This window comes from Hypanus sabinus, chromosome 15, assembly GCF_030144855.1.
Source record: "Hypanus sabinus isolate sHypSab1 chromosome 15, sHypSab1.hap1, whole genome shotgun sequence".
NCBI lineage: Eukaryota > Metazoa > Chordata > Chondrichthyes > Myliobatiformes > Dasyatidae > Hypanus > Hypanus sabinus.
In genome coordinates this window covers 80,840,138-80,962,033 of record NC_082720.1, presented here as the reverse complement: position 1 = coordinate 80,962,033, position 121,896 = coordinate 80,840,138, and the positions used below count along the sequence as shown (strand labels likewise).

Below are 121,896 nucleotides of genomic sequence, written 5' to 3'. Positions count from 1 at the left end.
TGGCTGCAATAAACAAGTGGATGAGTAAGAATTTCCTAGAACTAAATGAAGATAAAACTGAAATACATTTGGTTGGTCCCTAGGCCAAATGAGATAAACGTTTTGATAAACTTTGGAACTTGACTGCCTTTGTAAAATCAGAAGAAACAAGCCTAGGTGTTATCCTTGATTCAGATTTGCATTTTAAATCCCATATAAAAGAAAAAATGACTAGAGCAGCAACTCTACAATTAAATATTGCAAAGGTATGTTTGTTTCTGTCATGTAATGATGCTGGAAAAAACTAATTCATGCCTTTATATCAAATAGACTAGATTACTGCAATGCACTTTTTACTGGCCTTCCAAAGCAATCTATTGACAAACTTAAAGTCATTCGGAGAGCCACTGCTTAACTAGAATGAGGGAGCACAATACACCCATCCTAAGTACTTTGCATTGGCTTCCCGTATCTTTTAGAATTGATTTTAAAGATCATTTACTTGTTTTTCAAGCTCTCAATGGTTTGAGACTGGAGTATATCACAGAATCACTTTTGTCTTAAAATCCTGTTGGAGTTCTCTGGTTTTCTTGCACCAGTCTCTTAAACTTAAACATTCTCCCTCAGCTTTTTTTGAATTACTCTCCTATTCAATACCTAAAGCCATAAGAGATGCAAACTCATTTGACACAGTTAAATGGCAGCTCAAAGCCTATTTACTTAATCTTGCTTTTAACTAACATTTTTGTCTTTTGTTTTCACTTTTACACTTTATCCCATTATAAAGCACTTTGAACGACATCATTTGCATGAACAGTGCTCTATAAATAAGTTTTTCTTATATAGAGTATGTAGTTGGATAATATATTTACTTTGAATTCTGATGCCAAAGGAATGTTTACCCTTGATGTCCATTGACTTTAGTTTTACGAGAGCACTTTTATTTCTTACTCAGTCAGATGTTGATGAGATTTCATATTGTCCATGCCTAAGAAGAAAATAAACTTCTCACTCCTGTTAAAGAGTTCAATATGATACTTTTAAATCAACCAGCCAGTCATGTGGATACTAATCCAATAAACTAATCAAGATACCACCATACCATTATAGCCCCTTTCAAATCTTAGTTTTAATATTACATCTGTGGAAGAGAGGAATAAATGAAAAAGTTGAAAGCAACAGCTGAAATGAATGCACTGTTTGGATTCTGTAACTTACAGTCATCTATTAAAAAAAGCTGTTGAGACACAGTCCAGAACGTTTGATCATACCCAACCTCAAACTCAAGGTAAGGTTTTGTCTTGATCTTAAAAAAAACACAAAATTTGTTCCTATCAAAGGTGAAAATCTATCCCTGGATAAACAGAATATGATATATTAGAAGACTAAATTTTAATGTGTTCAGGATCTGAGCAAATAGAGAAAGTTTGCTTCCTAGAATGAATAAATGCAAGTTCCTTCTCAACCTAGCTTTTACAATGATCCCTGAGTACTATAGTTGTATCACTAAACGTACTTTGACTTCGATAACATTGTACACTGTAGCCCCAATAATAAAGATGTGTCCAATTTCTCAATGTTGTAGAATCATGGCAAGAGCTAGGTCAAATCTTTTGCTTCATAATGACCATCCCATTTTTCAACTGTTTCATTTTTATCCGAACTGTCTTGATTGGTGCAATGAGTTCTACATTTGAAGCTGAAACAAAAGGATGAAAACATCATTAGAGAGTAAACGTTAACAAAGGTTTCCTGACATGTTTCACTGTTTCCCTGATAGTTGAAAATCTATTTGTACTTACTTAAGAGATTGAAGATCTTTAACCCTAGCCCTAAATTTTGTCCGTTCTTTATTTAAACTATATTTTAAAAGGTATATAAGACTAAACCAATAGCAATTGCAGGTCAGTCTTCTTGGATCTCAGCAGTGGGTAGATACTGGAAATAAAAAGCATTCCTAGCATTAGCAATGGTTTAGGGAAGATGATCAGGGAAGGCTATCATAAATTTCCTTAATGTGGATTATATTAAAGTGACAGAGATTTTTGATGAAGTAATGCAAAATATCAATGAAGGAAGTAGAGCTGATGTAATTCAAGTGGACTCCAAAAACGTACTTTATTTAATGAGATGCAACATTAAAGGCTTGTCATCATGACAGAAAAAGCATAGAATTAGAGGACTAATGGATAGAAAACTGGTTAAGTGACAGGGAATGTAGTGTTATCGTGAATCTCTATTTATTGCACCAAAGGATATGGTAGAGTGGGCTCAGTACCAGGGCCATACCTTGGGGGTGAAAGATAGAATTTCCAAAAATACAGATGACACAAAATGTGAACTACAAGAAGGTTAGCAATGGAAATTAAGAGGCTCTGAATAGGAATGGGTGGATGAATTTGACAAAAAAAAGGTAAATTTGAGAGGAACTGGTGGAAACATTCTGCAGATTATGCATCTGGCTTTGCCTATCAGAGGTTTTCCCTTTATCCAATGAATTCCATAACCAGCCTCCCCGCACATTGCCTCACGTTTCCAATTTTGGTAAATAGTCTTCAACTTAAAATGTTAATTGATTTTCCTTTCCATATGTGCTGCCTGACTTGCTGAGCATTTCCAGGAATCTGTTTGTAAGCTTCCAGCATCTGCAGCTTTTACTTTACATTTAGTTAGAATTCCTCACTCACTGCCACAAAAAATAGCTTAGTTCCCTTCAAAGGGGAAATATACTAGAGAAAGGAAAATAGAAAAAATGCCTGAAAGACTGAGATAAAGTAGTTGGAAGTTGAGGCAATTCATTAAGTGCATTAACTAGAATGGATTATATTGATGGTATGTCCTGTTTCTTTGCTGTATATTCCATAGGATTCATAAATTATATATCTAATGAAGTTTATAATCACAGAATATGTCCATAAAGCCTTTCTTTTTGGACATGTAAAACATTTTGAGTTACCTTAAAATAATACGTAAATAGTGGTTCCTACAGAGAGAAAAAAGTGAGAATAACTAGAAAATTAATTATATATTTACCACTTGATATTCTGCATCTGGTCAATGGTTTCCAGAAGAGGTTTATTGATTGTTTCAGGCAGAAACAAGACTAGAACTGCTGACAGGATTGTTAAACTTCCCATTAACATGAAGGGCAGAAGTTCATTATAAGCACCTGTGAAAATGTATGTCATAAAATGTGTTATTTTGTTAGTAGTACGTTTTGACTCACAACTTCATCACCATGAATGATAAAAGGTTCAGGGGTTGGGAACATCACCTGCTGCAAGCTTCTCTCCATATCTTTCTGATTTGAAAAATATCATCTTGACTCATACTTACAGGACCTTAATAAGATATTTTATTACACCCTCTCAGAAATCCCATTATGATAGTAACCTCCGTTTGCGGGAGAAATTGTGGAAATCAAAATGCAAATCATTATCATATTTTTGGGACTGCCCTGTTATCAAAAACTATTAGGGGGGATACACAATGCCCTACAAGATATCTTTAAATGTGAAATACCCTTAGAGAGTAAGACCATATATTTTGGATATATACCTCAAGAATGGTTGAAAAGTGATAAATATCTAATGAATATACTGTTGGTGGCTGGTAAAAAGACTCTTACTAGGAAATGGTTATCGCAGGAGAGCCCAACATTAAATACATGGATGGAAATTACAATGGACATTTACAAAATGGAGAAGGTAACTGCATCTGTTAACCATAAGCCGGAACAATTTGATTCATACTGGGAAAAATGGTTTAACTACATAATGCCTCATAGGCCTGATTTTATTCTCACAAATCAATGAATCTGTTGTAAAAAAAAGATCACTGCCTACTTGTACATAGTTCTTTCCTTTTGCTTGTTTTTTTTCTTTTCACTCTTTTCTATAGGTGTATACCCCAGATAAATACTTTGTGGAGATTTGTGATATATATATGATTATATGATATATATGTACAATGTCTGAAGTACATCTTATGGAAATGTTTGTTTGATGATGAACTTCAATAAAAAAATAAAGTATAAAAAAAAATCCAAATCGTGCAACTCCCCATCAACACTATGAAATTTATTTAATCAGAAGGACTGCAGTTCAGGATGATAGTACATCATACTTTCTGAAAAGCAATTCACAATAAGCATAAATATTGACTTTGCTAATAATGCCCAGAGCTGAAGATAAAATACTCTGAACATGATGCGGAAGTATTCCAAATAGAACAGTTAATGTATTAGGTCATAAATTAATTTTCTTTGCTTTAGAAATTGTAGAAAATAAAGATTTCCAAAAAGATTTTAATGAAGGAGATGACCAGAACATATGAGACAAAGTGGCTACTTCAGTTTTACACCTATCACAGTGATTGTCTATGTTAGGAAATATTTTAGACAGTCTTTCCTTTGTTAAATAATAATGGTGAACAACTTTGTTACATTGTTGGCAAGAAGGGCTATTTTATTAAAATGGAAAGATACCTCTGTCCCTACATTAATTCAATGGTTTTCTCAAGTAATGTTATGTCTTAGTTTGGAAGAAAATCAGAAGTAGGACTTCTGATCCTCGATTCGATTTTGAAAGAAGATGGGGCTCTGTTGCCAAATATTATCAGTTAATTTGAATTATTTTATATGGTCTTCTTCCAATTTTATTCTATATAAACATGAATTGGTGGTTGATGATTCTTTTTCTTACATTTATTGATGATGGTAAGTCGTATTGCTCCGGGAGCTGATTCCTAATTTTTTTTTCTTTTTTCTTTTTCTTTCTCTTGTAGTTAGTGGGGCTTCTTTTTTTTTAGTAAATTGGAGTTTTCTTTTTTTCCTTCCTTTCTTTATATCAATTTTTTTTTCATTATCATATATTATGCTTTTTTGATAAGTTTTTTCTTCTGCTTTATTAATTGTATATTTATCAACTTGTTAAAGTTTTGTATCATTTTATAGCTGTAGAAGATTATGTTTCAATAAAAAGATTCTAAAGATGAAGAATACCCAAAGCTGAAAAAATGAATAAATTAAAATAAATAACCTCCAAAAAGACCACAATCTTGTCATGGTTTGGAGGTTTGCATGCATCAAAGACCCAGAGAGCTATGCTGGCTGGAGTCAGGGCCTTGTGCCTTGGCTCTTTGACTTTGACCACAGAATGACTGTTGCTGCCAAATAGGGTAGTTCAAGTACCTCAGAATTGGCTTATTTCCCAGGATTTTCATGCACAACAGTCTCTAGAGTTTAAAGAGAATGGTGCGAGAAACAAAAACACCCAGTGAGCAGCAGTTCTATGGGGAAAAAAAACTCCTTGTTAATGAGAGAGGTCAGAAGAGAATGACCAGATTGGTTTAAGCTAACAGAAAGGTATAGGAGATACCTGATAAAGTCACCATCGAGTGTATATGCCATGTTAAAGAATACCAGCACCAAGTTTACAGATTAAACCTGGAAGTTTCCAAATAAGTAGTGAAATTGTAATTCCAGTATCTTACCAAGATAAACAAAATAGGGTGAGATGATACTGCCTGTCCTGGAGGCCATTGTGCTCACTCCGACACCCATGTTTCTTACCACAGTTGGGTAGAGCTCAGCAGTATAGACATAAACCATAGAGAAGGAAGAAGTAATAACAAATTTTCCAACCATAACAAGTGTTGTGGTAAGTACTGAAAGATCTAGGAAAAAAACACAGGTAACGTTTAACTTGTTGGAAAATACATTGATCAATAAGAATTAGTTTCTATAATCAACAGACACGCATTGTTTTTATTTGAGTGAGCATTGTGGAAAACTATGGGCACAGCTCAACACGTCACGGAAACCAGCCTCTCCTCTATGGACTCTGTCTACACTGCTTGTTGCCTCAGTAAAGCAGTAAGCACGATCAAAGACCCCAGCCATCTGGACATAGAGTAATTTCTTCTCCACTCTCCATTGGGCAGAAGATACAGAAGTATTAAAGCTCAAAGGCAACTTCTACCCACTGTTATAAGACTATTGAATGGGTCAGTGAGATTGACCCTTGACCTCACAATCTGTCAATGACCTTGCACCTTATTGCTTACCTTCACTGCGCTTTCTCTGTAGCTACTACACTTCATTCAGCACTCTGTTACTGTTTTACCTTTTACTGCTGTGTTTGGAATTAATCTATATGAACAGCATGTGAAACGTCAGTACATGTGACAATAATAAACCGATTCCAATTCTAATTATGCTGTGAGCGCATTATAAAATTACTGACAAAAAGACCGTTCTTTTGTTTTATTGAACAGAAAATCCCAAAAGCATATCCTATAATGTCCAATACGACTTCCAAATAAGATTTGCTAGACACTTAATCAGAAAATCACCCTACAGTTACATCACTACTATAAACGAGTTAAATAAAACACATAAAATAAAAAGCATATCATTCACACTGGTTGGATGACTGTTCTCTCTAAAACCTGATGTGTTCTTGTATTCATATAGTTATCTCTATATAACACCTGGAGGTTCCCACACAGATGCACTGGCACTTGGAACTTCGGAACAAACAGAATGCACAATCCTCATATCACTTCATCTGAAATTCTCATCACAACATCCCAACTTTTTCAAACTATATAGTTTTTTTTCTTGCTCAAATGTTAACTATAGTTGTGTTGATTTTGCACGTGTGAATTATAAGAACATACGTCCATAAGATACAGGAGCAGAATTAGGCCATTTGGCCTGTTGAGTCTGCTCTGCCATTTCATCATGGCTGATCCAATTTTCCTCTCAGCCCCAGTCTCCTGCCTTCTCCCTGTATCCTTTCATGCCCTGATAAATCAATAATCTATCAACCTCTGCCTTAAAAATACATAAAGATTTGGCCTGCACAACTGCCTGTGGCAAAGAATTCCACAGATCCACTATCCTCTGGCTAAAGCAATTCCTCTTCATCTCAGCTCTCAAATGATACCCCTCTATCCTGTGGCTGTGTCCTTTAGTTCTAGACTATACTGACATAGGAAATATTTTTTTCACATCCACTCTGTCAAGGCCTTTCACCACACGATAGGTTTCAGAGAGGTCACTCCTCATTCTTCTGAATTCCAGTGAATACAGGCCCAGAGCCTTCAGACACTCTTCATATGACAAGCCATTTAATCCTGGAATCATTTTTGTGAACATCCTTTGAACCCTCTCCATTTCAGCAATCCTTTCGAAGATAAGGGGCCCAAACTAGCTTTCAATACTCCATGAGGTCTCACCAGTGCTTTATAAGGATTCAACATTACATCCTTGCTTTTATATTCTAGTCCTCTAGAAAGGAATGCTAACATTGTATTTGCCTTCCTCACTACAGACTCTACCTGCAAATCAATCTTCAGTGCATCCTCCACAAGGGCTCCCAAGTCCCCTTGCACCTCAGATTTTTATATTTTCTCTCCCTTTCATTTCTTCTACCAAAACATATGACCATTTATTTCCCAAAACTGTATTCCATCTGCTATTTCTTTGCCCATTCTGCTAATTTGTCAAAGTCTTTCTGTGGTTTCTTTACTTCGTAAAAACTACCTACCTTCATATAATCTAAAAACTTTGCAACAAAACCATCAATTTACACATAATGTAAAAAGAATCTGTCCCAACACAGACCACTGTGGAACACCATAGTCACCAAAAGCCAACCAGAAAAGGTTCATTTTATTCCCACTCTTTGCCTCCTGCCAATCAGCCACAGCTTTATTCATTCTAGAATCTTTCCTTTAATACCATAGACTCATAGCTTGTTAAGCAGCCACATGTGCGGCACCTTTTCAAAGGCATTGTGGAAATCCAAGTACACATCAACCAATTCTTCCTTATTGATTCTGCTTATTATTTCCTCAAAGAATTCCAACAGATTCATCAGGCAAGGAAACCATGTTGACTAAAGTCTATTTTATCATATCCCTCCAAGTATCCCAAAACCACATACTTAAAAATCAACTTCAACATCTTCCCAACCACCGAGTTTGGACTAACTGGCCTATAGTTCCTTGCTTCTGATTCTCTCCCTTCTTGAAGCGTGGAGTGGCCTTTGGCCATTCCAGAAACTAGTGATTCTTGAAAGATCATTATTAATGTCCCCATGATCTCTTCAGCCACCTCTTTCAGAACTCTAGGGTGTACACAATCTGGTCCAGGTGATGTATCTAACTTCAAACCTTCCAGTTTCCCACAAACCTTCTCTCCAGTTATGGTAACTTCACACACTTCATGCCCCTGACACCTGGAGCTTCCGCCATACTGCTAGTATCTTCCACAGCGAAGACTGATGCAAAATACTCAATCAGGTTTTCCACTGTTACATTGTCCCCCATTACTACCTCTCCAGCATAATTTTTCAGTGGTCCAATATCCACTCTCACCTCTCTCTTACAGCTTATGAATCTGAAGGAACTTTAGGTATTCTCTTTAATATTATTGGCTAGCTTATTTTCATATTCCATCTTTTCCTTCTTAATGTCTATTTTAGTTGCCTTCTGTTGGTTTTGAAAAGCTTCACAATCCTCTGACTTCCCACTGATCTTTGCTCTATTATATGCCCTCTCTTTGGCTTTTATGTTCACTTTGACTTGTTAGCCATGGTTGTGTCATCTTTCTATTAGAATACTTCTTCCTCTTTGGGATATATATATCCTATGCTTTCCAAATGGTATCCAGAAATTATGCATAATGTATATATTAATTTCAGTTTTCATTATGTTAGGCCTGACTTATCTTGTTCAGCAGCTACAAAATGTAATTTTTGTGCTATTTAACTTCTATGTATATACAATATACCTCTGACACCAATAGACTTGAACTTGAATTCATGCTTCAATCTCTATATTCTAGTTAAAAATCAACTTCACCAAGAATAGAACAAATTAAAGGAATAATCAGTAAGTTCTGAGACTGTATACTCAGATTTCCATCTGTTTGATCCCATCATCCCTCCCTAACACTTCCATCCAGTTCTGTGGAAAAATGCCGATGGAACTTTGTCCCCTTCTGTCTAGATACAGCCATTGCATCTCCTACAATGATTTTAATTTTTCTCTCTTCCCCACTTCCATATAAAGAAGTCCTTCCCAAGTATTTGCATGTTGCCATTAGTGATATCATACTAATTTCAGACAAATACTGATAATGTCTTGAATAATCTTTTGAACAAACTTCTCCCAACCCCTCATCTATTCCCAATGCTAAAACTGATTTTCTAGTATCCAGTTTGTTACGTTTCATCCAGCGCAGTAATAAAACCACTTAGTCCATTGCTCTTGCCTCTCACCATTTCCTTGCTTCTGCTTCTTCCCTTCCCACGGTTCCTATCATATTGAACTAGATAGTTCATAGTCTTGCCCCCCCCCCCTTTTAGTTCAATGGAAAATAAATTCCATTTTGATCATCAGCACCACTTTCTTTCAACCTTTCATTGCTTACTCTCAGTATACTAAGCCCTCATGGTACTCCTTACGCTTATCTCTACCATACACTTTCAAGAAGCTTAACTCAAGCCCAGTTCTGCTACCAATTTATGATCGCCCTGTGTTCTTGATAATCAATGTTGCTTTCATATTCTCCAATATATTTTAAATGCTCATAATCATTTTAAAATTTACCTAATCTGATCATCAGCCTCACCAGAATTTTTTTTTTTATTTTCAATCCAGCCATGTTTACCTTGATGCACCAGCACTCACAGAAACCTTCAGCTGCTCAGGCCCTATGCTCTTAAATTTCCTCCCAAAGAATCTTGTTTTTCATATTCTCTTTCAAAGTCTCCTCAACGGCTATTTTGATGTTAGTATTAATTTGCTCATTCCTCCACTCTCCCTTTCTTGGTAGGTGCTCTGTTTTAAACTATAAAATGTCATGAAGCATTCCTCCATGCTCCTTGCAGATGGAAAATTGGTGTATGGGATGTAGGATGTAGTTCTTACAAGCACAGAAAGCATAATGCATTTGTACCATTCTCAGTATGTTATTTAGTAGATTTAGAGACAACAGTTCAATTGATCCAGACTAATTTTCAGTCAAATATTGCTCCCAATTCTCACCCCTTCCAGATTCACTATTCTCTCTATGATATATGAAGATATAAATGAACGGAATGTAGAAAACAGTTTTCAACATACATGGTTATAAAACCATTACCTTATTACACAGTTGCAAATTTAAACTTACCACAAAATATTACATGAAATCACGTTCATTGAAATGATAAATAGTATTTGAAAAATTTACCTGACGGTACAAGATGGATGAAAAAAAGAACGCTGCCTCCAAGGAAAAGTGCGCCTGAAAGGCAGAATCTGCGGGTAAATCTCTGGAGAAGAAGCCAAGTTACTGTGTAGGCTGGAACTTCAATGGCAGCAGAGAAGAAACAGTTCAAGTAGGCATCGCCATTGAGATTTGGTGTGTTCAAAGATAGACCATAGTATTCGATTGATAGAATCATCCTGCAACAAAATGGTACACTCATGTAAAACCTTTTCCAAAATTTATTTCTCCCTCCCCTTTTAATTTCTGAGTTTCTAGAGCATTTCCCTACCTTGTTTGTGCTTCGGTAGACCAGTATACAGACCCAGTCTTAGTGCTCTGTTAATACCGAAGTAGAGGCAAGATATTTTAGGGGGGAATATATATTTTAGATATTTTAGGGGGCACATATGTTGGGGGGAAAGAATTGGAAGACAAGACAAACATCATTTAATGCTGCAAGAGTGCAGCAAAGAGTAATAATAAAGACAGATGTTGGTTTTTATCCCTAACAGAAATGGAATGCTTATGGAGAATTGTTTGGGGTGGTTGGAATATGTGGAGGAAAGGGGGTAGTTGAGTAGTTCAAAGGTTAAATGAATTTGATAGGAGAAATTAAACTATTTCTCTGATGGCAATATGAAGAGCAAATTGCCATACTCATAGAATGAATACCATGTCATATAAATAGAAATAAATAAATGAGTTTTCAGTTAAGTGATTGGTGAACAATGCTCCCATTCTTATGACACTCAACCAGTGAGTACTAATTATTTAGAGTAAATGCATAATCAATTTAAAAATAATTGACTGAAACCCTGACACATGTCTCTATGAATCATTGTAAAAAGAAAGGAACGCACCAAAGAGATGGAGTTAAAACAAAAGCTTCAAAATTAACAAAATGGTTCATTTCTTGCTAAAATTTAAAACGAATTCCTTTAATTATAGTAAAGTGTTCTCCGGAAGAAACTGGGAGCACCCATCTAAATTCTGGCTTAGAAATTCTATTCATTGCCTGCATTTTTTTTTTGGAAAGCTTGCAAACCATCAAGATATGGCCTCAACCCCCTGAGACAGCATTTAACCCAAAATTCTTGGATCCTTCATACCACGGGACATCAGAAAAGATGCCAGCAAGAGACATACTTGCTTAGATATTCTTCTACCCTTGCAAACAACATCACCAGTGCTAACAGCTTGAAAAATGGAAAATTGTTGACCATCCAACTGAAGATACTTCATATAATGATGGAGCATTATGTAAAGCAGCTCTGAGCCTTGGCAATTTTACTACAGATGTTAGCATCTCTGCCTGAATTAGACATGTACTGACTGTCCCAACTATCTGTTTTGCACTGCGTGTAGAGGCAGAGTAGTTTGTAGAACACATATAATGAGTACTGTACATGACAGAGAGAAGACAGCATGTCCTTCTCCCACACAGTCAAGCTCATCGTCCTTGTGTTGTATCACAGGACTCTGTATACCATGTAAAGTGGTTTGCCTTTATGGAACTCCTTGTCTGTAAGGTGCCCAAAATAAGATAGCAGATGAGCTTCCATGGCTATTTTCCCATGATCAAAATTCCCATGATCAAAAGATTAACAACTCTAGGTTTAGAGAGCTGTTGTTATGTTCTTCACCCAGTCATACAGTCCTAACTCAATCCAAGGTTCACTTCTTACATTCCTTAATGGCAGGCTCTCCAGCTGTTTTATGTCCCATTATCCAAGAATGTGTCAATATCTAGAATCTGAAGAGCTAACATGTGATCTTGCCTTGTAGCGCACTCGTGCTATCCTATCAGGGTTCCTGTGATAATGAACTTGAAAACATGAAATGCATACAAGATAATTTTCTATATAGAACTATTTAGGAAAGCTTCAGAAAGTTGTAAAATTAGTCAGCTCCATCAGAGGTAATAGCCTCTGTAGCACCCAAGACATCTTCAAGGAGCAGTGCCTCAGAAAGGTGGTGTCCATTATTAAGGACCAACTTCACTCAGGACATGCCCTCTTCTCATTGTTACCATCAGGAAGGTGATACAGAAGCCTGACGGCACACACTCAGTGATTCAGAAAGAGCTTCTTACCCTCATCCATAAATGGACATTGAACCCTTGAACACTACTTCACTTTTTTTTTCTGTTTTTGCACTACTTTTAATTTACTGTTTTATATATATATATATATATATACACACTTACTATAATTAGTTTATTTATTTGTTTGTTTATTTTCTGTATTGTCATTTATTGTATTGTACTGCGGTCGCTAAGTTAACAAATTTCACGACATATGCCGATGAAATTAAATCTGATTCTGATTTTGTTCTAAGTGATGACACCTTGTGCTTTAGGAACCTTTGTACAAAAGTAACCATAATATGACAGACTTTTACACAGACTATGAAAATGGTGTATCTTAGGTCAAAACAAGGATCTTGGATACGAACAATCGTGTAAAATATCCGAGGAGAGTTTGCTACAATTGATTGAACAAACACATTGAAAGGTGTGATGATGTACAGGCAGTCGCCAGCATTTAAATTAATAGTATATTACTTTCAAAGGAAATATATTCCTTTACGGCACAAAACCTGTAACAGAAAAGTGATCCGTTTATGGCTGACAAAAGAAATTAGAAACAGTATTAATTAAAAGTAAGAGACTTCTGAAACTGTGAGAAATAGCAATAGGCCTAAGGGTCAGGACACTTTAGAACTCAGGAAGGGCAAAAATTGATCAAGAAAAGCAAGATGGAGTGTGATACTAAACTGGCAAGAAACATAAAACAGAAGAGCTTTATTGATGTAAAAAGGAAGAGACCAATGAGGGACAATATGGGCAACTTGTAAACAGTGACAAGAGAATTTATCATGGGAAAGAAGGAACTGGCATAGAAATTATATCATAACTTTGCATTGGTCTGCACAGAAGAAGACATGCAGAACCCAGTAGATTTATTTCAAAAATAAGGATCTTGCAAGAATGAGGAACCAGGGGAACTAACTATTGGTTAAAACAAAAATACTGGAAAAAGTGGTAAATTTGAGGGTGAATAAATTTCATGGTGTACAAGGTGATGAGAGGCATTGATTGTGTGGATAAGTCAGAGGCTTTTTCCCAGGGCTGAAATGGCTGGCATGAGAGGGCACACATTTAAGGTGCTTGGAAGTAGGTACAGGGGAGATGTCCGGGGTAAGTTTTTTTACACAGAGAGTGGTGAGTGCATGGAATGGGCTGCTGCGGCAGTGGTGGAGGTGGAAATGAAAGGGTCTTTTAAGAGACTCCTGGCTAGGTACATGGAGCATAGAAAAGTAGAGGGCTAATGGTAAGCCTAGGTAGTTCTAAGGTAAGGATATGTTCGGTACAACTTTGTGGGCTGAAGGGCCTGTATTATGTTGTAGGTTCTCTATGTTGTATGTTTCGATGGGCCTGATCCATACCCTAGAATTTTGAGAAGATATTTGAGACAAAACCAGCATGTAGGATTTAATTACAAATCAGCTATGATCTCAGTTAATGGCATAACAGGTTCAAGGAGCTAGAATATACTGTACACACACATGTCCTTGTGTTCCACATGTTGACACCATGGCAGGAACTGAAGAGGGTAAATTATGAAGTTTGTTGTGAGTAGTTTTGCTAGTGATGCAGGTGTGAGAAGAATTGAATACAGATAAGAATCTTACCTTAGCCAGTCTTAAGGGTTCATTAAGCTTTTTTTGGTATTGCAAACACAAGCTTTGTACCAAGTACTCCCAAGTACTTTCTTCCATTGAAATTTTGTTTGGAGAATTTAACCACATCTTAGTCACGCTCTCTTAAGAAATATGTAAATCTCTCTCTCTCTCTCTCCCCTGCCTTTCTCCCTCTCCCTCTCCCCTCTTCCTCTCCTTCTCTCCCCTTCCTCCTCTCTCTCTTTCCCTGGAATTTACTTACCATTCCAGTTGCATGAGTAAAAGGGACAGACTTGTCTTTAAGGGGCAATGGAAACAATTCATTTACTGTCCCACCAACGAGTAAATAGCTAAGTAAAGCACACTTGAACATTCTGAAGAGGTTCCAGCACCAATTATGCATGGTTCTTGCAGATAAAGCAGTACTTTTTAGGAAGAACAATCACACTTCAAAAGAATGAACTAAGCTTTTAATGCCACACTTTTCATCTATAAGATACTGTCAAAAGTCCCAATTTATTTGATCAAAATTTGAAAATGATTCTTGACTTGAATACTCACCATACTAGGAAGTTTATAATCGTGATGGCTCGGATATTACTTGTTTTCACCAAGTGAATAATTGTATGAGATATCACACTTTTAACCTTCATTTCTTCAAGCTGAAATAAAATGGGATTCAGTCTTAATGCTAATTGTTTTGAGATTTTAACAATCATGAAATGCTAGAAACTGTACTCATTTTTCCATACCCGAGTGACTTGTTCCCATTTCCCAAAACAATAATCATCATTTTTTGCATAAAACCATGGATTCCAAGATTTTGCAGGTGGTGTAACACTCTCATGGCTCATTTATATTCAAAATCTGTTCTGAGTTGTTCCAGATTCTGCCCTCAGCATAAGCCCTGAATTACAAGTGACTTGTACAGTGAGATTTAAACCATTATCACATTCTGTTACCTTACATGACACTGGATTCGCTTGTAGCTTAGAATTATTTAGTTGCACAACACGTAATTACAGCTAATAATATGATTACACTTTTAGCATCTACCCTGATTTGAACTGAACTTTATTTTGAAGCTTTAAAGTTGTGTAAATGGCCAATTCGTTTATTCATTGATCCGCACACTAAACTTGGATTCTAACAGTGGTTCTCAGTATAAGTGCTGTAAAATTTCTGCGTTATTGTCAGTGTGCCAGGACATAGTTCAGACTGCTGACACAATCCACAATGAAGATTGTTTTTGAAACCTCATCTCAGCTCTTCTAATCCCTATTCAGTTCCGAAAACTGCCATAACAGGTTAGACGGAGATTAAACATTTCAAGGTAACAGTTTTAATGTAATCATATTCTAACTTCCAAAGTAAATTTATTATCAAAGTACATATATGTCACCATATAAAACCCCTAGATTTATTTTCTTGCGGGCATACTTAATAAATCCAATTACCATATTAGAATCAATGAAAGTCTGCACCAGCTGGGCGTACGACCCATGTGCACATGACGATAAACTGCAAATACAAAATGAAAGAAGAAATGATAATAATAGATAAGCAATAAATATTGAAAACCTGAGATGAAGAATGCTTGACAGTGAGTCCATAGATTGTGGGGACATTTCAGTGATGGGGCAATTGAAATTGAATCAAGTTATCCCCTTTGGTTCAAGACGCTGATGGTTGAAGATTAATAACTGTTCCTGAACCTGGTGGTGTGAGTCCTGAGGCTCCTGTACCTTCTTCCTACTGGCAGTGGGGAGAAGAGAACATGACATGGGTGGTGTCTGTCCCTTTCTTCTGACAATATTTTGTGTAAATATGCTCAATGATGGCAAGGGCTTTACCTGTGATGGACTGGTGTGAAGATATAGAAATGGAAATTGTGAGTTAAGACTAATTGCAGGAAAACGGATCATTAGATGGGCAGAGTTTCAACATCAAAGATTCTCATCTCCCAGGCCATTCTCTTTTCTCGCTGCTGTCAACAAGCGCTTCAACCATCCGGGCTCTTGATCAGAAGGGAATAGCTACACTCATTCTATTTTTGGTGTTCCCACAACTGATGGTCTCACTTTAAGGAATCTTTTTCTTGTTACTTCATGTTCTTGTTATTTATTGCTATTTATTTATATCTGCATTTGCACAGTTTCCTATTCATTCATCCTGCTTTACAGTTACTGTTCCCTAGATTTGTTAAGTATGCCTTCAGGGAAAAGAATCTCAGAATTGTATGTGAAGGCAAGTATGTACTCTGATAATAAATTTTACTTTGAATTTTTTTTTACTTTTTTGAACAGAGGGGCTGCAAATCAGAGGACCCATTTTCTTGGAGAACGGGAACGGTTACTCTCTGCAAAGGAGGTAACCCTTGCAGAGATAAAACAAAGATCACGTACTAAAATGAGAGGCAGGCTACAGATGGAATTGTGAAATCCACATGTTACTATTGTAACATCAATACTATCAATTTCTGGAATATTTTTTCATCATTGGATTATCTTTGGGCTTTCACTCGAAATGCTTCCAATGTCTATGAAAGGATGTGCTGACATTGGAGGGAGTTCAAAGGAGGTTCACAAAAACAATTCTGGGATTGAAAGGCTTTGTCATATGAGGAGAATTTGATGGCTGAGCCTCCACTCACTGGAATTCAGAGGAATGAAGGGCGACCTCGTTGAATGACGAGTTGATATGGAGAGGATATTTCTTTTGGTGGGGGAGTCTAAGACTAGAGAGCACAACTACAGAATAGAGAGGTGTCCTTTTAGGACAGAGATGAGAAGGAATTTCATTAGCCGGAGAATGGGGATTCTGTGGGATTTGTTGCTACAGGCCCCTGTGAAGGCCACACCATTGGGTATATTTAAGGCACAGGATTATGGATTCTTGATTAATCAAGATATGAAGGGATATGGGAGAAGACAGGAGAATGGTGCTACAAGGAAAAATGATCAGACATGAAGAAGTGGTGAATCAGATTCAATGGGCCAAATGGTCTAATTCTGCTCCTATATCTTACAGTATATGGTCTTACGTACACTGTAATGGGCCAGAATAAACTGACTTATTTGAGACACTTATCATTGCTGTATGAGGATATTTTTTGTGTGCTGTTCTAATCTGAATCATTATGAGGAGGGTCACTAGGCCCCGTGAGAAAGCAAGATCGAAGGTGCTGATTTAACATAATAGTTTCTCCAATTGGCATTAATATGATGTCAATGTCATAATCATGATCCCACACCATATATCTTGTCCCCTAAAACCCTCACTAATTTTTATAGATGCACCGTAGAAAGCATTCTTCTAGGGTGCATCACAACCTGGTATGGAAGTTGTTCCGTCCAAGACTGAAGAAGCTGCAGAAGATCGTGAACATAGCCCAGCACATCACACAAACCAATCTTCCATCCTTGGACTCACTTTACACCACACGCTGTCAGAGCAGTGCTGCCTGGATTATCAAGGACACAACCCACCCAGCCAACACACTTTTTGTCCCTCTTCCCTCTGGGAGAAGGTTCAGGAGCATGAAGATTTGTGCGGCCAGATTCGGGAACAGCTTCTTTCCAGTTGAGATAAGACTGCTGAACAGATCCTGACCCGGATCTGGGCCGTACCTTCCAAATATCTGGACCTGACTTGTACTACCTTACTTTCCCTTTTCTGTTTTCTAATTATGATTTATAATTTAAATTTTTATTATATTTACTTCGATTTGTACTTCAGGGAGTGCAAAGCGCAGAATCAAATATCACTGTGATGATTGTACATTCTAGTATCAATTGGTTGGTGACACTAAAGTAATGTATATCCTTGAAATTTCTATTGCCTACCACTTCAATCTTCTGTTCCACTCCAACTCTGACCCATCTACTGCAATGATATAATGAAGCACAACATGAGCTTGAGGAACAGTACATCATCTTACATCTGGAGTATTGCAGCTATTTGCACTTAATATCAAATTCTACAAGTTTAGGTAAATTGATTTCTTTCTGTGTCCTTTCTGTAGTATTGACATAGGGTCGGAAGGTGTTGAATTATTGTGGATAGAACTAAGGAACTGCAAAGGAGTTGCATACAGACCCCCAAAAAGTAGTAACGAAGTGGCCTACAAATTACAATGGGAGACAGAAAATTCATGCTAAAAGGGCAATGTTACAATAGTCATGGGAAACTTCAATGTAGGGGTAGATTGGAAAAATCAGGTTGGTGCTAGATTCGGGGAGGGGGAATTTCTAGAGCACCTACAAAATGGCATTTTTGAGCAACTCACGGTTGAGTTCACTAGGGGATAAGCTATTCTGGATTGGGTGTTGTGCAATGAACCAAAATTGATTAGAGAGTTTAAAGTAAAAGAACCCTCAAAAGCAATTAATCATAATATGATCAAATTCACCCTGAAATATTGCAGTAGAGTAAAGGGAATTACAGAGGCATGAGAGAGTAGTTGGCCAGAATTGATTGGAAAAGAACACTGGCAGGGTGACATCAGAGCAGCCATGGCTGGAATTTATGGAAGCAAATCAGAAGACACAAGATATATGCACCACAAAGAGGAAGACATCTTCTGAAGGAAAGATGACACAGCTGTGTCTAACAGGGTAAGTCAAAGCCAGCATAAAAGCCAAGAGAGGGCATATAATAGAGCAAAGATTAATGGGAAGTTAGAGAATTGAGAAGTTGTTAAAATTCAACAGAAGTCAACTAAAAAAGTAATTTAGGTAACGATGGAATACAAAAATAAGGTAGCCAATAGTATTAAAGAGGAGACCAAAAGTTTCTTCAGATACATGAAGTGTGAAAGAGAGGATATTGGACCACTGGAAAATGATGTTAGAGAGGCAATGAAAAAGAATGAAATGGCGGACAAACAGAATAAGTATTTTGTGTCAGTCTTCACTATAGGAGACATTAGCACTATGGTGGAAGCTCCAGGTGTTAGAGGCCATGAAGTGTGTGAAGTTACCATAGCTAGAGAGAAAGTTCTTGGGAAATGGAAAGGTCTGAAGGTAAGTAAGTCACCCCTACCAGATGGTGCACACCCCAGGGTTCTAAAAGAGGTGGCTGGAAAGATTGTGGAGGCATTAGTAATGATCTTTCAAGAATATTTCACCAGTTTCTGGCATGGTTCCAGAAGTCTGGAAAACTACAAAGGTTATTCCACTCTTCAAGAAGGGAGACAGGCAGAAGGAAACAAACTATAGGCCAATTAATCTGACCTCAGTGGTTGGGAAGATATTGGAGTTCATTAATAGGGATGAGGTCTCAAGGTATTTGGAGGCACATGATAAAATAGGCCATGCTCAGCATGGTTTCTCAAGGGAAAATGTTGCCTAACAATTCTGTTGGAATTATTTGAAGAAATAACAAATAGAGTAGACAAGGAAGAATTGGTCGATGTTGTGTTCTTGGATTTTCAGAAGGCCTTCGACTAGGTGCCACATATGATGCTGCATAATAAGGTACTACAGGAAAGATTCTAGTATGGAAGGGCAGGTAGTTTTGAGGAAGTAAGAGAGACTACAGAAGGACTTAGAAGGTACTCTGGTGAGTGCATTTTAATGGACTAAATGACCAAGTAGAAAACACAAGTACCTCAAGGTCACTGAAGAGTATGGCTGGTGGAGTTATGCCATTTTTCTTAGCAATGTGTTGGATTATTGCTTCAGCCTCCTGTATCCGTCCTTTGAATAATAGCCAGCGTGGAGATTCAGGCACAAACCTAAAGCAAGATTTTATTTTTTGAAGGAAGTACTTGATAAATCATCATTAAAATAGACCATACTTAATATATATGGATATGAAACATAGAACAGAACAGCACAGTACAGCGCAGGAGCAAGCCCTTCAGCCCACAATGTTGTGCTTACCTAATTATACATCTAACTGAACCAATCCCTTACAAAATATCACACTGCCTGCAAAATGTGGACCCCATGCCCTGCATTTGCAGCTTGTTTATGTGCCTATCAAAAAAACCTTTTCAATGCTTCTTTTGTACTTGCTTCTCTACCAGTGCATTCCTGGCACCCACTAATCTCTGTAAATTTGAATTTGCACTACTCACTTAAAATGCATTCCCTCTAGTACTAGACTTCTGAACCTAGAGAAAACCAGCTGCCTACCTTGTCTATGTATCTCATAATCTTATACACTTTTTTCAGTTCTCTCAGCTTCTGTTGCACCAGGGAGAACAAAAACTAATCTCCCCATAGATCGTATGGCTTCTTATCTAAGCAACAGCCTGTTGCTTTGTCTGTTGCAGCATTAGCTATTATGATTCTGCACTCTCATCGTATGAATGCTGTATTTGAGATGAAGCCAAACTAGAGTTTTATAAAGCTGCAGCTTCTTGACTTATGAACTCAATGCCCCAACTAACAATGGGAAGCATCTTCTTTATCATCCTGTCACCCAGTGCAGCCATTCTCACAGAGCTATGGATGAGGACTTCAAGATTCCTCTGCGCATCAACACTGTTCTTGTTCTATCATTGATTGGGTACTGTCTTTATATTGGGTCTCACAAAGTGCAACACCTCACAATTAGTTGTAATAAACTTCATCTCTCATTTCATTACCCATAACTGCAAATGATTCTATATCCTGTGGTATCCTTTGTTAATTTTCTATACCATCCACAATGCCGCTAACCTTTGTATCTTCTGAGAACTTGCTTGCTCACCACCCAGCAGCATTTTCATCCAAGTCATTTATATACAGTGGATTGCAGTTAATTGTGTCATCAGTTAATTGGGAGAGCTGCTTACATAGGTGAATGCTCAAAAAGCAACAACCGAAAAAATAACAGATTCCCTTCATTTATTTGGGACAATATGCTATTTAATTGGAGGTAGGTGATTGTTATTGGACAGTTTCCATCTAGTGTTAGTAGTTATTCATCACTTGTGTTGCTGTTAGACACTGTACTATACTTGGAGCAAAGTTTTTAAATAACCTCAGTTGCATGTGCTTGTGTTCAAAAGGCAGTAACTTTATTCACTGATAATTGGTGAGAAATAGACAGTATGGCAATTCAGAAATATTTTGCTCACTGCAGTTTCAAGCATCCAGGCTTGGAATTGCCAGAAGCCGTGAGGACTAAAAATGAAACATTTTTACTACCTAAACAAGTTAGGGATTCTGAAGAATCTGAAGGTATGAACAATCATCTTGAATGACATATTGAAAATGAAGATTTGGAGGATGCAATTGTCTATAGCTTTGTATGAAGGCAGTCCATTATCTACACAAGATACACAACCTACTATTGAGCTCTAGGTTTTCTAAGAATCCTACAATGATTTTGTTCACTTATAGTAAGTCAATAGAATGCAGCAGCATACATTAAATTCCTCCATCAAAAACACTGGACAACAAAGTTTTGCTTCCTGAATACTTATGGGTGTATCTTATCAATGTTGGGCTGCTGATAATGAAAATCACAATAAAATTTTCCTATCACGCACCAATTTGTTTGTAATCACCTATATTTGTTAATTCAATTCATAATTCAACTCAGAATAAACAACATCAAGATTAAGGAAGGCATTTTTATTGGTCCACAAATCAAACAGTTTATCGATGACAGGCAATTCGAATAACTTCTGGTGAGACCAGAAGAATCACATGGAAGCCATTCAAGAATGTTGTTGAAAAATTTCTTGGCAACTCATTTCCAAGTCTTTGAATATCTCTTGGGGTACCATTAAGCCAATCATCAAGAATTGGAAAGAATATGGCACAGCTGTAAATCTACCTGGAGCAGGCCATCCTCAAAAACAGACTGACCTTGCAAGAAGGGGACAGATTCCTATGATATCTCTGGAAGAGTTACAAGCTCCAGTGTCTGAGATGGGAAAGACTGCACGTATAACAGCTGTTTCCCAGGTGCTTCACCAGTCACAACTTTACAGGGGAGCGGCAAAGATAAAGCCACAGTTGAAAAAAAACTCCCATGAAGTCTCAGCTAGAATTTGCCAAAAGACACGTGGGAGTCTCTGAAGTCAGCTGCAAGAAGGTTCTACGGTCTGATGAAATCAAAATTGAGCTTTATGATCATCAGACTAAATGCTATTTTCGTTATAAGGCAAAATAAGCACATCATCAAAAACACACCATCCCTACCGTGAAGCATGATGGTGGTGGCTGAATCATGCTGTGGGGATGCTTCACTACAGCAGGCTCTGGAAAGTTTGTGAAGGTGGAGGGTAAAGTGAATGCAACGAAGTACATGGAAATCCTGGAGCAAGGGCACGACGACTTGGGAGAAGAGTTGTTTTCCAGCAGGACAATGATCCCAAGCATAAAGCCAAAGCTACACAGGAATGGCTTAAAAACAACAAAGATAATGTCCTGGAGTGGCCAAGTCAGAGTCCAGACCTCAGTCCAATTGAGAATTGTGGCTGAACTTGAAAAGGGCTGATCACTCATGATCTTCAGGCAATCTGACAGAGTTTAAGCAGTTTTGAAAAGAAGAATATGAAAAAATTGCAAAGCTGATTGAGACCTATCCACACAGACTGAGGGCAAAGATACTGTGATTCAATGTTGTAAAACAATAAAACATGAAAACTTCCAAGGGCAGTGAATTCTTTTTATAGGCACTGTCAGTAAATAAATACCAGACATGCTGGCTTATCTCTTTTCCCATTGGGCAGAAGATACAAAAGCCTGAAAGTATACATCACCAGGTTCAAGGATAGCTTGTATCTCACTAATGGAATCTTTAATAGACCTCCTGTACAATGAAATGGACTCTTGATCTCATAATTTACCACATTATGATCTTGCAATTCATCAGTTATCTGCACTGTATTTTTTCAGAAGCTCTGACACTTTATTCTGCATTATTTGGCTTTACCTTATTCTATCTCAGTGTGCTGTGTAATGATTTGATCGGTATCACCAGTATGCATGGCAAGCTTTTCACTATATCTTGGTACATGTTACAATAATAAAACAGCAGCAAATAAATTTGGGTTCAAGGACCATACAGAAATATGATGGCAGAGGGGAAGAAGATGTTCCTAAAACATTGAATGTGGGTCTTCAAACTCCTGGACCGCCTCCCCAATGATAGTACTGAGAAGAGGGTATATTCCGGATGGTGAGGGTCATTATATACAAAGGATTATATACTGTGTAACACAAACAGAAACAGACAAACGGGTATGAAAGTCCTCATCATGCAATACTACATTTGAGAAAAACATAATCAGATGGTAATAAAAGAACATATGCAAGGTACTACTTAAATTATGTCAGTTACTCTGGTAATTAACTGAAGAATCTAATCTGAAATCTATAATCGAGAATCTTATAGAACAACAGCAAGAAGGATTGCAGGAGTGGATTTGGAGAAGTCAGTGGCCATGATTGTGTTCCACCAATCCTGCACTTCAAGGTTGCTCATTGTGTAATCCCGCAGGTACCCTAAGCTTTTATAACAACCTGTCTGGTCACAAAAGTTCAGTGCTGGTATTATTGTCAGCAGAAACTAAAGTGCATCTGGGGACTGTTCTGATTTCCTTCTGATAGCATGTGGTGTCAGAAGGGAATGTTCCACAATTTACAAGTATTTTTGATGATATGAAATAAATCAAAAAAATTAAAATTAAAAGGGTGTTCTATTTTTTAATAAAAATAATTGAGCTGCTGTTAACCAAGAACTTAAGTAAAGTGTGAAATAAATTGATGTTTGCAAACCCATTCACATCAACAAGGCTATGATAGATACAAAAGCAGACATAAAGCTGAAGAACCAGACATGAAGTTCAACGAAAAAAGGAAAGATCAGGGTTCAGAGGTACACCTGTCCCCATTGTGTCCCCAATTTCCATATTGCAAATGGCAGGTGCTTCTCTGTGGCAATGTGTGACAGCCCAATAGTACTAGATTCTGACCATTTAAAATAGGTAGAGGTCTTAGAAACATGAGCCCATTGCCATGATCACAACAGACTGAGATTTAAAACAGAAATTTAGTCTTTGAAGTTCCAAAGCAAAATAGAAGTATAAAATGGGCATTTGCTCAAGTGCTCAGATCCTGCAGATAGAATACTGACAAATATGAGGAAGGAAAATAAGAACTCTGATTGAGAAGAGAATCAAGGACATATGTACATTTATAAAGAAAACATGAAGTACCAATGTCTTTTCTAAATGGGATTTTAGAGGCATGACTGCTGATAGTAGGAATACCATTATCTATTGTGGTGTAATACTTATGGCTGATCTGCTCTCACATGACAGGAAGAAGTTACTAGACTGGAAACACTGGATATTTTCTGTAGTCTAGATAACTGAAAGCATATTTCCTGTCTGCTTATTGCATGAGATGAAATGTGTTAACTAAGCGGAAAACAGATTTGAAATTGTAAACAGTAACCTACTGTGGTTAATGCTTATCATTACATTTTGTGGAACCGTATGTCATAGTAATGTCTGGAAATCTCTGACTTCTTCTGTTGGGAGTTAATTATAAAGTACATAATTGTGAAGTGCACAAAAAGTAATCCTGTTGGGATCATGCAAACCAGATCTATCATGGGGAGCAGATTTCACAAGGACTGGACCTATATTCTTCTTAAACCTGTAATTTAGTTGTATAATAGGTATCTTTCTAGCTTAGTTTTTATTTATTCATTTTTCATGATTTAGAAATAGAAGCAAGGTTTTATTGCCCTTCTCTTGAGAAGTTGGTGGTAAACTATCACAATGAAAGTTAACGGTGCATTTCAGAACTTGTATCAGAATCAGAATCAAAATCAGTTTCATTATCACTGACATATGTCATGAAATTTGTTGATTGGGCAGCGGTACACTGAAATACATAAACATTATTATAAATTGTAATAACAATATACATCGTGCAAAAAGAGAGCAAAATAGGAAAGTGAAACAAGAGAAAATCTGCAGATACTGGAAATCCAAGCAACGCACACAAAGTGCCGGAGAAACTCAGCAGGCCAGGCAGCAGCTATGGAAAAGAGTACAGTCAACGTTTCAGGCTGAGATCCTGCTGAGTTCCTCCAGCATTTTGTGTGTGTTGCTTGGATCTCCAGCATCTGCTGATTTTCTCACTTTGATGATGGAGCTAGAGATGTTGGTCTTTCTGTCTAGAAGTCAAGACCCACTTATGAAAAGAGTTGTGACATGACAAGAAGAGTTAAACAGCAAACAACAGACATCAGCAAATACGGGGAAATCTGCAGATGCTGGAAATTCAAACAACACATACAAAGTGCTGGTGGGAGGCAGCAGGCCAGGCAGCATCTAGAGGAAGAAGCACTGTTGACGTTTCAGGCTGAGACATCAACTGTACTTCTTCCTATAGATGCTGCCTGGCCTGCTGCTTTCCACCAACATTTTGTGTGTGTTGTCTGACAGCAACAAATAATGGAATCCTTATTTTCCTTTAGATATAAACATGCTAGTTGGACCTTGAACCTTATTGTCTTCAGTTTTATTTGTTCCATAAAACAATGTGGAGCATATTAAAGTTCATGATCAAAATTGTATTCACATTCTTATGGCTTCCTGCACAGCCAGTCACCTGAGTAACCACATTCTCAAGTTCACCGATAACATGACAGTAGTGGGGCTCATCGGCAACAACAATCAGATGGCCTGCAGAGAGGAGGTGGAAGAGCTCAAGCCCTGGTACCTGGCAAACAACCTCTTCCTCAATGTCAACAAGACAAAGCAGATGTTTATCGACCTCTGGAGAACTTGCACCACTCAAACCCCTTTGCATTGGTGGCCAAGCAGTGGAGTCTGTGAGCAGTTTCAATCTCCTGAGAGTGCACATCACACACAACCTTTCATGGTCACAAAATACATGGGAGTCCTTGTGCACGACACCCTAAATGTTAACCTCCAGAATACATTGGTTGTGAAGAAGGCAAATGCAACGTTGGCATTCCTTTCTAGAGGTATAGAATATAAGAGCAGGGATGTGATATTGAGGCTCTATGAGGCACTCATGAGACCACACTTGGAGTGTTGTGTACAGTTTTGGGCTCCTTATTTTAGAAAGTGTATACTGTCATTGGAGAGGGTTCAGAGAAGATTCACAAGAATGATTCCAGAAATGAAAGGGTTACTGTATGAGCAACATCTGGCAGCTCTTAGGCTGTATTCCCTGGAGTTCAGGAGAATGAGGGGGGAATCTCAAAGAAACACTCCAAATGTTAAAAGGCCTTTAGATATGGCAAAGTTATTTCCCATGTAGGGGAGTCTAGTACGAGGGCATGACCACAGGATAGAAGGACGTCCATTTAGAACTGAGCTATGGAGAAATTACTTTAGTCAGAGGGTGGTAAATCTGTGGAATTTGTTGCCACAAGCAGCTGTGGAGGCCAAGTATTTGGGCACATTTAAGGCAGAGATAGATAGGTTCCTGATTAGCCAGGGCATCAAAGGATATGGGGTGAAGACAAGGAAGTGGATCAGCCCATGATTGAATGGCTGAGCAGACTTGATGGGCTGAATGGCCGACTTCTGCTCCTATATCTTAAGGTCTTATGGAATTCAGCAGACCAGACAGCATATTTGGAAAAGAGTACATTTGATGTTTCAGGCCAAACTCTTTGGCAGGACTAGCAAAGCAGTGTTCATGGTGCATTTTAGAATTTTTTGATGATGGAGGTAAAGAAGCTGTTCCTGAAACATTCACTGTGCACCATCAGGCTCTTTTACCTCTTCACTGAGTAGGATGCATTATCATATTGCTGTTGGGAAAGATGTTCCAGGATATATTCATGAAGGAAAGATCATATAATGTACAGTGAATTGCAGTTAATTGGGACACATCAGGACCAGTATATTTTGGCCCAATGAAGCAGCTACTTCAATGAGCCAAAGTTGCATGGAAATAACTTAAAAAGTATAAAAAAGATGAACACTTAACTGAGTAACAGATTATGTATTTTAGAACACAAATTAGAACACTATCAGTACTAATAGAATACTATAAAACCATGTATTAGTTCCCAATAGTTATTGATTGAGGAATTCATTCAGTATACACTGATGTGAATGGGTTATTCAGGGAAGGGTACCACATCTGGTGAAAGGGCTTATCATGTCCATTCTGAGGCAGCTCACTGACCTTTGGTCTCTCAGCTGTGACTTCAAGTCGCTGTTTGCATGCGACATCGACCACAACCCAGTACATTGATTTGAAAGGTAGGTTAAACCAAATGAGGGTTTCCATTGGGCCACATACCCTGGCGAAATAAGGAAATGCCTGGCTTAGCATGTGAAGTCAGCTCTGCTGGACTGGGCAGAGGAGTTTGATCAACAGTGGGATCCAATGGGCAAAAAGGCAAGAGCGAAAGACATGGCAAGGCACAGAAGAAATTATGATTATCCACTGCAACCAAGGAAGACCTTAGTTTGTAACAACTATTTGTACCATTGGACCAGGAATTCCAAAGTCAACAGTGTGGAACAGTTCCAGCGCAACAGCTTTTCCGTTTTAAAACCACTCCTCCGCAGGTTTCACTTGCCATCATTGGATACAATGAACAACTAACATGCTGCTGTGTTCTTTTGATTGACTTTAATGAACAGAATTAGATCAGACATCTAGTGCAGATAATGGACTGCCTCTGTACGATGCTTTTGACGATCGCATCCTTGAAATTTTCATTTTCATTGTAACATTCAAGACAATTGTCAATACCTTCAAATTCTTCATAGTTTTAACTTGTTGAAGTAGTTGCTTCAAATTCATTCCCAGCCATTTCTAGCATCCCTAAGCCTGAGTGCTTGAAACCACAGAGAGCAAAACAATTCTGAATTGTTTTACTGCTTTTCTCACCAACTATCAGTGACAAAATCACTGCTTTTTGAACACAGATACACACAACAGATGCTGTTTAAAAAATGGTTGCTCTAAAAATATAGTCCAGCTAGCCTCACAATATTAAGCTGAACAACATTCCTGAAAGCATTATTTGAGTTCATTTGAAGATCTGAGAAGACATACAAGGAAATTTAAAGAAGCAGATTATGCTCGAGGTTTCAATTTCTTAATTATAGCCTTCTGAGAGACCCATTATGGTAAAAGTGTTAGATGCAATGGAGCTCACACTGAAAGCAAAGCTGTCACAAAATAAAGCTATTTATGTTATTAACATGTACATTTTCTCAATTTTATTTATTAGATTATAGCAAATCCACAAAGAAACAGTTTGTCTTCCTACCTGTCCTACATTAATAGCTCAGGAACCAATTATAATTATTCTATTGTGTTGAATATAGATATGACTGTAAAATAATAATTTAGAAAGTAATTATATTAAGTTCACTGCAATTTATATTCACATATAATTGTATTACTACTTGTCCAGTTTGCAGTTGTCACTTTATTGATCTTTTAAATGTCTTGCACATTTTTGTTAATCTTGAGTTTGCAATCTGTTGAATTTTTCATGTCCTAGTTCTTGGGTGAGCTAAAAAGGTATTTCCTTGTTTTATAAGCAATTTTAGCTATAATGGATTTAGCCCCACCAACTGATACACCATATGCAATTGATACAACAGGTACTTTCACATTACATAAGTCAGTTGGTCATAAAGCTATGGAGCCTTAAAGAAGAGAATGTGACCAACTTTACAGCAACCTGCCATCAAAAGGTCTATAACTGTTATTAACATTTACAATATTATGTTTCTCTTTAAAATTTCATAATGTTTGCTCTCTAAGTCTGTCCTGAACTCTTCTTCTCCAAACAGCTGATAATTCTGAAACCTCAAGAATCTCTAATGTTCTGTTTATTTGGTATTGTTACTTTTAATGTCCTTTCCTTTTTGAATCACGACATATTTTATTTGATATTATTATTTTACTTATTTCTTAACCCATATATCTGATCATAAAACTAAAAGACATGGGAGCAGAATTAGGCAATTCGGCCTATTGAGCCTATTCCTCCATGGCTGATTTATTATTTCCCTCAACCCCATTTTCCTCCCTTCTCACTTAACCTTTGATGCTCTTCCCAATCAGAAAACTATCAAATCTCACTTATGTATACCTAGCGACATGTCCTCCACAGCCTTCCATGCCAATGAGTTGCACAGATTCACCACCCTCTGACTAAAGAAATTCCTCTTTATTTCTGTTCTTACAGACGGAATTCTATTATGAGGCTTTCTGGGAATTCAAGCTTATTCTATTTGTTGTACCTTTAAACAAACAGCTCCTCAGGTCAAAACTATGGAGCAGTTGCTGTCTTTATTTTATCTCTCCTTTCTGCTGGAATGGTCATTCTCAATAGATACTTGATTTCTCTAACATTTTTATATACTGTACATAATAAATTCTTTTTATTACTTTTTCTGGCTTGAATACTTCACTTTCAAATCTTCCAATTAAATAAAATGGGTTGTTTTGAGCTTAAATATTTACAATTTTCATATCATTCAAAGGTTTTTGCTGCTATATGTTAAATAAAGTGTAATTATGGCTCAGTTGCAGCTAATTTGGAAGTTAAATTCAAAACATTGTGAACCACCCTGTTATGTGTTTAATATTGAGTAATATTAGAGCAATCTTATATTTAAAGGTTGATTATGCATTTTTTTTCTTTTAGATAATTCATTATGGGCTATACGTATAAATGTGTGAATTGCATATGTCATCACGCTATCACATGATGTGTGCATGTCTCACTTAAAGTAAACCTGAATTTAGACTCACATTTTGGACTCTTTTGTCTTCCTTTGAATTAGTTTAATGCTTTGAAGTTACAAAATGTAACAGTGGTGATGAGGTATTTTTAAAAAGAACCCAAGATGGCCACCAACCCATTGACATGCAGTGAGACATGGAATGGTGAGTTAAAAACAGCACAGAACAGCACACGCAGAAACAGTTGAGTTAAAAGGAAACAGCAGAAAACAGAGGAATTCAGTATTCATAAACAATGAGCACCAAGTGACAATAATAAAAAAATGAGAAATGGCCGGTTACATCAGAATGATAGATGTGTTTGATTATTCAGCAGATAACTAGCTCATGTATATTGAGGTAATTGAACAGTATTTTGAAGCAAATGAAATAGCCAATGAGAAACAAGTACCAGTTTTGCTGAGTGAATTGGGTTAAAGGCATACAGTTTACTTCAAAATTTAGCTGCTCTAATCAAACTAGCAGAAGTGAGCTTTGCTGCTATTCTAAATGTAATGCAAGAACACTTAGAATCAAAACATTAATGTTTTCAGAATGCTTTTGGTCAAAATCAAAAGGAAGGCAAGTCTATTTCAGCATATGTGGCTATACTGAAGGGATTGTCTCAGTATTGTAAATTCAAAGAGGGGCTTAATGTACTGAGAGATTGTTTTTGTGGGACATTACAATAAAGTATTAAAAAATGACTACTTCAACACATACAAACAAGCTGCATGAACTCAGCAGGTTGGGCAGCATCCATTGAAATGAGCAGTCAACGTTTCAGGTCGAGACCTTTCATTAGGCTACTGACTGAAGCACAACCTACATTTAAAAGAGTAGTTGAAAATGCTGTAATAATGGAAACAGCAGACAGAGATGCAATTGAGTTGCAGTCAGGAATGAAAGTGAGCATGAACCAAACAGCAATGTCTAAACCAACCTGGATGAACAAATTGTGTTACTGTTGTGGCAGGGGCTCACATACATCACACCAATGTAGAGTCAAAGGTGACACTTGCAGAAAATGCAACAAAGAAGGTCACATACAAAGAGTATACTGGGCAGACAAAAGTAAATGGATGGCACAGGGAAGAGAAAAAGATAAAAAGTCAAGCTGCACTTTCAAAGTATGCATGCTGTTGATGAAAAACTTAATAATGATGAGATGACACAGGAATATACAGACAAAACTTACAATGTGAAAGCTAACAATAGATAAGCAATAGGGCTTATACCAGAAGTGAACGGCAAATTAATTGCAATGGAATTGGACCCTGGTTCAGCTGTTTCAGCCATTGCATAAAAAGAGTTTGCATGACATTTCAAAGATACTAAACTGCAGATATTGGACTAAGAATTTATAGCAGAAAATATATCTTCTGTGGGATATATAACAGTGGAATACAACAACCAACAAACCACATTGTATGTGGTTAAAAATGGGAGGACCAGTGAACATTGGTCATCATGGTTCACTGAGTCAACTATAACTTGAGAAGAAGATGTCAGTGAACAATGTGACCAGAGACAACATCCTTCAGACAGATCACGAAATTACTTCTTGTATTTCCATTGTTTCTTCTTTGTCTTTCAAATACATTTCAGCTACTATTGGAGCCCAGGATTTATAGTTTGATGGTGTGCTTTCAGGCCAATTGAGCAATCTGGTGCCTTGTTGGCTCTGGGGGAGTTTGGTGAGGTTTCAAGCAAAGTTTGTGGTCAAGAGGCCAAAAGCCTGGAGACGGGCACGAGCACATGATTGATTCTATTTCTTGCCAATCTCACTGATTAAAGCTTCAAGGAAGATTGAAATCAACAAGTAAGTGAGTGAGGGTGGAAGGCGAGTGGGTGTTCAGTGCCATCTGCCTACAAGTGACTGGTCTCCTTCTCTGCTCCCTCTTGCCCGTTGCTGCTGGAGGATGGGTCAAGGGCAAAATTGAATTGATGATGTTTATGTATTGGACTCTGTGCTTCAGGTTATGGTGTGTTTCTGCTTTCTCGTTGCTACATATTTTTTGTTCTGGCCAGCAGTCAATAAACAGTGCAGTGTGAGATTGAATTGAATTGAACTGAAACCGAACAGCCATTCAACACACACAAAATGCTAAGGGAACATCTACGGAAAAAGTACAGTTGACATTTCATGCTGAAACCCTTCAGCTGGACTGAAGAGAAAAAGCTGAGGAGTAGATTTAAAAAGTGGTGGGAGGGGAGAGAGAAATAACAGGCAATAGGTAAAACCTGGAGGGTGAGGGATGAAGAAAAGAGCTGGGAAATTATTTGGTGAAGGAGACAGAAGGCCATGGAAGAAAGAAAAATGAGGGATGCGAAGAGTGGACAATGAGATAAGGTGGGAGAGGGAGGGTTGGTGGGCATTACCAGAAGTTTGAGAAATTGATGTGTAAAGGGGGGATTTCTTCTTTTTCTTTGTTACTGCGTATGTTAATCAAAATGGCTTCTTTGTTTTATTAAAAGTAGGAATGCTTCTTTGTTGCGAGAAAGTGCTGGAAGCTTGTTTGGGTTAAAATTTACTGATAACGAGAATTGTATTCCTTTGTAAATCAATTGGGATTAATGTTGTTCTTTCTTCTGAGTCTGTAAGCTATTGTTGGTGGGCTTTTGGGGAGATCGGCATGAGGGGAAGTGATGCTGTAAACTGGGCAAGGAACAGACCCCAAGCGGGGGTCCAAGGCCAGGAGGTACCCCGACGGGAGGAGACGAAGATAGATGTGCTTGGTTGACCACTTCGGGTGGTCCTGAGCTGCGAGTTGAGGAGTTCGGTGGGGATCGAATGGTGGCCAGAAGACTTCAGTAATTGAGCTCCAACAGTTGTGCATGAAGTGGTTTGGACTTTGATAAGTTTGGTGCCTTTTCTTTATTTTCTTTTCCTTCATGTGTACTGTATCATTATTAATTAGTTAGTTATAGTAATCGTTATAAACTGTAATCATTTAATCGCATATGGTGTCCTGTTTGTTCTTTGGCGAGGTGGGGACATAACACAGCATCCACACAAGCTGATTACCCAGTTTGGCAGGGACGAAGGCTGCTCCCCCTAGACGAGAACGAGCTGAGCGAGCCTGAGGTGACTCAGGGGGTTACAGATGTTTATGCCATCAGGTTGAACACCCAAATGAAATGCAAGGTGTTGTTCCTCCAACTTAAGTGTGGCCTCTTCATGACAGTAGAAGAGGCCATGGATGGACATATCGAAATATGAATGGGAAGTGGAACTAAAATGGGTGACCACTGAGATACCCCGCTTGCTCGGGTGGATGAAGCACAGATGTTCGGTGAAGTGGTCTCCCAGTCTACATCAGGTTTCACTGATATACAGGAATCCACACTGAGAGCACCAAGCACAGTAAATGACTCCAATAGTCACAGGTGAAGTGTCACCTCACCTGGAAGGACTGTTTTCAGCCTTGAATGGTAGTGAGGGAGGAGGTGTAACACTTGTTCTGCTTGCAAGGATATGTGCCAGGAGGGAACTCAATGTGGTGGGGGGGGGGATGTCGAATGTAACAGAAAGTGTGAGGGAAAGATATACTTGGTGGTGGGATTCCATTGGAGGTGGTGGAAGTTTCGGAGAATTATGTGCTGGACTCAGAGGCCAGTGGGGTGGTACATTGGAACAAGAGGAACCCGTTCCCTGGTGTGGTGGCAGGAAGATGAGGTTAGAGCAGATGTGCGTGCAATGGAAGAGATGCAGTTGAGGACAGTGTTGATGGTAAAAGAAGGAAAGCCCCTTTCTTTGAAAAAGGAGAACACCTCCTTCATTCTAGAATGAAAAGCCTCATCCTGAGAGCAAATGCGGCAGAGCTGAAGGAATTGAGAGAAGGGAATGGGGTTTTTACAAGTAGTAGGTTGGGACGAGATGTAGTCCAAATAGCTGTGGGAGTCCATGGGGTTGTAATAGACACCAGTGGATAAGCTGTCTCCAGAGATGGAGACAGTGAGATCAAGAAAGGGAAAGGAGGTGTCAGAAATGGACCAGGTAAATTTGAGGGCATGGTAGAAGTTGGAGGCAAAATGGATGAAGTTGATGAATTCAGCACAGTTGCAGGAAGCAACACCAATGCAGCTGTTGATCCCTGGACTGTATTGCTGACTTTGTAATTTAATGGTTTATATTCTGTGTTTTTTGTCCTTTTTTTGCTGTTTATGCATTTTCTTTTGCACATTGGGGGTTTGTTGATGTTCGTAGAACAGGTTCCATGGTTTTCTTTGTTTTATAACTCTCTGTGAGAAGACAAATCTCAGGATTGTACATATACTTTGATAATAAAGTACTTTGAATCTTTGGATATTCAACCACAATTTGCATATCTTATCCTATGCAATGAAGACATCTGAAAGAAAATTAAGAAAGGTAGTTGATGATGCAACATCTGTCTCCACACTGTACACCATGAATCTTTGCCCAGCATAGGACAAACAGGTGTTGGTGGCAACCTCTGTGCCTCTGGTTGGAATGCACATTGGATCAAAGAAAGACCATGCAGCTCAGAGGAAACGTGAAAGTGACAAAAGCAGTGGTCTGACTACAACAGTTTTTGTTGGCAACATATGTGAGAAAGCTTCTGGTATGTTAATCAGGCAGTTACATGCAAAACATAGCTTGGTTTTAAGCTGGAAGTGAGTTCAGGAGTGTTGCCAGCATTCATCGTTTGTGAGTATAAAGAACAAGAATCTACTCTGTGTGCATTAAAGTCATTGCAAGAACTTCAAGTGGGAGACAAAAAGCTGCTTGTAAAAGTAGATGCAAAGACTAGAGCCCAGCTAGCTGAATGGAAGGCCAAAGATAAAGGAGTCCATAGAGTTACAAAAACAAAGGATTCATCGTATAATGTTGCGGATGAGTAGAGATCAGCTCTAAAGGGAGCAATAGAAGGATTAATAAGAGAATACTCCAGTGAAGTAAATGCACATTCCCAAGTTCAAGATGCACAAACTAGAAGAAGAAAAAGGAAGCAGAAAGGTATCCAGAGCAGTTAGAGCAACTTCCTGTAGTCTCAGAATTAACTCCTGCAACCGCCACAGAGAAGACCTCAGAACCTGAGATTGTTTTCACAGCCACAAATCTCACCTGTCAAGCAGAGTGATCCCTCTTGCCAGGAAAGACGATATCCCACAAGAGTAAGAAAGCCTCCACAGTGATTAATCTTTCGGCCTGAATGGGATCATTTAAAATATGCTACGCTGTGGATGTCTGCATATAGTATCTGTATTGCACCATATATTATATATATATAGTTAAGATGCATTCTCTGTTGAGTTGGAGTTTACAGCTAAGCAAGGAGGAGTGTTGTGCATTTAATATTACAATAATATTTGGATAATCTTGTATATATAGGTTGATTAAGCATTCTTGTTCATTTAAATAATTCTTTACAGTTACATGTATAAATCCGTGAATTGTATACGTCATCATGCTGCTACATGACAGATTTAGATTAGATTTAGATTTAGATATGTGCGCACCTTGCTAAAGTAAACATGAAGTTAGACTACAACACACACAAAATGCTGGTGGAACACAGCAGGCCAGGCAGCATCTATAGGGAGAAGCGCTGTCGACATTTCGGACTGAGACCCTTCGTCTGCTTATGAAGTTAGACTCACATTTTGGACTCGTGCTTTCCTTTGATTTAGTTTAATGTTTTAAATTTACATAACAGAACACATGCACTGAGTAATGTGGAATGCCAAATTATAATAAAATTAGTTCTCTATTTTCTTAATGTAGATTTGTTACGATATGAAAAAAATTAATATATTCTTCATTCTTACACATTCATCAAAAAAGAAACACTAATGTTCATGGTTTGAGTTGGATTCTAAGGACAATGTCAAACACATAATTTTTATCTTGCTACTTTAGAGCCCATCAAAAGTGCTTAAGTAAGTTATTTCCTACATACCACCATAGAGGAATGTAGAGTAGTCCTGGAAGAGACAAGGCAAACAGTAACATCCACCAGCTTCGTATGAAGTATGCGATCAAAGGTAGGAACATGTAGCCAATTGCATAAGAAATACAGAGTCCTAGTGTAGAGTAAATAACCCGAATAGATTTCCCAAGAACTTCAGATCCTGTAAGTAAAGTAAGCCAGGACGAGGCCAATTATAATTTTGAATGATTCACAAATTTTATTTATAAAAAAGTACTTAAGAGGATAAAAAAGTAATCAGAGCTAGAACAAGGCCCCCTGAAAACCAAAGTAAAGACTGGAGATGGATGAGCTGCTCAATGAACATTTCTTTTCTGTTTCCACCATGGAGAAGACTGAAGACAGAACATGAGGCAGCTATTGGGGCTAGAGTACAATAATGCAAAGGAGGTGCTTGGATTTATAAAATGTTTGAAGGTGGATAAATCTCCAGGGACTGATCAGGCCTATCCAAGAACACTGTGGGAAGCTTGAGAAGAATTGCTGAAGCTCTGGTTAAGGTATATACAAATTCACTAGTGATGGTGGTGTGCAGGAAGAAGGAGGGATACTGTACTGTATCTACTATACTGTAGTTCCTTTATTTAAGAAGTATGCCAAAGGAAAACCTGTGACCAGAAACTCTAAGATCTAGTACATTACTAGAATGGATTCTAAAGGATAAGATATGTGATCTAAATGCATTTGGAAAGACAGGGGTTGATTAGGGATCAATATCATTTTCATGGCTCTTTGTGTGGAAGATAATGTCTCATGAATTTGATTGAATCTTTTGAAGAAGTAACCAAGAAGATCAATGAAGACAGGGCAGTGGATGTGGTCTATATGGACTTCAGAAAAGCCTTTGATATGGTAGACTGCTATGGAAATTTGGATCATATTGGATCCAAGGTAAGCTAAATAACTAATGGGTGGTGTCATTGACAATACTGATGGTTGTCAGGATTTACAGAGTGATCTTGCCTAGTTGGGTTGATGAATGGCAAAGGTAGTTTAATCCAGATGAGTCCTCGGTGTTCCATTTTGGGAAGACAAGTGAGGATAGGAATTTCACAACAAACTGTGAAATCTTGTAGAACAGAGAGACTGAGGAGACCAAGTACATGGTTTCCTAAAAGGGTCATCACAGCTAAACAAGGTAGTGAAGAAGATTTTTTTTGCATTCTGGCCTTCAATCAGGACAGTGAGTATAGGTGCTGGGATGTTATGTTGCAGTTATACTAGACAGTCACAAGGCCACATTTGGAATATTGCATTCAGATTTGATCACCTTCCAGAGGAAATATGCCATTAAACTGGAAAGAGTTTGAAGGATGTTGCTGGGACTCGAGGGTCCAAGTTCTGGAGAAGGGCTGAGCAGGTTGGGACTTCCTTCACTGTAGACTAGGAGGATAAGGATACTTCTTATATAGGTGTATAAGATCATGAAGGATAGATAGGGAATGCACTTTGTCGTTTTTCAAGAGTTGAGGAGTCTATAACTTGAGGACAGGTTTAAGACAAGATGGGATGGACAAAATGGGAAGCTGAGAAGCTACCTTTTCACCCAGAGAGTGGTCAGTATACACAATGAAGCTGCCAGAGGAAACGATTGAAGCAGGTCCATTAACAACATTTTAAAAGTAGTTACAGTGGTACATAGATAGGAAAAGTTTTGAGTGATATGGCCAAACATGAGTAAATGAGGCTAGCTTGGTCAGCATGGACCAGCTGGGCTGAAGGGGTCAGTTTCCATGCTTTATGACTGACTATTACAACTGCTTAATTAAATGAATTTAAAATTTAATGTCAAACTAAGAAATAAGTCATTAAACATATCACTGAAATTGTCTGACTGTAAAGCAGGTACTTACCAATAACAAAGGCAGCTACATAGTTTGAAATCTGTCCAATACCCACAAAAAAATTAAGAAGGCAAAATATTTCCCAGTTTGGAGAGAACACCTGAATCATGGTGAATCCAGTCTGTACAGCCATGGTTCCAAACCAAACAGCCTTCCGCCCAAACCTAAAAATTAGAAAGTAAACTTCAGACCAACACATTATTTCTGTTAAATCCACTTTCTCTGTTACCACTAATAGAGAAGTAATAATAATCATAAACATAGAGCCACCATTGCATTTACTTGTACTCAGGCAGTGTGTCAGCACTGAGGGCAGCTTATATCTACTCCAGCTTTGTATGGTTGATGAAGAGGATGTTGGTTTGCAGACTCTGCCATAAGTGCAACAGGAAGTACTGGAAAGGTCCAACAGGATGTAGACTAGTGAGGTGAGGCACTCTTTCTACTATTTATATCAGTTTCTGTGCTTTTTCTGAACAATCTAAAGGTTCTCGCTGTCATCCCTAATGATTTAACTCTATTTTAAGTTGATCTGGGTCAGGATTGCTCAACCATAGAGAGGTCTGCCTGCTATTGGCCACAGGAAAGTGTTTAGTTACTTTTTTCGAACAATGGAGACATCATTGGATCATTTTGTTTGCCCATTGGTAATGCCTTGCCATGAAAGAGCTCAAAATCATGTATCAGAATCTGTTTCAGGAGTCCGGTGTTGTAAATAATGAGGCCTGACTAGTAGATCTGAATGAATATAATGAAGTTCCAAGGGCTGAGGATTTTGTCCTAAGATAAAGAAATTATATACATCTGCTTATTCTCCCAATGGATTTGGAAAAGTTTACAAAGGCAGAGTATTTTCTCTTTTGATTTATGGTACCAGCTAAAAGTCCATGGTTTAAGAATGTACAGAAGTGCAGAGTAGACTATAGGTCTAGTGCCAGGTTTGAGATATTTATCTTCAATGACATTCTCATTCTTTCTCTCCCTATTTTCATCTCTCTCCTTTGCCCAAAGTGTGCTTGTGTCATGAAGGTGACAGGAGATTCATTACCAAAGTTTGCTTTCACTTGAGGTGATATCCCAAAGCCTCCACATACATTTTGTTGACAAAAGGCAGAGTTGTATAGTGGAGGCTCATTTGTAGAGAGCATTTCACAGAAACCAACTTCCTTTCTGTTACTCCATCTACAGTATGCTTCCCACTGCCTCAGGATGAATATCCCGTCTGCCTCATGATGGATGGAATCAGTATTGGGATTTAGGAACAATTCTTCATCAGTGAGAGAGCTGAGGCTAACCCTGTTGATGATAGAAGAGAGGCCCTTCTGTATTTATCATAGATAGATTTCTCTCCTTTCTTGGATATTTTGATAGCACATCTGAGGTCTCCTGACAAGTCTCTATCTTTCTAGACATAGAAGATAATTTTATAAGTTTGTGATGGAAACTCCTCTTGGCCAATGTTCAGAATTTCAGCAGGGATATCGTATGCTCATAGCACATTGTCCTTTTCAGTTAGTGTATGGGCTTTTTAATTTGAATGTATGATTATGTGTTGACACATATTTTAGTGGCTGCATCCATTCATTAATATATTATTGTGTACAAATTATAAAATGTATATATACTTACACCAGAATCCACAAGCATATGCATTGATCAGGAAAGCATACTCAATTATTCATGGGTGAATCCACACACAATATATTTATAAGAAGCTCACCAGTGTACATAAATCCAAACATCTTGACATCTTATTGTAATTGTTGATTAATTATTTTATTTCTAAAATAAAGTTTGTTTTGTAAAATTAGGGATAAGGGAAAGGAAGCAACATTACTAATTGTAGTAACAATAATTAAAATTTATTTCAGGAGTTCAAATAGATAAAAATAGTTTGATTCTTCTATTGTTACCAACAGAGTGATTTCACTTTATGGAATATTCTAACAATAAAGTATAACATTTTTCACAAGCTTCCAAATGTTGAAAATATCCTCATTTCTTTAATGCACTGAAATCTCTTAAGTCATTATGTTTGGCATGTATACAGTATTTTACAATACAGAAGTTGGAAATCAGTCTGTAATGAACAAGCAGTTCATCAATTACTTATAATTAAATACCTAGTACAAGTGAGGATAGAATAACTCACCTGTCTGACAACTGGCCAGCGATAAAGGTGCCAACCAGCACTCCCAGGAAGAACACTGACATAGAAAAAGGTCCTTTCCAGTCATTGTTACACACCAAGTCCCACTGAAATGCAAGTACATTTTATTGCATGCTACCTGGGACAATTGCTAATTTATACAACATCTTTCATCTCTGAAATAATTGACAGGCATGAATTTACTTCTGAAATATAGTCAAATGTTGTTATATACCTATTTGTTATATACCTCTGATAAGTTTTGGAATAGTGTTATGGATATTTTTTCATTGACTGAAATATGGAGAAAGGTCCTGACCTGATATCTCATTTAAAAGACCATAAGCTATAGGAGCAGAATTAGACCATTTGCCCCATCGAGTCTGCCCTGCCTTTTTATCGTGGCTGATCCATTTTCCCTCTCAGCGCCAATCTCCTGCATTCTCCCTGTCTCCTTCATGCTCTGACTAATCAAGAACCTATCAACCTCTGCCTTAAGTATACCTAATGACTTGGCCTCCACAGCCACCTGTGACAATGAATTCCACAGATTTTCCACTCTCTGGTACAGAAATTCCTGCTCACCTTGTTTCTAAAGGAGGTATGTCATCATAATATTACAGCCTCAGAGCACTGCAACACTGAAGTAGACCCTTCAGTCTACCTAGTCTATGCCAAACTCTGACTCTGCCTCATCCCAAAACTCGCATATGGACCCTCTACACCCCTCCCAACCATGTACTTAACCAAACTTCTCTCAAACGTTGAAATCAAACCTGCATCCACAACTTCTGTCATCTCTTTCCATACTCAACTCTGCTCTCTGAATGAAGAAGCTCCCCTTAAACATTTCAACTTTCACTCTTAACCTATGACCTCTAGGGGTTAAAGGCAAAATGTTTCAGGGCAACTTGAAACTGAAAGAATGAAGCTATTCTTTTAGACTAAATTACGTGCACAATACAAGTTATACAGTTATCCTTGTCTTAGCATTCTGAGTCAGAGAATATTTATTCTACCAATTGAGCAATGCCAAGATATGACAGGGAAATAAATGAAGAGTCCACTTATCTCAACAATTTTTAAATCCATAAGCAACATTGGAATGCTTTATGAAAATTTAAAATCTGTGGATGTTGGAAGTGTGAAAAGAAAAAAGAAAAATTTTGGAAACATACCATTTGCAGCACTTTCTGCTTTCATTTTAAATTATTATGAACTTAACACAATATGTTTAATCTGTTGACCTTGCCTACCTGGCAAAATCTGATAAGATGTGTCCAATTTGAGTTATGACAGGTATGCATTTTCAAAAATATTTGGGCTTGGGTAATAATGCGTAATGCTATTCAGTGCTTTTTCCAGATTAACTTGACTTGGTGCAAGGGTAATGTCTGGTAGGACACTGAGCCATGGAGCAATTGAAGAACTTGACCCATGATGGGAGCAGGATTTTACGGTGCTGATTTTAAGTTTGTAAGGCAAGGGGTGTACAATGATACCCAGATTTGGAGCATCAATTTATATCGGTCACAATTAGACAGAGCAGAGAGTTTGGAAGGAATTCCACGCAGTCACCAGAATGATTTTTTTTTTTCCGTAGACAGTTGTCAAGTTTGAATCTGAATTATATTTTGGGTATAATATTCCATAAATGCCTACACAGGGTTGGAGCAGTCAAGATGACTTTTTTCATTATTTTCCCCTACTCTTTCTCACCTCTGCTGAAAATTAATTTCCAGCTCCAAGTTTCTCTCTGGTAGGTTGTTCATCTGTCCATTCAAAGGGAGAAGAACCATTAGAACCTAAGTTCAGTAACCTTTCTCTGCTTTCAGTGGGGCTAAGCAACGTACTTCCATCTTCTTAACTGAAGTTATAGGTGGAAAATGAAACAAAGAATGCTGTTTAGCTTTTTCCATCTTATTTACATTTTTAGCATTCAACTTGTAGCAGCCCCTGGCTGGAACTTCCAGTCTCCCTTCTCTGGCAAAGTTTTGGGTATGTCATATAAAATGAGTTGGTGCATGTATCTTTTTTCCTATATTCTCTGCTTTGCATTAAGAGGCACAGAAAGGAATAAAACAAGTACCAGTTAATAATTAAAGCATTTAAGGTTTTTTTTGCTAATCTAATAAAATCTGTTCCATATGTCTGCATATCTGCGTGAAAAACAATTCCTCTCCACTCATCTCACTTGAAACTTGAAGCTTGCTTTGTGGCATTTTAAAGACTTGGATCATATCCCAGATTACTATTGTTTCAGCCACTGAAAACAAGTTCAGCCTCTGAATGTGTGGCTGCTTCGTAATGTAAAGGTTTCATACATCTTAGATAGTATTAAAGATTTACCATATAGCTTACATTGTAAAAGAATAATGAATGCAAGACAATAATTCTTATAAACGGATTTGATGACTAAATATCAAAACTGAATTACTGTTTTAAAAAGTAGCTGGAAAGAGAAACCACTGCTAAATGAGAAGGGACAGGAAGGTGTTTGGGCAAGCATACTACAAAGGAAAGTGGAGGACAGTCATAGCATGATCATACAAGTACTATTGTTACAAAGTCTATAAGCACTGCAGGGTTATTTCCATTCAGATGTAGCTGTAAAGCAATTGCTTCTTTTGCTGGTGGAATCTATTGCAGAATCACTAACAATATAGAAGTCCCACTCAAAGGTTAAAGTGTTTATATATATTTATTAAATATTGTGCAAAATGTCATTTTAAATTAAAGATACTGTTTTTAAGGTAACGTGAATTTTAAGCTTTGCAGATACTTTGGGGACATTTAAAAGAAGTCTTAGATTGGCACATGGATGATAGAAAATGGAGGGCTATGGAGGAGGGAAGTGTTAAATTGATCTTAGAGTAGGCGAAAAGGTTGGCACGATATCATGGACTGAAGGTCCTGTACTATGTTGTGATATTCCATGTTCTATGTTCTTTTAGAGTGCTAAATATATCACAAAGTACGTTAGGTTCCAAACTTAGCTATTGTCTTCTTTGCCAAATATATGTGCTTGAACAATCAAATACTTCCTGGTACAATTTTGATTAACTTTCACCATACATGATGTTTGCTTAGCAATCACTAAAACACAGTGTTGATTTTTAATCTCATTACGTAACATTGTCATATTACTGAAAGGGCATGCAGACTGTTTCATTGTAGCAGTACAGTGTAACTGTTCAAGGTGAAAGCAGAAATCCTGCAACAATTTATTGAACTAGTTGGAAATAAAGAAATGAGGTAGATTCTAGAAAACTTCCATTTCATAACGCAGAATTAAGGGGTACCATTGAGTGTTTTGTAACCAATAAATGTAAATAATTTCAACATGCCCTTTTGTTGGCAGCCTGTTGGTAAGTTACTCTGTGAAAATGATCACTGCACATGTCGTGGTCAGTCAGAGCAATTTTTCAAAAGGAACCTTAAAATAGTAGTAACTATAAGAGAGAGCCAAGAATGGAGGATCTTTACCAAGGACAGAGGCACATTAAATGAATTCTCATCTGGAGCAATCTGTGAAGTGATTCTGCTTAACTCCATCCACACATCATGCAGTCCCTTCTCACTGCTACACCAGATCAACAAGTTGAAAAACCTAAGATCTCTGAAACAGATAATATCACTCTTGAAATTTGGGGTTGGCTTCAATTGAAGATTTCTCTCTTCTAGAAAACTTCAGAGATGCCATTTTCATGATTTTCTTGAAAGGGAAACAAATCTTTCTGTAATAACTAGAAACACAAGAGATTCAGCAGATACTAGAAATCCAGAGCAACACACAAAATGCTGGAGGGACTCAACTGGTCAGGCAGCAACTATGGAGTGGACCAAACAGTCAATGTTTTAGGCTGAGATCCTTCCTCAGGACTGGAAAGGAAGGGGTAAGTAGTCAGAATAGGAAGATGGGGAGAGGAAAAGCAGTACAACCTGGCAGGTGATAGGTAAGGTCAGGTGGGGGGGGGAAGGTGGAAGAGTGGGGGAAAGGTGTAATGAAGTGAATGAAGAGGAGTTAGGTGCTAGGCTGGTCTAGGTCTGCACTTTGTGTTTGAAAGACAATGATGTGGACATGCAGCAAAAGGCTCCCATGGATGGATGTCAGGCTGGTAAGTGAAGTGGACGGTGAGGAAAATGGTTGGTGTCCCTCCACCACCTCGCCCCCCACCCTCCCATTCAATGAGCCCTCAGGTCAGTTGGTCCAAGGATTAGAGGTTCTTTTATACACACCTGAACCTTCACAGTACTCAGGTGGAGAATTCCAAGGATTCCCTGCCCTTTTAGTGAAGAAATGTCTTCCAATCTCAGTCCTGAGTGGTTGCTGTCCCATTCAGGAGTAAGGTAAAATAGTGTGATATCTGGTTCAAGATAACCCAGACCGGGGAAACATCACCCAACTTCTGGCATGTCAAGCCAGGCAAGAGCTTTATATATGCTTCAGTGACATTGTCTCTCAGTCTTTTAAATCTCTCCTCATTGGTTAATCTCCCCAACCGAAGTGACAATCTAGGAAACCTCGGTAACACTCCCTCTATTGTATTCATATCCTTCTATAGCCAGGGAGATCAAATTAATACAGAATATTCCAGATGTAGTCTGATGAGGACCTCAACATGACTACACTGGGATATCTTTACCTTTGTACTCAAATTCTCTTGCAATCAAGTCTAATATACCATTATCCTTCTTGGTTAATTTTTTGACCCTGAAAATGGAGATGAGAGAGCATAAAAGAGAGAGATATACCAACTAGTTGAGTGGTGTCACAGCAAAAACCTGGCACTCAATGTCAGTAAGACCAAAGAGCTGATTGTGGACTTCAGGAAGGGTAGGAAAGGGAAAATGAACCAATCATCATGAAGGGATCAGAAGAAGGGAGAGTGAGCAAATTTCAATTTTCTGGGTCTTAGTATCTCTGAGGATCTAACCTGACCCCAATATATTAATGTAGCTATAAAGAATGCAGCTATATTTCATTAGGAGATTGAGGAGATTTGGTTTGTCCTCTAAAACACTGGAAAACTTCTGCTGATACACCATGGTGAGCAATCCGATAAACTGCATCACCATCTCTGGGGGGGGGGGGGGCTACTGCTCAAGATCGAAAGAAGCTAAAGAAAGTTGTAAAATTAGTCAGCTCCATCATGGGTTTTAACCTCTGTAGTATTTGAAACATCTTCGAAAAAAGTTGACTCAGAAAGGCGGTGTCCATTATTAAAGACTCCCATCATCCAGGACATGCCCTCTTCTCATTGTTGTCATCAGGAAGGAGGTACAGAAACTAGAAGGTACACTCTCTGCAATTCAGGAACAGCTTCTTCTAAATGGACATTGAACCCATTAACATTACCTCACTTTTTTATTATTTTGGTTTTAGCACTATTTTAATTTATCTATTTAATATACAAATATATATACCTACTGTATTCCATTTTTTCAACATTACATTGGACTGCTGCTGGGAAGTTAACAAATTTCATGACATCTGTCGCTGATATTAAACTTGATTCTGATTCTATTAAGCTTTAATGACTCAACCACAAGAATCTCCAGGACCTTCTAAATACCAATATCTTCAATCATTTAGTATTTAAAAAATATTCTGATGTGTATGACCTCATTAATTTCCACATTCTTCATGTGCCATCTGCAAAGCCATACTAATTAACTTAGGATGTCTGCATCACCAATAACCCACGGTGCATCTTCTTCATAGTTCATGCTGTATCCAGCTTTGTATCATTAGTGAACTTGCACATATTATACTTGGCCCCCTCATCCACATAACTGATATAGGTTGTGTGTCCCATCAGTTTCTGTGAAGCTGATTTGTCATACCCTTCCAAATGATAAGTTATAACTAATCTTTGTTTTCTTTACTGTTTAACTAATCCTTAAATATCACAGCATGCTCATTTATTCCATATGTTGTAATTATGTTAATAACATCTTGTTGGTACTTTATTGAAAGTTGAAGTATCTTACATTACCTATTCCACTAGATTTGATTTAGATTATCAAAATACTCCATCAAATTATTTAATATTAAAGTTGAGCAAACTTTTCAACTATTTTGCAAGTGCTCTGCCACAATAATGGATTATAGAAGTTTCCCTGCTTGAGATGAATACAGATAAAACTACTTTGCACATCAGATAGCAACTGATGAGGGGAAAATAACCTAATACATAATGCCTGTAATAATGAAAAGTAAATTAATCTGAACTCTTTTCCAACACTAATGCAAGATTAAGAAAAGATACACATGACTTGATCTGTTAAATCATCCAACTCAAAAGTATTAACACATTCCCTACCCTATCGTGCTCCCACTGTGATAGGTTCTTCCTTCACATTCCAGGACTTAAATGAAGTTTTTCTGAAAGGCTGGACAATGGCTGCAAAATAATTGCCCATTGTGGATTTCAAATGTTTCTTACTAGGACAAAAATATGTAAGAAACAGAATCTTCATAATCTGGATGGTGCTATTGGAATAGCTGGCAACATGGGCATGAACATTCAGTGCTAGAGATAGGTGTTCTGTGGGGATCAGGTGACACATGACAGAAAAGAGAACATAGTGCAATGGAGTAATGTCAGATATCAAATCATGGAGTTATAGAGCAATACTGCCTGGATACAGGCTCCACAGCCCAATAAGTTCATACCAACTATAATACCCATCCACAAACATACTGATCACGTCTTGTGTAGGTGCATCCAAATCACTGATATAAATAAACAAATAACCCAACACCAACCCCTGTGACACAGCTCTAATCATTGGCCTCCATTCCAACAAACAACCTTCAACCATCACCTGCTGCTTCTCACCTTCAAGCCAGTTTTGAATCCACCTGACTACTGTAGCTCATGCTGGATTCCATGGACCCTAACCTACCAGAACAGCCTACCATGCGGGACCTTGTTGAAGGCCTTGCTGAGGTCCAATAGAAAATGTCCACTCTTCTAGCTTTCTCTCCCTCATTTGACTTCCACAAAAATACCAATTCTTCAGATATTTCTAGATCATCAAATAGACAGCTGCCTGTGGCTTGTCTTACAACCTGTTATAAATAAGTTGTCCTTCGGCTCAGCATAATCCTCTGCAATCTCAATGTAACTGCCTGAGTCACAGCTGGGGACTTTTTTGGACTCAATTAGATATGAAAACTGGAAAGGAACTGCATGCTTTCTTAATCACCCACTTACAACTTAAAACTAACAAAGAGGATTTAAAAAATCATGATCTTAACTGTTAATATTTCCACACAAGAATTAATGGATGAATTGTATTTTAGTAATCAGCAGTCTTTGTTCTAAATTCATAAAGCCTTTCATGTTTAATCCCCAGATTATCCGAAACTCGGAATGATGCATGCCAACATTCCAATGGAAAATATCAAGCTATTAAGTTCTGAAGTTAATTAATTTATATCATATAACACCTTGGTTATAATTACATTGCATGAAAATATTTAAGATCCAGCAAATTAGACTCCTTAGTGTGTACTTAACAAAATCAGAGAATTTCAGTTTCTGCACAATATGCAATATCCCTAAAGAACAATAATAGTGCCAGCAGGTAGAACACAGTTATTTTATTAAGTAAAGCTTTTCAGACCATTCATTCCTTAAAATTGTTTAATTATACATTATATTAAAATAAATCATAGACATGGTACAGAAAGACTGGCATTTATTGGTCATTTGCCATTCTCTGATGACTCAGCAACAGTTGGGTGTATAAAAGGAGGACAGGAAGATGAATACAGGGCACTGGAGGAGGACTTTGACAAATGGTGCAAGCTGAATCATCAGCAGCTCAACATCAGTAAGACAGAGCAGATGGTGATGGACTTTAGGAAGACTAAGCCTGCACTGCTCCCTGTTACTATTGATGATGAGGACATGGATATGTGAAGGCCTACATGTACTTGTGGGTGCACCTGGATGACAGACTTAAGTGGAGTACCAACACAGAGGCTGTGAGCAAGGGCCAGACTTGGCTCTACTTCCTGAGGAGACTAAGGTCCTTTGTAGTATGCAGTCCTCTCCTTTGAGCCAGTTCAATCTTCTACATGGTGGCGTGCTGAGGCAATGGCATCAACACAGGTGATGCCATCAGGTTCAATAAACTGATTAGAAAGGCTGGTCCTGTTATAGGAATCAAACTGGGCACACTGGACACTGTGGTGGAACAAAGGACCTGTGGCAACCCACTTCCTGGCACACGCAAACCGGCTCATAATTAGTCAGCATATGGGCACAAAGGCCAAGTCCGCAACAAAGGGTGAAAAGCCTGGGGGGGGTTTGTGAGTACATGTCTCTTGGAGCGTCCGCGCCCGGGGAGGACGGGATGAGGGAGGCTTTAAAAGCAAGGCTGTGAAGTTCGAATAAAATTATCATCTTTGATTGCAGTTTACTGACTCCATGTCATTATTTTAGCACTGTGTGTAGCACACCGCTACAGACCCAATGGAAAATCCTGGCAATTCTGGACAATGTTAAACAATTCTGGATAAAGGCACACTTAAAGTGTTGGACAAGGAGTTCAAAGAGTTAGAATTAGTAACACTGAAAAAAACTATAATTGTCCCAGATAGAATAATGTGTCTCTTGCTCTGGAAGAAGCATTAGAATTGTCTGACTGAGAAACTAAATGTATTTTGTTGATGTACATACTGTGGCCACCAGATACCTATGGCGGAGAAAACAAATGTTTAGGATGGTTAATCAGGTTATATGCTTTGTCACGGATGATGTCGAGCTTCATGAGTGTTATAACAACTCACCCAGGCAGATAGAAAGTGTTCCGTCAAGCAACTATCTTTATTTAAATGTTTTAAGGCATTTATATTTTCTTTAATTTACCTTGTGGTTTATGTATAATAGAAAGGCCTTGTGGTATCAAAGTGAGTAACTTGCTCCCCAGGATATCCAAATTCAACTCACAGCCACAATAGTGCTGGTCCGTTTAACCTTCTCATCAATGGTGATCTTCAAGTTGGGAATTCCATTAATGGTAATTCCATTAAATGTCAAGGGTAGATGAATAGTTTAGGATGGTGGTGAATATTGGCGGCTTGCGTTGAGGCACTTGATGGTGTGTTCACTGACCTTGGCAATCAGCTTGCAGATGTTTCATCACCAGTCAAGGTGACATCATCAGCGTGCAGTTGTTAGTTTCTCTCCGGGAGTGCTCGTATTTATATAGTCTGTCCATTCACTTGCCCCAGTCCTGATTGGCTACCCCTTCAGTTGATCTTTGAATTCTATTAACTTGGGCTCCTTTGGCTCCAAAGAGACCCTTGTTACAAGGATTAGCCCTTGGAATAATGGTCAGGGAGGCACAGAGAGAATATGTAATTACTGACAACTACCTTTATTGTCTTCCATCAGTTTTCCTGACCTTCCATGAACAGTCGAAGAATAGAAAAGATAATACCAGTTAAAAAGAAGACCTTACTGGCCACACATTCTTTGTAATCCCATTTCAAATCTCCATGTCTGTGGGCACCTCACTTCCATGATAGTGAATCTCCTACAGAATCATTGCTGCCAGCGCACACAAAGCTCCTGCTTTTATATCCATTTCTTAACAATTCAAACATTGCATTCCAGTGTCATGTGCCTGACCTTTAACATCTTTTTCACTGGCTCCACTCTATGCCAGCATTCAGTTATTGCCCCCTTCCCAGCAAGGGATGAATGGTAATCTATGGCTCTTTGATCTTAATCAGCAACCAGCTTGAATCACGTAGGGTTATTACAGAGCCCAACAGTCACAAACTTGCATGTTATATCCAACCAAAGAAAACCTCTCAAATAACTTTTTATTTGGGAATGATCCCTGGTTCAGCAGATGACCTGGAGCATAATTGTGTTGATCTTAAAACACTGATCAAAACAAGTGAGTTTAACTCACAAAATGAAGAACACAGAGTCTCTTCATAAAATGGCAGCCTCCATCTACAAGCACATGGCAAGTAAAAGACAATTTTTATGTCTGCTTCCACTGTCCTTGATTCACTCAAATTCACTGATCGGTAGGCTATTGTTCTTTCTGGCCAACATCCTGCATCATAACTATAATTGTAAAGGGGAAACAGCATAGAGATGAGAGGTAGGTGATAGGTGGAATCAACTTTGGGGAGGGGAAGTGAGCAGATTGCGGGGTAGATGATGGCTAGAAAGAAACAGGTGGAGGGCGTACAGTTGTAAGACTGGAACTGATGAGTGATGCACAGATAAGGAGAGACTAAAAGGGATAAAAAAGAACAATGGGGCAGCATACCACTGGGAGAGTGGAGCATGGATGACTAACAGCCGACTGAAAAGTTTGAGCATGTAGATATTAAGGAAGAGGGTGTGCTGGAGCTTTTGGAAAGCATCAAGTTAGATAAGTCTCTGGGACCAGACGAGATGTACCCCAGGCTACTGTGGGAGGCAAGGAAGGAGATTGCTGAGCCTCTGGTGATGATCTTTCCATCATCAGTGAGGACAGGAGAGGTTCTGGAGGATTGGAGGGTTGCGGATGTTGGTCCATTATTCAAGAAGGAGAGTAGAGATAACCCAGGAAATTATAGAGCAGTGAGTCTTACTTCAGTGGTTGGTAAGTTGATGGAAAAGGTCCTGAGAGGCAGGATTTATGAGAGGCATAATGTTATTAGGAATAGTCAACATGGCTTTGTCAAAGGCAGGTCATGCCTTATTAGCCTGATTTAATTTTTGGGGGATGTGAGTAAACACATTGATGAAGGTAGAGCAGTAGATGTAGTGTCTATGGATTTCAACAAGGCATTTGATAAATACCCCATGCAAGGCTTATTGAGAAAGTAATGAGGCAAGGGACCCAAGGGGACATTGCTTTGTGGATTCAGAACTGGCTTGCCCACAGAAGGCAAAGAGTGGTTGTAGATGGGTTATGGAGGTAATCAGTGGTGTGCCTCAGGGATCTGTTCTGGGACCCTACTCTTTGTAATTTGTATAAATGACCTGGATGAGGAAGTGGAGGGATGGGTTAGTAAATTTGCTGATGACACAAAGGTTGGGGGTGTTGTAGACAGCGTGGAGGGCTGTCAGGGTTTACAGCAGGACATTGATAGGATGCAAAACTGGACTGAGAAGTGGCAGATGGAGTTCAACCCAGATAAGTGTGAGGTAGTATATTTTGGTAGGTCAAATACGATGGCAGAATATAGTATTAATGGTAAGACTCCTGGCAGTGTAGAGGGTGAGAGGGATTTTGGGGTCCAAGTCCATAGGACACTCAAAGATGTTGCGCAGCTTGATTCTGGGCTTAAGAAGGCATATGGTGTGTTGACCTTCATCAGTCGTGGGATTGAGTTTAAGAGCCGAGAGATAATGTTGTAGTGATATAGGACCCTGGTCAGACCCCACTTGGAGCACTGTGCTCAGTTCTGGTCGCCTCACTACAGGAAGGATGTCGAAACCATAGAAAGGGTGCAGAGGAGATTTACAAGGATGTTGTCTGGATTGGGAAAAGTTTGAGTGAACTCAGCCTTTTCTCCTTGAAGTGATGGAGGACGAGAGGTGACCTGATAGAGGTGGATAAGATGATGAGAGGCATTGATCGTGTGGACAGTCAGAAACTTTTTCCCAGGGCTGAAATGGCTAGCATGAGAGGGCACACATTTAAGGTGCTTGGAAGTAGGTACAGGGGAGATGTCCGGGGTAATTTTTTTACACAGAGAGTGGTGAGTGCATGGAATGGGCTGCTGGCAGTGGTGGTGGAGGCAGATATGATTGGGTCTTTTAAGAGACTCCTTAATAGATACATGAAGCTTAGAAAAATAGAGGGCTATGGGTAACCCTAGTTAATTTCTATGGTAAGGACATGTTTGACACAATTTTGTGGGCTGAAGGGCCTGTATTGTGCTGTAGGTTTTCTATGTTTCTATGAAGAGACAGAGGCTGGAAGGTGATAGGTGGAAACAAGACACTGCAGGTAATTAAGGATTAAGGTAGGTGACAATGGAACAATTTGGGGGAAGGGAGGGCAAGAGGATGTATGAGAGCAGATCGAACTAGTTTGAAGAAGGAAATAAAAGATCCAGTAAGTATAGTGTGTGAATGATCAGCAGGTGGAATACGATGGGAAAGGGGAACAAAACGGAGTGATGAGTGGAGGAGGTGGGAGCAGCATTGAGAAGGCAGATCATAGATCCACATGAGAGATAAAAAGCACAGGGCTGTGGTTTACCTGAATCTGGAAAATTAATTGTTCAAAATTCACAAACTCACCTCCAAACTCCCTAGACATATGACACTTCCTTGTTGAACTGGATCTTTGATTTCCTGATCAATGGACTACAATCAGGAATAGGCAGCGACACCTCTGCCATGATTATCCTTGCTATCGGTGCACAGCAAGGATTCAACCTCAGGCCCCCACTCTGCTCTCTATCACACACTGCTAAAAGGATTCTGCTCTGACTTCATCTACAAGTTTACAGGTTGCACCATCATATTGGGCTGAATCTTGAAAATAAAGAGAAACTAGAGAACCTTGTGACATGGTGTCATTACACTAACCTTTCCCTTGATATCAGTAAAACAAAAGAGCTGATGATACACTTCAGGAGGTGGAACTGTGTGCACCATCCTGCTTACATCAATAGTGCTGAAGTACTATAGTGCACCTTCACCTCTACTTCATCAGGAGATTAAAGAAATTAGGCTTATCTCCATTGACTTTCATCAAGATTTATTGATGTGCCATGAAAAGCATTCTATCTGGAAGCATCACAGCTTGGTATAGTAACTGCTCTGACAGAGATGGCTAGAAACTGCACAGCTTTGGACTCAGCTCAGCGTATTATGGAAACCGGCGTCCCCTACATGGACTCGATGTGTAATTCTCAGTACCTCAGTAAAGCATCCAACATAACCAAAGACTCCTCCCATGCTGGACATTCCACCCCCCCCCCCCCCCACTGGGCAGAGGGCGGCACAGTAGCGTATTGATTAGCACAATGCTTTACCAGGCAACCAGGTTCAATTCCTGTTGCTGCCAGTAAGGAGTTAGTTCATTCTCTCTGTGACCATGTGGGTTTCCTCCGAGTGCTCCATTTTCCTCCCACAGTCCAACGACGTACTGATTGGTAGGTCATCGGTCATTGTAAATTGTCCAGTGATTAGGCAAGGATTAAATCAGGAGGTTGTTGGGGACTGCAGCTCGAAGAGTTGGCATGGCCAACTCTGTGCTCTGTCTCAATAAGTAAATAAAAAGACACGAAAGACTGAAAGCTGGTAACACCAGGCTTAAGGGCAGCTGGTACCCCACTGTTATAAGACTACTGAATGGATCTGCTGAATTATAAAATTGACTACCTCACAACTTACCTCATCATGTCCTTGCCCATGATTGTCTACCTGCACTGTGCTTCCTCCATGACTGCAACATTACGTTTTGCTTTCTGTTATTGTTTTCCTTGTACTATCTCAATACATTGATGTGATGAAATGATCTCTAAGGAGGACATACAAAATTCATATGACAGTAATAAACCAACTTATCCATTTGCCATACCACTGAGTCTACCCAGGCGGAACACGAGGTCCAGTTTGCATTTGATCTCACCATGGCAGTGGAGAAGACCAAGAACAGATAAGTTGGTGTGAGAGGAGTTGAAATGCCATGTGATGAGGAGGTCAGGATGGCCATAGCAGACAGAGAGTGGGTATTCCACAAAACAGTCCCCTAGTTCGAATAAACTTCTCTTGGGCTTTCAGCTGGGAACAGGTATCAATTATAATCGAGGTTTTGATGACAAACTCTGCCAAGAAGTTGGAAGAGTTCGTCATTGAAACATTGGCTATAATCAATACCTGAAATTGGTTGGAAGCCCTAGAAGAGTTTATTCATCATATATGCTGGGAAAGCACCAGATCCTTTTTCAGTCCTCTCGTTTATTATGCAACTCTTGTTTGTGTTTTACATGGTGGAGGATATGAATTTGTTAGTTCCTCCAGAGAAGTAGTCCACCTGTTGCTATAGTGCTGCCTACTGACGCTCTGCTGGGTAGCCATGGAGGTGAACATGGTTAGTGATGTGAGAGGATAGACACTAATGAAATGGAATGGTTAGTCTTCCGAAGTGTCTCTCCATGAATATTGTCAGAGCAGTAAATATCAGGACAACTTGATCATATTATATTACCACTTTTTTCCACTTTGCCTCGCAAAATGATAGAGGCTTTGGACTGAGGTGACCATTCGCCACAACATACCCAAACAGACTAAAGAATACCACAAACGTGGGTGCAGAACTTTGTTGCAGGAAACATTCAAGATCTGAAATTAGAATAAAATAATACTTTCGGGACTGGATGAAATCCAAACAAAATAATGAAAAGCATTAGTATGACAGGGAACACGGATTAAACATTTAAAGGTACCTGTCCGGAGGCCGTATTAACAGGTACAATATTTCAATTAAATTGCATCTGTCCCTTTTATTCATCACAAATCGACACCGTTACAACTATCTTCACAAACTACGCTCGGGCTAACTCTTGCCGGGGACGGTACCTCGGTGACGATAGTGGAGATGTACTGCTCCTTACTGTACTCCCATCCATCCAGACACGGTTCCTGTTCGATCTCAGACAAGTTGAGGAAGTCTGGGTCGGGGAATGTCTGCGAAAGGTTCAGTATCACGTCCAGCCGGTACCGAGTGCACTTGCTGTGCTGTTGTTGAGCCCCTTCTACCAGGGGGATCGTCCTGTCCCTCCACGCATCGCTGAGATTAAGGTTCCCGGGAACGAGGCAGCGATGCTCAGGTACATCTCCGACGAAAACTATGGAAAGTCCGCAGAAACCGTTGGGTAAAATGCTGACACTCAAAAGAAAGAAGATAAGTCTCTGGTACGGTCCCCATTCTCCCAGGAAAGCAGTCACTTCATCGTAATCCCGCATGTTAATTGCAGTGGCGGAGCCGGTGGCGACTTTCTTGCGGAGACTGAGCATTGACCGATGGTAGGCGGGTCCGAAGTTTGCTGTTCCAAAGCCCAATAATTCTGCACCGTTACAACCTATACATGGAAACTCAATATTGAAAATGCAGCTGTCCCACCCCCAGTCCCGAAATAGTACAATAAAAAGCGTGGCTGCAAATCCGCCAGCAAGAATGTGGTCAGTAGGGATCCCATGAAAAGAAGAATTTAGCAGGATTCGACGTGGTGACGTGATGAGAAACTGCACTCTGAGAAACATTCACATTTCATGTCGTTTTAATGAATCCATCTGGTAAAACTTAGTCAGGGCTGTTGGCGCTTAGACTCAGAAACATCCCCCTGTGAGATTCGACCATATGGGCGCCTCTCGAGTTGATAACTATCCGGACTTGCTCATGAATCCACAGATCAAATTCCAAGAGCAGTCTGGGGGATGGTCATTTAAATTATTAGCATTGTTTTTGCTTGGGCCATTTTAACGAGTTAAAACGTAAGGTTACAGAATGAAGTCCGGTCACCGTGTTTAGGGCAACACAGCAGCACGGCGGGTAGGTAAGGCTTATATTGTCACCGACTGTGGTTCATTTCCATCTGCATTCTGTAAAGAGTTTGTACGTTGTGACTGGAAGCATTGGCACACTTGCAGACTGTCCCCAGCAGAGTTTTGGACTGTGTTGGTCATTGATACCAAGAATGCATTTCACTGTAAGTTTTAATGTACATGTGAAAAATAAAACTAATCTTTAGGGCTAAACGGTAGCCTAGCAGTTAGGACAATACTATTATAGTACCAGCAACCTGGGTTCAATTCCCATTACTGTCTGTAAGGAGATTGTACTTTCTCCCTTTGACTGTATGTGTTTCCTCTGCCTGTTCCAGTTCCCTCCCACATTTCAAGCTGTACCTGTCAGTAGGATGATGCACCATCAATAACTCTCGGAGACAGGAGGCGAACGTTAGGCTTTTATTAGCTGCAAGAGACCACCACACAACATCCTGGAGACTGAGAGAGGAGCAGTGCCTCCAATCTCCTTTATACAGGGGTCTGTGGGAGGAGCCACAGGAGCAGTCAGCAGAGGGGTGTGTCCAGACAGGTATATGTAGCTCACCACATAGGATAATTCATCATGTGGGTGTAAAGGGCCCATTAGTGGGCTGCATCTTTAAAACAAGAATAATAAAAGAAAATGGAAAAATGGCTATTTTTTGACAAAAAATCTTTTACTTAAGAAGGAGTGTGGTCATTGTTGGGAAGACCAGCGTTTATCAGTGGTGCACCAGTGTTAATCGTCAGCAAGAAGGAGATGTTATCACAAATCCACACAGATTATGGTTTTTTGGTTAGGAAGTCGAGGATCCAGTTGCAGAGGGAGGTACGGAGGCCAAGGTTCTGCAATTTCTCAATCAGGACTGTGGGAATGACGGTATTAAATGCTGAGCTATAGTCAATAAACAGCATCCTGACATAAGGGTTTGTGTTGACCGGGTGATCTAAAGCCGTGTGGAGAGCCATTGAGATTGCATCTGTTATTGACCTATTGTGGCAATAGACAAATTGCAATGGGTCCAGGTCATTGCTGAGGCAGGAGTTCAGTTTAGTCATGACCAACCTCTCAAAGCATTTCATCACATTAGATGTGAATGCTACAGGGCGATAGTCATTAAGACAGCTCACATTATTCTACTTAGGCACTGATATAATTGTTGCCTTTTTGAAATAGTGAAAGGTTGAAAATGTTCTTGAATACTCCCACTAGTTGGTTGGCACAGGTTTTCAGAGCCTTACAAGGTACTCCATTGGGACCTTCCACCTTGTGAGGGTTCACTCTCTTTAAAGACAGTCTAACATCGGCCTCTGAGACAGAGATCACAGGGACATCAGGTGCAGCAACGATCTTCACAGCTGTAGTTGTGTTCTCCCTTTCAAAGCGGGCATAGGAGGTGTTGAGTTCATCTGGTAGTGAAGCATCGCTGCCATTCATGGTATTGGGTTTTGCTTTGTAGGAAGTATTGTCTTGCAAACCCTGCTGGAGTTGTTGTACATCCAATGACACTTCCATCCTCATTTGAAGTTGTCTCTTCACCCTTGAAATAGCCGTCTGCAAGTCATACCTGGTTTTCTGGTACAGACCTGGGTCGCCAGCCTTGAACACCACAGATCAAGCCTTCAGCAGACGGCATACCGCCTGGTTCATCCATGGTTTTTGGTTTGGGAATGTACAGCAAGTCTTTGTAGGCACACACTCATCCACACCAGTTTTAATGAATTCAATTGTAGCAATTTGATGGGAGAAGTCATTCTTTACCTTAGTCTTAAAAGAGCACTCCCTTATTCTGTAACTTTAGTCTTTGGTCCTAGATTCACCCAGGAAGGATATACTCTGACAGCAATTTTCCTGTCAAACCCTATAAGAACCTAACATGTTTCAATAAAATTGCACCTTATTCTTTGAGCCCCTATTGAGTACAAACCCAAACTGTACAACTTTTCCTCATGAACCCTTAGTCCTTTGGATCATACCAGTGAATTTTTGCTTCATTGTCTCCAATAGTGATTGATCTTAAATGGGGGTCAAAACCATACACTATCTTCTAGGTGAAGGTCCTCTTGTGCCTTATACAGTTGTAGTGAGACAGCTATTTTTATTCTTTAGAATCTCTATAAACAAACATGATATTCTATTGGCCTTTTGATTACCTGCTGTACTGCAAGCATGCTTTCTATGTTTTATACATAGTATTACAAGTGCACAGAAATAAATATAAGAAAAAAAGTAGGAAGAATAAAAAAAAGTTTCAGCAAACAACCTAACAGTAGAAGGTCATCACTTCCCCGATTCATTATAGAGCCTAATGGCTGAAGGTAAGAATGATCTCTTTGGAGCAGCACAGTTGTCATAGTCTATTACTAAGAGTGCTCCTCTGTTCAGTGAAAGTGGCATGCAGAGGATGAGAAACATTATCCAGAATTGCCAGGATTTTCTGGAAGGTCCTTTGTTCTACGACAGCCTCCAGTGTGTCTAGTTTGACACCTATAACTGAGCCAGACTTTTTAATCAGTTTATTAAGCCTGTTGGCATCATCCGTGTTGATCTCATTGCCCCAGAACACCACCGCATAAAAGATTGTTCTGGTGACAACAGACTGGTAGAACATGTGAAGGAGAGGACTGCATACTCCAAAGGGCCTCAGTCTCCTCAGGAAGTAGAGGTGTCTCTGGCTCTGCTCATACACAGCCTCTGTGTTTGTGCTCTACTCAAGTCTGTCATCCAGGTGCACCCTAGGTCCTCACCACATCCACATTCTCATGATCAAGAGTAACAGGGAGCAATGCAGGCTTGGTCTTCCTAACGTCCATCACCATCTGCTCTATCTTACTAATGTTGAGTTGCAGATGATTAATCTTGCCACATTTGACGAAGTCCCCCACCAGGGCCTTGTATTCATCCTCCTGTCCTCCCTTTGTACACCAAACTATTGCTGAGTCATCAGGGAATTTCTGCAAATGACCTGACTCGGTGTTGTACATAAAGTCCAAGGTGTACAGGGTAAACAAGAATGCTAACATTGCATTTCCTTCCTCACTGTACTCCAACTGTACTCTTGTAGCACCTACAAAGCTGGCTTTAGAAAACCTGTTTCTCTTATCTAAGTCACTAATATATATAAATTAGTTGAGGGATCTCCACTGATTACATTAAATGACCCTCTTATCTCTACTCACTGATTCCTGCTAATTACCCTATCCCTAGCCTATCTCTAGCCAAAAGCTCAGTTATTATGAAGTAGCCATACAATTCCCGAATGCCCATCTGGACTGATGATTCCTCAATGAGCTTAAATAACTTTGGCAGACACCATTGTGCCTTCATTGGGCTATTCTGATTCTGCTTGATCAGAAAATGACTTTCCAAATGTTCTGCTATTATCTAATTAACAATTAGATAATCAGATATCATTTCCATTAATAGTCATGAGGCTATCTTGTCCGCATAATTACTTACATTTTGCTTCCCACCCTTTTGGTATAAGGCTATTAAGTTAGCAGTGTCTATTCCTTCAGCACATTTCCAGAAAGTTTTTTTCAACGATTACAACCAATACATCCACAGTCTCTGGAATCAATTCCCTTAGGATATCAGATTGAAAACATCAGGTCCATGAGACTGCGGCCTTTAGCTGTATGAGATTCTTTTGTGATATTCCTTCCCCATGTTTCTGGATACTAATAGGTGTCAAATAATACGGTCCTTCTATCTGGTAAGCTCACTCCTGCCCCTCATCACAGCATCATAGTTCACCTCACTCTCCCTGAGCTCCTCCACACCCCGACAGTTCTGGTGGATTGTGGCACAGCAGACAACTTGGACTCTACACAGCTTAGGCTTCCTATCAAACAAATCTCTCACCCCTTCTGCATCATGGCCATTGACGAACGTCCCTTGGGGTCTGGGATGGTCAGAGTGCTAACATGGCTTGAGTCCAATTCTTCCTGATTGACTCACACTGGCTCTTCACTTACGACCCTCATTTTGCCTGGACATCTGGTTCACCGATGAGTTTGAGACCCACCTGCCAGACCATTTGCCGACAAACTCAGTTGAATTCATTCCATAAATCCATGGAAACCGAGGAAAGCCTTGACCTCAGCAAATTCCTGCAGGACTATTCCGACCTTGTTATCATCTTCAGTAAGAGGAAAGCCAACACCCTGCTGCCTTACAGACCACACAAATGTCCTTTGTCCCTTTGTCCTCCTTCAGGTAGCTGTTATCCTCTCCCCTCCAGAGACCCAAGCCATGGATGCCAAAATCACTGAAGTGCTAGGGCATGGCTTCATTCAACCATCCCAGTCCCTGGCTGGTGCTGGGATTTTCTTTGTCATAAAGAAAGATGGGGGTCTTCGTCCCAGTATCAACTACCATTGATTCAACAAAATTACCATAACCACTATCCTCTCCCCCTTGATGGGTAACACTATGGGGGGGGAGGGGTACAGATCTTTATCAAACAGGTTCTACAGAGCATGTAAAACCTGATCTACATCCACCAGGATGGTGAGTAGAAGATGATGTTTACAACGCCCACTGGGCCACCATAAATACTTGGTGATCCTGTTCTCCAAGGTGCCCCACCTTATTGTCCTCCCCAGACTTCGGACAGCCACCGAGATGGTGGATCTGGTTTTCCAATGTGTAGTTCACCATCATGATCTCCCTCAGGATGTCAGACTGGGCCCACAATTTGTCTTCTACTTCTGATGAGGCTTCTCCTCTGCACTTTAGCATCTGTCCTCAGTCTATCATCTGCAGACCAACGGGCAGTCAGAAAGAGCCAATCAGCAAGTGGAGAAATTTCAATGATGTTTCACCACCTCTAACTCTTCCATTTGGAAGAAGTATCTGTTCTGGACTGAGCTGTCCCAAAATTTACACATCTACTCTGCCACAGCCATGTCAACCTGTGAAGTGACTACCAACCACCATTGTTACAACAATGGAGCCAACGTTGGAGCTCCCATCCACCAGGGCCCTGGTTCACCATTGCTGGAATGCTTGGAAGAGGGCACAGAGGGCCAACCCAGTATCATCCACATGTCTTGTCTCAAGTCCATTGTCCATGGACAACTAAACCCACATGAGCCTTCTGGAACCTAGGATGGTGGAAGGCAGTCCGGTGTACATGCTTCTCTGGTTGATGGATTGATGGATTCACATCCTCGTGGACAGGATGTGTAGTTCAGTGTATAGTGTGTAGTCAACTGGGAATTGGTATGACCTTGAGAAGTTGTCTTGGTGCCATCCAGAATTATCAAGGATCCATTAACCATCAAGGAGTTCCACTGGACACAGCCAGATCACCTTGGAAGTTTGGGTGCCGGTCTTGGGAGGGGAGGGGATCCTGTTAGGTCTGCACTGGCAGGTACCTCCCAGTCTCCATGCAATGAACAGGAATCACCTGCCACTCAATTTCAACACATCACCTGCAGCCTATTTAAACCCAGTTCATATCCACAGCCATTATTCACTCATTGAACCAGCCAGCCTCAAATAGTTGCTCCTAGCCTGAAGTTGCCCTGTTCCCTATGGTGCTTAGTATCTGTTCCCTCTTGCTTCATTGTCCTTCATGGCTTACTATTTTGCAATTTATTATTAAGATAATCACTCATCACTAAATTGTCTCCACTGCTCTGTCTTTGGTTCAAGCCTCCACTATATTTCTTGACAAAAGGATGTTTGTTGTCTTCTAAAATAAAAACTGAGTCGGAATATTTGTTGAATTCCTCTGCCTTTTCCGTGTTCTGTAAAACCATTTATCTAGGAAAATATGAGTGAGCCAGGGCTTTTCTCATTGGATCAATGGAGGTTATTTGGTAGAGCTGTATAAGGTAATGAGAGGCATAGATAGAATGGACAGCCAGATCCACTTCCCCAGAATAGCAATGACCAGAACCAGAGGACATTTGTTTAAAACCATAAGACCTAGGAGCAGAATTAGGCCATTTGACCCATCAAATCTGCACCACCATTCAATCATGGCTGATATTTTCCCACTCATCAGCCTCCCTGTAACCTTTAAGGCCGTGTCCAATCAAGACCGTATCAATCTCTACCTTAAGTACTACACCCAATGACCCAGCTTCCACAGTTGCCTGTTGTAACAAATTCCACAAATTCACCATGCTTTGGCTAAAGAAATTTCAATGTATCTCTGTTTTAATAGACACCACTCTATCCTGAAGCTGCACCCTCTTGTCCTAGACTCCCCCACCATGGGAAACATCCTTTCCACATCTACTCTGTCTAGGTCTTTCAACAAGTTTTTATTGAGATCTCACTCATCCTTCTAAATTCTAACGATTACAGATCCAGAGCTATCAAATGTTCCTCATATGATAAGCCTTTCGTTCCTGGAATCATCCTTATGAGCCTCCTCTGAACCATCTCCCAGGCCAGCACATCTTTTCTAGGATGAGGAACCCACAACTGTTCACAACACTCAAGGTGAGACCTCACCAGTGCCTTATAAAGCCTCAGCATCACATTCCTGCTCTTGCACTCTCGACCCCTTGAAATGAATTATAACATTGCACTTACCTTCCTCACCACTGACTGACCTTCAGGGTGTTCTGCATAAGGTTCCTTTGCATCTCAGGTTTTTGTATTTTCTCCCTGTTTGGAAAATATTCTGCACATTTATTTCTATTTAAGATGAATAGATGAAAAATTAAGGGAGATACCAGAGGTAGATTTTTTTAAACAGGCTGGTGGGTGCCTGGAGCACTCTGGCAGGATTAATGTGAGTAACTGCTATTACAGGGACATTTGAAAGACTCTCAGATAGGCACCTGGATGTCAGGAGTATGGAGGGTTGTGTTTTGTAGGAGAAAAGGGTTAAATTGATGGTGAAGTAGATTTATATTATGCAACTTGTAACACAGTTACAATTGGCATGTATGATGTTGCAAGCATCACTGAATCATACCTAAAGAAGATTATAGTTGAGCACATAATGTCTAAGGATGCACATTATGTCAAAAGGAAAGACAGGAAGGCAGAGAGAGTGGCATAGCTCTGTTGGCAAAAAATGAAATCAAATCATTAGAAAGAGGTGATACAGGGTTGGAAGTTATTGAATCATTGGACTGCAAGCGTTACTTATAAGAATGTGGTCTACAAATTACAACAGGAGATAGAAAATGCATGCCTAAAGGACAATGTTATAATAGTCAGGGGATTTCAATATGTAGGTAGATTGGGAAAGTCAGGTTGGTGCTGGATCCCAAGGAAGGGAATTTCTAGAATGCCAATGAGATAGCTTTTTGGAGCAACTTGTGATTGAGCCCACTGGTGAATCAGCTAATTTGGAGAGCTTAAGTTGAAAGAGCCCTTAGGGAAGAGTGATCATAATATGATTGAATTCATTTTGAAATTTGAGAAGGAAAAGCTAAAGTCAGATGCATCAGTATTACAGTAGAGTAAAGGGATTACAAGGCATGTTAGAGGAGTTAACCAGAATTGAGTGGAAAAGAACACTGGCAGGAATGATGACAGTGCAGGAATGGCTGGAATTTCTGGAAGCAATTCTCAAAGCAAAGGATATATACATCCCAAAGAGGAAGAAGTATTCTAACTGCAAGATTACACAACTGTGACTAGCAAGACAAGTCAAAGCCAACATAAAATTTAAAGAGAGAGCTTATAATAGAGCAAAAATTAGTTGGAAGTCTGAGGATTGGGAAGCTTTAAGAAACCAATAGAAGGCATCTAAAAAAGTTATTAAGAAGATAACGATGGTATATGAAAATAAGCTGGCTGATAATATTAAAGAGGACACCAAAAGTTTCTTTAGATGCATAAAGTGTAAAAGAGAGACAAGAGTGGATATCAGACTGCTGAAAAATGATGCTGGAGAGGTAATAATGGGTGAACAAGGAAAAGGCGCTGAATAAGTTTTTTGCAACAGTCTTCACTGTGGAAGATACTAGCAGTATCATGGAAATCCCAGCTGTCAGGGATCATGAAGTGTGTGAAATTATTATTAATAAGGAGAAGGTTGTTGGGAAACTGAAATGTTTGAAGGTAGCTAAGTCAAATAGATCAAATGGTGTACTTCCCAAGATTCTGAAAGAGGTGGCTGAAGAGATCGTGGGGGCATTAATAATGATCTTTCAAGAATCTCTAGGTTCTGGGATGGATCCAGAAGACTGGAAAATTGTAAATATAATTTCAATGCTAAAGAAGGGGAGAGGCAGAAGAAAGGAGTCAATAGGCCAGTCAGTCTGACCTCAGTGGTTGGGAAGATATTGGAGTTGATTTTTAAGTATGTGGTTTTGAGGCACATGATAAAATAGGCCATGGTCAGCATGGTTTCCTCAAGTGAAAATGTTGTTGGTAAATCTGTTGGAATCAGGAGGCAAAGAGTGGGAATAAGAGGAGCCTTTTCTGGTTGGCTGTTGGTGACTAGTAGTGCTTCACTGGGATCTGTGGTGGGATCGATACTTTTTACATTATATGTCACTGATTTGGATGATGGGAATTGATGGCTTTGTTGCAAAGTTTGCAGACAATATGAAGATAGGTGGGGGGGCATGTAGTTATAAAGAATTAGAGAGGCTACAGAAGAAATCAGGCAGATTAGAGGATGGGTAAAGAAGTAGCAGATGGAAAACAGTGTTGGAAAATGTATGGTCATGCTCTTTGATAGAAGTTAAAGGTAGGCGATTTTCTAAATAGGGAGAAAATATGAAAAACTGCGGCACAAAGGGACTTGAGAGCTCTGTGCATGATTTTCTAAAGGTTTATTTGTAGGTTGAGTCTGGTGAATAAGGCAAATGTAATGTTAGCATACAAGAGGACTAGAATACAAAAGCAAGAATATAAAACTATTGTTGTGACATTATAAAGTACTGGTGAGGACTCACTTGGAGTACTGTGAGCAGGTTTGGGCCCCTTATCTTAGAAAGGACATTCTGAAACTGGAGAGGGTTCAAAGGAGAGGTTCATGAAAATGATTCCAGGTTTGAATGACTTGTCATATGAAGAGCATTTGATGGCTCTGCACCTGTATTTGCTGGAATTTAGAAGAATGAGGGGTGACCTAACTGAAATGTATTGAATGGAAAAAGGTCTTGATAGAGTGGATGTGGAAAAGATGTTTCCTATGGTGGGAGAGCTTAAGAGCAGAGAACATAGCCTTAAAATGGATAGGCATCGTTTTAGAATGAAGATGAAGAGGAATTACTTAGGCCAGAGAGTGGTGAATCTGTGGAATTCTTTGTCACAGGCAGCTGTGGAGGCCAAGTCTGTATGTATATTTAAGTTAGAGGTTGATAGATTCTTGATTGTTCAGGTCATGAAGGGATACAGGGTGAAGGCAGAAGATTGGAGCTGAGGGGAAAAATGGATCAGACATGAGGAAATGGAACAGACTCAAAGGGCCATATGGCCTAATTCTGCCCCTATATCTTATGGTCTATAAAGGTTGACATAACATCATGGGCCAAAGGTCCCATATTGTACCGTACTATTCCATGTTCCATTCTTTAAGGAACTTAGATTCATTTTGACATCTCTATTCCATATATTTGCACTTAAAGAAAATGTTTGGAAAGAATCAATTTTCCATAGTTTAACCAATGTTTATTTTCAGCTAATTTTTCTTTAAAGATACAGCACAGTACCAAAACAGGCCCTTTGGCTTAGTGAATCTTTATTGACTATTAACCACCCATGTACACTAACTTTATATTAAATCCCATTTTAAAAAAAAAATCTTCTTATACTCTCAATAACTCTTTCCCAGATTCTACCATTTACTTACGCCAAATGGTAGTGTGGCCCATTATCCAGCAAGCCTACTTGTCTCTGGAACGTGGGAGGGAATGGAGTTCCTGGAGGAAACTAATACAGTCACAGGGAGAACATGCATACTCCACGCAGGCAGGACAAGAGGTCAGGATTGAATCCGAATCTATTGTAATGTGAATTAGTGATTCTACCCGCTACACCTATACCCTAACTATTAAGCAATCAGAATTTATTTGAGAATAATCATTAAACTTAGAAGCCTTGTGTTTTTTCTTTGTACTTAATACTTCCGTAAATTTCTTGGTTAGCCCTCACCTCTTGGAATCTTTTGTTCTGCTTTGAGATATATATTTTATTAGAAACCAGGAAATATATCTAATTCCTTTGGATGTTTGCTGTTGCTTACTGATTTTATTGCTTTTTAATCTATTTGCACAGGCTACTTTATCTAGCTCGCTCCATTTTCCTTTATAATCCTCCTTATTTACTATCATTACTGTTGATTCAGACTTAAGCTCCTGTTTCTCTGAAACCATTTATTAAATCTGTCTCATTATGTTTTACTAGTTCTTAAAAAGTCTTAAGGTTCTTAAAGTAAAATATATTATTCCAAGTGCACTCTCTGAATTAATTCACATGGCTGCTATTTCCAACTCAATTAATCTAATTTGCATGTGAATTAAAGTCGCGCAGAATTAATGTCCTACTCTATTTATTATGCTCTGTTATTTCTTGATTAATATTTTTTCTTCAATGTTGTCGTTGCTTGGGGGCATTACACCACTGCTGCCATTATTTTCTTTTAAGTCCTCCTATTTTTATATTTTCATCCAAATGGATTTGTATTTTCTAAGCATAGATCATCTCACCACTTTACTTGTTATATGTCATATTCAGAGCTACCCATCATCTTTTCTTGCTTCTCTGTCATTTTTTAAAACTGAAATATCACTGAAAATTGAATTTTCTCCTTAGATCTCCCTGCAACTACCAGATCAGGCCCCTACGTATAGAATGTACTATAGGTGATGAATACAGAACTCCCAGTGTTATATTTAAATGCTTGCAGTATACAGAAAGGTAATTAGATGATCTTGTGATGTAGTTACAGATTGGCAAGATTTAGTTTAGGATATTGCATGCAACTAAATAAAGGACTCTTATTTGTGCTTTGGCACCTGCTGGATTCATTGTGGCTCAAACAGCTTTTCTTCCTTTTTCTTCCCTTTCTGCCTTCACCTTCGGCTTTCTATTTTGTTATTTCTTGACTCTATCCTTGCTTTGCTCCTCTCTAACTTCTTGCCCAGGTTCCTATTCCTCTGCCATACAAGTTTAAACTGCGCTTTCCTCCCCCCCCCCCCCCACCCCCCACTTCCAGACAGCACTACCAATCCCACAAGGATACCAGCAATCAGCACAAGAGGTCCTTCGTCGGTGATGCAGTGCAAGGTTTAAAAAGAGCTCAAGTGCTTTTAGCTCATAATGGTGGGAAACAATCAGCACAGAGAAGGGAAGTGTTGTTGGAGTAGTCAGGCTTTGGCTGAACAGGTTAGGCTGAGAACAGGTGGAGGTTCTAAGTAAGTTTCCAGTGTACGTTTATTTTTCTGTTAATGCGCATCTAGTTCACTGAGAATAGGGCAGAAGTAAAGGTAAATTTGGTAAGTAATGGTAAGTTCTTTGTGTGAGGTCTGTTGAGAAGCCTCCAGCCTCCCTGATAACTATATCCGCAAGAAGTACATCAAGCTGCAGCTCCTTAGAAAACATGTAAGAAACTGGAGCTACAGCCAGATGACCTGTAACTCATGTCAGAAAATGAGGTGATAGATAGGAGATACAGAGAGTAGTCAACATAAGTTACAGGAGGAAGGTACCTGGGTGACTGTCAGGGGAGGGAAAGGGAATAGGCAGCTCGTGCAGAACATTCCTCTCAGTAATAAGTAAATTGCTTTGGATACTGTTGCTTGGGATGACCTACTGGGGGTATTGTCTAGTTTAGTGACTCAGAAGAAAAGGGGGAGAAGAGGAGTGCAGTGGTGATAGGGGATTCCATAATTAGAGGAGCAGAAAGTAGATTCTGTAGACCTGGATGGTATGTTGCCTCCCAGGTGCCGTGTCAGGGATGTCCTGGATCAGATCCAGGTCATTCTAAAGGGGGAGGGTGAACAGCCGGAAGTCATGGTGCATATTAGTACCAAAAACATAGTTAGGAAAAGAGAGGAGGCCTGAAGAGAGAATATAGGCAGAAAGCTGAAAAGCAGGGCATCCAGAGTAGTGATCTCTGGATTGTGGTCTGTGCCAAGAGCCATTAAAACTAAGAATAGACTACATGGCAGATGAATGCGTGGCTAAAGAATTGCTGCAGGAGGCAGGACTTCAAATTCTGGATCATTGTGATCTCTTCTGGGGAATTGATGACCTGTACAAAAAGGATGTATTATACCTGAACCCAAAGAGGGCCAATATCTTTGTAGGAAGGGTCTTTTTTAGGCTAGAGCTATTGGGCAGGGTCTCAACTAATTTGGCAGGAGCAAGGGAATGGAGTGATTTTACTGAGGATGGGGCAGTTGAATGCATATGGATGCAGTGTGTAGTGGAACCGTGAGAGTGGACAGGCAGATGATAGGGCAAAATTGCAGTCAGTGGGATGAGTTAAAATGTAATGGGGGTCGTAAACAAAAATGGTGATGAATACAGAACTCCCAGTGTTATATTTAAATGCTTGCAGTATACAGAAAGGTAATTAGATGATCTTGTGGTGTAGTTACAGATTGGCAAGTGTGATGTTGTGGGCATCTCTGAATTGTTGCTGAAAGAAGATCACAGTCGGGAGCTTAACATCCAAGGATACACATTGCTTTGAAAGGACAGACAGGTAGGCAGAGAGGGTGGAGTGCCTCTTTTGGTAAAATATGAAATCAAATCCTTAGAAAGTGGTGACATACGATTGGAAGATGTAGGGTCCTTGAGGGTAAAGTTAAGGAACCCCAAGTATAAAAAGATCCTGATGAGAGTTATATACAGGCTTCCAAACAGTAGCCAAGATGAGGATTACAGCTTACAATGGGACATAAAAAAGGCAATATTGTAATCATCATTGGGGATTTCAGTATGCAGATAGATTGCAAAAATCAGGTTGTTGCTGAATTTCAAAAGACAGTGTTTGTAGAATGCCTATAAATGGCATTTCAGAGCACTTTTGGTTGAGCCCACTAGGGGATTGGCAATTCTGGATTAGGCATTATGTAATGACCCAGATTTAATTATGCAGATTGAGGTAAAGAAGCTTAGGAGTCAGTGATCATGATAGGATAGAATTCACCCTGCAGTCTGAGCAGGAGAAGCTAATATTCAATGCATCTGTATTATAATAGAGTAAAGGGAACTACAGAGGCGCAGGAAAGATACATCCAAAAGATGAAGTATTCTAAAGGGAGGATGAGACAACCGTGGCTGACAGGGGTAGTCAAGTACAGCGTAAAAGAGTTCATATAATGTAGCAAAAATTAGTGGGAAGTTAGAGGATTGAGAAACTTTTAAAAACCAACAGAAGGCAACCAAAAAAAAGCCATAAAAAGAGAAAGTATGAAAAACTATCCAAAAAATGATGATAAACTATCCAATAATATAAAAGAGGACACAAAGTTTTCTCAGATATATAAAGAGTAAAAGAGAGAGAAAAGTGGATATCGGAAGCTGAAAATCGCACTGGAGAGGTAGTAATGATTCACAAAGAAAAGGCGGATGGAATTAATAAGCATTTTGCCTCAGCCTTCATTGTGAAAGACACCAGGGTGTCAGGGGAAAAAGTGAGTGTCATGGCTATTATCAAGGAGAAAGTGCTTGGGAAGCTGAAATGTCTGAAGGTAGATAAGTTAGCTGGACTACACCCCAGGGGTCAGTGTTGGGACTGCTTCTTTTCACATTATCTGTCAATGTTTAGAATGAAGAAATCGATGGCTTTGTGGCCAAGTTTGCAGATGATACAAATATAGATGGAGGAGCATGTTGTGTTGAGGAAGCAGTGAGTCTGCAAAAGGATTGGGGGAATGGGCAAAGAAGTTGCGGATGGAAAATACTGTAGGGACGCGTATGATCATGTATATTTCTTTAAGGAATAAAGATGTAGACTATTTTCTAAATGAGGAGAAGGTTCAAAATTCAGATGTGCAAAGGGATTTGGGAGTCTTTGTGCAGGGTTTCCTAAAGGATAACTTGCAGGTTGAGTCAGTGGTAAGGTAAGCAAATGCAACGTTAGCATTTATTTCAAGAGAACTAGAATACAAAAACAAAGATGTAATGCTGTGGGTGGCTTTATAAGGCATTGATCAGACTGCACTTGGAGTATTGTGAGTTTTGGAGCCTTTATCTGAGAAGAGATTGGAGAGGGTCCAGAGGAAGTAAATACGAATGATCCCAGAAATGAAAGGGTTAACAAATGAGGAGCTGATGGCTTTGGGGCTGCACTTGTTGGAATTTAGAAGACTCCTACATCTATATGGAGCGGATGTTGTGAAGATATTTCCTATTATGGGGAGTCTAGGGCCAGAGGGCACAGAATTGAGGAACTTACATTTAGACCAGGGATGAGGAAAAATTCCTTTAGCTAAAGGGTGGTGAATCAATGGACTTCATTGTGACATATGACCAAGTCATTGGGTATATTTAAGGTGGAGATTGTTAGGTCTTTGATTAATCAGTGGTTCAAAGGTTACAGGGAGAAGGCAGAAGAATGGGGTTGGGAGGGGATAATAAATCAGCCATGATGGAGTGAATGGCATAGTTTTGCTCCTTTGTCATATGTCTCTTATGCCTTATTATATCAGTTTCAGTCCTGCCTCTCTGCACACTATCCAATGTGTACAGATCTTATCTTCCTTGGAACTGGCTCTTGGAATCTAAATCCCACCTTCCTACTCCTTGTCTCAGGAGTGATCCCGAGTGTACTGTGTTGGAGATCCTTTTTCTTAATTTACTCCCTCACTCTATTCATTCACCTTAAAGGACATCATTCCTTTCTCGATCTATATTATTGGCATTGATATACATAACCATTGGTTGATCACCTCCCCTTTCAGAGCAGGTTCTCTCTGACATCCTCGACCCTAACTTTAGGGAAAGAATGTACCATCCCGAAGTAATTTTTGTAATTACTTAAATATCTACTACTGGAGGTCTCCTATTCTTTTCCCTTGCTCTAAGCAGATGAGCAAACTGTGGTGCCATACTTGTGGTATTCTGTTGAGAAGACACGACCCTCAAAAGTATCCAGAATGATATAACTGTTTGAGAGGGGTATGGCTTTCTACACTACCTGGTGTAAGCTGATAAGTTATCCCTGGCAATAAAGTTTCTAATGCCAGGAAAGATTTATCATGACAAAATGCAGAGAAAGTATTCTTGTTTAGTGAGAGGTGAAATCACAGTATCAAAATCTTATCTTCAATACTTGGGCAGTTCCCAAGCTTTCATGTTTGCTTACAAAGCATATCTGTGATCTTTCCAAACTTCAATCTGAGTCATTGATAGTGTTATGTAAATAAATGAATAAGGATTTTTTATATTTTATGCAACCGTTCCCAAGCATGCTATATTAACACTATTCACCACCATTTTTAAGTCAGATTTGTAGAATTGTTGAAGTATCCATTGAAGGCCTGATACAATATCATGTAAATTAAGTTAAACTGTTAACATTAAAGATATATATAGTAGCTCAGCTGTTAATCTTCCTTATTACCATTGTTGAGATGATGAACATTTGTCAGCACATTGTCAACATGTAGGAAACAAAGTTCTATTTCCCTAAAAGAGCCCATACCTTACATTCTTCATCAAGTATAATTAAACACATCAGGAGGGAGAACCAAAGTTATGCTGTTTCAGCAAAACATTAAGATAACAAGCAATTTGTATTGAAATTCTTGCTCAAAAGTGAGTATTTATAATTGTTGTTTTCATCAAATGAAAATTGTTTTAAAATATTATTTTCATAGGGTGTCAAACACAGCCTCTCCCACCCAGTAAAAATAAAGCAATTCTTAAAGAACTCCAATGTGACACAATGACGACTTTCAGTTTTCTGCTGCTATTTTCGTATATAGTGCAAAAGAACAAAAGTATTTTAACAAAATATCTTACTTTATATGTTTCTAGAGAGGAATAGTTTACTTGTCAGCATTTATAGAATTCTGTCGAATTGGAACCAAATGTACACAAAGCAAACTACTCTGTACTTTGCAGTAAAGAGATCTGGCAAAATTCCCTAAGTTATTTTTATAGTGAACACAAGCTTCTAATAGTGAAATAAATCTGTCCCTCATCATCATCACCTTGGAAATGTGTTTCCAAATCTCCTTCCATTATTTCATTTGTTGTTCAGTAGAAAGGCACTATAAATGGATGACCATAAGACCATAAGATATAGGAGCAGAAGTAGGCCATTGGCCCACTGAGTCTGCTCTGCCATTCAATCATGGGCTGATCCAATTCTTCCAGTCATCCCCACTCCCCTGCCTTCACCCCATACCCTTTGATGCCCTGGCAAGAACCTATTATCTCTGCTTTAAATACACCCAATGACTTGGCCTCCACAGCTGCTCGTGGCAACAAATTCCAGAGATTTACCGCCCTCTGACTAAAGTAATTTCTCCACATCTCAGTTCTAAATCGATGTCTTTCAATCCTGAAGTCATGCCCTCTTGTTCTAGAATTCCCTACAATGGGAAATAACTTTGTCATATCTAATCTGTTCAGGCCTTTTAACATTCAGAATGTTTCTATGAGATACCCCCTCATTCTCCTGAACTCTAGGGAATATAGCCCAAGAGCTGCCAGATGTTCCTCTTATGGTAACCCTTTCAGTCCTGGAATCATTCTTGTGAATCTTCTCTGAACCCTCTCCAACGTCAGTATTTCCTTTCTAAAATAAGGAGCCCAAAACTGCACACAATACTCCGTGTGGTCACACGAGTGCCTTATAGAGCTTCAAAACCACATTCCTGCTGTTATATTCAGTATCTCTAGAAGTGAATGCCAACATTTCATTCGCCTTCTTCACCAATGACTCAACCTGGAGGGTAACCTTTAGGGTATCCTGCATGAGGACTCCCAAGTCCCTTTGCATCTCTGCATTTTGAATTCTCTCCCCATCTAAATAATAGTATGCCTGTTTGTTTCTTCCACTGAAGTGCATGACTATATACTTTCCAACATTGTATTTCATTTGCCGCTTCTTTGCCCATTCCCCTAAACCATCTAAGTCTCTGTGCAGGCTGTCTGTTTCCTCAACACTACCCGCTCCTTCGCCTATCTTTGTAAAAATCGGCAAATTTACCCATAGTCCAAATCATTGACATACATCGTAAAAAGCAGTGGTCCCAACACTGACTCCTGTGGAACTCCACTGCTAACTGGCAGCCAGCCAGAATAGGATCCCTTTATTCCCACTCATTGTTTTCTGCCGACCAGCCAATGCTCCAGCCATGCTAGTAACTTCCCTGTAATTGCACAGGCTCTTATCTTGCTAGGCAGCCTCGTGTGCGGCAAAGGCCTTCTGAAAATCCAGGTACACCATGTCTACAATATCTCCTTTGTCTGCCCTGCTTGTAATTTCCTCAAAGAATTGCAGTAGGTTTGTCAGATAAGATTTTCCTTTCAGGAAACCAAGCTGGCTTTGGCCGATCTTGTCATGTGCTTCCAAGTGCTCTGTAATCTCATCCCAAGCAATTGATTCAAACATTTTCCCAACCACTGATGTCAAGCTAACAGGTCTATAGTTTCCTTTCTGCTACCTCCCACCCTTCTTAAGTAGCGGAGTAACAGTTGTAATTTTCCGGTCATCCAGTACAATGCTAGAATTTTATCGATTCTTGAAAGATCATTGTTAATGCCTCTGCAATCTCTTTAGCTACTTTCTTCAGAATCCAAGGGTGTATTCCATCAGGTCCAGGAGATTTATCCACCCTCAGACCATTAAGCTTCCTGAGCACCTTGTCAACCGTAATTTTCACTGCACAAACTTCACTTCCCTGACACTCTTGAATGTCCAGTATACTGCAGATTTCTTCCACTGTGAAGACTGATGCAAAATATGCATTCCATTCTTCTGCCATCTCCACATCTCTCATTACAATGGCTCCAGCATCATTTTGTACTGGTTCTATATCTACCCTTGACTCTCTTTTACCCTTTATATACTTAAAAAAGCATATAGTATTTTCTTTGATATTAGTCGCCAGTTTCCTTTCATAATTCATCTTTTCCTTCCTAATGACCTTCTTAGTTTCCTTCTGCAAGTTTTTAAAAGCTTCCCCAATTCTCTATCTTCCCACTAGCTCTGCTTCCTTATATACCCTCCCTTTTGCTTTTACTTTGGCTCTGACTTCACTTGTCAGCCAAGGTAGTGTCCTCCTTCCCTTTGAAAATTTCTTCATATTTGGAATATATCTGACCTGCACTTCCCTCATTTTTTGCAGAAGCTTCAGCCATTGCTGCTCTGCTGTCCTTCCTGCTAGTGTCCCTTTCCAGTCAACATTGGCCAGTTCCCCTCTCATGCCATTGTAATTTCCTTTATTCTACTGAAATACCGACACATTGGAATTTAGTTTCTCCTCCACAAATTTCAAAGTGAACTTGATCATATTGTGATCACTATTCCCTAAGGCTTCCTTACCCTTAAGCTCTCTTATCAGCATCGGATCATTGCACAACACCCAATCCAGCACAGCCAATCCCCTACTGGGCTCAACAACAAGCTGTTCTAAAAAACCATCCCTTAGACATTCTACAAATTCTCTCTCTTGAGGTTCAGTACTGATCTGGTTTTCCCAATCCACTTTCATGCAACAGAGATTGTAGAAAGGTAGCACTTTCAGTAATAGACTAAGACAACTGCGCTGCTCCGAAGAGCGCAAAATGAGGTCATTCTTACCCTCAGCCATTAGGCTCTATAATGAGTCAACCTAGAGCTAGGGAAGTAATCTTGTAGTCTTTGACTTGTGACTCCTGTACATCTTATTCTTAGGGTAACTTATTTTTATTCTTTCTTAATTCTCTTCTAATATATGCACGTGTAATGCTACTGTGACACTGTAATTTCCTTTGGGATCAATAAAATATCTATTTAATATTAGCAAGAGAGTTCCAGTCCTTTACTATACTTTAGAAAATACTCTTTATCCCCCCCATCCAAGTCATCTATTAATGGATTTTTCCCTTCTAGTGACAAACATCAGAATTAAATCTCCTCAATTTTCCTCTTTTCAAATATACGCTTAGTGACCACTTTATCATTTGTGCGCTGTACCTAATTAAGTGGCCACTAAGTGTACGATTGCAGCCTTCTTCTGCTGTAGCCCATCCACTTCAAGATTTGAAGTGTGGGGCATCCAGAGATCCACTTCTGCACACCACTGTTATAACATGAGAATACTTGAGTTACTATCACATTCTTGAATCGGTCTGACTATTCTCCTCTGACCTCTTTCATTAACAAGGCATTTTCAAGCACAGGTTTTTTTTTTGATTTTTTTGCACCATTCTCTGTAAACACTAGAGACTGTTGTGCATGAAAACCCGAGGAGATCAGTGGCTTCTGAAATACTCAAACCACCCTGTCTGACACCAGCAATAATTCCATAGTCAAAGTCACTAAGATCATATTTTACCCCATTCTGATGTTTGCTCTGAACAACAATTAAACCTCTTGCTCATGTCAGTATGCTTTTATGTATTTAGTTGCTGCCACATGATTGGCTGATTAGATATTTGCGTTAATTAGCAGGTGTTTCAGGTGTATCTAATAAAATGGCAACTGAGTATAGTAAGCAGTCTATTCAGTCTTTCTAATAGCCCCAACATTTTAAAATTAGACTTTTCCTTTTCCAAGGGTATCATATGTCTCCTATAATGTGATATGTTGCTTGTGGTAGTCAAACTCCATTCGAAATAGTGTTTTGTATGGCCACATCATTATCTGCCTAATCTTGCATTCCATACATTGAAATATAAAGGAAACTATTACAAATGCTTTCTTGTCCATTTAACTTAACAGTCTCGTTACCTCTAGCAATCTATGCACATCAAGATCCCTGCACTCAGTTTTGTACCATCAGTGTGCAATCCCTTTACCATCCCAAATAAATCGATGAATCATTTTATTTTTGTCACCTGTACAAAGGTATGGTGAAAAAACGTTTTGCATCCCATCCTTACAGATGCACTCATTGCAACAATGCATTGCGGTAAATCGCTCCAGTTTTATCTATTGCATTATTGTTTTTACTTACCTTTCTCCACAGCTCACACGTCTATTAACATCATCTTGTCCATTGGCATCACCTTTGTAATGAAGCCTTTTGATCCACAACCCAACTCTTGCTATGTGGCAACAACAGAACTGGCATCCTCCATGTTCGATGGCAGTACTTTCAAGAGTCCTAGCACATGCCACATAAAAAAAAAGATTTTTTCATCACGTTGCTCTTCATCTTGACAGTAGAGCAGGCCATGGGTAGACATATCAGAATGGGAATGGGACGTGGAATTAAAATGTGTGGCCACTGGGAGATCCTGCTTTGAAGTGGAATTAAAATGTGTGGCCACTGGGAGATCCTGCTTTGACGTGGAATTAAAATGTGTGGCCGCTGCTGTCAAGATGAAGCCACACTCAGGTTGGAGGAACAACACTTTATTTTCTATCTGCGTAGCCTCCAATCTGATGGCATGAACATCGATTTCTCTAACTTCCATTAATGCCCCTCCTCCCCTTCTTACCCCATCCCTTATTAATTTATTTATTATTCTCTGCGCGCCCCCCCCTTTTTTCTCTTTTATATTCTCTCTTTCTGCCCCTTTCACAATCACTCTTTGCCTGTTCTCCATCTCCCTCTGGTGCTCCCCTTTCCCTTTCTTTCTCCCTAGGCTTCCCATCCCATGATCCTTTCCCTTCTCCAGCTCTGTACCCCTTTTGCCAATCACCTTTCCAGCTCTTAGCTTCACCCCTCCCTCTCCTGTCTTCTCCTATCATTTTGGATTTCCCCCTCCCCCCCCCACTTTCAAATCTCTTACTATCTTTTCTTTCAGTTAGTCATGACGAAGGGCCTCGGCCCGAAATGTTGCCTGTACTTCTCCCTATAGATGATGCCTGGCCTGCTGCGTTCCACCAGCATTTTGTGTGTGTTGCTTGAATTTCCAGCGTCTGCAGATATCCTCGTGTTTGCGTGGCAATATAAGAACATTATACAACCATATAACCTTATTCCCTGAAAGTGGAGTCACAGGGAGTCAGGGTGGTTATAAAGTCATTTGACATGCTGGCCTTCATCAGTTAGGGCATTTGGTACAAGAGGTGGGACATGATGCAGAAGTTGTACTGGATGACGATGAGGCTCCACTTGGAGTATTGTGTGCAATTTTGGCCATCTTGTCTAGAAAAGACATAATTAAACCAAAAAGAGTGCAAAGAAGATTCATGAGTTATGAGGAAAGAATGAACAGGCTAGGACTGGCTGACAGGAAACAAAGAGTAGTGATTAACGGGTCCCTTTCGGAATGGCTGGGACCATTGTCCTTGTACTCCTTGCACTGTACTCCTTGGAGATGAGTGGTAACTTTGTAGAGCTGAATGAAATCAAGAAAGGCAAAGAAAAGGTGAATGCATACAGGACTTATCCCAGGGAAAGGGAACCAAAATTTAGAAGCTGTAAGAGGGAGTCCAAAATGTGAGTCTAACTTTGTGGTTACTTAAATGAGGCACGCACATATCAAATGTAGCGTACGCAATTCCCATATTTATATGTCTGTATAACCTATAATGAATTATTGAACTAAACAAAAATGCTTAATCAAACAATGTAACTACAAGATCACTCAAATATTAAATGCACAACACTCCTTCCTGCTTAGCTGTAAACACCAACTCAATAGAGAACGCATCTCAACTCTACAGTATACACAGTATATTTTGTGATACAACCACTATATACAGACATCCACAGCATAGTAATTTCTAAACCATATAACCATATAACAACTACAGCACGGAAACAGGCCATCTCGGCCCTTCTAGTCCGTGCCGAATGCTTACTCTCACCTAGTCCCACCAACCTGCACTCAGCCCATAACCCTCCATTCCTTTCCTGTCCATATACCTATCCAATTTTTTTTTAAATGACAAAGCGTGCCATTTAGGCCTAAAGATTTAATCACTGTGGAGGCTTTCTTACTCTTGTGGGATATCGTCTTTCCTGGCAAGAGGGATCACTCTGCTTGACAGGTGAGATTTGTGGCTGTGAAAACAATCTCAGGTTCTGAGGCCTTCTCTGTGGCGGTTGCAGGAGTTAATTCTGAGACTACAGGAAGTGGTTCTGACAGCTCTGGATACCTTTCTTCTCCTTCCTTTTAATTCTTCTAGTTTGTGTATCTCGATCTTGGGAAGGTACATTTAGTTCAGTGGAGTATTCTCATATTAATCATTCTATTATCCCCTTTACAATCTGGTTTCTGCATCCACGACATCATCTGACAAATCCTCTGTTTTTGTTTCTCCATTGACTCCTTTCTTTTTGGCCACCTATTCATCTACCTGGGCTTTGGTCTTTGCATTTACTTTACAAACGACTTTTTGTCACCCACTTAAAGTTTATGCAATAACCTTAATGCACACAGAGTAGATTCTGGTTCTTTATACTCACAAAAGCTGAATACTTGCTACTTTCTTGAAGCTCCTTGAACTCTATTCCAGCTTAAAACAGAGCTACGTTTCATAAGTAACCATCTTGTTAATGTTTCAGAAACTTTCTCAGATATGTTGCCTACAAAATTGTTGTAATCGGACAACTGTTTTCTTCACTTCAACAATTCCTCTGAGCAGCATAATTCTTCTTAGGTCCCACTATTCAGGACATTTACAGAGATGTGCATAAAAAGGATCATTGGAGACCCGAGTCACCCCAACCAAAAACTGTTCCAGCTGCTCCCATCCGGGAAACGGTACCGCAGCATAAAACAGGATCAACATGTTCTGGGACAGCTTCTTCCACCAGGCCATCAGACTGATACAATTGTATTTCTCTGCTATATTGACTGTCCTGTTGTACATGCTATTTACTACAAATTACTATAAATTGCACATTGCACATTTAGACGGAGATGTGATGTAAAGATTTTTACTCCTCATGTTCGTGAAGGATATAAGAAATAAAATTCTAAATTCTAAATCCTAAATGTGCTTTCCAACCAAAGGCAAGAAGTTGGCACCAATACCTGTTGGGGAACTTTTCATGGTGTACAGCATCATGGAGACAGTTGTCAGCATCATCCATTAGTTTCGTAATTTGGTTTCAGTTGACTCTATCACAGGGATGCGGCATGCAAATGGTGAATGGATCTCCAATCAAGTTATAGTTATCTCTGGCAATCATACCCACACATTTCTGGTCCTCCGTTTTTACCATATACACACTCGATGTGACTTGTTGGTTGTTGTATTTCACTGTTACGAATGTCACTCCCATAGAGGTTATCTTTCCTCTAGTATAAGTTCTTCATTGAATATCTACAGGTTATTCCTTTGAATACAGGTTAGACCTTTGAAATGCCATTCAAATTAATTTTGTGGATTGACTGAAAACATCTGAGCCAGTGTCCAATTCCATTTTAATTAATTTGCTGTTCACTTCTGGCATAAGCCTTACTACTCGTCTATTGTTCATTTACACACTGTAAATCTCAAGACTACAGTCCTGTGTCATTTTAATCATTATCAGATTTTACATCAACAGCATGCTTCGTGCTCTTCTTGAAATTGCGACTAGATATTTTATCTTTTTTTTCCTCTCAGTGCAGACCATTTATTTTTGTCTACCTGACATGCTCTTGGTATGTGTCCTACCTTGTTCTATTTTCTACAAGTTTTGACTTAAAATCTGAATTGGTCTGGTGTATGCGAGCCCTTCTCGCAATGGTAACACAATTTGTTTGGCCAGCTCGGTTTCTGTTCAGATGCTGCAATTTTGTTCATGCTCACATTCATTCCTGATTACAATTCAACAGTATCTCTGTCTGCTTTAACCCCAATGCACTCAGCAAAATACTGTTCAATTAGGTCACTATACATATTCCAGTTATCTTTAGTATAATCAAATGCTTCAATTTTTCCATCGTAGCCTGCTTCTTTTTTATGATTATTATCACCCAGTACACATTCTTTATGAACCCATGACTTCTTCCGTTTTCTGACTTCTTTTAATATATGGTTGTGTCTTCCTTGCTGAAAAACATGTATTGCACTGTTTTTTTAAAGCCTAACTGTCTCTGTACATGTTGCACTATGCCTTTTATTCACCAATCCATGCTGTGCATTTCTTTTTTAGTTTGAACGTCTCATTGTGCTTCAACAGCTTGGTAGCTGTCTCAGATCGGTTTTAAAGATACCTCATTGACACTACACCGCTTTACTTGTAGATTCAAAACATTAAACTCATTGAAAAAAATCATGGGAATCCAAAATGTGAGTCTAATTTTGTTTTTATTTTAAGTGAAGTCCACACAAATCATTTGGTAGCATGATGACGCAATCAATTCACATAGTTATACATTTAACCCGTAATGAATTATTGAAATGAACAAGCATGCTGAATCAAACTATGTTTTTACAAGATTACTCACATGTTACAGAAATATTAAATACACAACAATAATGTTCATGGATGGAGATAGTTTAGAAGTGTTGGAATTGGTTGTTATTTTCATACTTTGTATAAGGTATTAGTTGAATAATGCAAGACTAAAATTGTAGTTTTAGTTATGGTTTCTTTTTTCCTGACATAATTTGTATTTTTAGCAATTTATATCTTTAACAAACTCGTGTATTTTTCAAAGTTTGTGGTGTTTTGCCTCCACTTACTGGCAGAAGGCAGCATCCTAGTTACATAACAGTTTGACACATTTTCATTGGCTAAGTATTAGCACATTACCCATGTGTTATCATTGTGGAGCCTTTTGGTTGGTTTCTTGTTATCTCAGGAATTTCTGCTACCTGGATTATAAATGTGATAGATTTTTGCAAAAGCACCATCATTAACCTTTGCTTTATCCTTGCTGTTTTGCTTCTCTGTTAGCTCCTCATTTAGTTTCAAGTGCTTTGTATTATGTTTAAACTTTAAATATGCCATCATGAAGAATCAAAGCTTCCCACTAAATCTTGAACTCCTAAAGAACCTGTGGATTGAAAATGACTGAGAACTGTCAGAGGCAAATGGGCCAAACACAGGCAAATAGATCTAAATCAGGTGCATGCCATAGTTGGGCATGTTGATCTGAGAGACTTGTGTCTGTGATGCAACTGTATAATATGGGGGGGGCATGTTATGTAATAGAAGATTAAAGCAAAGTGTGTGTACAGTGTTGGATTAAGGTCCATATTGTTGTTTATTATTGTTTTTCCTTGTAGTTTTAGTGGTCTTTATGCTTGTTTATATGTTTGTGTAATCACTTGCTTGCCTGTAAATGTTTCACAACTCGTAGTATATTTGATTTGATACTTCTGTCGCTCCTTTGCCTACAAAGCTGAAATATGATACAGTCAGTACCTGTTCAGAAGTTTCCTTATCTAACCAATTTGGACTGTTTTGCAGTGTAAAGTGAGAGCATTCAATCCAAATCTTTGTTAATTAATTTTCTTTACCTTGCTTCCTGTTACAGGCTGACCCTATCTGGACTGTTCTGTCATGGACATCTAATGAGATACTTGTAACCATAAAATCTGTGCTTCCAAAGAACCTTTCAGATTACACTTCATCCAGGTCTAGCAAACTGGTGTCATGAACAGAATAGTTGAGAGGATTAAAAACAGGAATAATCCTGAATGATGCAGTAAATTGTAGTATGCACATTTCCCTCTGCCTGGCTTGCTCAGCTGCTCCAGCAGTCTCTGTTGTTGAGTTCGGCTGCTAGATGATATTAAAAAGACACAGGGTAAGACCTAGAGAATGCCTGAGGTAAAGAAGAAAAGTGTATGGGTGTAAGTAGTCTAACCACAACTAAGAGAGTGGAAATGGGTTCAGTTAAAAAGTTTAACATGATAAAGAAATTGAAAATTCCAAAAAGCAAATATATGAGAAAATAAAAAGAACTGTGACAAATTACAAACCGTGACAGTATGAAGATGTTTCTGTAAGAAGAAAGAGAAAGTTAGTGTTAACTGAACAAGTGAGTAAACAAAAACAGAAGTGTGATTGAGTCAAAGTAAACTACACAAAGCTCAGAGACTATGTGGAGAAGCAGAACGAGGTCATCAAGGCAGGTGTCCTGTCACTGACCCTCCACCTTGGAATAAACACCCTACGTGGGACAATAACCCAAAGTTACACCTCCATCTGAATTTAGAGAAATTGCAGAATAGACGTGACATTGTTGCAACAGCGACCTCTAATGATTCAAGTGAAGACAACAATGATGAGGAAAAAGGACTAGTAGCCTTGTCTGGACTAGCTCTATTAAAGACCCAATGAAGCTGTGTGGGAATGAAGATGGATCCAATGAAAGAAGGTAATTTTTTCCCCCATAAATCTGCTGAACCTGAGAAGTTTGACAGGTAGCCCATAGAGACCCCATATCTTAAAAAGCAGGCTCAAACACCTGGACTGAACTTCTGTGTACTAAGAATATACAGGTATATGACTTACATCTGTATGACAGCACCCAAATTCTGGCCATGGTGTTATCTCCTCATCAAGCCCAACATAATCTTATGTTGGTACATAAGGTTAATAAATGTAGTAAAATCTACAAGATGGGTAATATGCCATTAAGATGTGGTTGTATGAAGAAACCCCAACACCGACAGACTAGGGGAAGATAGTCAGCTGCAAGCAGAGGGCATCCCTGAATATGGCTGAACCACTTAGAAGTTCCATTTGTGAAAGATGATATCAGAGGGATCCAACTAGGCAACCTTTATGGAGGGCCCGAATCTAGTTGTTACCAGAATAGTTAGGATAACAAAATCAAATCTGAAAGAACCTAACACTTCACACAGGCAATTAGTGGTTCTTTCTAACCTAGTGAAATGAGACATGGAAGTTCAAGGAAGAGCAATACTGTCAACCAACAGAAGAAGCGAGACCAAGTCCCCAAAGGAGCATATCACTATTGAGCCAAAATGGGACATTGTGCTGGAAGTTTTAGGACCAGAGGGCAAGGTGATCAATGGAAAAGGGCTCAACTATCATCCCTGTGTGCTTTGGAAGACGCTGACTTGACAGCATGACTTCATCATTCCACAAAGGCAAACTTTAGATGCAGTCTCAAGGTCAGGAAAATTACTAACTCTTTCCCTGCAGTCCTTGTTTGATTTGATGGAGCAAAAAACAGAAGGTTTATATGTTACACTGCTGACTGGAAAATAATTTGTTGAACTCTTATTAGATACTGGAGCTGTGTTAACATATATAACCAAAATCGCTATTAAAGATGCAAAGTACCACTGACCTATAGTCACAGTTATGTTTCTGATGCTAAATGAGGGATAATTAGTCAAACCAAGACCAGACCAGTTGAAGTGCAGCTTGCTCCTCATTTCCAAACAATAAGTACAATTCAGACTTCTCACAACCTCTCCTTGGAAATGAAGTTTTGATCTCCTTAAACTTCACCTTTGAGTTTGTGAAGGGTGAAGTTGCCTGGAATCTAGTGCAATTGGTCAAACCTGATCAAACAATCCAGCTAACATGGTCAAAAGACAAAAATAACAGTTGGCCTGCTGGATACTGTTATGTTTACTGGTGTGGTACCCCATGTACTAAGCAATATCCTCTCATCAAAACATTGGAAAATGTTTTATCCATCATTAATCAGATAGAGGAATGGAGAATTCTTGTCAAAAATCCCAAACCATTGGACAGTTTGGTTTGGCCTGTTAGGCAAGTGAATGCCATCTGGTCACTGTGGATTACAGGGTTGCCAATCAAAGCACTGGCAAGTTAATTGGATGGGTTGAAATGTTTTTACTTTAATGCAAGAAATAACAGGAGAAATGGTGATGAACTTAGTGCGTGGAATACTACTTCAAGCTATGATGTGGTAGCCATTACAGATACTTGGCCACCTCAAGGATGGGAAGATCTATTGGATGTTTTGGGGTTTAGATGTTGCAAAAAGGACATGGGTGGAGATGAAAAGAGATGGGGGAGTGCCATTGCTAATCAGAGATAGTATCATAACTGCAAAAACAGATTGTCTGCAGAGTCAGTGTGTGTGAAAGTGGGAAACAGGAATGGAGCAATCACTTATTAGGAGTATTCTATATGCCGCTCCATAGCAACAAGGATATTGAGGAACAGATCAGGAGGCAGATTTTGGAAAAAGAGAAAAAATACAAGGGTTGTTGTCATGGATAACTTCAGCTTCCCTAATAATTATTGGCACTTCCTAGTGCAACAAGTTTAGGTGGGGCAGAATCTTTTAGATGATTTATAGATAGATGGATACTTAAATGATCCAAAAGGAAATTGCAGTTTCACAGCAGCGTTGCAAGTGCACAGATATAACTGTTAGAAGAGAAGTAGAAGGCAGAGAGTGGCAGCAGATGTAACGTATTCTGCCTGGGTTCCAAGACTAGTGGTATTCTGCAGGGATCTGTGCAGAGCTGGGCTGAGAACTTGCAGAGGGAATTCAATCCAGAAAAGTGCAAAGTGACACATTTTAGAAAACCTAACTTGATTGAAGTCCTTTAATTCCGGCGCCAACTTGTACGGAGTCCCAGAACGCTCTCCCAACAGAATGCATCGGTTTTCTCCAGTCCACTGGTGGGTGGGTGAATTGGTCATGGTAAATTGTCCGACGGTTAGATTAGGGTTAATCAGGGTTGTGGGGTTGCTGAGGCAACATGGGTCGAAAGTGCCTTCTCTGTGGTATATGGCTAAATGAATATTTCAGTCCTCTTGAAACAAGTGCTAAAATTGCATTTGTCGTCCTCACCACTGGCTCTACCTGCAAGGTAACCTTTAGGGAATCTTGCACTTCCTTTGCACCTTGAATTTTTGAATTTTCACCCCGTGTGGAAAATAGTCTATGTCTTTATTCCTTCTACCAAAATGTATGACCATACACTATATTCCATCTGACACTTCTTTGCCCTTTCTCCCAATCTGCCTCAGTCCTTCTTCAGACTCCCTGCTCGTCACACTGCCTGCCTCTCCACCCATGTTTGTATCATCCGCAACCGTGGCCACAAAACCATGAATTTCATCATCCAAATCATTCAACCATAATGTGACTAGAAGTGGTCACAACCCCGACCCTGCAGAACACTACTAGCCACTGGCAGCCATCCAGAAAAGGCACCCTTTATTCCCATCTTTGCCTCCTGCCAGTCAGCCAATCTTCTATCCGTGCTGGTATCTTTTCTGTAATACCATGGGCTCTTATCTTGTTAAACTGCCCCATGAAGGCACCTTGCCAAAGGCCTTCCGAAAATCCAGCATCCACTAACTCTCTTTTCTCTATCCGGCCTGTTATTTCCTCAAGAAATTCCAACAGATCCACTCTTCACTTGTCCCCTCTCAGTCCTGATGCAGGGCCTTGAGCTGAAACATTGACAGTCCTTCCCACTCAGTTTTCCCATGAAGTGGTCCACTCTCCTTTGTCAGCAACATCTTACTTAGTTGATACAATACCGCCACCTGGTGTCCAGTCCAGCAAATTGCGATAGTATACAATTAAAACAGTAATGGTCAAGCAGCATCTGTGAAAAGAGAGAACTCTCTCTGTGATCCTTGCGTATCACAGTCCCAGGAAAAGGGCCACTGCAGAATGTTCCCATATAACAGATTTCTGAGTTGGTCTGCCAACTTCCAGATCAACACGTACAAACAAACTGGATGAAATCAGCAGGTCGGGCGGCATCCGTTGAAATGAGCAGTCATTGCTCATTTGACCACAGCATTGCAGTTTACTTTGTGTTTAACTTCCAGATCACTTGTTCATGTTATGTGGTCATATAGAATCGGTGAGATTGTAGCCCCTTTCAGACACACGTGCCCAAGATGGCATGTGGCAGGCAGTAGCACCCTGCAAATCCTAAAATTTCAGCCGTTACAAAAAGTACAAAAAGACACAGAATGATTATCTTTATGGCCAAATAATGCAGCAAATGATTTTTTTGCAATCTGAGAGCAACGTCCCACAGTGGCTGGACAACAGCCAGATGACTGTGATAGTACATGACTTTGGATGGTATGCTTTGAAATCCCCACAGACCTGGGGTTCATATCAGTATTCAGATAGAAAATGGTAAGGCAATTTGGCATTAACTTCACTCTGCTTAGACTTTTCCCATTGTCATTTGTGACTGAACACTGAATAAGTCGTAATAATTGGTAAGTACTGTATGTTGTTTATTGCCTCCATGAATATTTCTTTCACAATATGTATGTTTATTTAACTTAGTAAAACCATGTTATTTAAGATTATTGGTGAGATATTTTTAAATTGGGTTTACCCTTTACATGTTGTTTTAACTGTCTGAAAAATCTTTCCCAATCATTTTTAATCTTATAAAAAGCCTCTGAACGTATTTTCATAATTATATTGTAAACATTTGATATTACACCTTTCTGAAAAGGATTTAGTTCCAACAATTTCTCCAAAATACCCGAAGAATCAAGATTTGGAAAGGTAGGAAGTACAGTGTTTAAGAAATTCCTAATCTGTAAATATCTTTAAAAAAATGAGATCTGGGCAAATTATATTTATTAGATAATTGTTCAAAAGACATAAAACAATTATCCAAAAATAAATCAGAAAATTGTAGTAATCCTTTAGTCTTCCAAGCTGAATAAGCTTGGTCCATAATAGAACGATGAAAAAAAATTGGATACAATAGGAATAGTTAAAACAAATTGATTCAACGCAAAAAAATTTCCGAAATTGAAACCATATACGTAAAGTGTGTTTGACTATTGGATTGTCAATTCGTTTATGCAATTTAGAAAGAGCAAAGGGAAGAGGTCCCTAAAATAGAACCCAATGAAAATCCTTGTATAGATTCAGTTTCCATATTTACCTAATGAAGGCGAGGAGATAAATCCCAATCCCTTAACCAACATTTCAATTATCGAATATTAATTGTCCAGTAATAAAATCTAAAATTAGGTAATGCCAATCCACCTTCCTTCCTTGCCTTCTGTAAATATCTTTTACCTAATCTGGGATTTTTGTTCTGCCATATATATGAGGAAATCTTTGAATCAACATTGTCAAAAAAGGATTTCGGAATAAAAATCAGTACCGCTTGAAATATATATAAGAACTTGGGTAAAATAATCATCTTAATAGCATTATCTGACCTATCAGAGATAAAGACAATGAACAAACATTTAATCTGATCAATTAAGGGTAAAAAATTAACCCTGAATAACTCCTTATGATTTTTTGTAATTTTAATCCCTAAGTACATAAAAAAGTCATTAATTAATTTAAAAGGTAAATTTCCATAAATTGGAACCTGTCTATTTAAGGGGAACAATTCACACTTATTAAGATTCCATTTATACCCAGAAAAATTGCTAAACTGAGCCAACTGCAGGAATGGATTTCTCAGGATCAGAAATATATAATAACAAGTCATCTGCGTATAATGATAACTTATGTATATCCATCCTGCAAGTAATGCTAAAAATGTTAGGTGATTCTCTAATAGCAATTGCCAAAGGTTCTAAAGCAATATCAAATAATAATGGACTAAGAGGACATCCTTGCCTGGTACCTCGCAATAAACGAAAAAAGGGAGTTCTTTGATTGTTAGTAAAAACCGAGGCTAGTTCTGGGAAAGCACCAGGTCCAGACGAGTATACAGTGGAATTTTTTAAGTGTTTTTCCTCTACTCTTTCTCCTTGGTTATGCAAGGTTTTTGAAGAAGCAATTAGACTAGGTAAATTGCCACAATCTTTTAATAGAGCTTCCATTTCTTTAATATTGAAAAAAGATAGACTGTGCATCCTATAGACCAATATCCTTATTGAATGTAGATTCCAAGATCTTTTCCAAGTTACTGGCGACCAGGCTGGAGAAGGTATTACCTCAAATTATGTCGGAGGATCAAAATGGTTTTATTAAAAATCACTGTTCTTTTTTCAATATTAGGAGATTATTGAATATTGTTTATACTCCTTCACGCAGCACCTCAGAATGTGTCATTTCATTAGACACGGAGAAAGCATTTGATAGAGTTGAATGGCCATATTTATTTACTGTGCTTGAGAAGTTTAATTTTAGTCCGACATTTATATCCTGGATTAAATTGATATATCATACTCCAGTGGCCTGAAAAATCTTTCAATGGTAACATTGACAGCGTTTTCATTTTCATGTGAGACATTCTTTTCAGAGATGCATTTAATCAAGTCTGAGACATGTGAACAGAATTAGGCCATTCAGCCCATTGAGTCTGCTCTGCCATTCCATCATGGCTGATTTATTATCCCTCTCAACCCCATTCTCCTACCTTCTCCCTTAACCTTTGATGCCTTGTCTAATCAAGAACCTATCAACCTGCTCTTTAAATGTACTTAATGACTTGGCCTCCACAGCCATCTGTGGCAATGAATTCCACAGATTCACCACCCTCTGGCATCTCTGTTCCAAATGGACATCCTCTTTTTCTGAGGCTGAGTCTTCTGGTCCTTGACTCAACAACCACAGGAAACATCCTCCCCACATCGACTCAATCTATATTTCAATATTCAATAGGTTTCTGAGATTCCCCCTCCCAATTCTCCTGAACTCCAGCAAGTACAGGCCCAGAGCCACCAAACGCTCCTCATACCTTAACCATTTAATTCCCAGATTCATTATTGTGAACTCTCCAATGTCAGTACATCCTTTCTTAGATAAGGGGTCCTGAACTGTTCACAGTACCCCAAGTGCAGTCTGAGCAATCTCTTATAAAACCCCAGATCCCTGCTTTGATATTCTAGGCATCTCAAATGAATGCTAACATTACTTTTGCCTTCCTTACCATGACTCAACCCATAAGCTTAGCTTTAAGGAATCCAAAAGGTATCCAATACCCCTTTGAACCTCTAATTTTTGAATTCTCTCCCCATATAGAAACTAGTCTATGCCTTGATTCCTTCTACCAAAGTGCATGACCATACACTTTCTTACACAATATTCCGTCTACCACTTTTTTGCCCATTCTCCCAAAATGCCCAAGTCCTTCTGCAGACTTCCATCTTCATGAACACTACCTGTCCCTTCACCTATCCTTGTATCATCTGCAAACTTGGCCACAAAGCCATCGATTTCATCATGAAAAGTGAAAAGAGGGGATTGCAACATCGACCCTGCAGAACCAGCCAGAAACAATCCCCTTTATTCCATCTCTTTGCCTCCATTGCACACTAATTAGTTAAAATTTGTACTAATCTCCAAATACAATTTATGTTTGAACTCAAAAAAGGCGCTATCCTATTTTTGATACAATAGCACCATCTACTGTTGAAAACAGCAACTACAAGACCTGTAAAACATTGCCCTCTCATGTTCAAAGTAGAAAAGTGCAACTTATATTTCGGTACAATATTACCATCTGGTGTCTGGATAAGTAACTGCAATAGCTCACAAAAGGTCAAGGTGAGGTAGGTTATCTGTGTAGAATACAGACAGAAAATATGCGTGTGAGGCCGGTTTTCTGTGCTTGGTGTCAGATGCGGGGGGACCTGGAGACTCCCAGCCTCCTGGATGGCCGCATCTACACCAGGTGCGTCGAGCTGCAGCTCCTTAGAGACTGCGTTAGGGAACTGCAGATGCAGCTCGATGACCTTCGTCTGGTCAGGGAGAGTGAGGAGGTGATAGTGAGGAGTTATAAGCAGGTAGTCACTCCGGGGCCTGGGGAGACAGATAAGTGGGTAACAGTCAGGAGAAGGAAGGGCAAGAGGCGGGTACTAGAGGGTACCCTAGTGGCTGTCCCCCTTAACAATAACTACTCCTGTTTCAGTATTGTTGGGGGTGATGGCCTACCTGGGGGAAGCAACAGTGGCCAGGCCTCTGGCACAGAGTCAGAAGGTAGGGAAAGGAAGAGGAAGGCAGCAGTAATAGGGGACTCTATAGTTAGGGGGTCAGACAGGCGATTCTGTGGATGCAGGAAAGAAATGCAGAAAGTAATTTGCCTCCCAGGTGGCAGGGTCCAGGATGTTTCTGATCATGTCCGTGATATCTTGCAGTAGGAGGGAGAACAGCCAGAGGTCGTAGCACATATTGGTACCAACGACACAGGTTGGAAAAGAGAGGAGGTCCTGAAAACAGATTACAGGGAGTTAGGAAGGAATTTGAGCAGCAGGACCTCAAAGGTAGTAATCTCGGGATTACTGCCTGTGCCATGTGACAGTGAGTATAGGAATCGAATGAGGTGGAGGATAAATGTGTGGCTGAGGGATTGGAGCAGGGGGTGTCGTGGTTTCTCGTGCCCCACAAATGACTAGGAGATGCAGAAGATTCTTCAAGAAGGGTTAAACTTTAATTTGCAAATCAAAGCTGAGACAGTCAGTGAGCTAGTCGCTGATTGCCCACCGATCCTTGGACATAGCATGTTTTATAGCAATCTCCTGGTTTATTTGCATTAGCATATCTAATCAGTCTACAGTTGCGTATCACAAGTACATCCACCACTATTGTTTCTACCCATTGACTTAATCATGTTCTAATCTACATCTCTTAGCTACCTCTCATTAACCCACCATTGTCTTCTACATTCTTAATATTTCATTCTCCTACTAAATTGGGTACATGCATAGCAAATAGCAAACACAGATTTTCTAATCTACATCTCTTAGCTTCCTCTTATTAACACAACATTGTCTTCTACATTCTTAATATTTCATTCTCTAGCAAATAGCAAGTTGCAACTTTTATACTCCAATATATCCTCCCTTTGAGACCCAGAGGGTCTCACACAGAGAAAAGACTAAGTGTCTGCGCACAAAAGCCCCAATAAACTCAAACACTTATTCCCAAATCTCGGGTTAAACTATGATTTTCTGCGCCAAGAACTCAAAGTATTCTCTCCCTGTTACCCTGGGCCGCTGAGCCAAAAACCTGTCCCTTTGTACCTGAGACAGGGAAAAAGACTCAGAAGCCCCTACAATCTACTCCCACACTGCCGTTTTGCTCTTGTCCATCCTGCAGGTGTTGTAGGCTGTAACGATACATTTTCGGTGTTTCTTTCTCCACTAAGCTTGCTTCAGTAATTGCCACGAGCATTGGAAATTGTTTGGTTGCAGCACGCACTACAGGAGACTTGAGACAAGGAAGAAAACAGCACAGCACAAGCGCACAGCTCAACAATACAATACTGACAGTTATTGCCATTTTAGTCAGCCATGCTCCCCATCCTCCGAGTCTACTTTCTAACCAATCAAAGAACTGATGTTCAAATCCTGCATTCTGTTTGACCTCCGTCCGCAGATTCTTTAATGTGTTCATTGCTCTGGTGAAAGACCCTTCTGGGCTAGTATTGTTCGGTATGAAAGTGCAGCATTGTTCTCCAAACGTTACACACACACCCCCTTTTTCTGCCAAAAGCCAATCCAGTACCTGTATGTTTTGCCACGCCATCCTGCTAGTTGCATCCAGCTGTTGCCCTAAGGCCTCCAGTGCATCATCGGTGTAGTTGATGAATCTCTGTTGATTGTAGTATATATAGTTTATCCATTCAACATTTTTGCTTACCCCTATCACAGGTATGATAGCTTCCCAGCCTGCAGCAATCTCATTCCATGCCTTGAATTCGTTACCTCTCGGCTGCCCTATACTGTCAATCCGGATTGTCGGGTCCGGGTCATATTTTCTCTTCTGCCGTAGCAGTGTCCGCTGCTCAGGGAAGTTAGTGTTGGACTGTACTTCAGGGGACATTATAACTTCCTGAAGCAGCATGACACGCGTACATGTTCCTGCCCACCTGAGGGGGAGCATAGATCCCAGACCTCCTTCCTGTCCACACAGCCACCAAGTGTCTGCTAATGGGATAGTCTGAGAGTCCATTGCACCCTCAGGAGGAGGGGAACCCGTCAAGTGTCTTTTACCTGGGGTTACATCCCACGTCTGAGTGCAGTTGCCTCGGAAGTGGCCAACCGGGTGAGTGCCCACCCGCATGAAACATTCATAATTCAGATGGTCCTGCATTATAAGCTGTTGCAATTTAGGTGTCTGGCTTCTTTTATTTATAGCCCATGCTCTGCTGTAATTGCATTCAGAGGCAAGCTTGCTTTGATCAAACTGCGAGGAAGCCTGATATAGCATACACCAATAGGGGCACATCGGTGCATTGTTCATACAGTTTTGATAGCAGGGATCTGCTTTAACGCAAATCCTCATGAAACAAGCCCTAACGGGACCTGGACACTGTCGTTCGCATTGTTCCCTGCGCTCTCTTCGCCACCGTGTGCAAGTAGAGGAGTTATAAGGCATGGGAACTACATGCTGAGTGGGGCTTTCCCTTGAGCACAGGTAACAATTCTGTCTCTGCATCATTCCTGCCCATTGATACCACTGATTAGTACGTGTCTGTAACCATGGCGAGGAATTAAGTGTTGTGCTCCTCTTACTTCTTTTCTGCAGGTTACCAGTCCCATTCCATATCTGCCACACTAATGGTTCCCAAGTCTGCACTGGAGTATGTGGGTGCCTTGTCCCCAGGGGCACGACTGGTCGTTCCCAGCTCATCCCCATTATCTGAAGAAGCCCTGCTATCCACCACCACATCCTGAGGGTCTTCAGGCCCATCCTCAGAATCAAAAATTTCCCTTACTAATTGATCAAACTCCGGCGGTGCGGTGTCAGCTTCTTGTTCCCCCGTCTGTCTCCCGCTAACTGCTCTTCCGCATCACTTACCTCGGACACTTCACCTGATTGCCCTTGCAGGACTGCCCTCGTGCAATGGTTCAGATGGTACCAGGTGGAGTGGCCTTCTACCTGAACTGCGGTGGGTGATGCCTTGGTCACCGTAAAGGGTCCTTCCCTTCTCGGCTCGTTCCACTTTCTCCGAAAAATTCACACATAAACCTGGTCTCCTGGTTTGATCGGTCCTTCCCCTTGTACGATCTCCAGCTCTTTCTGTTTTTCCTGTGCATAAAGAGACCTATGTATCATAGTTAGCTGCTGCATGTATTGTTTCAATTCTATTTCCAAACTAGGTCCCTTATACGGCCCTCTCCACCGGGGCACTGGCATGGGCCTCCCTGTGAGCATCTCATGCGGTGTCAGGCATGTCATTCGATTAGTTTGCATGCGGTAACTCATCAATGCTAACGGTAAAGCATCGACCCAATTAAGTTTAGTGTCTGCACAAATTTTGTTTAGTTTGGCTTTTAGGGTTCCATTAATTCTCTCTACCATGCCCTGCGACTGAGGGTGGTATACACATCCAAATCTTTGCTTTATCCTCAGCGCCTGTAGTACCAGTTTGACCACTTTCTGGATAAAAGCTGAACCATTGTCTGAGCTAACTTCTGTAGGTATTCCAAACCTTGGGGTCACTTCATTTGTCAGAAATTTTACCACTGTCTTTGCCCCTTGATCTCTTGAAGGTACTGCCTCCACCCATCTGCTAAATCGATCAATTACTACCAGCATGTATCTCTTCCCTCTCACTGTCTTTATCATGTCTACGTAATCGATCACTAGATGTTTAAATGGTCCTTCCAGTACAGGAATGTGACCTATTGGGGTTGTAATTCCCTTCCGAACATTATTCTGTGCGCATACCTCGCACTGTGACAAGACAAAGTCCACTGAAGCCTGTAAATAAGGTGACCAAAAACCATCCTTCTTTATTTTCTTTATCACTTCTCCCCTTGCACAATGGTCAATCTCATGCGCTTCTGAAATCAGAAACGTCAGGAGAGGGGTGGGAGCTACCAACAAACCGTCTTCCATGCTCCACAAGCCTTCCGGGTTCTGCTTGGCCCCCCTTTTTCTCCACATTGTCTGTTCTGCCAAAGTTGCCTTACCTTGTATTTCAATTAGGTCCTCGACCACAGGTTCTGGAGCTGGGCTTACCTGGGGGGCAGTGACAGCTGATGTACATCCAGACGCTTTTCTGGCTGCCTCATCCGCAGCTTGATTTCCCTTTGTTATTACATCATTTCCCTTTTTATGTGCCTGGCATTTTACTATAGCCAATGTTTTAGGTTTCATCATGGCTTTTATTAAGTCTAGAATTCGCTGACAATGTTGTATGGGATCTCCATTACTCTTTTTAAAACCTCTCTGCTTCCACACTGCCGCAAACAAATGGCATACTCCATGAGCATATGCCGAATCAGTATAGATGTCTACTTTCTCACCTTCCATCATTTCACACGCAGCTGTCAGGGCTTTGATTTCCGCTAGTTGGGCAGAACACGGTTGGGGACAGGACTCCATCCTAATAATCTTATAGCTCGACTGATCCTGCTGCACTACTGAGAACCCTGCATGATTTCCATCATAATCCCTATAACAAGAGCCATCTACGAACAGAACCTTTTTATCTGCATCCTCCAGTGGTTCTGACCGTAAATCTGCTCTCAATTTGGCAAATGTCATCGTCTTCCCTACACAATCATGGGGTTCTCCTTCATAGCCCAAAGGGACAAAATCGGCTATATTACTGGTAGTGCATCTCTGTATAGTTATGTCTGGAAATGTCAATAGCATCTGATACACTGCTATCCTGGCTGGCATCAGCACAAATTTCCCTCTTTCCAGCAACTCTGCTACTTTGTGGCGTGTGTACAGAGTCACAGGATAGCCCAGGGTTACAGATGATGCCTTTTCATATGCATAGTACAGCGCCGCCAATCCCTGATAACAGGGTGGATACCCCTGAGTCACCTCATCTAGTCTCGTACTGTAGTATGCTATCGGCTGCTTTGCTTTTCCTGTGCCTGTCTCTTGTGTTAGAACCGTTGTGACATAACCCTCCTGTCGGTTAGATACATACAAATGAAAAACCTTCTCGTAGTCAGGCAAAGCTAATGCTGGTGCTGACTGCAATTCCTGCTTAATAGTATTGAAAGCTATCTCCGCCTCTCCATTCCACTGTAAGCCGTTCTTCAAATTTGTATGTCTTGCTTCTTTCATTATCTTTCTCAAAGGTGCCACAATCTCAGCATATTCTCCTATCCAATCTGAGCTGTACCCTGCCATTCCCAAAAACGTCATCATCTGCCCTACAGTCTAGGGTTTGGGGGCCTTAGTTATTGCCTCAATCTGATCTGGTGCTATCGCCTTCACTCCCTTGGATATTACCCTGCCTAAGTATTCCACTTGCTTTGTGTAAAATTGCAGTATCTTTTTGGATACTTCATGTCCTCCGTGCGCCAGCTTCTCTAACAGAGTTATAGTGTCCTGCTCACACTGTTCCTCGCTGATCAACAGATCATCCACATACTGTAACAATGTACTTTCCAATGGCATGCCCTCTAGGTCTGCCTTCAACACCTGATTAAAAACGTGTGGTGAATGTTTAAACCCTTGCGGCATTCTGGTATAGGTATACTGAGCACCTCTGTAAGTAAATGCAAACAGATACTGACACTGGTCGGCTAGAGGAATGCTGAAGGAAGCCGATCACAAATCAATCACTGAAAAGTAACTTGCTTCTGGTGGAACATTAGTCAAAAGCGTGTGTGGGTTGGGGACTACTGTTGGCCAGTCCTCTACCACATCATTTACTGCTCGCAAATCATGCACCAATCTCCACTTAGATTTATCTGCTTTTAAGACTGGCAGCAATGGGGTATTGCATGGACTGTTTGTTCTTTTAAGCAGCCCTATTTCAAGCAACCCCTGCACTGTCAATGCTATTCCCTCTTCTGCTTCTTGTCTTAGAGGGTATTGTGGTCTCCTGGGTGGAATTGCTCCTTTTTTCAGCCTTATTTCCACCGGACTAGCTGTTTTTATTTTCCCTACGTCCGTGTCATGCTGTGACCACAGAATAGACGGCAGCCCATCTAACCTTCTATCTTTCTGCTGGCCTCTTTCCTTTCCCAGCAATGGCAGGTGTGGTCGGGGAGTTATTTCGACCTCTCTCACTGTCCCTACCATATCTACACTTACCATTATTTTAATGCAATTGTTGTCTTCTGTTATCCACACCTCTGGCGTGATTTTCCTCCACACTGTTACGGTTTCAACACTCTAAACTAAGGGTCCTAAGTCTTTAGACTGATATCACTTGTTTACCAACAACGTTATGTGGGGTGCAGCCTCTGGTATCCTGTACCATTTTTCTAAAAAGGTGATCCACTTAACTTGTAAAGCTGCCTCTTGCTTTCCAATTATCACAGCCTCCCCTTCCAGGTGCTGTTGGGTACATGCCTCCAGGTGCCATCTCTCCTCTAACTCCCTGTTCTGAGTCTCGTCAAAAATCACTGTACAATGTAGCTCAGATTTGGGCATTACAGCCCTGGGTAATATAGCCTGCACACCCTTTTTCCATTTTTCCCAGGTTTCCTGAATCTGATCTGCGAAGTCTCCTATCCAAAAGACATTAGCCTTCGTGTCTTCTCGCACTATCAATTGAGCCCCTGCTCTTTCCACACTCAGCCCATTTCTGGTGCATTCTAATTTTAATTCCAGTTTCAATAAGGCATCTCTGCCTAACAAATTAATCAGAGTTCCTTTAAATACTAGCACCGGCAAAACAATTCCTTTATTTCCCATTCTCAACTGCACTGGAGCCGTGCACTGTGTCAACTGTGTTTTCCCCGAGAACCCTACCGTCTTAATAAACTTTCCTGACATGGGAAGGTGAAGGGCACACTGTGGCTGTACACAAGTGTACGTGGCTCCAGTATCTATCATCATTGGTGTCAGTTGCCCTTCTAACATAACCTGAACAATGGGTTCCTCGTCTGCCTCCCTTGTTATCATTGGGTAATGTCCCTTCCCACTCGAGTTCTCGGGGCGCCCCTAATACCTCGCATAGGGGTTCACAGGTCCGCTTGGGCCTGTGGGGGCTGGTCCTTGGCTAAACTGTAGTTACTTTCTTATCGGTTCCTGCTGGTGTGTGACAGGCCATGGTGTAAACAGACAATCTCTTCTCATGTGACCTGACTGATTACATCCCCAGCACAATCTCTCTACCTCTCTTTCCCCCTGTCTCCTCACTGGTCCCCTCTGCCCATAGCTCCTCTGTCCCCCTCCTTGGGACTTCCAGTCCTGTCTGGGCTGTTTGAATTTAGTCTGTTCCAGATAGGGCATTTGTGGGAATGCTCCTCCAAAGACGATATTGGCATGGGGTTTTCCAGCCCTTGTCTTACAGTATGATCGGTTCCTCCATATAGCAGTGCTTTGTCCAGTTCGATGGCTGTACTCGGACCGGTGGTTACTGGCAGCATCTTTTTGTTTTTCTCTTTTTCCTTCTTTTTGAGCTCTTCGAGCTGCATTTGTATTAACTTTCTTTGCACCTCTTCCTGCTGCTCAGCCAACCTTTGTTTGTCTTTCCGGTATTTCTCAACCGCATGGACTACATGGTCTCTAAATTCTTGTGGGGTCTTTGACGTCAGCCAAACCACTTCCTCCAGTTTGGATTTTACTTGTGGAGGCATTGCATCCAAAATGCTATGTCGGAACAGTGTGGTGATAAATAAGCTATTTTCCACCTCTTGCTCGGTCTCCAGTCTCCACCTTTTCAACTGGTTTTCTACATAGGCTGCTGGGTTTTCAGTGTCTCCCAGTGGATCCCCTTTTAAGGCTTTGGGGTCCACTTTGGGTAGATAAAGCTTCCTGAGGGCCTGCCATACCCTCTGCCTCACTCTGTCAAACCCGTCTCCATCAGTTCTCGGGTCGTTCGAGTTTACTATGCCAGCCATTTCCATTAGTTCGTTAAATTTGGAGGTTCCCATCAACCTTATCAATAGTGACTTCAAATCTCCCATAGTCAATAATCGTCCCGCCGTTTCTTCTTCAAAGGCTCTAATCCATTTCCCCGCTCCTTCATGTAGATTGGGCAGAGTGTTTCTCAGCCCTTCTAGGTCCTGGGATCCCCAAGGGATATACTGCACTTGTCCTGATCCTTTAACTAACAACGGCATCATTCTTCCTCCTTCTTCCCACCTGCCCTGACTCTCCTCCTCACCTGACTCCCCATTTGTCTCAGGGTATGTCTTTACTGCCTCCCACACAAATTTCTCCAGGGTCCTCTTCTTCCCTCGGTCTCCCTGTGGAGTCATTCCTTTCTGTCTTGATTCAATACTTGGTTGGCCCCTGGAGTATTTTTCACATCTCTTCTGGCAATCCCCTCTCAGTAACTTATGTAGCTCTCTCTCTACTTCCGCAAGTCGCTCCCCTACTGCCTCCTTCTGCTCTGCTAGGCTTCTGCCTCCTACCTCTTCCCCACAAATTCTCACATCCTCGCTCTCTCCTCTTAACTCTTGCTCCTCCAATGAGTCACTTTCTTTTCTAGTCTGTTTATTTCTATAGTTTAACTGATACTCCTCATACTCCTTTTCCTCTCTCAAGTATTTCATCCATTCAATTCCTTCTTCCATTTCTCTCTGTGCCTGTTCCACCTTTATCCTTTCTGCCTGTATCTCCTTCCATATCACCGCTTTTTCCTTCTCGTATTGTTTTTTCTCTTCCTCATTATCCCAAACTTGTACTTTCCCTGCATGTTTACTGTCCCCGTCAGCAGGGGGCACTGCTTAGGGGCTCCTTCCTCGTTATAGGGAGGGGGCCTTTCTGTTTCTTTCGCATCCGGGTACGGAGCTGAAGCCAGCTTCTCACCGTACCCTCCTCTCTCTCTAACAGGCTGTTTCTCCAGCACCTTAGTGTCTTCCTCGCTTGTAATCATCATTCTACCTGTCCTCCTCAGCCTTTCTCCCTCCATTCTGAAGAGTTTTAACACTTCCATTTCTCATTCTCTTTTTTTGCCCTCTTTTCTTAGATTTATCTTTTGGTTTGTAATTTTTAATTAGTGCCTCCATTTCTTCGCACAAACTTACATCAAACGTTCCTTCTCTTGGCCATTTTGTGACCAGGTTTTTGGTTCTTTTTTTCCCATCTTTCTGAAGTTTTTGTGATCTCAGTTTTATTTATCGGGAATTTTTTGCTCAGAATCTCTACTGCCATTCCTTTACCTGTCATGTTATTCTCTCTTTTTAAGGTATTTCAGAGATTCACAGTTCGTTTACTGGATAATATTATTTACCCTAATTCTATGCCTAGTCTATCGTCTATCTACCAGCACTTTAAACTATATATTGGACTGTCCTTGTTTCCTATTCTGTTCTGCCCGTACAGACCTCTATTCAGAGCGGTATCCACAGAACTTTCTCTTTGCACCTTGTCTATTCAGACCCTTATCTCTTAAGGCGGTATCCACGAGGATTTTTTCTATTTTTCCGTTCCCTGCCCGTTCAGACCTTCGATTCATACAAAGCGGTATCCACAGGGACTTTCTCTATGCACCTCATTTATTCAGACCCTTATCTCTTAAGGCGGTATCCACGAGGATTTTCTCTATTTTTCCTTTCCCTGCCCATTCAGCCCTTCGTTTTATACGAAGCGGTATCCACAGGGATTTACCAACACCACGTGGAATTTTTCTTAACTTAACTTTTTATTAACTTATTTGTACTTACCCTCACTGCAGTGTTCTTGATCAATCCCCTGAGCCTCCTGTTAACCCCCAATTCTGCCAGATTCTTTGGACCAGAGAGACACTTCGGCAATGGTTCCACACTTCTGAGACTCCAAGACCTCCCCAAAGCCAACAAAATTCTTAGTCCAAATTGTTGCAAAAGTGCTTACCTTTTGTTTGGGTGCACCCTTTATTCTGTTAGCCTTGTGGGGGTCCCTGGAGGACTGGGAAGCGTCCCCAATCTGCCGTTTCCTTTCCGCGGGTCTCTTTCCGGTCCTGCCACGGTTGCCAATTTTGTCGTGGTTTCTCGTGCCCCACAAATGACTAGGAGACGCAGAAGATTCTTCAAGAAAGGTTAAACTTTAATTTGCAAATCAAAGCTGAGACAGTCAGTGAGCTAGTCGCTGATTGCCCACCGATCCTTGTACATAGCATTTTTTATAGCAATCTCCTGGTTTAGTTGCATTAGCATATGCAATCGGTCTATAGTTGCATATCACAAGTACATCCGCCACTATTGTTTCTACCCATTGACTTAATCATGTTCTAATCTACATCTCTTAGCTACCTCTCATTAACCCACCATTGTCTTCTACATTCTTAATATTTCATTCTCCTGCTAAATTGGGTACATGCATAGCAAATAGCAAACTCAGATTTTCTAATCTACATCTCTTAGCTTTCTCTTATTAACACAACATTGTCTTCTACATTCTTAATATTTCATTCTCTAGCAAATAGCAAGTTGCAACTTTTATACTCGAATAGGGGCAGGGATTCAGATTTCTGGATCATTGGGACCTCTTTTGGGACAGGTGTCACCTGTACAAAAAGGACCGGTTGCACTTGAATCCTGGGGGATTCAATATCCTGGCAGGGATGAGTAAGGCTGTTGGGGAGAGTTTAAACTAGAATTGCTGGGGGGGTGGTGGGAACTGACCTGAGGTGACAGAGGAAATGGAGAAAGCTTGGAGGCAGTGTGAAATGGAGGATAAGCAGGTGATAGAGCAGGGACACACTCAGACCGATGGTTTGAGATGTGTCTATTTTAATGTGAGGGGTATTATGAACAAAGTGGATGAGCTTAGAGCATGAATCAGCACTTGGAGCTATGATGTTGTGGCCATTACAGAGACTTGGATGACGCAGGGGCAGAAATGGCTACATTGTGCAAGGCTTTAGATGTTATATAAAGGACAGGGAGGGAGGCAAAAGAGGTGGGGGTGTCGCATTGTTGGTCAGGATAGTGTCACGGCTGCAGAAAAGGAGGAAGTCATGGAGGAGTTGTTTATGGAGTCTCTGTGGTTGGAAGTTAGGAACAGGAAGGGGTCAAAATCTCTACTGAGTGTTTTTTATAGACCACCTAACAGGGACATAACAGGGACATCAAGGAACAGATATGGAGACAGATTCTGGAAAAGTGTAATAATTACAGGGTTGTTGTGGTGGGAGATTTTAATTTCCCAAATATTGATTGGCATCTCCCTAGAGTGAGGGTTTTAGATGGAATGTAATTTGTTAGGTGTGTTCAGGAAGGTTTCTTGATAAAATATGAAGATAAGCCTACAAGAGCAGAGGCTGTATTTGATCTATTATTGGAAAATGAACCTGGTCAGGTGTCAAGTCTGTCAGTGGGAAAGCATTTTGGAGATAGTGATCACAATTCTATCTCCCGCATTGGAGAGGGATAGGAACAGACAAGTTAGGGAGACATCCAGTCTCAATATGAGGCTATCAGGCAGGAACTTGGAAGCATAATTTGGAAACAGATGTTCTCAGAGAAATGTATGGAAGAAATGTGGCAAATGTTGAGGGGATATTTGTGTGGAGTTCTGCAAAGGTATGTTCCAATGAGACAGGAAAAGGATGGTAGGGTACAGGAACCGTGGTGTACAAAGGCTGTTGAAAATCTAGAAGAAAAGAAAAGATTACAAAAGGTTCAAAAAAGTAGGTAATGATACAGATCTATCATTATAAGATTATAAGGCAAGCAGGAAGGAGCTTAAGAATTAAGTTAGGAGAGCCAGAAGGGGCCATGAGAAGGCCTTGGCGGACAGGATTAAGGAAAACCCCAAGGCATTCTAAAAGTATGCGAAGAGCAAGAGGATAAGACGTGAGGGAATAGGACTAATCAAATGTGACAGTGGAAAAACGTGTATGGAACCAGAGGAGATAGCAGAGGTACTTAACGGATACTTTGCTTTAGTATCTCAGCGATTGTAGGGATGTCTTGCAGTAGACTGAAAAGCTTGAGCATGCAGATATGAAGGAAGAGGATGTGCTAGAGTTTTTGGAAAGCATCAAGTTGGATAAGTCAGCAGGACTGGACGGGATGTACCCCAGGCTACTGTGGGAAGCGAAGGATGCTGAGCCTCTGGCAATGATCTTTGCATCATCAATGAGGATGAGAGAGGTTCCCGAGAACTGAAGGGTTGCAGATGTTGTTCCCTTATTCAAGAAAGTTGTCCTCTGTCACTCAGATAGTGTGGCAGGTACTCTTGGAACAACCCACACCAAACTCATCAGTAGAAAAGACATCTTCTAACTTTAGCATCTTCTCTGTCAGTCTCTTTTTCCAACCTCCAGGTTGGAGTCACCAAAGTTGAATGACTTGGCTGTCAGCTTCCCTGATCCAAAAGATCATCTTCCCTCCTGGTTTTCTCAGTGGAAAACTGGACATTACAGTCACTGGAAAAATATGTGCCATCGGCGCTCTCCACCTGAGGGTGACCTCCCTCTCCGAGATATTCCATTGTCATCCTGTTCACCTGCACTGCTGACAGTCTCTGCAGTTCAGGCCTCACGAATGACCCAGCAGGTCGGTGTGACTCCTCTTCTCGGTCTTCTGGACCTTCCACCAGGAGGGCCTCGGCATCCGGCACTCCGGGAGATATGGGGTTTCCCATCACTCTAATTGCTTAAACATGCCGAAACATGATGGGATTGGTCTGGGTGCACCACACAGTTCCTCACTTGTGCTCATCATGCGGCCTAGGGATGGCCTGCACTTCCTCTAAAACAGCTCTGAACACCGGGCGGATGGGCAAGCTTTTCAGAAAGCTCTCTCCAATTCTCTCCTTGCAGGCTCCCACTGGTCCTCCTCACCAGAGTAGTAGCAGACAATACCCGTCACTCCCCTTGTCAAGGGACCCCTTTCGGTAGCAGCCCTCTGCTTAGTACGTCCCACCAGAGGGACGTCTCCCTATCGGCCTTGTCACGCTTGGTGGCTGCACCAGCCTATATCAACTGAGACACCTCAGCTCTGAAATCTTTCACGAAATCCCGTAAAACCCCCGCCTGTGCCCTGCCGACAGAGGCTTCCTTCTTCTCCTCTCTTAAATCTCAACAAGTGAGGGATGGAGATGCCTCCTATGAGATGTTCAGAGGTTTAAAACAAACACATCACATGACTGTGCGCCCTTTGCCACTTGGTCCATCCTTAATTGATTCACCTCAGCCAGTTGGACGTGCCCATGCAAAGCAGCTGTTCCTCTAATGTAGGTGGAAAGTCTCTCCCATTTCTCCTGACACATGCTTGCATGTAGCCGCAGAAGTAGCCAATGGGTTCTCTGCCTTCCTGGACTTCACCACCTCACTAGATGGACCTTTTAGACTCTCTACCAGTTGCTGTCTTTCCACATCATCAGAGCACTGCCACTCATTCAGCATCTGAGATGTCTGCTCTGCCCAAGTCTCATATTTCTTCCCCCCCCCCAGGGGTGGGCTTTACCCCCCGATAACGCTCTCAGCCTACAGTAACTTTGACTCTCTGCCAGCGCACTTTGCCATTTATCCACCTGGGATGTAATTGAGAATACCGACTCTGAATTCTCACTCCTTGCTGAAAGACTCATTAGACCCTCCACATCAGACAACCCCGTCCCCTCACTCTGCAGAAACAAGAGCAACCTGTCTTTAAGATCTCCGCCCTCAGCTACGGAGACTCAGCTTCTAATTTGACACCCTCCCCTACTCTCCCCCTTCTCTGAAAGTATGGATGGCCCATGGCCCCATCTCTGCAGGTGCCCCAATTGTAAGAGGCAGGTCCACTCCTGTCATATCATGTCTAAAACGACATCTTTTTTTGCCTCTGGTCAAGCTGCCATTCCATGATCATAACTATCCCTAATACTGTAACAGTACTTAAAACTCTGATCAACAATTCATCTGGGCTGCAGATATTCACCCTGCACAGAATGCAAGCCTTAGTTACCAGTAATCTCTTTGAATCACACAAATGGTCAATCCATGCAGCATCCATAATCATGTATCTTAATCACCTACCCAGACAATAGTTTAATACAGGCTGAGACACACAAACCACTTAACCAATTCTTAGAGCAATTGCACAGAATTCAGCGAATTATATCCTGGAGAATTCCCCCACAGTGAAATCCCTCTTTACTGGGTGTATCTAGTGAGGCAGCTCGTTGGCCCCTTGCTAACAGCCACCGGACTCAGCAGTGAGAAAACCCCTTTTATCAGACTCCATACGTCTAGGGTCAATATGACTTGGGTCCCACTAAAACCAGAAAGTTGGGATGTTTCATCCCTGTTCTATGTGAATACTGTGTAAATACTGGCCCCGTGCAATTGCCCATTGGCAAGAAATAACAGATCAGACACTGCATACAATTACAAAGAAAGTATATTTATGAATGTTAACTTATATAAAAAAAAGAAGGCCCATCATAATTAAAACAATTAAATGTGTATGGGTTGGAGCTCAATTCTTCCAAAAGCTGGTGTGTCCAATGTACTCACATGGCGCCAACTCCTATTCACTGATCACCAGTGAGATTTCCCCTCTTTGACTCCATGACATCATGCATTCCCACTGGACTGAATCTTATGGCCTGTTCTCTCGAGCTTCTTCTCTCTCCATTCTCCTGCCAAATAAAGACCTCGGCCCACCTCAGTGTCCATCACAAAACATTTCCGTCCAGCATTCTCTAGAACATTCTTCTAATTTCACCATCCTGATTGGATGACGTGACATTTCTAAGCATGAACAACACAACCCCTTATCTTTAACGTAACCCAAACACTGCCAGCAGAACACACTGCTTCTACAGAAGGCTATTGAATAAAATACTTACAACGTTAGCAGTAAAATCTTAACCAGGTCATTACACATAAAGAAATAGCATTAACTGTACTTTGTATCTCATAGTTTACTGTTGACACTGTCCCTACATTTAACACAAATCTTATCAGCAATTAAATATTTGATATTCTAATTTATGGCATTTTAGATATATGCTGTTATTAATGTTCTTTTATAAATTTGCAATTTAAATTTTCTTGCAGCATACGATTACCATGATTCTGAGCATTTCACAATGAATTTGTCAGTAGGATCTTTTTTTGCATTTCTTTTGTTGTGGACTAAACAAGAATTATGACGCTGATCTGGTGAATTAGATTTAGCAGTTAAGGCTTTCTGTTGGTGAGATTGACATGTTGCTGAATTCCTGATGTTCACATCCCATTGCTGTCCCATTTGAATTAATGACTATGGGCTTCAATGGAATAATAGCAGAAAATTCTACTTCTGCAGGCAGTGAAGTATCTCAGTATAAAAGACTGAAAGAATTAAATGAGTGGAAATTATTGTGCAGATATCTCAAATACATGTCAGATTCTTCTGAATTTGATATTAAGTGAGGTAGTAATTATTTGCAACGTGTTGAGAGGAATGTCAAAAGAAATCATAAAGGGACTTTAAGACAAGTTATCTTTTGACAGAGAATATGTATACGGCATTGGAAGAACTCAGCAGGTCAGGCAGCATCTTCTGAGAAAAGAGTAGCCTGATAAAGGGTCTCGGCCCGAAACGTTGGCTACTCGTTTCTCACGGATGCTGCCTGACCTGCTGAGTTCTTCCAGCATCGTGTACGTATTCTTTGATCCACAGCATCTGCAGTTGTATTTTTGTGTTTATCTTTTGACAGAGTACTCTACTTGATTAGAAGTTGTTAACATTTTTAAGTGATATTTGGAAATCTATCAAGAACAAAGTGTCATTTTCAGCTCAGGTTTCCCTTGGACCTGGATCTATTCTCACTAATTCTGTAAGCGAAGTCATTTTATTGGCCTTACAACTAGTTCCATGGAGTTCATTAGATGGGCTGGGGTTGTGGCGGATGGTCAAATCAACAGCGACATTCTCAGGATATCTCGAAGTCAGACCACACCATTGGTATATGAAGGATAGTTCGTCACATCCAACTTATGTTCTTACACAGGCAATGAAATCTGCATAAAGAAAAATTGTGATCGTCTATGATGAAGTTCACAAAGGCCCACTGTTTGTCTGCTGAATTGGTTAATTACTGCACAACGCTGGGCAGGAGAGAGAAAATTTGCTTAATAGTCAACTCCTGTTCACAGGCCAGACATTGTTATCAAAAAGAGTGTTGCAGTTTGGAACGAAATAGCTGATTGATTGTAAAGTCCACTCTTGCTAGGAGGAGATGTGATGCCCACACTTTGCTATCACACAGATGTAACTCATCAAACAATCCAACAGTCATCATTTCCGGAGTGAAAGTTAACGATGGGAGTGAATGACCTCAAATCTGGCACTGGCTTCTGAAAGGTACAAAAATTCCAATGGCAATTAATCAGTAATAGACAAAATTCTAATAAAGCACTCATACATACAAATTGGTTTATTTTAAATATATAGATGAAGTTCCATGTACTTATCTGGTTATATAACATAAACCCTTGCTTAATGAAAGCCGAAGGACTCTGGGTTCATTGTCCCACTTTAGAGACTTAAGCTCAAAATCTTTCCACTGCCCATGAGAGAATATTGGATGTTCAATCTTAATGTTTTGACAAGATGTTAAACTGAGGCCTTGTTTGCTCCATCAGGGAAATGTAACAATCTCATGACACTAATATGAAAGACCAATGGAAGTTCTCAAATATCCTCAGGATAGTTATTGCTGAACTGATGTTATTGAAAGGGAGTTCACTTTCACTCAAGTCATTACATGCTGACAATCTTTCACATTGGAGAAGCCACACTGCCAGATCACGACAATATGTCATAGATCACTTTTGGGTTCAATTTAAGAAGTAGCTGCAAAGTGTACCTGAAAATTCTTGAGTCCTCTTTGCCCCTGTTGCAGAGTTTTTCCATGTCACTTGTGGTTTGTTGTGTTGCAGTGGGAAAAGTATTCAGTCCAGCCCTTGCATCACAAGTACAGCAACTGAGAAATATCATCTACAATGCCAAGAGATACATAGAACAGCAATGGGTTCTTCTGCATTTTTTTTTCATATGGGGATCAATTCAGTTTAAACATTCTCCTTGAGAAGCATTCAATGTTATTATTTTGCTTTGTTTTAAAAGCAAACAATCTAATTAACAGAATAGCAAACACGAGGAAGTCTGCAGATACTGGCAGTTTGAGCAACATGCACAAAACGCTGGTAGAGCGCAGCAGGCCAGGCAGCATCAGAATTAACAGAATAGTTTGACTTTCCAGCAGTTCACTCAGTAAGTATGCTACATGTTACAGTCCTTTACTCATTAAGGATATTCTCCACTAACTCAACGTCAGTAAGACCAAGGAATTGATTACGGACTTCAGGAAGGGGAAGTCGAGGAAGCATGCACCAGTTTTTATTGAGGGAAGAGGTGAGCAGATTCATGTTCCTGAGCCTAACATATTGAAACAATTACAAAGAGGGCACACCAGCGATTATATTTCATCACAATTTTGAGGAGATATGGTATGCCACCAGAGACTCTGTCAAATTTCTATAGAAATGGAGAGCATTCTAACTGGTTGCATCACCAGCTGGTATGGAGGGACTGCACCGGATTGGAAAAAGCTGCTACAATGCCCTGGTTAAGATTCCTACTGCTATGCTGTGAGGTAGGTTATATTAGCAATCTTCTGTAAAAGCAGTGTACCATGCTGGAAAGAGTGGTTTAGCTTTCGCTAAAGATAAGGAGCCAACTTAGGAGTGTGCGTCAACCAATCAGGATTGTGGAATTTGAAAGAAGGTCGTAGAGAGCTGTGGGGAACAGTTTTCTGAAGGACAGTAATCTGGTTTGGGGTCTTTTGGTGGGAGCTGTAGAGTGGGACACAAAGGAAGATGCCACGGAATGCCATTGGAAGGAGAGTCCCCATTGCAAGTGAATGTGCAAATAGATGGCCCTGAGGAGGAATGGTCAATACTCCACAGAGAGAGCCAGGCTGCTTAAGAAACCCTTTGAGGGGAGTACAAAATGTGGTGGGTGCTTTCACACAAACAGTGGGTCCAACGTATGTGTAAAGAGATGCACTACTCTAGTATGAGCTCCAACGTTTACATGCACATTGGACTGGTTTATCCGTAATGGGCCCTTTCATTCTTCTTTTCCTTTTCAGTAACTGTTTGCTAAAATTGAGAATTTGGTAAATATACGTTCTTTATCATTTGGTGTATGGTATGTCATATCTAGGCTACCAGTAACTGTGTACGGGCATTATTTACACAGCGTTCGCTAAAAGTGAGGTTCCTTTAATCGAAACATCACAATATTCGTCTTTGGTTGAACCCCAAATCATACCAATCCTAGGCATATATTTTTCATGACAGGTGATCTTCTCACCGCTGAGTCATGGGGCTATTAGCAGAGTTAGCTAACGAGCCAAGTCTGTATATGAGCCTGGTGAGAGGGTTTCACTGCAAAGGGTTATAAGCTCAGCCTGCTCCATCACGGGCACCAGCCTCCCCATCATCAAAGACATTTTCAAAAGTTGATGCTTCAAAAAGGACTGGAAAGGAGATAGGAGTCTAAAGTCAGATTCCAACCCTCTGTCATCAGCTTTAGGAACAGACAACAAAATCATGAACATTGCCTCACTACTTTTTGCTGTATGCTCTGATTATTTAACTTCGACATTTTATTTAATTTTTTGCCTCATTAATCCAACTTATGTCAGGTCCAAACAACACTTTGAGCAGGGCCAGTACAACAAGTACTACTGCTCGTTAGGGAAACCACAGCAACACCAGTGTATATGTGGTGAATGATGGGGCAGCAAAGGAGATAGCACACAAATCAATCTGTATCCACTGATGAGTTGCCACTTTTAAGAAGAAATGGATGGAGAGGAAGCAAATTAATACAGTTCAGTCAATTGGTCTATTATCACACATGTGCTACATCTGTCAAGTCTTTACACTATTTTTCTTCATCTTTCTTTCTGACAGCAATGAGGACTATTCAGCCCATCAAACACACACTGTCTCTCAGATTAATTCCATCAGTCTCACTCCTCAACTTATTTACCTGTAAATTATTTTTTCGCATTTGGCCACTAACAGCCCCTTGATTCTCCCATCAGCCAAGTAAAGTAAACAGTAAGCCTAACAACCAGCATGTGGGAAGATGTGGTCACCAGGGAAACATGCAAACTCCACACAGACAGCACCCAAGATCAGAAATTATTAAAGATTAAAGATTACCTTTATTTGTCACATGTGCATTGGAACATAGAGTGAAATACACTATATTTAATTTGCATTAAAACAAATCAACGAAGATTGTGCTGGAGGCATCCCATAAGTGACTCCATATTTACTTAGCATGCATACCCACAACTCTACTAATCCTAATCATACATCTTCAGAATGTGGGAGGAAACCAGATAACTCGGAGGAAGCCCACACTGTCTCAGGGAGAACTCTCCTTAAGACAGTGGCAGGAATCGAACTCCAATCGGTGATCGCTATGACTGTAGGGTGATTGCATATGCTGCCATACTGATCTGGCACAATGAGACCTGCGATGTCACTGCATGTCAGTAGCCCCAGTTATGTAACTGTACTTCCCTATTTCCAGCAGATTCAGTTAAACTCTCTTCATTAAATAACTCTGACTTGTATTTCTCCTCAGTCCCTGCACAATTGGGGCAGGAAAATTAAAATGTACTTAATGAAGGGATTATCTTTAACTTACTTGTGACTGTTGACTTTGAGTTAATTGGTCCTTGAGTTCTTGGTTTCTCCTCAGAAGCTCCAGTCGATCTCTTTCAAGCTCAGTAACCTTTTCCATCAAACTACAGAGCCTATACAGTATTCCTATTCGCATTTGATTGTTGATACCACTGGACATAATCTGAAATAGAAAAATTCTTTCATTTACTGCCACGTAACTGCTGCAACAAAATCTGAGCTACATGATGTTGATTGCTGATCGCCTGAACTGTGACTCAGATAAGCCTGAAAGATGACATCATTAAGTGAAAATGGGTCTGAGAAAGAGGCAGATGCTATATGATGTGGGAATTCATGAGGTTATACTTTTATAAATGAAAAAGCAGAAAGAATGGGCCAAATGCTAGAAGAACCTTTGGGAACTGCCATCTCATCCCAGAACTCACAAGTGCAGATGCAAGTCAGATTTATAAGATGAGCTTTATTTACCACATGAACATTGAAACATACAGAGAAATGGCGTTGTTGGTATCAAATCAAATCAGTGATGATGGTACTGTGTTACTGACGGTACAGCCTTCGAGTGTTGCCATGTTTCCAACACCAACACAGCACGCCCACCTGTCCCAAACCCATACATTTTGGAATGTTGGGGGGAGAGCATACAAACTCCTTTCAGAGCGCGTCAGGAATTGAACCCCAATCCGTGATTACTGGCACTTGTAAAGCGATTGCACGAACAACCACGTTGTCACGGTGCCCTTATCTTTCACTCAGCAAAAGACAATCCCAGAGAACATACTACATGTTTACTAACATTAATGCGAGAATTAAGTCCCTCATTGACCTCACTGTAAGAAATGGCTGCAGACATGGCATTATGCACCGTGTCATATGATGTAGGTGATCATGGTCTATCCACGACCATGACAGTTCTTGGCAAAGTTTTCTACAGAAGTGGCTTGCATTGCCTTCTTCTGGGCAGAGTTTTTACAAGACCTACAATCAATACTCTTCAGCAATTTTCTGCCTGGCATGAGAGGTCACATAACCAAGACTTGTGATCTGCACCAGCTGCTCATGCGACCATCCACCACCTGCTCCCATTGGCTTCACTTGACCACGATCAGGGGGCTAAGCAGGTGCTATGCCTTGCCTAAGTGTGACGTGCAGGCTGGGGAGGGAGGGGACATCTTACACTTCCTTTGGTAGGGACATATCTCCACCCCACCACCCAAATCAGGATTATTACAGTTCCTTTTCTCTCACAGATGCTGATCAACTCACGGAGTTCCTCGGATCCCAGCATCTACAGTTTTTTGTGTCTCATATATCTTCCGATTTAATTAATGTAACTGACATATACCTGATCATTCTTAAATCTTTACATATCTTTATTGTTTTAATTTGCTAACATTCTAGTAAATATTTAATAGTATTTTATTGCATTCGTTTTTGAGTGTTCTTGAATGGTTATACACACCACAAACATTCAAGTTCAATGAACACTTTGAAAGCAGATAACGTCAGACTCATTCCAGGGCCTTCCCTTTGTACTTGGGAAGGCTTCACAAAGCCCCTGCTCCCTAGGGCCCATCTCAGGAAAGTGCAGGCCCGGTTCCAAGAGCAAGCCACTGAGCTGAGTCACAGCTCATCAGCCACAGGAAGCTTCTACTCATTTTCATAGACAAAGCATTACGGTGTTTGTAATACCCCAGTTAACATGACAGGAACAAGAAAGCAACTATATACAGGAAAAGCAAAGCATTCTAAATGAAACAGGAATTCAAAACGTTAATACATACTACTCTGGTCTCTCTAGGGAAAGATATTCTTACTTTGAGATCATTGCACAATGAACTCACCGGGTTGATCTCTGAGGTGAAGATGTTGGCATCTCCTCATCAGACTGCAGAGGAGGGAGATGTACAATGTACTGAGACAGATGACAAGATAACCACTGAAAGACCACATCTTCTAAGTGGAGAGTCTAGAAACAGAGGGTGTTGTCTCTGGATAAGTTTTCAGTCATCTGAGACTGACAGTATGAGAGATTATTTGGTTTAAGGATTGGGAATGTTTTAAATTCTTCAATCCTGTGAGCTATGGATTCTGCAATCACTGAGTTTATTCAGTAGTGAAATTCATATATTTCAGGACATTTCAAAAAAAATGTCAATGAATTAGAGCAATAAATAGGTAAGGCAGAAAATGAGCAGTGATGGTGCAGGCTTAATAGATTTGTTCCCTTTCCTTGTGTTTTTCTACCTGGCAATAGCCAGTTATAGATGAAAAGTATTTGCTGAGGTGTTATGCGAGGTACAGTTTCCCTGAAAAATTACTTCATGTTGAGTCGATTGATAATCATGTAAAAAGAAAGTATGCAGAAAGGTGAGCTGATAGACCAGTAGCAGTCCTGATGGAGTCTTGCCCCAAAACATGTGGGTCTTGGCCTGAAATGCCAATTGTTTTGTCCCTTCCATAGATGCTGCCTGACCTCCTAAGGTCCCTCAGCTTTCTGTGTGTTGGCTATAGACAATTGTCGGTCTTGGTTAAGTTGCAATGCCACATCATGCGCAGGAGATCCACGCTCATATTGCTTTTGTTGATTATAAACACAAGAGATTCTGCAGAATCTGGAATTCTTGAGGAACACATACAATCTGCTGGAGGAACTCAGCAGGTCAGGCAGCGTCTGCGGAGGAGAAGAAACAATTGACAGTTCTGGCTGTGACCCTCATCAGGACTGGAAAGGAAGTGGGTAGAAGCCAGAATAAGGTCTAGGGAGGGGAAGGAGTGCAAGCTCTAGGTGAAGGGGGGAGGAGTGGATGGGTTGGGAGGTGGAATGAAGAAAGAAACTAGAGGGCGATAGGTGAAAGAGGTAAAGAGCTAAAGAAGAAAGAATCTAGTAGGACAGGACAGTGGACTATGGGAGAATGGAAAGGAGGAGGGACACCTGAGGGAGGTGCATGGGCAGTTGAGGAGAACAAAAACATTGAGAGGAGAGCCGGAATGGGGAATGGAGAAAAAGAAGGTGGAGGAGGGAGAAATTACTGGAAGTTAGAGAAATCAATGTCCATGCTATCAAATTGAAAGCTACTCAGACAGATATTAATTATTGTTCCTCCAGTCTGAGTGTGGCCTCATTGTAGCAGTAGGGGAGGCCATGGACCAACATGTTAGAATAGGTATCGGAAGTCAAATTGCAATGGGAGTCCACTGGGATTGACTTTGTTGATCTATCTGTTTAACAACAGGACTCAGGTGGGAGTGAGGACAGAAATTAAACAGGGCTCCTACATCTAAATGACCAATAAATAATTTATAAAGATATTCTGATATACAGCTGGTGTAAATGAACAACACAGTTTACAGGATTTTGCTGAAATTTCATGACAAGAATACAGTGCATTAAAATTGAAAAATGTTCAAAGATCTTCAGGTCATTAATCCATAATGTTGTGTGTTTGTCCGGCTTTAGATCTGCCCGACATGCAGAGTGCTTCCAGAATTATCAGCGTGTCTTCAAATATCCTGCATCTGCAGTTTTTAGAACAATGTTCTAATGTATTTTCTAAATTAAACTGGAAGTAGTTTATAACATTACTGATAACCCAAGTAGCGAAGTATTTGGACCAAAAACTGAATTATGTAGATCTGGTATTCTCCAATAATGATGACCCATTCAATACTGAATGTAAGATCAGAAGCTCAGAGCGGATTCAATGGACCAAATGGCCTAATTCTGTTCCTATGACTTATGATGATACATAACTTTGCTCTTTCATCCATCTGCCATTCCTGCTGTCTATCTTAGCTTTCAGAAAAATAATTGGGTAAATTACTCTCTTTCTCCTTTCCTTCTGGTCTAAATTTCCATTAGTTAAATTGTCCTTTGTTAAGTAACCATTGTTTGTCAATCAGTTTTCACTTTTTCTTGCCAACTAACATCATGGTAAGCTCTTAGGAATGTATATCTGCTCCAAAGTAATGCTCACGAATTGATGCTAATTGGTGCTTTGTTAATACTTAATTGGCTGTATCACATAACAAGACCCAAGACAATGGATGCTGTTATTAATTGAAGTGTTAGCTGGTGCCAGGTCATCAAGTTACACTGAGCCCATTGAACAGAAGCAGCAACTATACCCAGCTGATCAATGTTGAGGTTTATGCTCCATGAGTCTCCACCCATACCTCTTGACCTAATCTTATCAGAATATCCTTCTATTCTTTCTTCACTTATGTGCTATCTAGCTTTCCTTTGAATGTATCTGTGGTATTCGCTCTAACCACACCTTATGGTAGTATTTCACATTCCTACCACTCATAGCTAAAGAATTTTGCATAAATTCCTGATAGGATTTATTATTTTCATCCCGCAGTTCTGACCCTAGCCCTCCCAGAGTGAAATCACATCTATCTGCCATAGGTCCTTACCACATTATTCCTCAGAGTTGCTCCTTCTGGACACCAAACATTTTGCCTCTCGAACATTATTTCAATAGGTAATTAATTATATTCCTCTTTCTATTTTAAGATCATAAGGACATTTGACATAGGACCAGATTTAGGCCACCTAGCCCATCGAGTCTGTTTCATTCCATCATGACTGATTTATTATCCCCCTCAATCCTATGTTCCTGCCTTCTCCCCAAAACCTTTGATGTTTTTACTAATCAAGAACCTATCAACCTCTGCTTTAAATATACTCCATGGCTTGGTCTCTGTGGCTTTCTGTGGTGATAAGCTCCACAGATTCACCACCCTTTGGCAAAAGAAATTCCTTAAGACCAAGGAGCAGAAGTCAGCCATTCAGCCCATCGAGTCTGCTCTGTCATTTTATCATGAGCTGATCCATTCTCCCATTTAGTCCCACTCCCCTGACTTCTCACCATAACCTTTGATGCCCTGGCTACTAAGATACCTATCAATCTCTGCCCTAAATACACCCAATGACTTGGCCTCCACTGCCACCCGTGGCAACAAATTCTACAGATTCACCACCCTCTGGCTGAAAAAATGTCTTCACATCTCTGTTCTGAATGAGCTCCCTTCAAACCTTAAGTCATGCCCTCTCATACTAGACTCCCCCACCATGGGAAACAACTTTGCCACATCCACTCTATCCATGCCTTTCAACATTCGAAATGTTTCTATGAGGTCCCCCCTCATTCTTCTAAACTCCAAGGAGTACAGTCCAAGAGCAGTCAAATGTTACTCATACATTAACCCTCTCATTCCCAGAATGATTCTAGTGAATCTTCTCTGAACCCTCTCCAATGTCAGCACATCCTTTCTTAAATAAAGAGCCCAAAACTACACACAGTACTCCAAGTAAGATCTTACCAGTGCCTTATAGAGCCTCAACATCACATTCCCGCTCCTATACTCTATTCCTCTAGAAATTAATGCCAACATTGCATTCACCTTCTTCACCACCAACTCAGCCTGCCAAGTCCCATTGCATCTCAGAACTTTGAATTCTCTCCCCATTTAAATAATAGTCTGCCCGTTTATTTCTTCTACCAAAGTGCATGACCATACACTTTCCAACATTGTATTTCATTTGCCACTTCTTTGCCCATTCCCCCAATCTATCCAAGTCTCTCTGCAGATTCTCTGTTTCCTCAGTATGACCAGCCCCTCCACCTATCTTTGTATCATCAGCAAACTTAGCCACAAAGTCATTTATTCCATAATCCAAATCGTTGATATACAATGTAAAAAGAAGCAGCCCCAACACGGACCCCTGTGGAACACCACTGGTAACCGGCAGCCAACCAGAATAGAATCCCTTTATTCCCACTCTCTGTTTCCTGCCAATCAGCCAACACTCTATCCACATATGTAACTTTTCCATAATTCCATGGGCTCTTATCTTGTTTAGCAGCCTCATGTACAGCACCTTGTCAAAGGCCTTCTGAAAATCCAAATACACAACATCCACTGCATCTCCCTTGTCTAGCCTACTTGTAATTTCCTCAAAAAATTGCAATAGGTTTGTCAGGCAAGATTTTCCTTTCAGGAAACCATGCTGAGTTCTACCTCCAGGTACTCTGTAACTTCCCAACCACAAGCTGTCAAGCTAACAGGTCTATAATTTCCTTTTTGCTTTCTTGCCCCCTTCTTAAATAGCGGAGTGACATTTGCAATCTTCCAGTCCTCCAGAATCATGCCAGAATCTATTGACTTTTGAAAGATCATTGCTAATGCCTTCGCAATCTCCACTACTACTTCCTTCCGAACACGAGGGTGCATTCCATCTGGTCCGGGAGATTTATCTACCCTTAGACTATTCAGCTTTCTGAGTACTTTCTCTGTTGTAATTGTGACTGTGGACACTCATCTTCCCTGACACCCTTGAGTGTCTGGTATACTGCTGACATCTTCCTCAGTGAAGACTGATGCAAAATACTTGTTCATTTCCTCCGCCATCTCCTTATCTCCCATTACAATATCTCCGGCATCACTTTCTATCGGTCCTATATCTACTCTCACCTGCCTTTTACTCTTTATATACTTAAAAAACTTTTAGTATCCTCTTTGATATTATTTGCTAGCTTCCTTTCATAGTTCATCTTTTCCCTCTTAATGACCTTCTTAGTTTCCTTATGTAAGCTTTTAAAAACTTCCCAATCCTCTGTCTTTCCACTAAATTTTGCTTCCTTGTATGCCCTCTCATTTGCTTTAACTTTGGCTTTGACTTCTCTTGTCAGCCATGGTTGCATCCTTTTTCCATATGAAAATTTCTTATTTTTTGGAATATATCTGTCTTGCACCTTCCTCACTTCTCTCATAAACTCCAGCCACTGCTGCTCTGCCGTCCTTCCCACTAGTGTCCCATTCCAGTCAACTTTGGCCAGTTCCTCTCTCAGGCCACTGTAATTTCCATTACTCCACTGAAATACGGACACATTGGATTTCGGCTTCTCTTTCTCAAATTTCACAGTGAACTCGATCATGTTATGATCACTGTCTCCTAAGGGTTCCTTCACCTCAATCTCACTTATCACCTCTGGATCATTGCACAACACCCAGTTCAGCACAGCCGATCCCCTAGTGGGTTAAACAACAAGCTGTTCTAAAAAGCCATCCCTTAGACATTCTACAAATTCTCTCTCTTGAGATCCAGTGCCAACCTGATTTTCCCAATCCACTCGCATGTTAAAATCCCCTACAATTATCATAACACTGTCCTTCTGGCAAGTCTTTTCTATTTCCTGTTGTAATTTGTAGTCCCCATCACTGCAGCTGTTTGGAGGCCTGTATATAACTGCCATCAGTTTCCTTTTACCCCTGCTATTTCTTAGCTCAACCCATAAAGATTCTGCATCTTCCGATCCTATGTCACCTCTTTCTAATGATTTAATATAATTTCCTACCAATAAAGCCACGCCAACCCCTCTACCTACCTGCCTATCTTTCCGATACACCATGTAATTTGGACGTTCAGCTCCCAGAGACATGCGTCCTTTAGCCACGTCCCAGTGATGGCCACAATATCATACCTGCCAATCTGTAACTGTACAACAAGATCATCCACCTTATTCCCTATGCTGTGTATATTTAAGTATAACACCTTAAGTCCAGTATTTGGTATTTTTTGCTTTGATTGCACTGCAACTTTATTGCACTGCAACTCAACCCAATGGCTGCAAATTTGCCCCATCACCTGCCTGTCCTCCCTGAAATCTTTACTGCTCACTATCTTAGATTTATTTCTGTTTTCCCTCTCCTCCGCTCTATCATTCTGGTTCCCATCTCCCTGCCAAATTTGTTTAAACCCTCCCTAACAGCTCTATTAAAACTTCCCGCCAGGATATTTGTCCCCTTTGGGTTCAGGTGTAACCTGTCCTTTTTGAACAGGTCATACTTCCCCCAGAAGAGATCCCAATGATCCGAGAATCTGAAGCCCTGCCCCCTGGCACCAGTCTCTCAGCCACGTATTCATCTATTCTTGCCCTTGCCAGCACGTGGCACCGGTAGCAATCCTGAGATTAGTACCCCGGAGGTCCTGCTTCTCAAGCTTCCTTCCTAACTCACGGAAATCTCTCTTCAGGACCTCCTCCCTTTTCCTCCTCATCTCTGTTCTAAAGGGATGACCTTGTGTTCTGAGGCTGTGTCCTCTGGCCGTAGACTCGCCAATTATGAGAAACATCCTTTCCATGTCGACTCTTCCTATGCCTTTCAATATTCGACTGGTTTCAATTATATCTCCCCCCCCCCCTCTTATTTTCAGTCCAGCACGTACAGGCCCAGAGCCAACAAATTCTCTTCATACATTAACCCTTTCATTCCTGGGATCATTCTCGTGAACTCTCTCTGAACCCTCCAGAATGACAGCACATCTTTTCTTGGATAAAGGGCCTAGCTCACAATACTATTTTAAATATCTCCTCATTGATCTGTTCCTTTATTGTCATTGCGATTTCTAGATTGCTAGGTAAATATTGCACCAAACTGGCAATCAACTGTAGGCCTGGTTATAAATCTAGAATGTGCTGATAAATAGAACACCAGTTCATTGTTGGTCCACTCCGCTCTATCATGGGCGATGTTAGCCATCCCCAGGAGACTACTGCTGGACTTACTCATCCAAAGCTTTGTTAGCAGGCCTTAGTCAAGAGCAACCACCTTACTGATGTGAATGAGAATTTCTAGCTCTGCAGTTTTCCCTTATTTTACTTTACTTTAAGGTTTAATCTATGAACATTGATTTCTTGAGCTTCACATAGAACCATAGAACATTACAGAGAACAGGCCCTTCGGCCCTTCATGGCTGTGCTGAACCATTTTTCTGCCTAGTTCCACTGATCTGCACCTGGATCATATCCCTTCATACCCCTCTCATCCATATACCTGTCCAAGTTTTTCTTAGATGTTAAAAGTGAGCCTCCATTTACGACATCATCTGGCAGCTCATTCCACATGCCCACCACTCTCTGTGTGATGAAGCTCCGCCTAATGTTCCCTTTAAACTTCTCCCCCTTCACCCTTAACCCATGTCCTCAGGTCTTTCTTCCTCCCCTAGCCTCAGTGGAAAAAGCCTGCTTGCATTCACTCTATCTATACCCATAGTAATTTTATACACCTCTATCAAATCACCCCTCATTCTCCTACACTCCAGGGAGTAAAGTCCTAACCTATTCAACCTTTCTCTGTAACTCAATTTCTCAAGTCCTGGCGACATCCTTGTAAACCTTCTCCGCAATCTTTGAACCTTATTAATATCTTTCCTATAATTAGGTGACCAAAACTGCACACAATACTGCAAATTCAACCTCATCACTGTCTTGTACAACCTCATCATAAAATTCCAACTCTTATACTCAATAATATGATTTATAAAGGCCAATGTACTAAAAGCTCTCTTTACGACCCTATCTACCTGTGACGCCACTTTCATGGAATTATGTATCTCTTCACCATTCCCGTTCCCCCTTCACCATTCCCATTTCCCTCTCTCACTTCATCTCCTTACCTGTCCATCACCTCCCTCTAATGCTCCTCCCCGTTCCCTTTCTTCCATGGCCCTCTGTCCTCTTCTATCAGATTCCCCTTTCTCCAGCCTTTATATCTTTCACCTATCAGCTTCCCAGCTCTTAACTTCACCCCTCCTCCTCTGCCAGTTTCACATATCACCTATCACCTTGTACTTCTTCCTCCTTTCCCCCTACCTTCTTGCTCTAACTTCTCATCTTTTTACCGGTCCTGATGAAGGGTCTTGGCTCGAAACATCGACTGTTTACTCTTTTCCATAGATGCTGCCTGGCATGATGAGTTTCTCCACCGTTTTGTGTGTGTTGCTTGTATAAATAAGGTGGATGTCTTCTTTCAATTTTTCAATTTAACATTACCCAGATTTCTTTAATCATTCACAAGTTTGTTCTTAAACTCAGTAAAATATACTTCTGAACTACTATGGCAATCGCTGTTTAAATTATTTCTTCATTGCTGTTCCCTTGATAATTTGATCTAATTTATCTTCCCATATTATATTCATATCCCATCAAATTTTGCTTCTTCCTCCACTCATTAGCTTTGAGAGAGACATTAAAGACAATCAGTACTTTCAAACTTCCATGTTTTATAATTTTGTATAATTGTTTCATGGAACTGATTGTCAATACAGTAATGTGATTCTTCGTGGATAATATATCCATGTGATATTCACATACCACTTGAGTCTTCCTACAACTCAGGTCCCATTTCTCTGCTGCCAATATGTTGTGTCAATTTACAGCTGCCTTCTATATTTCTGTACATACCACCAGGCTCGGGGGTAGCACCAGTTATCCCACTGTTGTAAGACAATTGAATGGTTCCTTAGTACAAGATGGACCTTTGAGCTCACAATCTACCTTGTTATGATCTTGTACCTTATTGTTTCCTTGCACTACATGTTACACTTTATATTGCATACTGTTTTTATCTTACCTTGTTCTACCTCAATGCATCAAGTAATGATTTGATCTTAATGAACAGTATGCGGGACAAATTGCTTAATATGTCTTGTAAATGTAAGAATAATTCCGATTATATTTTCTTTATTTTTTCTAGAAACATTTGGCTGAATCAATTTTAGCTCTGACCCACAACCTAAGATGCCCACTTGCTCACATTTGCACAGGCCAAATGTGAGGACCAATTAAACTGAACCACCCCAGGACACATGGTTTGGAATCGACAGCAAGCAGGCATGCCCTGGAGAGAACATTAACTCCTGTTAAAACTGTCAAGATGTGGAACTCTGTTTAAATGTTTAATATTCGAAGACAAGTAAAAAAAAACACATTATGGTAGTGCTAAGTAATTAAAATAGCAATGTAAAAAAGAAGTATTTAAAGAATACTTAAAACATTCAGAGGTAATTAGAAACATTGAAATAATTTTTTAAATAATACCTTTTATTCCCCTGAACTCTAGGTGGGAAAGGAACGTACTTTGCCAAGACTGGCTGGCAGAGGATCAAAAGCTGAGAACCCCAGCCCAATCTGGTTTTACCATTGGATCACACATGGAGCCTATTAGCATCTCACACTCAGCATGTGCTAGACTCACAGCTAGTCACTGGCATACTTACCTAGAAACAACCAAACATTAGATGTTCATCCAGCGCAAAGCAGGCTATTATTTATACATGCCTGCAATGTTCTTTATTGAGGGGCGTTTCAATTATCCCTTCTGTATACAACTTATTGCCACCAATTATTACCCCTAGTTTTCCATTTATAGGCGAATTTCAGATTGTGCATATTGCTGTACTGACAATTCAGTTTGAATGTTATTAATTATTCTATACACCTCATTTGTAAGTCATTTTTTCTACTTTTTCCTAATGTTATTATTTATGTTACTCTTTACCTATTAGTTTGGACTGGCCATTACAATTATGTAAAGATGTACTACAGGAAGTATTCTATCTGAATGTATTAGAAACGTAGAAACGTAGAAAACCTACAGCACAATACAGGCCCTTCGGCCCACAATGTTGCGCCAAACATGTCCCTACCTCAAAAATTACTAGACTTACCTATTGCCCTCTATTTTACTAAGCTCCATGTACCTATCTAAAAGCCTCTTAAAAGACCCTATCATATCCGCCTCCACCACCGTTGCCAGCAGCCCATTCCACACACTCACCACTCTCTGAGTAAAAAACTTACCCCTGACATCTCCTCTGCACCTACTCCCCAGCACCTTAAACCTGTGGCAACCATTTCAGCCCTGGGAAAAAGCCTCTGACTATCCACATGATCAATGCCTCTCATCAACTTATACACCTCTATCAGGTCACCTCTCATCCTCCTTCGCTCTAAGGAGAAAAGGCCGAGTTCACCCAAACTATTCTCATAAGGCATGCTCCCCAATCCAGGCAACATCCTTGTAAATCTCCTCTGCACTCTTTCTATGGCTCCCACATCCTTCCTGTAGTGAAGCGACCAGAACTGAGCACAGTACTCCAAGTGGGGTCTGACCAGGGTCCTAAATAGCTACAACCTTATCTCCCTGCTTCTAAATTCAATTCCACGATTGATGAAGGCCAATATACCTTACACCTTCTTAACCACAGAGTCAACCTGAGCTGCTATTTTGAGCGTCCTATGGACTCGGATCCCGAGATCCCTCTGATCCTCCACACTGCCAAGAGTCTTATAATTAATACTATATTCTGCCATCATATTTGACCTACCAAAATGAACCACTTCACACTTATCTGGGTTGAACTTCATCTGCCACTTCTCAGCCCATCCTATCAATGTCCCGTTGTAACCTCTTACAGCCTTCCACACGATCCATAACTTTTGTGTGATCAGCACACTTACTAACCCATCCCTCCACTTCCTTATCCAGGTCATTTATAAAAATCATGAAGAGTAAGGGTCTCAGAACAGATCCCTGTGGCACTCCACTGGTAACCAACCAGCATGCAGGATATGACCCTCCTACAACCACTCTTCGCCTTCTGTGGGCAAGCCAGTTCTGGATCCACAAAGCAATGTCCCCTTGGATCCCATGCCTCCTTACTTTCTCAATCAGCCTTGCACGGGGTACCTTATCAAATGCCTTGCTGAATTCCATATACACTACACCTACTGCTCTTCCTTCATAAATGTGTTTAGTATTAGAACTTGGGATGGCAGCTACGCCACCAAGACCACACAAAATTGCAGAATCATGGGCATAGTTCAGTCCATCATAAAAACCAACCTTCCATTCATTATCTCTGCCCATTGCCTATTGCCCACTGCCATGAAAAGCAGCTATAGTAATCAAAGACTCCTTCCACCATGGTCATTCTCTCTTCTCTCCCCATCTACCAGGCAGAAGATAGAAAAGTTTGAAAACGTGCAGCAGCAGGCTCAAGGACAGCTCCTACCCCACACTTGAACAGTCCTCTTGTACAATACATATGAACTCTTGATCTCGCACTCTACTTCATCATGGCCCTTGTAACTTATTCGTCTACCTGCACTGCACTTTTTCCGTACCTGTAATACTATGTTCTGTATTTGATGCTGATTTTTCTTATGTGGCATCTCAATGCACTTATGTTTTGGAAAGATCTGTATGGATGGAATTCAAAACAAAGTTTAATGACAATAATGATCTAATTCCCCTCCACCATATCCACCTATCAGATTAGAGCAGGGTTCATGTTTTCAGTATGTCTTTTTCATTCCATGACATCTAAGTTATGACCCATAGCATTCCTGAGATCAATTGCATACTTGAATTTAGTTTAGATATGGTTACAGCAGGATGTATAGCTCATTGTCTGTACTCCCATTCCCCTCAATGCTATTGGTTCAGGCTTGGGTCATGGCAATTGGATCTTCACCCTCTTTTTTCCCAGGTCCCTTTTCATATTGATCAGAAGTATCAACTATACTTATGCTGTCAACACTTTTTCCTAGACTGCACCCATCTATACCCTTCTGGCCATCA

At 40.3% G+C, this 121,896-nt stretch overlaps 1 protein-coding gene across 1 annotated transcript; it reads right to left on the bottom strand.

The window, feature by feature from the left end:
• Window positions 1-1,578: 1,578 nt before the first annotated feature.
• LOC132405271 (organic cation/carnitine transporter 2-like) lies at window positions 1,579-54,523 on the bottom strand. The gene is made up of 10 exons (XM_059989950.1): window positions 54,137-54,523; window positions 39,573-39,676; window positions 37,430-37,584; window positions 35,547-35,718; window positions 19,535-19,661; window positions 14,486-14,586; window positions 10,226-10,440; window positions 5,473-5,655; window positions 3,013-3,148; window positions 1,579-1,678 (listed from the first exon to the last, which is right to left on the bottom strand). Exons 1-10 carry the CDS (start codon window positions 54,521-54,523, stop codon window positions 1,579-1,581), a joined length of 1,680 nt encoding a protein of 559 aa, XP_059845933.1.
• Between the last annotated feature and the right edge of the window lie 67,373 nt (window positions 54,524-121,896).

Bases quoted from the DNA above. Each gene is read 5' to 3' on its own strand.
- LOC132405271 (XM_059989950.1), bottom strand. From the start codon at position 54,523: ATGCGGGATTACGATGAAGTGACTGCTTTCCTGGGAGAATGGGGACCG. The intron at 39,677-54,136 runs GTACCGTCCCCG...CTTGCATTTCAG, and splicing joins TCTCCACTATCGTCACCGAG to TGGGACTTGGTGTGTAACAA. The intron at 19,662-35,546 runs GTATGTAGGAAA...ATCTTGCTTTAG, and splicing joins CTCTACATTCCTCTATGGTG to GTTTGTGCCTGAATCTCCAC.